Source organism: Panthera leo, chromosome F3 (assembly GCF_018350215.1).
Source record: "Panthera leo isolate Ple1 chromosome F3, P.leo_Ple1_pat1.1, whole genome shotgun sequence".
Classification (NCBI taxonomy): domain Eukaryota; kingdom Metazoa; phylum Chordata; class Mammalia; order Carnivora; family Felidae; genus Panthera; species Panthera leo.
The window spans coordinates 30972487-31102974 of record NC_056696.1 but is presented as its reverse complement, the minus strand read 5'-3'; the positions used below and the strand labels follow the sequence as shown (position 1 = coordinate 31102974).

The window sequence follows — 130488 nt, the reverse complement described above, 5'->3', positions numbered from 1 at the left end:
TAAAGGCCTTGTTCTTTCTACCAACCATAGGAACTCAATCTGGGAACCCTGGTGTCCTGGAGTCCAGACAATCAGGGCTCCACCCCTCCCCCCTCCAGGCTGAGTCGGGGAGGGCAGCAGCTCCTTTTAGACCTCAAGGTGGCTCGCTCACGTGTTGCTCAGACCAGGTCTCTGTGGCCTCTCGGATACCGGGATGGGGAAAGGGGACTCCTTCTGAGACCCACAGGGCCTGGGTAGGGTCTGGATGCCAAAGGGGGGGGGGGAGAACTGCTGACTCTACCCCAAACCCCATAGGCCTCCTCCTCTTGCTGGGGCCTGGGGGCCCAGAGCAAGCAGCCAGAGGTCAGGACACAACTCATGCTCTGGAAGTACTCAGCATCCCATGGGTGAGAAGAGAGAGAGAGAGAGAGAGTCAAAGAACCTGGCTAGGGGAGACCATTCGGCCCTTGACCCCAAACCGGGTGAGCACATGGGCCGGCAGAGCCAGCCTCTATAAGCATGCTCGTGTGTCTGAGGGCAGCTGGAAAGGGCCCCGGGCATAGTCCAACCCCAGCCGAGTCTGTGCCTCGCCTCCCAGGGCTCTGGACCCCTGAGCAAGTCACCTCGCCTCTGTGAGATGCCCTTCGGATGACGGCGAGGAGCCTCAGATGAGATGGTGAGCGCGAGTGAAGCACCGCCCAGCAAAGCACGTGAAAGAAATGAACAGAAGAAGACATTCAATTAACCTTTGTTACATGGAGCTCTTCCTATTACTAGCCGGGTGCAGGGTTTGCAACTTTCACTTAGTTGGATTCGGGTTAATACTCCCCCATATTTCCTCATTCTTCCTTTTAATGCATACCTGGGTGATTGGGGAATGGCAGTGAACGTTAATTGAGGGTCTACTATGTGCTGGATTAGCCTTTCTCCGAGTTCGGTTCCTGGACAGATTGTACCAACATCTCCGGAGATGCAAATTAGAAATGCAAATTCTTGAGCCTCACCCCAGAAAAACGGATTCAGAAACTCTGGGTGAGGCCCAATGACTAGTATTTCAGTAAGTTCTCTGCTGATGCTAATGCATGCTAAATCCACTGTTCTACATGTTTTACACGAGTACCTCAATTAATTTCCAAAAAAAAAAAAAGCCTTCGGAGGTAGGAATTAATATCTCCGATTTGCAGATGAGAAACAAGGTTTGGTGAAGTTAGTACCTTGCCCCAGGTCCACACCATGCCCTTTTTTCCTCGCTACGGCGATGCCTACCAGGAGTGGGACAGTTTTGTTCCAAGAGGGCCTCCTACGGGCAGGTGTGGGAGGCGGGAGTGACTGTGACGATGGAACGTTCTTCTGGGCTGAAGAATAGCACAGCCAGATACTTTTACATGGTGTGCAAGACCAACCAGACTGTTACCTTTTATGAAAAGAGGCAAATGTTTAGTGCTACGCCTGTCCTACTATCGAGCTGGCATTCAGAAGGCATCACTGCTAGTTTGCAGTGCACCCAGAGCACCTGCCATCTGCCAATCATGAGTGTCCGCAGCATTGAGACCTGTTGCAGTGACGGAGGACAACGACACCATCGATGACGTATTGAGCTCCTGCTGAAGACACTGCTCTAAGGGATTTGTAATTTAATCTCCACCCAGTGTTACTACACCCTCTTCCAGGTGAGAAAATGGAGGTCAAGAGAGGCTTGGGGACAAAAGCTCACAATCAAGGGGGCAGGGGTCTGGCCTGCCCGGATCTAAGGATCATTCCTTCCATTATGCTTCCATTATGAGAAGGCAGTTCTCCGAGCCAGGCAGATCTTGGCACCCAGGCCCACTTCCCCCGTGGGCTCCCTGCACCAGGAGGAAGCCAGTGGGGGCCCACCAGCGCAGGGGCGGAGAGCTCCGGGTACCCGAGCCAGAGGAGCCCAGGCGCGCCCCGTCCGCGGCCACAAGATGGCGCTGTGGTTCAGGAGACTCCGGGGCTGGCCTGACACCAGCTCCGAGGACCGGAGACCAGCACCCACCGGATCAGGCCGGCCCCAAGAGAGGGACCCCCAGGTCGCGGAAAACGGTCGTGGAGGAGACTCCCCGCTCCCTCCCGCTGCCGGCCGCGTTCGGGAAGCTAGACCCCTCGGGGCAGGGACTCCGCCGGGACTCCCAGGCAGGGCCCCCGGGGCGGGCCGAGCGGCTTCTCGCTCCCTCCCTCTGTCCCCCAGCGCCTCCCCGCCGCCGGCCGGTCCCAGCCCACTGCCCTCCCACGTTACACGTCATTTCAGTCCGCTCCCAAGGCGAGGATTTTAAATATTGCAAAACGAAGCCTCAGAAATGACCTCTTTGCAGCTCAATACTATTGCAATACTGTTGCATGGTAGCAGATGGTGACTCCACTTAATCATGGTGAGCACTGAGTAATGTATGAAATTGTCCGCTCACTAGGCTATACTCCTGAAACGAATACAAACAACATTGTATGCCAACTCTACTTCGATCTTAAGAAAAATTTTTAATTACAATTCACATGATCTCTTCACCCTCAGGCACCCTCCGACTTTAAAACTCAGCCATCGAAGTTTTTTTCTTTATGTCAAAAATCAGTTACAAATAGGAGTCAGAGTCCCGGCGCCTGCTTTCCCAAAGTCTTTTCCCATCACTTAAGAAAAGCATGCACGGGTACGTTTGTGCACAGGCGCACTTGATGAGGCGGAACTCTGAGTTCGAATCCTGTATCTGCCATTAAAATTGTAGGGGCACCTGGGTGGCTCAGCCGGTGTAGCGTCAGACTTGGGCTCGGGTCATGATCTTGCGGCTTGTGGGTTGTGGCTTGAGTTCGAGCCCCGGGTGATGATCTGACGGCTTGTGAGTTGGAGCCCACCTACCCCCCTCGGGCTCTGTGCTGACAGCTCAGAGCCTGGAGCCTGCTTCTTGGTCTGGGTCTCTCTCTCTCTCTCTGCCCCTCCCCCTCTCATGCTGCCTCTCTCTGTCTCTCAAAAATAAATAAACATTAAAAAAAAAAAGAAGACATATAAAATTGTGTGCCGCCAGGCGGAGCTCTTTCATCTCCTGAACCTCACTTTTCTCATAGATGAAATGGGAGTAATTCTAGTACCCACCCCACGGACTGCTGGAAAAATTAAATATATGTAAGCCAGGGAGCATAGCGCTTGACATGTAGTAAGTGCTCAGTAAATGTTACCATTGGTATTTCTTTTCCACTGATCTTACTGGTGTGTTCTTATTGCTGGCGTGCACCAGTCATCTGGCATTTCGTCCAGGCAGCCTTGGGTTTGGGGCTGACTTCATCTAGGATATCTGATGGCCAGAGGGCTGTCTTGGATATCTCTGTGTTCAGAAGGCCCAGCACTGGCCCCGGGCCTGATACACAGTAATTAAAGCGGGTCATAGCAGATCGCCGCAAACCACAGCCTCTGGCTACGGTTCTTCCTCCATCTTGTCTTCTCCAGGTGGTGGGTGCTTGCGTGGACCTGCCATTACAATTGCTGAGTGACCACCCCCCTTCTCTGCCGTGGGGCAAGTGGTGTCCAATTTTGAGTGATAAGAGCTAGAGCTTTTTACTCACCTCTAGGCCAGGGAGCCCCTTCTGCTTCCCAGGGCAGGGGGGATGTCTAGGGTGGGTAGGAGATGGCGGCAAAGCTCCGTGTTGATTCGACTCAGTACTGGAGAGAACATGTGTTCCATATAAAGGCCTGCTAAGGCAGGGGGAGGACCCTGGCTCTAGAACCTCGGCCGGATTAGCGTGGAACTCTTGCCTCTGCTGTGCATGGTCACACAGGTGAACAAGCCAGTGCAGAGATGTTTACGTCTGGAGTTCTTTGGGGCTTCTATTTCTGTCCTTCCCGACTTCTCCATTTCTAAGAGCTGGGTGCTCCCCTCACCGTCTCTCTGTCTTGCACAAACCAGTGCCTGCAAAAAAAAAGGCTTTACTGACGATGCACAAGCAGTCCACGTGTGTTGACTGATTACCTGGCAAACAGGCTCTGAGACCTCAGCCAAGATCTTTAAACAAGCTGCCACCGGCTCATTAGATTCCATCAGAGGGCCCTGCTGAAGCTGTTCAGAGATCACTCCTTGTCACTAAAAAAGCTAACTTCAGGAGCGCCTGGGTGGCTCAGTCAGTTAAGCGGCTGACTTTGGCTCAGGTTATGATCTCACAGTCTGTGAATCCGAGCCCCGTGTCAGGCTCTGTGCTGACAGCTCAGAGCCTGGAGCCTGCTTCCGATTCTGTGTCTCCCTCTCTCTCTGCCCCTCCCCCATTCATGCTCTGTCTCTCTCTGTCTCAAAAATAAATAAACATTAAAAAAAATTTTTTTTTAAAAAGCTAACTGCATATGCAAATGCAAATAACAGTGTTGGAGGTGGGGGGTGGGGTAACCTGGGGTGGAAAGGGCTTCTGGTTCATTTAGGAAAGCTTCCTGGTTGGCAGGGAGGGGGCGGTGCTGTTGAAGCTGTAATTGAAACGGATGCTGTTTGACAAAATGAGAAAAGGGTGTGGTTTTAGGCCATAACCCATCCTTTCCTGGTTCAGGTCCTCACTTGAGTCATTCCAGAGTTCCCCTGCCAGCCACTGGGAAGGTTCCAGTTTGTGACATCTCTCAGGAAGCTAGCTCAGTTTCCTAGAAAACATCACCCACAGAGATGTACCACCTCTACCCCCCAAATCTTTCTTAGAAATCCTACCTGCAGCTAGGAATGAATGGATCAGAGGTCAGGGATTAAGCAGTAACCAGATACTGGGTTTGGGGTGCCCTGGTAATAGTAATTTGGTTTCTGGCCAGGGCCTCCTGCTCTCTGGGGGAGGACACAGGACAAATGTGAGCTGAGCCCGGCAGTGGGGGGCGCTGTCTGGGGGGGGTTCTCAGACAACCCCACCTCCCGCTCAGCTGGCAGAGTGAGGCTGGCATGGCAAGCTGCTCTCTGAAGTCCTCGCCTTCCTGCTTTCCTCTTGGGACTCTGAGAAGGAAATCTAAAGCGTGTGTTTCTGATTCATTACTGTGAACTCATCAAGTTGCTGTTTGGCGAGAGTCCTTGGATGTTTCGGAAAGAGCTTTGGGTTTGATTTCGTTTGTTTTTATAGCGCTTTTCCTTTGAAATAGGAAGTCCGTCTTTGCCAAGAATAAAATGAAAAACTAGATTTGAGGTTGGCTCAGAACATAAGAAGAAATCTAGATTTTTTTTTCCTTTTGTTTCTCTACTTTTGACTGTGCGATACTAAATAAGTAATAGCTAACGTTTAATCTTGTAAACTGGGTCATATTATTATCATTGCCAATCTATAAATAAGAAAACTAAACACAGAAGACTTAAGTGAATTGCCCAAGTCTGCCAAACCAGGAAATGGTGGCCTTATACACCTGCATAGTGCCAAGGGCCCATAATACTTCAGGGGGCACTTACAAAAATGTTTTAATTTTTTTTTAATCAAGATTAAAAAAATGAATTTTTAGGTATAAAGACAATGGTTTTTTTTTTCTTTTTTTTTAAGTGGGTTCCATGCCCAACGTGGGGCTTGAACTTACAACCCTGAGATTGAGAGTCACATGCTCTACTGACTAAGCCAGCCAGACATCCCTAAAGAAAATGTTTTAATACATTATATTACTATGTTTGTCTTTATACCAACGTCACCATACAGGTTGTAATTATTTGAGAAGCAGACACTGAGTTAGGTACTGGGCAGAATTAGGAAAGAACAGTAGCTGTTACTGGTGGAACTGCCCTAGTGTGGGCTGATCACTGTGTGCAAAGCGACTCAGACACCACCTTGTTCCTTGGGGGGGGGCGGGGGAGGGAGGGAGCCAGGCCCGCATCTGAATACACAGAAGCCTAAGAGTGACAAAATGCTACAGGGTTTGCACGGGATGGATCAGAAGAGGCTTCATGAAGGAGCTGGGTTCTGAGGAACGAGAGTTAAACATGAAAGGAGAGAAAGGGGAAAGTGGGAGCATTTGGAGGAACAGGGAATTCAGTGTATGGGGAAACTGAGGCAGCCGACAGGTTGTGATGATCATCAGTTAAAATTCAGTTCCGAAACTACTTTCAAATGCTTTCTTATACATTTCACATCCAGGACTCATTTAATTATTAAACTCCATCAGTAGCACTTAAGGCCTAATTGTTACTTAAACTCACAGATGATTATCTTATATAATAGAAGGGTAAACAGGACTTTTGTTTTTGTTCATAGTGCTTTCCTATTGGATATTAACCCATATTCATTCTTTAGCAGTTAGTGTCCACCAGTAGTTAGCAAATTGCCCTAAAGGTCCTAAGAAACCATCTTACTTCCTTTTTTTTTTTGTATCAAACTGTCATACTAAGCATTGCAGAGTTTCTATGGAGCAGACTGGTGGTTTGTAAACAGGGCTCCTCAGAGCTAGAGCTTGGTAAATATGCCTGGAACTGGGGGCTTGGGATCTTTCTCACGGCTTTAATCTGAATATTAGATAGATAGATAGGTAGGTAGGTAGATAGATATAGATAGATAGATAGATAGATAGATACTGTAAAAACTTCAAGAAAGCTAAATAAGGACTCCAGGAACTAATATGTTTATTCTCTGCCTATTCCAAGAACACCCCAAGGTGACTTATGAAAAAAGATATGACACAGCAAGGTTTTTTTTTTTTCTTTTTTAAGTAAAGAAGGAAATGGAAAGAAGGAAAATCATTCTAGGAAAAGTCAGATGTCACCACGGTAAGGTTCAGGCCCCAATCCTGAAACTGAGGGGCTGCCCCACAGGTTAGGAAGTGCAGGCTGCTGTTGACAGACGTGGTCCCCCGAAGGGTCCTGTAGACACAGCCATTCTCTATCTACGGAACAAGGAGATGTCATCCTGGGCACGGCCCTGAGCTCCCTGCTCCTAGAATACGAGTAAGAGGAAGTGTTTGACCTTGGACAGGCTGGTGCCCTCCTCTCTCCCGGCTGCCAACCTTATCCTCTCCTTCCCTGCAGAGCCACAGACCTGAAGGAGGGCTCTGCCCGCCCACCTGGCTGTCCTCAGTCTTCTGGCCACACCCCCTCCTAATACTACCCTACACATGCCAGTCACCCCCTCAAAATGATCAGAGAGTGACAAAACCCAGGTTTGCACATCAAAGGACCTCTGCTAAATAGGAATAGCTACCATTTACATCGTGTGTACTCTGTGCCGGGCACTGTTCCAAGCACTTCCTATGTATTGGCCTCCTTGATTCTCTCAACAACCCTGTGTGGTAGGTACTGTTATTACCCTCATTTGGCAGATCAAGAAACAGAGGCACAGAGAGGTTAAAGAACTTGCCAAGGTCCTACAACTGGTGAGAGCACAGGATTTGCATCCCGTTTGGCTCTGTGCTTTTACCCACTCACCATGCAGCCTCCTGGTCCGCCGACACGTTACAGCCCGCTGGCTGGGGATGGTCCTGAGGCTGAGGTCCCAAGTGTTGCCCTCAAGCAGGCCTCTCAGCCTCATTCTGGTCCATCCTGTTTGGTGGCTGCAGGTGGCACCTTGTGCTCTGTCCAGCATTGACACTATAGACCCCAAAGAACACTCACGGTTCGGGGGACCGCAGGAACTCAGGGCAGCCCTTCCTCACAGTGGGAAAGGCGGCAGGCAGGTGGGATATGTAAGGCAGCACCATGGCTGATCCATAGTTTTATCTTACTAACACTAATAATGATTGTGACCAAGGCCATTTAGAGCTAGTTGCTGGTCTAGGTCTTTCACATCCATGATCTCATTTAATCCTTAAAGCAGCTGTGCGGGCAGGTGTTATTCTTGCTATACAGGGGAAACAGAGACCTTGGATAGATTAACTCCCCAGAGGGCCCAGCTAACACACCCCTGCCTTCTACCAGGCCACAGTACCTCTGACCCCTACGTGGTCACCACCCTTGTGCCCTTATGCCCCCTGAGCCCATTTGTACAGAGGTTCCTCCGTGAGCATTCTTAGGATCTTGCTTTGTTTCTGATCCTGCGCAGGTTGTCGGTTCCTCAAAAGCCAGGGTTATGCTCACCAGCTCTCTTTGTGCACCCCTCTCCAATGCCAAGGACCCCCCATGAATTTCTTTGTAAGGCAGACTCGAGTGAGATGCTCCAACTTCATGGCTATGCCTGCATCAGCAGCAGGCATCTCTGGTAGAAATGCAGAATTAAGGAAACAGCCAGAAATCGAGTTTCCTGATCCTTGATCCCTCCCCAAAACTCCTCACTTGCACAGATAGGCATAAAGCATGCATTTACCCAAACAAGCCCAGAAACATACCTCCGGGTGAGTGTCCAAGGCCCAGGCATGTAAATCATCAGGCAAATGAGGCGGCAGCTGGTGGGGTGGCGGCCAGAGGCATCTGTGTCTGCTCACACCCAGAGAGAACTCAGCCGCTAGTAGGACAATCCCAGTCCTCCAAGCTCTTTCCTGCCCTGATGACTCAGGGAGAAACCTTGCAACAATTTACTGAGCAGCCTCTGAAAGCAGCCTCTTGACTTGCCTGTCAATCCTCCTGCACCGCCCCCCTCCCCCCACCTGTACCTGACATAGGCAGGGAGTGGTGATAATAAATGGGCTGTTACAAGCCGTCATTGCTGGGCAGTGAAGACGATTGCTCAGCCTTGCTTGGGAAAACATACTCACCTACCTCTGAGTAATCCCCGGGCATGCAGGGGCACAGGAAGGAAATGGGTGCCAGGCCCTGGGCTAAGGTCTTGGGAAAGCGTCATTAATCTGGATGGTGCACAGACCTTGCAACAATGTAGGGATGACACCAAAGTTTACTTCTCTTTTCTTTTTTTTTTTTAATGTCTATTTATTTATTTTGAGAGAGCGCGTGCAAGCGGGGGAGGGGCAGAGAGAAGGAGACAGAGGATCCCAAGCAGGCCCCAGGCGCTGAGCTGTCAACGCAGAGCCTGACACGGGGCTCCAACCCAGCAACTGTGAGATCCTGACCTGAGCCGAGGTTGCCCAACCAACTGAGCCACCCAGGTGCCCCCAAAGTTTACTTTTCTACCATCTATGAGAAAACTGATTTCTAAGCAAACAAATTCAGTTCATTGTTCATGTATTCAATGAATATATGAGAGCACACTCCATGAGGACGAGGGGGAAAGAAACTAAAAAGGGCCCTGGGTGCCAAGAAAGCAATGGGTAAGGTAACCAGTTATAGCATTTTAGCCAATGAGACAGAATCAGGCCATTTCCAAGCTGTTTCAAGGCCCTGTAGTTCAGCAGGAAAACAGACCTGTGACTCTGTTTTCCTCTTCATTGGAGCAGATCCACGGGACCCTCTTTTTTTTTTTTAACCCTCTGCCACCCCATCCAGTGAAAATACATCTCTTTGAAAGAAGCAAAAGCCCTGGTACTCTACAATATTTAAAGAATCTACTTTATAAAACTCAGGCTGTGCTCCCTACCTCAATCATTCTGAATTAATGACATGATCCTAAAGAAAGACGTTTTTACAAATCACAGTGGCTTTGGAATGTATTACGTGCCTGCCACTCGGTTTTGCCCACAGATGCAGCAATGGCATCACCTGGGAGCTTGTTAGAAACACAGACTCTGCAGCCGTCAAAATGTCCTGGGTCAGGAGCTGCAGTTTAGCAAGACGCCCAGCTTCTTCCAGCGCACGTTGAAGTTACAAAATCGGTGCTGGGTTGAGTATTATCTTCATGGGCACTGACTTTCCTTGCAGAGTTTGCTGTGCTCCAATGATGCCACCAGCGGCTGGTCATCACTAACGATGTACTCTGTTCTGGAGGCAGCCAGCTCTGGGCCTGGCTGAGAATGGGGGCAGCAGGGAGAGAACAACCCAGGCACGGAAGGACAGATCACATGACGAAGGGGTGTGTGCGCCGTGACCTTGGCTGCTGGCCTGTAGCAGGGGAGGAGCGATGAGGGGAAGGAGCCCAGAAGGCAGACTCTCCCAGAGGACAGTGGGTGGCAGGAGGGTGGGGGTCTGCACGCACCCTGTGAAAGGGAAGCGCCTGTCTTTGGTGCGGGTGGTAGAAACGGAAGAGAAAAGCCCCTTCAGGATCAGCACAGTGATCCACGAGGTCTCTGTTTCAGCCCAGCCCACAGGGTGTGCTACCACACTAAGGGCTGAGGAAGGGTCGAAGGCAAGGAGCCAGGCTGAGAGCTGTGTCCAGGTCCATTTCCTGGCTCCAGGAGTGTCTGCTCCTGACTTGCACTAAGGATATGAGGGCAACAGGCTGTGTTCCGTGAGCAAGGAGCTAAGACCGGGCTTCTGAGCCTGCAGCTGACAGCAGAGAAAGACAAGGGCAGACCAGGGCTGGCACTGACTTAAGACAACCCACGCCAACTGCTGCACAGGAAAACGTGTGTAATTTTCTTGGGACAAACCCTGAGCCCATGAGAGGAGCCCAGGCTGCAGCCACACCCCCTCTCTCCGCTAATAAGGCAGCATTCCTTCCCCTCAGCACTTTCCAGGCAGAAGGCGACCCTGGCTTGCTGAGTCCCCCAGACTGCAGGGACGTATATCAAGCTCCTTGAGTTACCCTGTTAAATTTCTTTTTCTTATCTTCAGGGCATGGAGGCAGCCTTCACAAAGCCCTTCACAATCTCCTCTCTCTCCACCCTTTTCTATCCTTGGGGTAGCTGAGAAGTTTCAGTGATCAGGTCACCAGCTTCCAGTGACTTCTGTGGTAAATTTTTCATACAGTCCAGCAATTCCTTTGGAATGTATTCTCTAACTTGGCAGCTGAGTCGAAACCTCAACATTACATCTTGTGGCATGTGTAATAGGAAAAGAAAACCCCTAGGAACACCCTAAGTGTTTATCAATATTAGTTTAGTAAATTATAGAACATCCATCCTTGGAATATTATGCAGTGGTTCAAAAGAATGAGGTCTGTCTCAATGTGTGAACACGAGATGGTGTATCCAAGATGTATTATGTGAAACAGCAAGCATCTTGTATTGTCTTATTTGTGTCTAAAAGGAGAGGGGGAAGTGTTCGCATATAGGTCTTTATGTGCATAGAATATTTCTGGAGGTACATATTACAAACTGTATTGTCCACTGCTTCTAAGTAAGGGGCCTTGAAGGTCAGAGCTGGAGGGGAAGACTTAGTTTCTACTGTGCACTATTTGGTATTTCTGAATATTTGTGTGTGTGAATATATATATTTTTTTCTGAGTGTATATACGAATATATAATATATAGATAACACTTTCAATTCCCAAAGAATTATAGAGTCATTTAAAATGGTGATTATGAAGATTAACATAGCAACACGGAAAATTTTATGACATAATGTTAAGTGAAAAAGGCACGATTCAAAGTCATTATGTGCATTCTCATTTCAGTCACATAAAGATAAGGAGATAAACAAAATTTAAGAGCAGTTTTATTGTAGTGCTGGGATTTTCCATACTTACAAAAAATCAACAATAAAGTTGAGGTATATTTTATATACGGTATAATAAATATAATTTATAAGTGCACATTTGGATGAATTTTGATCAATTTATACACCTTTATAACCATCACTACAATCGAGTCACAGAACATTTCCATCATCTCAAAAAGTTTCCTTGTACCCATCCTATTCAATCCTGGGATCAATACCACAATCAATGATGTGTTTTCTGTCACTATAAGTTAGACTCGGCTTTTCTACAGTTGCATCTAAGTGGAATCATATAGTATATACCCTTTTTGTGTCCTGGATTTTCTTTTGCTCAGCATATTGCTTGTATCCACCCTCCCCTTCTTCCTTAGTAACCAAATCCTCAACAACATACCCAGCTAAAAGATTATATCTCCCAACCCTCCTTGCAACGAGATGTGCCCATATGATAAAATTGTGATCAAAGAAACATAATTAAAAGGGTCTTTGGAAAGTCTCTGTAAAAGTGAGAGACAGATACCCTTTTTCTTTTCTTCCCCTTTGTCTTGCTGTTGGCCTGGAAGCTGCACCTGATGAGTGGACCTCCAGCAGCCATCTTGGAATATGAAGTGACCCTAAGGATAAGTAGAAAAAGAAAATGAGCCTGGGTCTTTGGTGACACAATGGTGCTGCCATACCAGCTTGACTCCTTTCACCTTAAACAGCTTTTATATGGGAAAAAAAAAAAATGTTTCTTGTTTAAGAACAAGTATTTGGGGCTTTTAAAAAAATTTTTTTTAATTACGTTTCTTTATTTTTGAGAGGCAGAGAGAGACAGAGCATGAGTGGAGGAGGGGCAGAGAGAGGGAGACACAGAAGCAGGCTCCAGTCTCTGAGCTGTCAGCACAGAACCTGATGCAGGGCTCAAACCCACGAACCATGAGATCATGACCTGAGCCAAAGTCGGACACTCAACCGACTGAGCCACCCAGGCGCCCCTGGGCTTTTCTGCTATATTTGTAGCTAAAACTAATTCTAATTGTTCCATAAACCTTTTAGCACAAGTTGATTTTTGAAAAAATTATGCCTATGTTTGATTAAAAATTTAATTTTAATTAAAAAATAAACCGTTATGACAAAATCTGAAAAAAAGTTCAACAAAAACACCACAGACCACTATTTCTCATGAAGATGGATGCAAAAATTCTTAACAAAATGTTGGCAAATCGAATCCAGCAATATACAAAAAGAAGAATGTACTGTGACCAAATGGGGTTTATCCCAGGAATGAAAGGTTGATTCAGCATTCAAAAATAAATCAATGTGTATGTTAAGTTACCTGAATTTAAATTAAAAAAAAAGAAAAAAGAAATAAATCAATGCAATTGACCATATTAATAGAATACAAGATTTTAAAAATCAAACAATCATCTCAATAGATGCAGCAAAAACATTTGAAAAAATTCAATATTCCCTCATGACTAAAAACTCTCAGCAAACTAAAAATGGAAGTGAACTTCTCAACTTGATAAAGGGTAATTCTGAAAAAAAACAAAACAAAACAAAACAAAAAAACACAAAAAAACCTACAGCTAACAAGATACTTCGTGGTGAAAGACTGAATGCTTTCCCCTAGCGTAACAATGAAAGCATGACTGCTTTTAACACACCTATTGAATATTGTGCTGATTCCTTAGCCGATGTACAAAACAAGAAAAAGAATGAAAAGGCACAAAATTTGGAACGCAAAAAGTAAAACTTTCTCTATTTACCGGCTACATAGAAAACTCCAAGGAATCTTAAAAATAACCCAATCCAACTAGAATTAATAAGTGAACTTAAGAAGGTTAAAGGATACAGGGTCAATATACAAAAACCAGCACACTAGCAACAAACAATTGGGAAATTATAATCTTATAAATCCCATTCATAAAAAACATCAGAAAGCATATAATACTTAGGGGTAAATTTAATGAAAGATGTGTAAGACTTCTACATGGAATATTATAAAATACTGAATATGTAAAAAACATATATAAGCTGAGAGCAACTAAAGAATGCTTAAATAAATGAATAGATATACCACATTCATGGATTGAAAGACTCAATATTATCAAGATGTTAGTCTCTCCAAATGGATCCATAGATTCAGTGCAATCATATTTGCACACTACTATGGTTTTTATTTATTTTTTCACAACTATGGATTTTAGACATTGACAAGGTGATTGTAAATTTACATGGAATTTTAAAAGTAATACAATGAATCTAAAATAGAAGAGGGCTGCCTGGGTGGCTCAGTCAGTTAAGCATCCGACTTCAGCTCAGGTCATGACACCTGACAGTTCAGACCCTGGAGCCTGTGTTGGATTCTTTGTCTCCCTCTCTCTCTGCCCCTTCCTCACTCATGCTCTGTCTCTCTGTCTCTCAAAAACAAATACGTTAAAATTTTTTTTTCAAGTAAAAAAAAAAAGAATAAAACAAAACCAATGCTTTAACGGAGACAGCAGAGAGAAGGGAAGAATCACTCCAATCAGTGAATCGCTCCAACTCAGAAGAGCTCCTCAAGGGAGACACCATTTGAACTGTGGGTTGAAAGGTGACTAAATACTTAACAGGTGGGGACATTCATGAAAGGCATTGATTTACTTAGGTTTTCCAGATCATAAGGAACTAAAATTCATCCCATTTAGTTAAATGAAGGAGTTGCATGTGAAACTATCCAGAAGATCAAGTCTCATGGAAATCCTTAGAAAGACCTCATGGGTTCTCAGCTTGGAGGGCAGTCCTGGATCCAAGGTTCCTGTCCTGGCCTCAGCAGCTGGAGCCCCTAAATATTTAATGTCGTCTCCTGTCTGTGTCCATCCCCTCTCGGCTCCTCTATCGTCTGCTTTTTTCTCTCTGTACCTCCAGATATGAAGTTAAAAGGATAGGTTAGAACCAGATGGCAAAAGGCTTTGTTTGGCCAGGCAGGTTGGTTTTTATCGTTATAGCTACGGAAGCTTCTTAAACAAGGGAAAGAACTCCTCAGATTTGGCCTTTTGGTGGATAATTCCACTGGTGTGTGGACGGGCTTTTGGAGGCAGGAGACCAGGGAAGAAGGGATTCCAAGTAAGAGAAAATGAAGCTCAAAACCAATGGAACTCAAAATGTGGGGGGTCTGGGTAGTCGTAAGATACATCCTATTCTGGTCAAAATTTTTTATATCTCCTTAGGAAGCAGAGGGAAGGAGAGTTAAAGCATCTGCATTTGCAAAAACTCCCCAGTTGATCCTGGTTGAGAACTGCTAGTCCGGACAAAGCGGCTTTTATAGGGACAGAGTGAAGACAGAGGGAAGACAGGGATGGATTCGGGGAGCACTGGATTTGATGGAACCAGAACCCAGGCAACTGCAGTTTGTAGCTGAGGAAGCTGTGTGGATGACGGCCTCGTTTTCCAGGCTTTGGGAAATAAAGAGCAGACTGGGTATATACACGGGACTGGAGGTGAGAGAGGTTGAGAGAATAATTTCTGCACATCCCACAGAGAGATCCCAGGAAGTCAGAGCCCAGGAGGCAGTGCCAGAGATGGGCCAACGCCAGCCACCCTTTAAGCTCCGGGGTCGGGGCGGGGGGCCCTGCTGGTGAGAAACGTGCTCTCTGGGCGTTGATTAGTTGGACAGACACTGAGTCTTAGGCTCTGAGCAAGTACAAAGCCATTTTCTCCGTGGTTTTGCTGCCTGTGGTGGTAGTGTTATTTAGCATGGACTTCATTAGCCCCTTGGTTTAGAATTTCATCATCATGTCTGTCAGGTTCCAGGATCCCACTCTGATGATTCTTCTGAAGAGACTTTAATGAAGGGACAATTTACAGGGATGTGGGCAGGACTTGGGGGAACCAACAAGGGATGTTGAGGCAGCTGAGGGATTTCATCAGTGGGAAGCTGTTACCACCTCTAGGCCTGAAGGGGCAGAGGGAGAGAACGGTACCACTGAGGCCCAGGGCAAATGAGCTGTGCAGGAGGGGTTGCCAGTGCAGGAGAAGCTATAGTCACAGAGGAAGCAGCCACTGCCAGAATGAAGGCTCCAAACCAGGAGGGACAAGGAAGAAATAGCCTGCCAATCTCTCCCTGCTTTCACTCTCCGGTCTCCTCCCGGTGCCTCTCATGGGTCAACACCAGTTGGAAACTAGCCATCAGGGGAGCACGGGGTGAAGGATGGAGGGATCAGCCTGCAGACACGGAGGAAGAGAAGAGTGGGGAATGGATCAGGTGTATGGGTTTAGGGGACAAGCGAGATACACCAGTACAACCACATCCCCCAACACAGCCTGTGTGAGGCAGTGGCTTGGGTAACTCTGTGGAAGGGGCCGAAAAGCCACACCACAGGAAGTCAAGATACTTGGATTCCTGACAGGCCTGACCATGCCACGCACAGACTGTCCTCAGCGCCACACTGCTGGCATCCTGGGCTGTGACAGCCTTAGCTGTGAAGAAAGGGAGGTTGGACCATGTGACTCTCAAAGCCTTCCACCGTAGGGCCCCTCGACTCTGCCGTCGGCCAGCGTGCTCTCTGGCCAGCCCGTTGAGCTGGGCGCTGTGGTGCCTGCTCCCGGGTCTGGTTGCACCTCATGCCCACGGGGCACCCAGCCTGACCAAGGGCAGCGCCGGGGAATCCTGGGACCGGCCAGCATCTGGAACTAGACAGGGTGTTCTCTCTTCCAGCGAACACTTGGGACGTGCAGAGTCAACCAGGGACTTTCTTAAACGTATTTTTCACTGTGATGAGGTACATTCAAAAAGAAAGAAGAGTGTATTCATCTCCAGAAAGCAACAGCCTCCCAGACCTGTGCTGCTGAGCTCCAGGTCCTATCCCCCCCTGCTCAGTTCCTGATAACTGAAGTTGAAACTTGAGCAGCAAAAGGGAAGTCTCCTGTCTCCTACAGGGTATCAAATCCTGTTTCTACACAGTTTCAGTTCTTAAAGACACAGGATTCCATATTTTCTCAGCCACTATGCTGGAAGGCCAAGAACGTTCGGTGACCACCAACCACATGTGTATGGGCCCCGGGGGGTGAAATTGGAAGGCTTTGAAAAGAGGTCTGCATATTGGTGAAATGTATCATCACCTTTCTCCTTATTACTATAAAGAAATGGTCTGGGTAAGTGCACAGATTTGCTCAGGCTGACCTGGGGCCCAGTGTGCTTTTAATGCTTTTACTTTCCTAGCTTCCTGCGGTGGAGCTGGGGGGGGGGGGGGGGTGGTGGGAGGAGATGACTCATCGTTTTCTTTTGGAGGTGGGAAGATCTGTGCACCCTGGCTGCAGGTTCACTCCAAGAGTGGCCTCGGGGAGATGCCCGCTCCTTTGATGTACCACAAAATATCCCAGGCTGCTGGAGAACAGCCTGAGGTACGATGTATTGGGAGTCTTGCTGCCTTCTAAGCGTTTATTTGAGAATACACGTTCAGTTATGTGGTAGTTTTGTGGGCTCTGTGGTTTATTAAAGAAGATAGAGGAGGGGGAAAAAAAGAAAGACAAAGAGGGAAATATGAAAAAGAAATGGTGGAACAGGTGTTAGTAAGGGTTTCCAAGCATGTGAAAATACACAATAAAGGGAAAAAGGTGATGAGTCCAGTGGGAGAGAAGACAGGAAAATGTTTCCACAAAGATTCGGTTTAGGACCAAGAAGTTTTCTCACTGAAGTTAGACAACAGAACAGGCAGATACAAGATGCTGTGGAATCTTTCACGCCAGGATCCATTCATTTGGGTATTCACTTATTTAAACAAGCAATAACAATAGAATGGGGTGTGTGCTGTGACCTACAGACAGAGTCAAGGGGAGCGCTTTGTCGGATCACAGAAGACCGTTGGAGAAAATGACATTTAGCATGTGATGTAAAGGATGCTTGGAGTGAAAGGAAAAAATAAGGAGGAGGAACAGGAAATCTGAGGACCTGACTCAGGATAATAGAGCCCCGGACAGCAAAACAGAAGAAATGATCCCAGAGACTCAGGTCCTTGGAGATGACACTCAATACCAATACACTGCCTGGCTTTTCTCGGAGTCTCTGTCCACATGAGGTGAACACCGTCCAACAACACTAGGGTCATTTGGCCCTGTTTAAAAATACAGTTCAGGGGCACCTGGGTGGCTCAGTCGGTTGGGCATCCGACTTCAGCTCAGGTCATGATCTCACAGCTTGTGGGTCCGAGCCCCGCGTCGGGCTCTGTGCTGACAGCCCAGAGCCTGGAGCCTGCTTCGGACTCTGTGTCTCCCTCTCTCTCTGCCCCTCCCCTGCTCACGCTCTGTCTCTCTCTCCTTCAAAAATAAATAAACATTAAAAGTAATTAAAAATAAAGTTCAAAGAAAAGGCAAAGTCATGGCTCTTTTTCCGATATGAAAAAACAGGTGTACAAATTTTTACTCATGAAAGTTTAAATAAGATCATAAATATGAAAGGTCATTAACCAATGGGGGAGCTGAGCAGTTATCACCAGTTCAAAAGAGAATCCAAAGAACAGGCATATTTATAGGTCTGGAATATTGAAGTGAATGTGCCAGTGGAGGCAAACTGGTTTCTCAAGGAGGAGGGAGGGAGAAAAGTAAATTGACTTCTACGGACAAGACATAGTTTGCATGTCTAGAGGTGAGAATTATTTTGCATTGCTACCAATTAACTATAATGTACAGAGTTGTAAAATTGCTCAAAGACACTGAAAATGTCTTAATTAGATAATCTGAGGAGTGTCCTCTAGACAATACATAGTTTTGCTTTGAACTTGCTCCCTACAAGAACCATCTAGTAAATTTCATTCCTTTTCTCCTCCAGGCCAGTTGGATTTGTGTATCCAACTCCTCTGTGTACACATGATAAGTACCCCTAAGCAAATATTAAAGACTTAAATAATAATGTTGTAGAACAAATAAAAATATAATTAACTATTTACAACACTTACATAAAATTGAAGAAAACCTGGAGACTTGTTTCCTGTGTGCTTTCTGGCCCAAACCTCTACCTTCATCGTCATCAACCTATTGTGCTTTCGACATTATGCTTACGAGATGTTTATGAAGCAACTTCACTGCTGACTTACAGGAATCCCTAATTTAAACCGGGCAAATTGACACAGATAAGGAATTATAGGAACAAAGGAAGTGGATTAGGTCCATGCCCTTAAATGGGGAAACAACACCAAGAAATTCACATTACAAATGAAGTAATATTAAGTGATGAGGGTGTGGAATGGGGGTGAGGGCTTAAATGGAATGAAGACTAAAGAAGGAGTAGCCATTCATTCCATCAATCACTCAGGCAGATATACTTAGTGTTTCCCATGTGCTAGGCACCGAGTTAAGCAACCAGGGATATGTGGCTAAATAACATGATCCCTGCCTGTCCTGTGGTTGTTTACAACCTAAGTAGGAGTGTTCCCTGTTCAGACCAGATGGAGAACATCATTAGATCTCCCCTCCTCGAACTGAGGCAGGTCTAGAGGTGAGATTTCAGAAGTTATATGATAAGGTGGCCCACTAAGATATGTGCGTGTATTGCGGGGGGGGGGGGGTGTCTGTCCCTTGCTGGTCCTGGTCCCCCACCCCCACCCCCCCACACACACACAGTGGGCACTTAACTACTGATCGTTTAAACAACAGCTAATTCATAAATTAGTAACAAGCAATCATTGATAGTTTTACTTTTAAGTCATTTTATTATCTACTATTATAAATAAATGTATTGGTTTAGTACAATAAGTTGATTATTAGAATAAGTAATGAATTACTAATCAAGTTCAATAACCATTAATAATTAGCAAATTTACTGCAATCGTTCGAGAAGTACTGCAAGGTACGTTCACTGGTTCTTTCCACCCTTTTACCTGAGGACGCTGGCCCCACTGTTATTTCTCCAACTCTCTTACTATGTCAATTTCAGAAACCACTGCCTGGCAAATTGAGCCTCCTGTGGGTTTGTGACATTTGGAAGGTACTTTTTTTTGCCTTGCTACTGGTCTAGAGGAAGGACTGCAAAAGTTCTGTGAATACTGGGATGCTCGGGAAACAGTGCTGCTTTCCAGGCCCTGGGCAAAGGCACCTGTTCTGTCCATGATCCAGTGGCCCTAGATTTGGACAGAGCAGAGGGTGGTTTCAGAGCAGAATGGAAGCTTACACCCTGCACGAGGTGACTGAGAACTTAAACCAGTTCAAGAAGAGTCTTGATAATGGATGGATACATAGCGGGTTATTAAGGGAAACCAGGGAAGTTCCAAGTACATCTCTGGACTTTTAGCATGGTGTCTTAGAATGTAAACACTGGACTCTCCCTCACATGTTCCTCAGCATCGTGGTTGGAATTCTGGGCTAGTGGCCTTTTGTCTGATCTGCGATGACATTTCTGATCTTCCTAAGAATATGGGACTAGAAAAGGTCACGCTAGAACACCCAAAAGAGCAGGTGAGCTGCCTCCAGGGCCAGAGTCTGCCCTGCACACAACTCCAGATTTAGGACACGAGTTCTTCAAGCATGCCGCACCAAGTGCATCGGCACCTGCTAAACACAGACTTTCAGTGTGGGTCATGCTAACGGTGGTGATGCCCGAGGCGGCGGAAGTGAATATGTTAATCTCCTCTGTTCCCAAATAGGTAAGTGGGGGCAATCTCATCAAGGTGGTCAGTTTCCAAATGGGCAATCCAGGAAAGTTCCCTTGACTCCAAGCAGGGTTTGCAGACACTCTGGCCGTGGCTAGTTCCACTCTCGCCCCTCGAGTTACCTGTCATTATTAGGGGGCTTCCAGCAGCCCATCCCCCTGGGGATTCAGCATACCGTCCCCAGGAGCAGGGATGCTTTAGGTTCAGAGCTCAAGGATCCCCATCCCCCTCTTCCCATCCACCTTCCTTTTTCCCCTCTTTTTCTTCTCCCCTCTCTCCATTCTCCCTTCTTTCTGCTCCCTGGCTCTCATCTGCAAGTCCTCTTGTAGTGGCACTGCTGACCCTGCCAGGACTTCCTGGATATCACGGGAGGGAAGCTGTGCCAGTGAGATTCAGGGCCGCCCCTTTTCCTCTAGTTCCTGCTGGGACAGAGCCCACAGCCCTCATGAGTATACTCGAACTGGGACAGAGCCCACAGCCCTCATGAGCATTGATGGGAAAGAAGAGAGGGGCTTTTGGGTCTCTCGCTTTCCTGTCCGTTAGAGTCATCATTCTCAACCAAGGTTTGGGGCCAAAATTGGGGCCTGATTCAGTGATGGAAACCCCAAGCTTCAAGGCTGGGCTGGTGCAATACAGGGAGGGATTGCGGACAGGAAGTGGTGTGGCTGCGTGGGTGTGAAGGAAGGGTTTCCTCCCTTTGACACTTTCTATGCTGAAGGGGCCTTTCTCAGACTGCCTCCCTTCCCCCCAGCCCAACAAACGGCCACTTGGAGACCGAATTCAGATGTGGGGCGCCAGCCAGGCAGCGCATACAGCAGAAGTGTGAATACAGCCTAGTAAATCCAGTTTCCAGCAACTTCTCTACTTCCCTTGTCCCTCCTGGAATAATACTACAGTTTTTCAAGTTTATAGAGAATTTGCTTCTTTCAGAGTAGGAACTGGGGAGCTGAGACAGCCCCTGACATTACCAGGTGGTGGATAGGGGCATTCTTAGCAGCCAACCTCAGTGAACGTTTGGTTTTCAGAACTCTTGGCACATTGCCAGTTATCTTGGAGGGGACTTGGACCCCAGCACCATGACTCACGACCCTGGGCTTCCCTAGTTTGGCTTCTTTGACTCCAAATTTACTGCTCTGACTTTTGGGGAGCTCCCCCTCAATGAATACACAGCTCAGGGAGGAAGCCCCCTGTGGTTTGGCAGCTAGTTTGAATCAGGGTCCTGTTTGTAGACAAAGCAATGAGCACATTGGAGCAAAGCGACTGGATCTGGGGGGATTTCGGAGGCACAACTGAAGGACTTGGTGAACTACCACAGAGGTTTCAATTATGATGTCAAGCAGGTGACAGAGCTCTTTATTAAACAGGTAAAAACAGATTGAGAAGCATCTTTGAAAGGAAGAAAATGAGATCGTGAGTCCAGCTGTGAACACGTCGAGTGGGATATGCTTGTGCGATGTTCTCTCGAAGACATGTGACGGGCAGCTGAATATACCTGCCCTTGTGAGAGAGAGCTGGGCTCTGGGTACAGGTGTGAGAGTTATCAGTTTAGGGATAGATAGAGATGGAGACTCCAAGAAGAGGAGTCCCTTCCTACAGTGAAGCAGCAGGTAGACAGAGAGAAATGCAGAAGCTAGCGTCTTCATTTTGGCGGACTAAAGGGAGAGAAGACCTGAGATCTGGCCATTAGATTTGGCAGCTTACTGGTGACCTCCGAGTGCGTGGTTCCAGTGAGAGGGTGGGAGCAACTGCTAGACCTTACAGCAGAGACTGACAGTCCCCAAATCCGGGTTGTCCGCTCCCTGAGCACCTGGCTGAATTTCAAGCCCCAAAGTCCCGTATGGCTCAGTGAGGCCGTGTGACTGAGTTCTGGCTATGGTCTGTGGGCAGAGACGGTGTACTATCACCTCCGAGATAGAACCCGCTCCCCACCATCCTCCCTCGGCCCCTCATCCTCAGTCTCCCAGCCAAAGTCAAGGAGCCAAGAGACCCTAAGGCCCTGGGGGCACAGAGCAACTTAATGGACGGAGATGCCTCTCTAATTTGTCGTGTGGAGCCAGGGTTACTCAGGCCAGGGAGGCCCCAGGCACAGATACCCTGGGGTTAGCAGTTTCGTGGGGGGGAGCAGCTGGCTGAACGGCAGTGCCAGTAGGGGTCAGAGCAGATCAGCAGAACTGCTAAAGGGATGTGCAAGCCAGGAGAACGTGGAAGTGTGGCGGGATCCTGCTGAGAACCAGCCAGAGCATAAAGCGCTCCCTGCAGGGACAGAAAGTGCTGGAGCTGAAAGAGAGCAGCACAAAACACCTGCAGGTACAAGGCACACACTTTGTGTACGTACTCACGGCCACATAGGCGCCTGGGACCCTGGCTCTGAGTCTGCCCCTCATGGACAGGCTCACCTGGACTCCACAGTCCTGGCCAGCCTTGTGAGATGCTGACAGAAGATCATGCCACATGTAGACCCCAGTCCCGGCCCGGAGGCACCTCCTGGGCATGGCTTCAGCCCGATGCTATCACTCTACAGTGGATCAGGAGTCAGAGCATCTGGGGTTCCAGCCTGGTTCTGCTCCTACCTGTGGCTGACCTTGAGCAAGGCCTTTCCCTCACTGCATCTGAGCCCCTTGTCTGCAGAGTGAATGTTATCAGGCTGGATGATTTATAAAATCTCTCATACTAAAAACTTCTGCCATTCCCCCCCCCCTCCCCCCCGAAACGGCTGCATTCAGGAAGATTTGGCCTGGTCCTGCCAGCCAGCAGCGGCCCTGGTCTCTAACGGCAGACTTGGAACGCCTCTGACCAGGGAAACCTTGCCGTCTTCAGCCTGCGTGAGTTCCAAGAGACCCGCAGACCTCCAAAAGGCCTGGGGGACAGGGGACCCTTGCCCAGGAGAGAGGAGGCTCTCGAGTGGCCAGTATGAATACTTGCATGAAATCAGCAAGCCTGTCACTCTTGGGAGGGGCTGGCATTCTCTTTTCTTTCTTCTTTTTCAACCATCTACAACAAGGCACCTTCCTTTCCGTTCCCATTTCCTGTGCCCTTTATGATGGGATGGCTCTGCCCTCCACAACTCCCTGGGTCCAGGGGAAAAGAGAGTTGGAAGAGGACTGAGAGTCCTCTCCCATTTTGCTTTTCTCGCCGGGCCCACCTTCAACTTGTCTTGGTTCCGCTTTTCCTGAAATAATAATTAAACAGAACTTTTGAAAGGAAATTGCTCTCCTTATCTGCCAAAAATATCTGTGTTTTTAAACTAGGGGACAGATTTCCCCATCCCATTGCTGACTCAGACTAACATAAAGTAAAAGTGTCCTCGATCCTATGCCTACGTAAGGAACAGGGAGGTGACCCAGGAGTGTCCAGAGCAGTCACGAAAGCTTCCAGAGCCTGGAAGAGAAAATCTGCCTTGACAGTCCAGCAGGGGTGGGGTGTTGACCAAGATGGAGAGCTACCCAAAGCAGGCAGGGGTCACACCCAGCATGACTACCTCGACATCACCCCGGTGGGGTGGCCAGCAAGTTCCAGGCCTCCAAAGCTGTCTCCTGCAGCGAGCACAGATATGGCCATGGGGAAGATGACCAGGAGGGGAAAGCAAGACCCAGGAGCCGCAAAACCGTGTGAGGAGACAGAAGATGACCTCTCCAGGACGAGGAAACCTATTTCTAAATTCCAAGAAGTTAGCAAAAGGAGACATCATAACCATTCTTTATTATCCAAATTCTACAGGCAATGATTCTGCACAACACGGAACCTATTAGCTGCCAAAGTGGATTCGAGGTGACTCCTGAGGGTGGCCTCCCTGCCTGGATCGGTTCAAGGCTCTGAGAGGTGCCGGCGGGAGCGTCATGCTGAGCCGTCTGCTGAGGACACGGCCAGGAGCTCCGAGAAGGGGACCCGGCCACAGGCCCCCCTGTACACAGATGCGGAGGGAACCCTCCTGCCAGGTGTGAAAACGACCAAGGCTCCTCCTTCAGCAGAGGAGGAGGATCCTCGGGCTTCATCGGGGCAGGCAGCCGGCCACGGGGTCCGGCCGCGGCACCGGCACAAAGTTCATGGGGCACAGCAGCAGTGGGCACATCTTCTCGTGCTCCTTCAGTGCCTCGCTCAGCTGCTGCAGCTCCGTGGTCAGCTTCCCGATCTCTCTCCGCAGCACAGTGTTCTCCTGCTCCAGGCACTCATACTCCTGCACAGATAAGGAGAACGGGGAAGATGGTTTCTGCGAGCACCCTCCCTTCGCTTGATGCTTCGCTCTTCCCCAGGAACGCTTCCTCGCTAACTGAGCCCCCTTCCACCGCTCTTAGTGGTTCCTTGTTAGCTTCACGTTTCTCTCCTCCCACCAGGATGCAAGGCTGGTGAGGGTGGGGCTTTGCTTTTTGAATCAGCTTTACTGAGATATGATGTATATCAAATAACACACACCTGTTGTAAGGATGTATATAATTCAATGAGTTTTGGCAAATTAAACATTGGTCAAGAGAACGTTTCCATCACTCCTAAAAGTTCCCTCAGGGCCCCCATTGCAGCCAGCCTCTCCTCCCCCAACTGCTGAGTTGCCTTCTCAAGATCTCTGTTGGGGTCACTGCTGTGGCCCCAGCACCTGGAACAGTGCCTGGAACATAACAGATGTTTGCTGGCTGCATGAGTAAATGAATAAAAATACCCCTTGCCTTGGTTTTGCCCCAACACTCTGTAAAGTTTCCACTAAACCAGAGTGTGCAGAGGCTTAGACCTGGAGGGGGGTCTAGAGACCCCTCAGCCCAACCCACACAATGCAGAAACCCGACATGCAACTTGTGCTGGGCCTTCTCTTCTTCAAAGGGCAGTCCCTGCCATTTCCATGCTGCTCTATTAGAAAGCTCGTCTTTGTGCTGATCCAAAATCTCTCTCTCTCCTTCAGACCCACCTATTGGGCTTGGTTCCACCTTATGGAACCACACAGAGTAAATTCAATACTTTTTCAACATCACAGTTCTTGAAATATTAGGAGACAGCCCCATACCACTTCCCCTTAGGTATTCTCTCAGCTCAACTGTCTCAGGTCCCCTGAGCTCCTTGGGTTTTAGGGCTTCTGGTCCTTCTGCCCTCCTGGAGGTCATCCCAATACACACTGCAATGTGCCAGGATCTCAGAGAAAAACGCCATACCCAAAACAGTGCATGATTCTGCAGGTGGCCTGCCCATGCAGAGGGCAGATGCTTGGAGGTGGCCCACCCTGGGGCTGGGCCCAAGCCTGCAGCCCCCTCACTCTGGGGATTCTCCCTGAGCTTGCAGAGAGGTGCAGGCTTTGTCTGCATCTACTGCTCCTCTGTCTACATCTGGCTGATGACCGGTGTTCTGGAGATGAAAGGTGTGGGCTCTATATCCACTTCTCCTGACTTTCACCCTGTTCACTTGGCATCTTCCAGGTTAGCAAAGTCTTTCTGAATCTTAACGTGTCAGCTCAGGGATCACGATGCCACAAAGCTATAAGCTGTCCATTAGCTTGATGAGCAGGTCTTCCTTATCTCCATCCAAGTCATTAGTATGTTCTATAGCATAATTCTCAACCAATGGCAGAGCCCTAGGGCACGCCAGTAGAGACCATCTCAAAGTTGACAGTCTTATTTAAATCTGGCTGCAATGTTGTTTACCATGCATTTCCCGGGGTGGGGACCCAACCTTACTAACCATCACATCTCTTCTCGTACTAGTAACTTTTTTAAAATGTCACTAAAAATGTCTGTTCTTCTTACAGTTCCCTAAAGCACACACAAATTCTCAACTCTGCCCCTTTGCTAATGCTGTTCTCCTCGACTGGACTACCTACCTCCTTTTCTGTGTGGGCCCAGCTCAAGCCTAACACCTCCAGGAAGGCTTCCCTGAGCACAGCACCTAATGGAACCACATCCCTCATTATTATGTGTTCTATTCAATTTTGTATCATATTCAATCTTACTTATACTAAATAAGGTCTCTCCCCAAAGATCAGAAATGTAAGAGCCTCTGCTACCCTCTGCGGTAGCCCCACCTGATGGGCCACAGTGCCCAGTGACTCCTCAGCCCCAGTCCTCTGCCTCCTCTCACCTGCTTCCTTCCCCTCTGTAGGTGCCAGAGGGGCTGCACACACAGAGGCCATCTGAGCCTTCCCCAGGCAAGCCCTCAGGATAGTCTGGAATACTCTCCAAGGCCACCAGCTGCACCCCTTCCTCTCGCAGGTTATCCTGGTCAGTCTGGTTTCACTAGCGCACAGGCCCCATTCTGCCCTCAGCCCTCCTCCATGCCTGTCAGCTCCCCTCTGGCCTCTGACAAACTCTAGTCCTGGAGCCTGAATTCAGTCTACAAAGCAGCAACAAGCCCTCTGTGGGCAAGGGGAGGGAAGACAGGACAGTCATCGTGGGAAGCCTGCCTGCAGCAGCAGGGTGACTGGCTGCAGCTCTGTGAGGCACATGTACACACATGCACGCAGGCACACACGTGCACGCACACGCATGCATGCACGTGCAGCACAGATGCACGCACGCACACGTGCACATGCACGCACACACACGTGCATGCACACACATGCACGCACACACAGACACACACACACACATACACGCGCACATGCTCCACCCTGCAACTGGAAATGCTCTTCACCTCCAAGTAAAATGGAGAACAGATGCGAATGGTTCCAATGAGCTAACATTTAAAAGAATTTTTTTAATGTTTAGTTTTGAGAGAGAGACAGACAGACAGAGTGTGAGAGGAGGAGGGGCAGAGAGAGAGGGAGACACAGAATCTGAAGCAGGCTCCAAGCTCTGAGCTGTCAGCACAGAGCCGGATGCGGGGCTTGAACTCACGAACAGTGAGAACATGACCTGAGCCGAAGTCACACGCTCAACCGACTGAGCCACCCAGGCGCCCCTAATGAGCTAACGTTTTAACTAGATTCCAAAACATAGGAAGATCACTTGCCGTGGCAGAACATTCCAAAGTGTCCTTTTGTATTGTGGCAGGACGCTGTGAGCTTCTGAGTTTTAGCTCCAGAAGCCATGAAGGGCCATGCTGCCTAAAGTCTTCCCGAGGTACAGCTGCCTCCTCTAAACCCCAGCCCAGCAGCCCCCTCATCCGCCTTCTCTGCAGGGACTTTCTCTTTTGGGATTTGACTTTTACTTCTAAACCTGCTGAGGGACTTTCATGGAGCTGAGAGAATAAAAAGAGAAGAAGTCAAGATCTCCAGGTGAGGCCAGCTCAAGAAGAATAAAAGTGGGTGTTACTCATAAATTAATAAATAAATAAATATTTAATAAATCAATAAATAAATATTGAGCAAGTGGAGAGGAGGTATGAGAATGCAGAGAACAAAGGGGAAAGAGTAACACCCACTTTACACGGAGAAGAAAGTACTTGGACTTGACATACGTGAAAAATAAGCAAGAATATTAGCCCATCGGTTATTTCCAAAAGATCAGTTTAGCTCAAATCTTGCTGACTTTCGAGCCTTTTGCGCAGGAGGGTTGGAGGTCACTGCGCTGCCTTCCCCGGCGTTTCGCAGGACACAGTCGCAAAGCAGAGACCTAAACATTCCCGGCGGCAAAATCTCTGCAAATCCCAGTTCTGCCTCAGAAATGAGACTGTCTGAGGCAGCCATCCTCAACCAGAGCAATCCCGGTGGTCCCCGGGGGACAGGTGGCATGTCTGGAGACAGCTGGGTTGTCACAACTGGAGCAGAGGGCGCTACTGCATCCAGTGGGTAGAGGCCAGGGGTGCCACTCGACAGCCTACAGTGCCCAGGACAGCATGCTCCCAGACAAGGACGTATCCAGCCCCAAATGTCAGTAGTACCAAGGCTGAGGAACCCTGGTCTGGGCATCTAAGAGAGGTTGACTGGGGAGCGAGGGGCTGTCTGGGGGCATCCAGGGTCCAAGATTAAAAAAAAAAAAAAAAAAAACAACTGACAAGCTAATGTGGGTACCAGGAACCAGAGAGGAAAACAGAGGCAGGAAGTAAATGAGGGGGAGAAAAAGGCCATCAGGAGGGCACAGCCACACACAGACCCCATTTCACAAGTGAGGAAAGTGAAACTCTGAGAGGCGCAGTGACTTTTCCAAGGTCATGCAGACTTGGAACCCGATTTCAAGGTCAAATGCAATCCTCAAGCAAGGACAGCAATTGTGCTTTCACTTGGCAGTGACTGGCCCCAAATTTCCCCGTGGTGGTTACTGGCAGTAAAGGGCTGTAAGGGCTCAGGATTTTACAATGAGCCTATTCCCAAGCCCTAGGTTGATCTCCTTCCCAGAAGAAAGCTAGTGTCATCAGGGAGGGCCGTACAAATTAGTGTCATCATCAGTTTCTAAACCAAGGAGGGACTGACATGAAGCATTCTCTTAGAATATGCAATATCTGAAAAAACCGTGGCAACACAGACCACAACCAAATTGCCTAAGAAATCCGTCAGTTGGTGACATTTGGGGTTCCTGAGGATGGCATCGTTTGCCTTCCTTTTCTGACTCAACGTTCTTTCTCAGTCTTACACCTTCAGATGCCTGGCTCGAACCAGTCTGACCCACTTCTGAGACACCTTTTGGCTCGTCGTTGAAAGCTGGACCGTTCACTTGGGTCCCTATTTGTGAATGTGGACTCAGGCGTGTGCCTAATGTTCAGAGATGAATAGAGGCTGAAATCCCCATGAGAGGTGTAAGCGCCTTGACAAGATGATTTGAAAAGCCACAGTGAGCGCTGAGGCACACAGACACACGTTAGGAACAGCTTCTCGTCACCACAGTCGGGCTTCCAGCAACCACCTCGCTGAGGGGAAAATTCAGACTGAAGAGTGACTCGAGCCTGTCCCTGGCATGGCCTGCTCCGGCTCTCCCAGCCCTGCCCTCCAGGGAGGCCCAGCCTTGATGGACTGTCCTCCAGCTTTGCAGACGGAGAGCCGGGAGAGGTGGGAGGTGGCCCAGAGGCTTCTGGGAGCTGGGACTGGAGGAGGTTTCTCAGGGTGTTGGAGGTAAGAGAGACTCCAGTGAGCGAACAACGTGGGCAGGAGAGAAAGGTGGGAATTTTAAACGAACTCTAAATACTCCCCTTCGTGGTATTCAAGAAAGGCAAATAAAGATCTCGAGTGACTTTGAGATATGCAGCAATGCTACCCCACAGTATGGGACAGAGGAAGGACCGAGTAAAGCCCTTTTCATGGGCTAATCTCCCCAGGGAGTGACAGGCAGCCACGGCTACCAAGTGCTGCTTTCTGCACCCCTTAGTGTCTCCTAGAGAGGGGCCTGGTCCCAGGTTTGAAGAGGCTTCTGAGAAACGTGTCCAGCTCTCACTTTCCTGTCCTTCACATGGCCTGGAGCCCGAGGGGGCCTGAAGGGCTCTTCTGCCACAACCCAGAGCAGCCTGCTAGGTGCTCTGCCCTCAGCTCACTCACCGGAGCACAACAAAGCTATTCTTTACCGCAGTTTTTAACCAGATACCCCACCCTCAATATGTAGACTTTTTTTCAAAGTGAAAAAAGTACTTTTTTTTACTATATTTACTTTTGGTTTTTTGTCTTGTTTTATTTTATTTTGTTTTGCTTTGTTTGCCCTGCAGAACATAGACCCCCACAGCTGTGCTGCCCTCCATGGGAGGAATTAACAGCGGAGACAGAATTCATGTGCTACCCTTCGGTCCAAAGAAGACATTCCTCTTCTACAGCGGGACTGGGATGTATTTCCATTTTCCTGAGCCAGCCACCTGCTCCCCCACACACCCTCTTGTGACCAATAACACTTGTGTGTAGCTAGTGACAGTAAAGTTAAGGGCTACAGCTTGGGGATCTGTGCATGGGTGGAGCCACTGTCCTGGCCTCCTTGACACTGTGTTTCTCAGAAAGACTGTCCTTGATGAGGTGATCCGCTAGTGGCACTTAAACCGGAACTACTCTTCGGCTCCACAGAGACAGAGAAGGGAGTGCTCTCCCATGGAAGGGCTGGGTTTCACATCAGTTATTCCCATTTCCCAAAAGAGCACCTGGCACAATTGGTCATGTGACACAGCATAGGGACAGCAGAAGAGGCTAGGTGAACAGAAAGGCCCTCCACAGTAAAAGGGCCTCCCAAAGAGGTCGACATCCATCCCCCGGAGCCTGTGAATATGTTACCTTACATGACAAAAAGGACTTTGGAGGTGTGATTAAGAATCTGAACTTGGGGAGGGGCGCCTGGGTGGCTCAGTCAGTTGGGCGTCCGACTTCAGCTCAGGTCACGATCTCACGGTCCGTGAGTTCGAGCCCCGTGTCGGGCTCTGGGCTGATGGCTCAGAGCCTGGAGCCTGCTTCCGATTCTGTGTCTCCCTCTTTCTCTGCCCCTCCCCCGTTCATGCTCTGTTTCTGTCTCAAAAATAAATAAACGTTAAAAAAAAAATTAAAAGAAAAAAAAAGAATCTGAACTTGGGGAGGGGCGTCTGGGTGGCTCAGTCGGTTAAGCATTCGACTCTTGATTTCCGCTCAGGTCATGATCTCACAGTTCATGAGTTCAAACCCTGTGTCAGGCTCTACATTGACAGCATGGAGCCTGCTTGGGATTCTCTGTCTCCCTTGTTCTCTGCCCTTCCCCAACTCATGCGTACGTACGCCCTCTCTCTCTCTCTCTCTCTCTCAAAATAAATAAATAAACATTAAGAACAAAAAGAATCTGAACATGAGGAGATGATCCTGGATTATGCAGGTGGACCCAATGTAATCATAAGGGTCCTTATAAGTGAAAGGAGAAGTCATGAGTCAGATGACAATGGAAACAGTATCAGAGTAATACAGCATGAAAAAAGCTTAACTAGCCAGTGCTGGCTTTGAAGGTGGAAGGGACCACAAGCAAGAGAACACAGAAGCCTCTAGAAGCCAGCAAGGGCAAGGAAATGGATTCTTCCCTGGAGCCTCCGGAAAGAAGACAGCACCTCTGGACACCTTGATTTGAGCCCCGTGAGACCCATTCCAGACAGATGACGTCCAAAACTGTAAGATAATAAACCTGTGTTGTGGTAAGGCAACCAAATTTGTCATAAATTGTTACCAAGGCCACCGGAAACGAGCTGCTTTCCTTGAAAACTCCTATGCTTCCCAAAACAGAAATGAGATCTTACTCCTCTCCTTGTGACCCAGCAGCAAGGCCTTGGCCATGGTAGAGCTTCACAAATATTTGGGGAAGGTCCTGTCCAAGTCGCTCACTCACAACCACACACATAGTTACTTGGGACTTACAACAGAGTGTCCCCTAGTGTTTTCTTAAGTGAATGCACCTGGCTTGGACGAGAAGCTTCTTGAGGGGAAGAACCCTCGCTGTTCGGCTGGCGCATGCGGTCTGAACACAGGACCATGCACTAACTGAGCCGAAAGTGCCCTCTGGAGTTATCTGGTAACACGACGCTAGACCCAAGACTGCTTCGGCAGCAAAGGGGAAGGAAGAAAGCAGTTAAAGGACATTCCGACTCTTCTGTGGGAAGTTTCCAGGATTAATACAGGCTGGGAAGGACCTTCCCTGACCCTCATCTGAAGACCCTCTCTCTTTTTAGGGCCCAGCCTTCCTGCTCCCGGGAAAGAGTCTAACGTGTCATTTATGCCCACTGTGAATTTATACCAGTGGGTCACCTCTCCCTGGAGTACGTGCATCCTCAATCTGTTCTCAGTTCACTGTGAAAGGGTTTCCAGAGATTGCTGTCCTCCCCCCCATTATACCTCGGTCAGCTATGCCGTCAGTGCCCCCAGACTCGCCTTGTGGAGACAAGCTGTGGCAAGAGAGCAGGCGGGGAAACGTTAAACTAAAATCCCCAATTACTTGCACCAACTCTGTGTATAGACGAGAGTTCAGAACTGTCACCAATTCTTTGCACAGGCCCTCGGATGCTTGTGAGGCCAGTTCCTGATATGGGGCAGTTCCCAATCCTGGCTATGAGATTATGTGGGATAGAGAGTGGAGGGCAATGGAAGAGTTTAGGATAAGTCCCAGGTTCCTGATGTGGGTGATGAGAAAGGTGGTTAGCTCTGTTAACTGCAATTTGAAGACAGTGAGAAGAGAGTCTCAGGGTGAACACACACTGTCACAGCCATGTTGCATCCAAGCAGCCTACAGCAGACCCACCTGGAGACATCTAAGCAGACTTTCGAGATATGGGGTCGAGGGCCCGCGACTGAGGTCTTGCCTGGAGTAATCAATGTGGGCAGCTGATGCTGAGAGAACAGATTAATAGATCAAATCTTCCAGGATGGGAAGGAAAAAGGGCAGAGTCTGAAAGCCCAGTCAACACCAACATTTAAGAAAACAGGCAGAGGGAGAAAAGGTAGTGAAGAAACTGAGAAGAAAGGTGGTTAAGAGGGTCAAGTGGGAAGTGTGGTCTTTTGGAAGCTAAAGACCTTGAGGAAGGTGTCAAGGAGGGAAGGGTTAGGGAGCCTGGGTGGCTCTCAGTCGGCTAAGCATCTGACTTCGGCTTAGGTCACGATCTCATGGTTCATGGGTTCGAGCCCCACATGGGCTGTCTGCTGTCAGCTCGGAGCCTGGAGCCAGCTTCGGATTCTGGGTCTCCCTCTCTCTCGGTCCCTCCCCCGTTGCGCACACTCTTTCTCTCTCTCAAAAATAAACATTTAAAAATCTATTTTAAAAAAAGGACAGAGTCAATGGTGTCAAATGTTCCAGCAAGGTCATGGTTGATGAGACTAGAAACAGACCTCTGGATCAGGCAGTGCCAGGGCACTAGTGGCCTCAGTGGGAGCAGCTTCCATAGGAAGGGTGTGTGTGTGTGTGTGTGTATACGTGCAGGCACCTTGGGTGGGGAGGGGGCGGTAGAAACAATATCACATGGGACTGGAGAATAAATAGAACTGAAGACATGGAGAGAGCAGGTCTCTTTTTAAGGAGCAGGGAAGTGAGGAAGGAAAGAAATGAAGTGGGGTGGTAGCTTGAAAAGGAATTGGGATCAAGAGGAAGTTTTGTTTTATTTTGTTTTGATTTATAATGAAAGAATTCGAGAGTGAGGAACAACCAGTGGACGAGGGAGAAAGCAAGATGTCGGCGAGTGAAGAATCAGAACACTGGGCTGAAGGACGCAGCGGAATTAGACTTGTGTGTCCAAATCGGTGATGACCAGGACATGACCTTGGGGCCGCCACCACAGTGCAAGGGCAGAAGGTGGCTCCTCTCCGTGGCCTTAATGTGGCTCTGCCCCAATCACAGGCTCACCTCATGGAGTTTGTCAGCCTTCTGGGTCTGCTTCTTCCGACTTCTCTGAGCAGCAACTCGGTTTTTTTCTCTCCTTCGGACCTTCCGGTCATCGTCCTCCGGACTCTAGGGGGAAATGTCTGGTCAGGTGCGCTGTCCAGGCCCCTTGCCTCACCCTCCTCAGCCTTGCCGCTTTCCTCTGCATGGCTCATGGAGCTTCACCGTTTTACCTGCAGTCACAGCAGAGGACCTGCTGCTCACCGCGTGTCGTGGCTGAGCTTAGCTGCCAACCCCCATGACCACCCGGACAAATGTGTGGTGTGACCGCCATTTAACAGACGAGGAATAAGAAACTCAGAGAGGTTAAGGAACTTGCTCCAGGTATAACAGCTAGTAAGTGGGTAAGTGGGAAGTGGAACTCAGGTCTGTTGGACTCCAAACCAACGTTCATAAACCTCTACCCCACAGGGTGTGTGCCTGGAAGAGGTGTGGTGGCAACGTTGTCCATCTGAGGACGGGAAAGGCAGACGGCATCTGCTATCTGGAAACTGCCACGTGCGAGGTCTGACGCCACCACACAAACAGGTACTTCGACGCGTGCAAATCACATCACGCTTGTAACTACTTGCAACCACACAACTCTGCCAACACACCCGATGATCTTAAACACCACAGACAATATGCTCATTTGAACAATGCTTGATGGCCATTTTGTTCCACGGGTCAGAGTGAATCAGAAAGCAGACTGATGATGTGTCTTGAGAGCTCTTAGCGCTCTGTATGAGATTTAACCAAACCGAGTTAAATCCTTTAAGAGTTATCCTGAAACAGGCGGCCTCACAAAATGCACCTACCAAGGTAAAAACATCTCAGTTATAGAAAAAACATGGAGAAGTAGAGACTCTTTGCCTTCCAGAACCCTGTGAGAAGGTACCAAGCGGGGGGAGGGGGGGGAGTATGCTACCTTTAAACAGTTTAAAAGCTAAGAGGTTAGTAGGATACAAACACAGGAAAGCTACTCAATTATTAATATTATTGGGAAGCAAATATTAATATAAAATAATGGGTAACTGCAGTTATCATTTTATATGGTCTTGTATTCCAATATGAGAGACATATGTTTCCCCCCAAGTTCCAGTGGGTAAAGAATTTCCAGTATATGGAAGAATCTAAGTCTACAGAAGGACACAAACAACATACATAAATAATATAACAAATGGACACGGTCTGAAGGTAGTGCTTAAGGGAACAGGCACAAGGGGTCAAAACATAGTTTTTTAGAGGCAAAGAAGTCTTGGTAAACATAACCAGAACACCACATGGGCAAAATGTGGTGTACAGGACAGACTTTCAGCTTAGAAATACGTGGCTCCTGGTTTTGTCTCTTGCTGTCATTATAGCCTGGGGGAAAGGGCTTACATTCTCTGAATGTTCAGTTTTCTCATTTATTGTAAGTGTGAGTCATTCATTGTTTCACTAAGTATTAAATGAGTACCTGCCATGTGCCAGGCACTGTTTTAGGCACTAGAGAGACATGCCCTGAACAACTGATGGGTAATCTCTGCAGCAATCATTCTAACAGCCTAACGCCTGGAAGGAGCATAGGACAAAATGAGATTTTATCCTAAAGCTCCCAGCACATGGTACGCCCTCAGCAACCTCTGTAGAGGTCGCTGCTATTTTTGAATTCCCCATAGTGCTTGTCACCAAATCACGCCTTTTTGTCCGCAATCAAAAAGTCACAGGGCACAGGGAAGCAGCCTGCGTCCTGCCCTCTGGGAGGGGACACTCTATACCTATCCGTATGCTCACATCTGACAACCCAGCAGTAACATTTAATCAAAACAGAAAGGAGAGCAAAGTGTTGAGACAGCCATCAACTATTAACCATATCTTAATCCTCATAAAAATCACGAGAGGTTATTATTATATTCATTTTACAGGTGGGGAAACTGAGGCTCGAAGATGTTAAGGCAAATGCCCGAGGCTACTCAGCGTGCGTGTGGTAAAACCGAGGTCCAAACTCAGAAATGTGTGACTCTTGAGAGCCACCTGATGACACCGTGTACCAGGCATCAAACTGGGAAGGGGAGCATAACAATGAAGACTCCGTCCAAGGCAGTTGGGTGGGAAGTTCTCTGATGGCCATCCCCGCGGGCAACCTCGTCTCAGTTTCCTAAGTACACAGTTGTAAACGTGGCCTAGGACAGCACAGAGGACTGGATGGGGGCCGAGGGGTTTCCACCAGCGCTGGGGCTGGAGTCCGCCCACTGCGGCCCCCCACCCCGCACCCTCAGGCACGGGTCTTGAGTTCCCCATTCGGACCGTAGATGTTGGAAGTGCCTGCACACGAGCTGCCCCTTCGGGCTGAATTTCCCCTCTGCGCACCCTGGCGCCCGGGAAGGGCCACGCGCGCCGGCGGTGGGGTGGCAGCGGGCGCCAGCGCAAGGATGGCGACACCGGGACAGCGCGGATCCCACGTGCGGGGAAGCGTGGACCGTGCCTGGCTCCCCGCGCCCTCCAGTCTCTCCGCTTCCCGGGCCACAAGAGACGGGTCACCATTCCGGACGCCGCGGGCACCGTGCGTGAGCGGAGGACCGCCGGACAGAGGCGCACGCCGGGGGGCCCTGGACCCACCCCGCGCCCCCACTCCTGCTGGTCGCTGGCTCCCGCAGCGCCTTCCACCCCGACACTCAGCGGTCACCACTCCGGAACCCCAGACCCACCCACCTCCGCGTGCCCCTCGGCGCCCCCACCCCCGCAGGCCCGCGGACCTCCCTGAGCCTCCTTCAACTACCTGCGGCTGCGGCTGGTTCCCGGGCGCCGAGACGCTCCTCTGCAGGACGCTGCCGGCCGCCGGGAGCACTTGCGACATGCCGGGCGCTCCTCCGGCCCGCCCCGCCCCGCCGCGCAGCCTCGCGGAGGAGCGGCCGCGCGGCCCGCCGCCCCCTGCACGCGGGGCGCTGCCTAGCGGCACTCTCTGGCCGCCCGCATCCGCGCGCCCCCGCACCTGCCGGCCGCCGCCCTCCGCCCCGCCCCCTCGGGCTTCCCGCTCTCCCGGCGCGTGCGGCCGCCGCGCGCCGCCAGGGTTTCCCCGCCCCCGGCCCCGGCCGCCGGCCTGCGCGTCGCCGAGTCTGCCCGCCCCTCCCGCTCCCACCCCCGCCCCGTTTCCTCCTCTCCCCGCCCTCTCGCCGCACCTCGGGGTCCCAAATCCCACCCCTGCGGCGGCTTCGCGCCGGGCCCCGGCACTTCGTGGAAGTCACGTGGTAGCTTGGAAACCCGGGAGGGAACGCGAAGCCCACCCACGAGGGGCGACGCCGCGGCGCCCAGGGGTCGGGGAGACGCAGCGCAGCCTTTGGGGTCCTCCGGCCGCTCTCGGGGACCTGGGGCTGCGAAACACAAGGGGGTGGCCTTGCGCGGGGTTGTTAACCGGTCCCATCTCGGCATTTGCCTGCGCACCGGCCCCGCCTCCCCCTCGCGCAGGGGTCACGGTCTCCGGGACTTTCTTCGCGGCGACCGGTCGCGCGGGCGCCACTCTCACTCCTTCCTCAACCCACCGTTCACCCACCTGCGAGGCGCAGCCCAGGGGAGGGACAGCCGGCTTTGCCGGGTCCCGCTGCGCACCCTGAGAGCCGCGGGCACCCCAGGGCCTGTCTGCGGGGGGCATTTGCATCCCTTCTCACCCGCGCCGCCGGGCTGTGGGAGAGCGCGAGGCCGGGCGGCCCCGAGGGTGAATTCCCTCAGTGTGGGATGGGAGGGAGGAGGTTGTCCTGAGAGCGAATCTGCCCCGGTGGACCTCACCATTGACAGGTTCGGGGATCTGAACCTCTGATGCTTTCTTTTTCAAGATGAATGTGGCAGATGCTCTGCCTACAAGTTAACATGAGTGGATTAGTGCCCAACTGGGGACGGGGTGGAGGAGTGGCGCGTTCCCCTCCACCTGCCTGCCAGGGAAAAGATACAGAGTCAAGCAGTGCTGTTCTTGGTCCCAGCAAAGAACAAAACAAGCGGTTTCGGGTTTGTGGTCTGCACCGAGAAAGAAAGATAACTGCGAACCTAGGTGGGCGGGTGGGAACCAGGACCAAGAGGTCAGATGTGCCTTCCCACTGCGGTCGCCTAAGTCTTCGGGCTCGTGGGCAGCAGCAGGGATGGGGGGCGGGCACTTCTGACTCGCAGTCCCGCGCACGTGGCTCTCCGCCAGGATTTAAGACCCTGGCAACAGCTTTGAGACGCACCTTGAGTGAACTTGACTGCCTGGCTGGGGGCAGGACGATCTTGTCTGTGGGATCAGGGGCTTCGACCAACTGAACACAGACAGGGCTGAGGTGCAAGGCAGCGGGGAGGACTGAGGGTGGGTGCAACGGGACCGTGCCGTATCCCTCATACCATCAAGAATCCACAACGGAGCCATCTCTCCATTCGGTTATCCGCCTAGATTTATCTTCTCATCTCCCGTTTATCCTTTCCACCGTGCCACATAACTCATGGCTGCCCCGGAGCTATTATTCCTTGCAAACCACACGGATACACACAATGTTCCTAGGACAGGGCTCCGCACACCAAGGGCGCAGTAAATGCATTGCGGTAGGTCGACTGGGAGCCTTCATTTCTGGAAACATAAGGACTCTAACAAGATAGGAAAACCTACCGGCCATGTGATCTTTAATTTTCAGAAGTGCTTTCATTCCCCAATGCTGTTTAGGAAGGGAAAGGGTAAGGCGAAAGCACGGACATTTAGGTGCAGTCCCATCCTTCATTCTGGGTATTGCCACTCTTGTGTTCCCGCGGAGCCACACCGCAGCCTGGGTCAGCGGCGGCTGTGCCCTCCACCTCGCTCCCCACGGAGCCTGGATCCGGGTCCCAGCACACCAGAACTCTTCCTGTAGGCATAGGCCTACTAGCCTACGTTACTCAAATATAAAGGAGGGATCTTGGTTAACCAGTGAGCATTTAAGGAACAGGTCGGTTTCAGAGAATTAAATTCTTTAGTAAAGCCCTGGGATAAGACAACATGGAGAGAATTTTCTGAGACAGCGCGACAGGAGAAATCACACTGGAAAGATCTGAACTGTACAAGAATGCTACATTGCTATAGATGAGAGCATGACAATAAATTACAAACAGATGGGGGGAAATGTTCACTACAGTTATGATAAAGGGTCAAAATCTCTACTACATACACAGCCCTTGAAAAGGAATAAGAAAAATACTGAGACAGTCTCTCAAAACCGACCTACACAAGAAGCATGAACTGGCATTTCCCATCAGAGGAAATGCTCAAGGAAAACAGATATAGGAAAAAATATACATTAGAAAAAGAAACATTTAAAAATATTAAATTAGCAAAATTAGAAGTATCAAATATTGGTGAGAGTGTGCTGAAATTGGTGCCCTCATATTTCACTCTCAAAACAAATTTATTGTAATTTTTAAAGAAACCATGCAATAATCATCACCTGTGACTTCGTTTTCCTCAGAAAACTTCTAGAAAATCATCATAGGAAGATGATTGTAAATGACTAAAGGGAAAAATACTATATGCACTGAAAGCTCATCATATTTTTTTAAAGTAAAAAAATTGTAAGCAACATAAATGTCCAATTATTGGAGAATGGCCAACTAAAATATGTTTTAGTCATGGGACAGAACAGGATGCATCTTTAAAATTACAAGCATGTGAAAAAAAAATTACAAGCACGTGGACCAATTTGCCACATGGAAGATTTATTGGACATAGGTAATGTAAGAAAAAAAGTCAGATAACAAAAAGTGCAAGTATATCATGTATATAAAAATGTGAGTAAAACACTATTGTTAAAAATGGTTCAGATGAGGAGCACCTGGGTGGCTCAGTCGGTTGGGCAGCCGACTATAGCTCAGGTCATGATCTCGAGGTCTGTGAGTTCGGGCCCCATGTAGGGGCTGTCCTGAGTGCTCAGAGCCTGGAGCCTGCTTCCAATTCTGTGTCTCTCTCTCTCTGCCCCTTCCCTGCTTGCTCTCAGCCTCCCTCTCTCTCTCTCTGTCTCTCTCGCTCTCGCTCTCTCTCTCCCGAAAATAATAAGCAATAAAATTTTTTTTACATATATTAAAAAAAGGTTCAGATGGTAAATTTCATGCTGTGGGGTTTTTATACCACAATGACAAAGTATATGCCAATGAGAAAACATTGGAAGACAATATACAAAACTACTAGCTTTTCTGCTATGGTGGTGGGATTATAAGTAATTTTCCTTTTCCTTTATTTAACTTTTTGGAGAACATTTTATTATGTTAACATCTTAAAACATTTTATATTTACAAGCACTAACTACTGCCTTCCCTGACACTAAGCTCATTTGTCACATCAGAATGCCAACACCTGTTTGGCCAAATGGGATGCTCTAGGAACAGTCTATTTTCTTGCTTTTCTGTAATATTTTCTGGTTCATTTTATTCTAGGTCAGAAGGAGAAAGAACAATGAAAATGAAGGAAAGATAAACAAGAATAGACATTTCAAGAGTCTCCTTTTCTTCTTCTGCCTTTCCTTTTCCTATGTAGTTTTTCCTTTGAACCATGAAGAGAAATGATATGGTTTGGTATTTTCCTGTTACTGCCCCAGTGACCCTGGATCACATCTTTAGCGTCAGGGGGAGGAGGTGCAGGAGATTTCTAGCTCATTGATCAAATTCTCTGGTGATTCACTTCACAAGATGACAGTTCTTTATAGAAACAAGTTGCTCGCATGCTAGAAAACCCTGTCACTACTTCACCTCTGTTCTTCTCTTTTAGGGAAACTGGCTTTCCAGTAACTGTATTTTCCCTGCTCTTTCTCAGAAGGTGGTCTTGTGGGCTTCCTGTGGGGCTAGACAAAGGAAAGTTTAAGGCAGAGCCCCCTGTGTTTACCAGAAATCAGTCATTGTGTCAGGCTGCGTTCTAGGCACTGGGATATGGCACTGGACAAAGTAAACTCAGGGAGTGCATGTTGTAGAGGAGGGAGACAAAGAATAAGCCAAGTGGGGTATTTAGATGGTGGTATGTCCTACAGAGAAATACAAAGGAGGGATGAGAAATAGAGAGTTGTGAAGAAAGCCCAAGCGAGGTTTTCCTGAAGGAGGTGAGAGAGGGGGGCATGTGAGTATGTGGGTGGGATGGTTCAGGCTGCATGAACAGCAAATGCAAGAGCCTCTTGGGAGCATGCCTGACCATTCCAGAAACTGTAGGAGACTGGAGTGCAGTGAGGAAGGACTGCATACCAGGAGATGAGGTCAGAAAGGCAAAGGGCCTGGTGATACAGGGCTCTCTGGACTATTGCCTTTTTCTTGAAGTGAGACGAGAAAACATTGGACTATTAACAGAGGTGTGATATGATCTGACTTAAGGTTTTCCTTGAGCGTGGCATTAAGAACAGTCCAAAAGGGGTAGGGAAGAAACAGGAGGTGATGGCAATAATCCAGGAGAGAGGGGATGAGGGCTAGGAAGATGCTGAGAGCAATGGAGGCCAAGGTACATTTGCCAGGAAGTCATTGTACTTAGGCTTTAAGGTTCCTCACTTGGACAGGCCTCTTTCAAGACCCAGAAGGGGCCCTAGCAATGTGTTCATATGGTAATAGGCTGCAATAAAATTTGTAAACGTGGGATTTTTAAGTACAAATGGTTAAGACCACTATCTCTTTTCGCCCCAACTTCCCCTCGCTCCCTTCATGTCTGGTGATGTTGAACTAGCTGTGTGGGCATCTGGGGGGGGGGGGGCGGGGAGGGTTGCCAAGAAAGGTTCACCAGAGCTGTATTTCTATATTGGGATATATGTATGTGTTCTGCAGTCATTTCTGTCTAGAGTCATACTCTCACTAGCTATAGGCTTCCAGGAATATCCCTACTGCCCACCATGCTAACTCACCTGAGAAGGTTCTTTGTACTGAGAAATGAACATTTTCACACTGCCCGGCACCAGACCAATGTGGATGGTGGAGAAAGGTTTGAAATGTATGGCCTCAGAAGTGAATCTAGGAAAATTCTTCAGATCAGCACACATGCAAAATTGTAAGCAGGGGACTGAGTTCTCGCATGTCTTGTCAAACCAGCATCCTCTCCTGTTGGGAACGAAATCAACCGTACAGCTTAGAGGATTATAAAATATACCTTAGGGTCTTTTTCTTTGCTAGGTAGTATACTTGATAAAGCTTGATTATAATTTTAATTGCTGTTTGGAAATAAGTTCTATAATATTTTCAATGAAAGTTAGAAAAGTCCAGACTCCTGAGTTGTTCATGTATGAAGGGCACCGTCAGTTATCATTTCTAAATTTATTTATGTATTAAAGAACTGAGAGAAAAAATATATAAAATTCATGAAATGTAAACTAAAGGGGAAAAGGTAAGCAATTAAGATCAATAGAAAACTTTCTGACATCAGAAAGAAAACCGTAAACACGGATTTCAGAGAATGCTAGAAGCAAAGACATCAGAAGAACAGTGTCAGGTGGAGGGAAGAACAGACTCTTGCAGGGTCTGATTATGCCATGATGGAGTACAGCGGACCAAACACACGATGGAATTAACATTTACAATTCTTGCTGTTCTCATCTGAACTACTCACATTGACGAGGATAATGTGCCATTACAGGGGTGATGATTGGTTAACAAGTGACATCAGTTCTAAGAATATTTAGAATGAATCAGTGGAAAAGAAAAGGAACTGCCCTGAAATATTACAACTCACACATTTAAAAACTTAGAGGTTTTTCCAAATATGAAAATTCTTTTAAAAAAAATGACAATGTGTCGTGAAAGAAGTGTTGTGAGAGAAGTTATCTGAATATTTTTTAAGTCAAATTTTCATCCCCCCCCCCTCCCCTGGAAACACTGGATTATCTTTCTACTCTAGTTATAGAAAAACTACATTACAGGATCATTGTCTCATGAAGAGGAGAACAAAGATTATACAGCTTAAAATTGTAAGAAAGGAGTATTAGAGAGGTATGTCAGGGAGGTAATTAATAAACATATGGTATTTTTCTGCTGTTTTTGGTATTTGTCAGATTTTTAAAATTTGTAGTTTGTTGTACATTTTTTCAGAATGAGAAAATTGCTTTCCTAATGCCAGCCAATTATTGTGCAAAGCCCAATAGTGCAACTGGCTAAGAGTCAGCTAGCTGACTTTATAACCTTTGATATTTTTATGATTATAGGCCCTATGTGATAGTAAAATCTAGAACTGATTAAAAAACATACAGAAGAAACCTACTTCGTGTTATCCAAGCACCCATACAGAGATCACTCTGTTAGTATTTTGGCATTATTGTGATGGTTTTATGTGTCAACTTTACTGGGCAAAAGGACACCCAGATAGCTGGTAAAACATTATTTCTGGGTGTTTCTAGAAGAGATTGGCGTTTGACTCAGTAGACTGAGAAAAGAAGATCCTCCTTCACCAATATGGGGACTGTCTAAACCACTGAGGGCCCAAATGCAACAAAAAGGTGAATTCCCTTTCTCTTTTTGAGCTGAGGCATCCATCCCTCTTCTCCTGCCATTGGACATCAGAGCTCCTGAGCTCTGTGTTTTTGGTCCTTCTGACTCTGGGACCACTTATACTAGAAGCTTTTCACACCACCCCCTACCCCCGGTTCTCAGGCCTTTGGACTCTGACTGAATTATACCACCAGCCTTCCTGATCTTGCCGGCTTGTAGATGGCAGGTTATGGGACTTCTCAGCCTCCATAACCATCTGAGCCAATTCCTATAATAAATCCCGTCTTATTATACCTCTTTCCGTGACAAGAAATATGCGTCTACATCATCATTTTAAACGTGCATAAAACTCCATTGTAGAGATATACCATAGCTGCTCTAGATATCTATTACTCTGTTGTTTTCAATTTTTCCATATGTGCAAACAACATTATTATAAAAATCATTGTCTTAGCCTGCCTGCCATAACAAAATACCACAGACTGGGTGATGTAAACAATGTATTTCTCCACAGTTCTAAAGCCTAGAAAATCCAAGAACAGGTGTTGGTCAGTTGGGTTTCTGGTAAAGACCCTCTTCCCGGCTTGTAGATGGCTGTTTTCTCCCTGTGTCCTCCCATGGCAGGGAGAGAAAAGAGAGATGTCTCTCTCTCTTTCTCTTCTTTTTTTTTTTTTTTTAATTTTAAAAAATATTTATTTTTGAAAGACAGAGAGAGAGCGTGAGCAGGGGAGAGGGAGAGAGAGAGAGACGCAGAATCTGAAGCAGGCTCCAGGCTCCAAGTTGTCAGCACAGAGTCCCACGTGGGGCTCAAACCCACAAACTGTGAGATCACGACCCGAACTGAAGTCTGACGCTTAACCGACTGAGCCACCCAGGCGCCCATCTCTTCCTCTTCTTATAAGGCCACAGGCTTATTAGATGGGGGCCCCACCCTTATGACTTCATTTAACCTTAACTCCCTCTTAAAGACCCAATCTCCAGCTCCAGTCACATTTGGGGCCAGGGCTTTGACCTCTGAATTTCGGGAGGGACACAATACAGTCCATATCAATCCTTACACTCACATATTTTTGCACCTCTCTGATTATGGCCTTAGGTTTAATTTGTAGGAATAGAATTGCTAATCAAAAGGAATATACGTATTTTCAAGGTATTTGACATATATTGCAAAATGACCTTACAATCAATAGTCCTGCCAGCTGTGTATGAAAATCCTACTAGCTAATTAGGGAACTCTTTTAGGTGGACTACAGCTGACTGCTTGTTTCTCGGGTCACTTGTTGGATTCCTGGTAAAGAAGAAAACAAAAAACAGGAACAGATAAATATAAGATGAAGACGTGCCCAAAACAACAGGTCAAGGGTTGTTTTTAGCAACTTCCCTTTCATAGCCCCTTCTAGAAACATCCACTCCCTGAAGCTGTCTCTCAGGTGCCTGGGATTGCCCAAAAGGCGTGCAACCCAAGGTGAAGTTCTGGACTCTGTAGAATCCAAAACACAGCACGATGTTTCACGACATTTCCTCCAGCCAAACTTCCCACCCCGCAGGCTTTTCTCCCCTGCAGCTCTCAGAGAGGAAAAAGACAAAGACAGCCAGCCAAACCTGGGCGTTCGTGTTACCTCTACCGAAGGTGTTTACATTTTAAAAGGAAAAAGCATTGATAATGCATTCACGCAAAGGACGGATTTCAAATAGTGGAATTTTAGGCTCCCTGGCTTTACGAGTGGAAAGAGATTGGGAGACAGTGATTTAATCACACTGTGTTAGGTTATTACCGTCTTACTCCTTTGTGTAGAATTGGCCCTGAAAAAGGAGGGAGAGAAAAAGAAAAAGGCCAAAGGGGAAAAAGGAGGAAAAAGGAGACAGGAAAAGAAGGAGGATAATACTTATGTGGGATGCCAGTGAGTGACCCTAGAAGATTCTGGAAAAGAGGCTGGGAAATTTAAATGACTGGCTCATCATCCTTGTTCTGTCCCTCTGTCTCTCTCATCTTGGCAGTTCTGCCTGCCTCCTAGCCAGTGCTGCCCTGAGCTCCGTCCTCCGTCCTCGGCCCTACTTCTCTCGTTCGGAGTCTTTCTCACTAATAGCTAACACACTCCTTATGCTTTTATTACATAGGTTTTTCGGCCGTGTACTCCTTGACCACCCCTTCTTATCACAATATATAACAATGCTTTTGGAAGTCACTTGTGCAGAAGAGAATAGAAAGATCACTGCATCTTTTCTTTGATGGGCACTATGCTATTGACAGCTGAGCTACACAAATCACGTGATTCTATAGCGTGGTGTGCTTGCGGCTCACATCCTCAAAATACAGGAGCTCTGGTCAATTCTGTTTCCTATGATTCTCACCAAAAAGTTTATGTGTATATAATTGTGTCAGCTGCATCATCAGGTAAAACCCGGGACAGTGAGGACTTCCTCTTTGACTAGGCATCCATGAGAACCGAATCTTCCACCGTTACACGGCTGATAACTGGAAGACTCAGCCCCCCACTAGGTTGGGCTGAGTATATTTCAAACTTCCACTGCCTGCTTACTTCTGGTGCCAACACCATAGGATACGTTCATATCGCAATAACGCCTGCCCTGCACTTTTGCAGGCCACATCACGTGAGTTGGCACAGTGGGCGTTAAGAGTATCCTGGAAACCATTCCTATACCAGTCTCCTATCCGTAAAAACTCTACTCCCAACGTAAGTGTATACCACCCCAACCCCCCTTTGCTGTCTCTCAAAAATGCACACCGTCATCCTGGTGCCGCCCGACCGGAGAGGAAATATGTCAGAGAGAAAGCTGGAGTGGAAAGAAACCACAGTCTTGATTAATCGCAGCTAAAATCTCTTTCTTTTGCTGATTTTATGAAAATATGTAACCAAGTGAACATAGTGCCATGACCCCTTCCCGGGCCTTGGAAAGGTCCACGTGATGGGCTCACACTTCACTGGCTTCAAAGTAAATCCATCTCTGCCTCGTTTTTCTTTTTTTTCTAAGTGTTTATTTATTTACTTAGAGAGAGAGAGAGAGAGAGAGGGTGCTGGCACGTGGGCAGGGGAGGGGCAGAGAAAGAGGGAGAGAGAGGATCCCAAGCAGGCTTCACACTGTCAGTGCAGCAGCAGGCAATTCGGGGCTCAAACTCACAAACCACGAGATCACGACCTGAACCACCCAGGTGCCCTGTAAAAGGCCTTCCTTCTTCTGCTCTTGTGGGCCCCCAGACCATCTAAAAGTGCAAGTTTGCCACGTGACTCTTGCTTTTAAAACCTTTCCTTGTCACCAGGATGTCCTTTGTCACCAGGATGAAGCACTACTCCTCTCCGCTTCCATGGTTCCCTCCATTTCTCTCTAAACTTCTCTTGCTTCTAGAGCCACATCACCCCTTATGCTCATGCAGTATGACTGCTTGCAATCCTCCAGACCATGCCCAGTTGTCTCCAATCTCTGTGGCTTTTGTCTTTCTGCTGCCGTCTTCTTTTTTCCACATACATCCCCTTCTTACCCCTAGCTCAGTTGACTCGATGAACATCCACTCTTTCACAGTATAGCTTAAGCATCTCTCCCTCCACAAAGACTTTCCTTGACAATCAGAATGAACTACGTATCTTTTTACTTCTTTATGAAGTTAAAATGTTTACATTTATGTAACAAGTACATGAATACATTTCCATTGTAAAAAGGGGAGACTCGGGGCGCCTGGGTGGCTCAGTCAGGTCAGTCTGTCGGTTGAGCACCGACTTTGGCTCAGGTCATGATCTCAAAGTTCATGTGTTCAAGCGACACATCGGGCTCTGTGCTGACAGCTCAGAGCCTGGAGCCTGTTTCAGATTCTGTGTCCCCCTCTCTCTCTGTCCCTCTCCTACTCTCTCTCTCTCTCTCTCAAAAAAAAAAAAAAAAAAAAAAAAAACATTAAAAAAAATTTTTAAAGGGGAGACTCAACCATTATGGATAAATTAAGAGTGAGCACCATCCACAATTCTAGTTTTTAGTTTGGTGTGTGTTTTTCCAGTTCTTATGTATATTAACACCTCATTCCTTATTTACACGTCTTTCTTCCCCTACTAGATTAGAAAACCTACGAAGGCAAAGGCGATGTCTTATCACTCTGGCCCCACTGCCCAGCCCAGTGCCTGGAGGTAGGAATGACCAGCGCTGGAAATGAGAGCATCAAAGCACAGAGAGCTTAAGGAACTTGCCCGGCTTACCCAGAAAAGTGGCAGAGTTGGCATTCAAACTCAAGTAGAACATGCACTCACTAACATGATTAATATTAATATTAATGATTAATCTATAATTCATATATAATGAACACCCACATTGGGGCAAGTAGCGTCTGGATTAGAAGAGCTGCCCCCAGAGAAGGTCCAGCACCTACCATCACAGCACATTACTGGCTTACATAAGCACCGTGGTAGCATACTTCACACAATAACTAAGTGACTGCTTTTTCTTCTGTCCCCCCCCCCAATTTTGTTTCCCACAGAACGACGTCTAGTAAGAGTGTTTTCACTAGTTATGCAATGCTAATATCTAGTGCAGCCCTAAGTTGTAGCATACCATCAGAATTATAACAGCCTAGTATCTGACGAGATTACTCATTTTTCTCTTTAAAACAATGAACGAGACATTTGTGACTCCCTTTTTAAAGTAATTTCACTCTTCCTCTACAACCTACTACTATCTACAACTAATTTGTAATTTCCCAGGGGACAGCTCCAGCTGCTTGCTGTGTCTAACACAGGGCTGGGCTCAGAGCACTGGTCACACGTCTGCTGCATGAAGAAACTGTGAGTGACTTCCACTGACAGTGCGGTAGATTTCACTAGAAAGAGAGCGATAGCGTTGCTATTCCCCCAGACACTCAAGATGAGTGACTGGGGTTGTTTCAAGAAATCTTTTTTCTCTCTTAACAATTGCCCATGCTCTTGGCCTCCTTAGAGCTGAAAGAGCCTCCGGTTTGTGTAAAAAGCAGCCCAAAGTCTGCCTCTCAAAAGGAGCTGGGCTAGTTTGTCACTTACCTCCTAGATCCCAGGTACACAAGATTGTGTTAACCTTTATTCTTTATTCTATACTTCTGTTCTGTCGTCATTGGATCTTTTAATTATTTGTCACTTTTTTTTTTACTCAATAATATAACAAAGCGTCTCTAAATTCACCATGTAATCCAAGAGCCAGGACACCGACAATCTCTTTCATTCACTTCTATGCTCCTCCCTATTCTATCCCCTTCCCCCTTCACTATCTTAAATTTTGTATTTATCATTTTTGAGTTTTTTTAATTAAATTTTTTATTTGGAGATATTTTAGATTCACTTGCAGTGAGATCCCACGTGCCCTTCATCCAGTCTCCTCCAGTGGTAAAATCTTTAATAACTTTGGTACGGTATCACAACAGATACTAACATTGATGCAGTCAAGATAGAGAACATTCCCCTCACTACAAAGATCACGAGGGTCAGCAGCACCGTCTGTAGTCACCACCACTGCGGTCTCATACTTGGTCCACCCCATCCTTAATCCCTGGCAGCCGCTAATCTGTTCTGTATTTCTATCATTTTGTCATTTCAAGAATGTTGTAAATGTAGTCATACAATATATGATCTTTTGAGACTGACTTTTCTTCACGCAGCATAGTTCTCTGGAGGTTGATCCAGGTTGTTGCCTATATCAACAGTTCATTGTTGTTGTTATTGGTGAGTAGTATTCTATGGTATGGATGTCCCCACAGTTCATTTAATCCTTCACCCATCGGGAGGCACCAGTTCTTAGCTACTATGAATAAAGCTGCTATAAACATTTGTGTACAGGAATTTGTGTGAACATATTGTGTGAAACGTTCATTTTGTGAACATAAGTTTTCGTTTTCCTGGGAAAATGTCCAGGTGTACAACTGCAAGGTCTTAGAGTAGTTGAGTGTTTAGTTTTTCAAGAACTGTCAAAGTACTTTGGATCCAGAGCGGCCGAACCATTTGAAATTCCCACCAGCAGTATATGAATGATACTGGTTCTCAGCATGCTCTCCGGCGTTTCGTGTGGTCACTATTTTTTATTTTAGCCATTCTGATAGGTGAGTAGTATATCTCACTGTGGCTCAAATACGCATTCCCTAACGGATAATGATGGTGAATATTTTTTCATATGTTTGCTCTCTGTATGTGCTCTTCAGTAAAGTGTCTCTTTGTGTCTTTTATCCATTTTATAACTGGGCTGTGAGAACTCTTTATATATTCTAGATACTAGTCTTTTGTCAGATGTGTGGTTTGCAACTATTTTCTCCACTCTGTAACTTGTCTTTTCGTCCTTTTAACAGGGCCTTTTGGAGAATAAAATTTTTAATTTTGATGAGGTCCCATTTACCAATCTTTCTTTTTATCGGTCATGCTTTTGATATAGTCTAAGAACTCTTTGACTTGCCCTAGATCCTAAAGATTCTCTCACTTTTTTTCTAAATGTTTCATAGTTTTTGCATTGCATTTTATGTATTTAAAAAAATTTTTAAGTTTATTTATTTATTTTGAGAGAGAGAAAGAGCGTGCACACGTGCACACACGCAAGTGAGTGGGGGAGGGGCAGAGAGTAAGAATCTCAAGCAGGCTACTCACTGCCAGCTCAGAGCCTGACGCGGAGCTGGAGCTCCAGAATCATGAGATCATGACCTGAGCCGAAATTAAGAGTTGGATGCTTAACTGACTGAGCCACCCTGATGCCCCTGCATTTTAGATTTAAGGATGTGATCCATCTTAATTTTTCTGTAAGATGTGAGTCTTAATTAGGGTCTTTTGCTCCAGCACCATTTCTCCAAAAGTAGATCTTTCCTCCACTGAATTGCTTTTGCATCACTGTCAAAAATCAACTGAGCATATTATTTATTTGCGTCTATTTCTGTGGGTCTATTTCTGGGTTTTTTATTCTGTTTTATTTAGATATGTGTCTGTGTCTCTGGCTATACCTCATAGTCTTGATTACTACAGCTATACAATGTCTTGAAATATATATTATATATTATATAAATATGTTATATACTTATATATATATATTATTTATATATCTTGATTACTATAGATATATAATGTCTTGAAATATATATGTTATATAAATATATATTATATAAATATAAATATATATTACTATAGCTATATAATGTCTTGAAATTTCATAGACAGATTCCTTCCAGTTTCTTCCTCTTTTTCAAGATTGTTTCAGCTATTCTAATTTCTTTGTCTTTCCATATAAATTTTAGAATAATCTTGTGTATATCTAAAAAAAAAATCTTTCTGGGATTTTCATAGGAATCGCGTTTAGCTTGTACATAAATTTGGGGAAAATAGGCATCTTTGCTAGGTTGAGTCTTCCAATCCATGAGCATAGTATGTCTCTCCACTTATTTAGATTTTTTATTTCTTTCATCAACATTTTGTAGCTTTTAGCATGTAAGTCTTTATGTGTTTGTTAGAGTAACACCTAAATATTTCTTTTGAGTTACTATTTAAAAATTTTAAATTTTGGCGTCCATGTATTCATTTGATTTTTGTAGGTTTATCCTGTGTGTTGTGAACTTGCTGAACTCACCTATTAGTTTTAGGAATTTTTTGTAGATTACTTGGGATTTTCTATGTAAACAATCATGTCATCTGCAAATATGGAGAGTTTCATTTCTTCCTTTTTGATTTATATACTTTTTATTTTATTTTCTTGCCTACTGCAGTGACTAGAATATTCAGCACTATGTTGAATATGAGCAAACTTTCTTGCCTTGTTCCAGATCTTAGAGGGGACAGCATTCAGTCTTTCACTATTAAGTACAATGTTAGCTGTATTGTTTTTGTAGATGCTCTTGATCAGATTGAGGGAAATAAAGTTCCCCTTTATTCCTGTTTTTCTGGGAGTTTCTATCATGAATCATTGTTGATTTTTTTCAAATAGTTTTTCCTCATCAATTGATATGTGTGATTTTTCTTTTTTAGTCTGTGAAGTGGGTTATATTGATTTTCAAATATTGAAATTGACTTGAAACTGACTTGTACCTCTGGAATAAGAGACTTTGTCCAGTTTCACAAAATGAAATGGGAAATGCCCCCTCTTCTATTTTCTGGAAGAGATTGTATAAAATTGGTGTTAATTCTGCTTTAAATGTTTAGAATTCTCCAGTGAAACCACTGGAATCTTGAGATTTGGGGGGGGGGGGTCTTTAGTCAATTCCTTTAGTATTTATAAGGCTATTAAAATTGTTTCATATTGGGTGAGTTGTTGTAGTTAATATTTTTCTAGAAATTGGTCCATCTCATCTCAGTTGCCCTGTCTATGTGTGTATAATTGCTCATAGCATTCCTTTATTATTCTCTTGATATCTGGAGGTTTTCTAGTGTATTACATTTCATTCCTGATATTGGTCATCTGTGTCTTCTTTTTTCCCTTGGTCAGTCTTCCTAGAGGTTTGTCAATTTTGTTTATCTTTTCAACGAATCAACTCTTTGTTTCAGTGGTTTTCTCTGTTGTTTTTGGATTTTAATTTCATTGATTTTTATTATGTCCTTTCTGCTTGCTTTTGGCTTTTTCTCTTCTTTTTCTAGGTTCTTAAGGTGAAAGTTTGAGACATTTAACACTATGAATTTCCCTCTTAACACTGCTTTAGCTGTGTCATGAAAATTTTGATATGTTCTATTTTCATTTTCATGCAGTTCAGGTATTTTTAAAATTTCTCTTGAAATTTCCTATTTGACCCACGGTTGTTTAGAAGAGTGTTTAGTCCAAGTATTTGAAGATTTCTTGTTATCTTTGTTATTGATTTCTAGTTTGTTTCCATGTGGTCAGAAAATACATTCTGTATGATTGTAATTCTTTTTAATTTGTTGAGGTTGACTTCATGGTCCAGGACATAGTCCATCTTGCTATATGTTTCACAGGCACTTGAAATAAATGTGTATTCTGCTGTTGTTCGGTGGGATGTTCCAAAAATATCTATTTGATGGTGTTGTTGAGTTCTTCTATATCCATGTTGATTTTTGTCTAATTATTCTACCAATCATTGTCAGATATCTTAATTTTTATCTGTCTAGTAGGTGGAAAATGTTATTTTGTGGTCTTGATTTGCATTTCCCTGAGTTCTATTAAACTTGACGGTCAATTAAATATTTTCCTTCCTCCCTAATTGTACTTTTTAAAACATGTAGTTGAGACTTTCTTTACCAATTATTCAAACTTGTTTTTTCCCCTCTTATTTCTGTTTTTTTTTTTTTTGTTCTTGTTTTTGTTCCTACATATGTAGTAACCCTGGCGATGCATCTGAATAGGAAAGTCAGGAATATGTCTTTGGGTAATTCTGGTGTATCTCCATCTGGCATAGTGCCACAAGTAATTAGACACACACTTGGGTAAAAAAAACAAAAAACAAAAAACAAAAACCTCCAATGACTTCCCATTTTCTGAAAAATGCAGTCCTCAACCTTAGAATAACATTTAAAGCCCATATGATGTACTTCTGATTTAACTAATTCAGCTATGTCAATGCCTCACTGTTCCCTAATAAGTTGGCCCTTGCCTCTACACTTTTGCTCATGTCATTCCCCTTGCCTAGAATGCTTTTGGTCAATCAAAATCCTACTTATGTTCTAAATGTGGCTCAAATGCTCCCTCTTAGGAGACTATCTTGATCATTCCAGCTGGAAGTGATTGCCTTTTTCCATTGTCCTCTAACATCTGCCCTACTTTGGTGCATTGCTTGGTATCATAATGCACATATCTGATAAACCATTGGGTGGCTTCATGTCCGTGCTTCAGACCAGAACTGTGTTGTTATTGTTACTTTACATCTATATCTTGGCTTGTAGGCAAAGTGCCTCTTTTTTATTGATATTCTAGCTCACATAGTGAATATCATTAGAATTCTATTTCAAATGACCAAATTCACCAAAAGTAGTACATTAGGCAAATCACCAATTTGTTGAGAACAGATTAAAAGAATCATTTAGAATACTGATAAACTCATGCTATGAAGTGATTTCCAAATGCATGTCAGTTGAGTGTGGGACATGAACTAGCAAAACAACTGAAAAATGTGTTTTAAAAATATGATTTGTTTTATGGAAGTGTGCAACACTCCAGTGAGTTTTGCACTTTTGTTTCTTTAAGCCAGGTGATAGTTTCAGTAGACTGTGTAATATAACAGGACTTAAAAAAAAAGCAAGTATAAATAATACCCTATGTTATTTTTAAATTAAGGGTCATACAACTTATCTACATAAAAGTAGTAAAATTTTGTATCTCACATTTTCATATACCAGGCAATTCCAGTCTTTATTAAAAGTCTAACTATAATTTTTTTTAAGTCACAGAAGACTAGAAGAAATTTTTTTAAGAATTCTTATCTTAGCATAAAATGAAACCCATTTATTATAGAGAATTAGAAAGAATAATGATAATAATTACTATTGATAATTAATCAACTATTAGGTATTTAATCAATAAATAATTATTGTTAACAACCATAACATAGAAAGACTTTGGAGAGGTTGTTCTAGATCTTTTTTGGTCTGTGTTCAGACAAGAGTATAATGGATAGATTTTTTTTTTAAATGAAGAGTCTATACCCACCCTTGGTGTTCCAGGATGTAATAATGCTGATGTTTGTCAGTGCTTTGTGTTTATTTTCAGTTCCACATGCTGTTCTTTAGACCCATTTCCTCTTGCTCTCTCCCCAGCAGAGGAAGAGAAGTGTTGACCTCTCTCTTCCGCCTCAGAATCTTCCATAGAACTAAAACACTGTGCCTTCAACCTGATTTTCTCCAGGGCGAATCAATCCTCTTTCTCCATGGTGTTTGGGTCTCATTTCCCAATTACTTTATCACTTTGAGGTATCCCCAGAACCTTCTAAGGGCTGAGACCAAGGCATATTTTTCCTAATAACTAATTGGCTTGGTTATCTGGCATTCTCTTTCCTGATAGCAGGGGAACTGGATAGATGACTTTTGGGGCTTACTTTCACTTGTGACTTCATGCATCTTTTTATGGAAACTGGCTGAGGATTCTACATGTGGCAAATATTTAGTAAGCCTTCCTGGCTGTCTGACTCAAGAGTGTGGTTCCGAATAAGAGCCACAAATGGTAAAGGCAGTTCCAGGAATTTGCTGGTTACTCAGCAGTGTTGGATCAAGCAGGGAAAACAGTGCCTGCTTCCTGCCATTTCCCAGCCACTTCTTCCCACATTCATTGTGAAATGGGTGGTCACAAAGAATGGTCAGAGGAACCCACATTGCCCCTTGCAGGGTGCTCTCTGGCAGGGGATATGCCCTGTGTATTATGTTCTTCAAGGAGCTCAGGCTTCCTATAGGCAGCTTTACTCAACATGGAATAGAGCTCCAGGCAGTTGGGGCTCATCCAGGTTGCCTCCTCCTAGTATCAGTGTTTCTTTTCAAGGAATCCACTTTTGTTTTTATTTATTTTATTTGAGAAAGCACGTGTGAGCATGCACACAATATGCACGCACACACACAAGCACACACGAGTGAGTGAGCAGGGGAGAGACAGAGAGAGAGAAAGCATCCCAAGCAGGGTCCACGCTCAGCATGCAGCCCAATGCAGGGCTTGATCCCCACGATACTGGGATCACGATCTGAGCCAAAAATCAAGAGTTGGATGCTCAACCGACTGAGCCACCCAGACGCCCCAGGGAAACCACTTTTAAACCTGGCGTGGTTGAGGCTGTGCATTGCTGCTCTCTGGCACCTGTGAACCTGCGATACAGTCATGCTCATCCTGTGCCTCAACGTGAACCCTTCCAGAAGGGAAGGGCTTCCATTCCCTTCTGGAATGGAAGGGAATGGGAGCCCGAGCAGTGGAGTGACAATGCTGAAGTGATCTCCTTCTGGATTCTCAGACTCAATAAATGTTCACCTTTGCAAAAGTGTTTCAGGCACTGGAAAGATTTTGCAGAAAGTGCCTGCACAATCCTGTCAAACACCTTCCCCATATGGCCCTCCATTTTTTGTAGCTCTTCACCAACCCTTTCATCCATCTTCCTCTTGTGTCTTGGATATTCCTTTTTCGGTCATACCACTTGCCCAGAATATCCCCAACCAACCTCTATCTTCTCCCATCATTCAAAGGGTTTCTCAAAGGGTTTCTCTTCCAGGAAGTCTTCCCTGACTCACTAGAACAATGAAACCTCCTGGCCTCCCTCTACACTAACCACTCTCCTCAAAGAACTTCCCCTTTGTTTCCACAGAACATAGATGCTGCAACTTATTTATTAGTTTAATGTGTATTTTGAATAGATTCTCAGGAAGGATGTCTTCCTGAGGCATAATAATAGGTGATGCCTTCCAAGAAGTGGAATGCCTTCCAAGAAGTAGAATGGGGTCTAACTGAGGTGTAAATGACCCCAACACATTAGAGCAGAAAGCGTAGTTTCTCAGACTTTGTCTTCAGAAACTGAACTTCTACGTTTCCAGTGGTGCTGCTTATGTATGCGATGTTATTAGCCAGATGGTTCAGTAGTAGCCATTCAACAGATGTTTGCTGGGAATCTACGGTGAGCCTAGCATTGTGTCAGTGACTCAAGATGTAGCGCGTACCGGAAGTTTTTAAGACTATTGCTTATGTATGCAATGTTATTAGCCAGATGGTTCAGTAGTAGCCATTCAACAGATGTTTGCTGGGAATCTACGGTGAGCCTAGCATTGTGTCAGTGACTCAAGATGTAGCGCGTACCGGAAGTTTTTAAGACTATTGTGGCGGCCCGCATTGAACCATGCCTCTCAGCATCCAGGCCTTTGTGTAGCCCCCACACCCACCTCTTCTTGAATCTGAGTGTGTCTATGAACTTAAAGTTCATGTGTGGGAATATGCAGAAGCAGCCAGGAACTTTCTGAAAAAATGATGTATTAGATTTTGCTAAATGGAAAATGTGGCATATGAAACCAGTAGGCACTATTAAAAAGAGGTACTATTAAATAAACGGTGTCAGGACTGGCAGTTACCCATCTGAAGCGATCAGGTCACCCCTGTAAACTACTACTCTGTTGGATGACAAGAGAAAAAAAATAATAAACACTGGCCTTAGTCCAACTTAGAAAATCCAACTCAATCCAATTATTTAAACACTTTTTAGGCGGTAACTCTGGCTCTTTTGGATGACTCAGTATCTTTTCGATTTCCTTGTTTCTCGCTGCAATTGCATATGGATGTAGGGGGAAGAAGGGTTTCTAGGGCCATCTGTGCAGAGCCTTGTACCTTCTTTGGTGTCTCCAGCTTCCATGGAGATGCTCCTGTCCACCTGTGTCTGGGAACATCTGACACTGTGATTTATGGGATCTAGTCCAGGTTTGTGGCCCTCCCTGGCACGGCTCACCTCAGCTCCCACGGGCACTGCGTTACCTGCAAGGATGGCTGTGATTCCCCTTTAGTGTCCAGACCAATGTAGGATGATTCAGTCACTCTCCCCAGTGTCCCTCTCACAGGCCGCCAGCCACCTCCACTGGCTATTCCCACAACCCTCCACAGCACGTGCGGATCTCCAAATGCCTTCTGTGAAACAACAGAGCTAAGGCAGGTTCAGGGGCTGAATTGTGGAGGACCACACGGCATTGACTTTACCCTCCTGTCTGACTGTGGTTAGATGAGGAGCACAGGGACAATGTGCTTCCAGACTGTGTCCTTTCAGAGTCTGAGACCACTCCCCAGAGAAGGGAGGTGGGGTTCTGAGTCTACCAGCTTCATTTTTTTTCATCTTCTTACAGTTCATTGGGGCCAGAGGCAAAAGGTCTCCTTCCTCTCCTAGACTGCACCTATAGCTAGTCTCCGAGCCCCGGCTCTTGACGTGTTACATGGAGGCTAATGGACTTTAGAAAATCCTTCTCTCTGTAAACAGAATAAGGCTTTCAGGACTTGCCCTGATGTCCACTTGTCCCACAGCCCTTTCTTCCAAGCAGGGCCCTTGTCCCCCTCCTCATTACTGAGGGGCAGTGAGCCTTAGGGCTCTGCCTTAGACATGGAAGGCCAGGAGGGAACAACAGTAAACTGGGGAAACAAAAATAAGTCAGGTCAGTGTTTGCAGAATATCTTCTGGTCACAGAGGTACATAAATTTGGAAGACAATTTCGAGGAGCTATCAACTAAAATCATTTCTTTTATAATTCAGATAAATATCTTATGCCACTGCAGAGATAGGGCAATGAATTCAATGTATGGCACATAATTTTCCAAAAACACTTGATGACTCAGCTGTCTGGAAGTTGCTTTAAAACCTTATTAAGTCACAGTTTGCCAGTTCAGAATTTCCTATAATGTAATTCTGAACAGACACGATGGTTAGCTTCCTACAATGAAGGGGTGGTTGGCTATTTCCCAAGCAATTGGCAGCAAAAGGACATACAGAGCTTCCCCCTTACCCTCAGGAGATATGTTCCAAGGCCCCCAGTGGATGTCTGAAACCATGGATAGTACCAAATCCCATACGCACTATGTGTTTTTTCTATATAGACATGCCTGTGATAAAGTTTAACTTAAAAATTAGGCGTCGTAATATTATTAGTAGTAATAACAAATAACTAATAATAAAATAGAACCATTATAAGAACATACTGTTAGAAAAGTTATGTGAATGTGGTCTCTCTAAATATCTTACTGTACTCTACTCACCTTTCTTCTTGCGATGATACAGAATGATCAAATACCCACGCGATGGCATGAAGTGAGGTGAATAATGCAGGCACTGTGATGTAGGGATAGGCAACTATTGACCTTCTGACAAGATGCCAGAAGGAGGATCATCTGCTTCCAGAACACGGCCGACTGAGAACTGAAATGAAGGAAAGCAAAACCACAGATGAGGGGGCGGTGGGGAGACTACCGTATTGAATCTCCTTAAGATAATCAACTGCTTTAAACCACTGTGGGCAGTTTCTTAGACGCTGCTATTATCTGGGAATATTAGCTGTTCATTAACTCATGGGAGGCTGAGAAATATTTGTTGTTAACCTATGTCGCCATGAGTCATGGAGGAGGAGGAGAAGGAGAAGAGGAAGAAAAGCCAGCAAGGTAGCTGTGGCGTAATGGCAAGGAGGTTTGAGACCCAGGACCTGTGGACTTTGGGGAGAGACATAGGCAGGGCTTGGAGTTCTACAGACTTGCCCTACTATGATAGTCAGCAGACCCTTGGGACAGTGGCTGGGTGTGAACACTCTCTCACCTCTATCTTTGCATCATGAGAATGGAGATGATCGCCTCTATCTCATGGATTGTTTGAGATTTAATGAGATGATGCATGTGGACTTCTTAGCATGTTCCTAACACATAGGAAGCACTCAACACATGGTAACTACTAGTATTTTATTACTATTACATTCAGCAAAAATGTTGATAAAATTACATTTAAATATTTATAGGGAAAGTATTTTTGTACAATTCTGGGCATATAGTGGACTCTTCATATATTTGTTTAAAAAGTACGTTCCCGGGGTGCCCGAGTGGCTCAGTCGGTTAAGCGTCTGACTTCGGTTCGGGTCATGATCTCGGGGTTCGTGGGTTCAAGCCCTGCATCAGCTTGGAGCCTGGAGCCTGCTTTGGGCTCTGTGTCTGCCTCTCTCTCTGCCCCTTCCCTGTTCGCACTCTCTCTCTCTCTCTCCCTCAAAAAGTAAATAAACATTAAAAATAATAAAACAATAAAATAAAAAGTATGTTCCTTTCAACAGTTCTAAAGTTCACACTATATATTAATAGCTTTTCACCCAATTGTGCTGCACTGTTAGAGCTGTGGCTTCATTTAATCTCTTCCTTTTCTTTGGGTAATCTTTATCTTGAACTACCAAGAGTAGAATGTATTGTGACCCCATGTTGCTAGAACAAATCTGACACCATGGGTTTGTTTAAACAATTTTTTTTTTCAAATCAGATTTACGGGGAGATATGAAAGAGAAAAGGAGTTTGTTAGAGGAAAACAAATGGTTTCTGAGAATTCTAAGGCACTGATCTGATGTATTAAATAGTGAAGGGAACCACGGGTTTCTCTGCATATTATATATACTACTTGATGAGATCCCCAGAGAGTGTAATACCTTCATAGACAATATAGGGGATAGATCTGATCATGGTCCCTTTGTTGCCACATCTCAGCTTATCCCTCTTCTGTTTCTTTTCCCTGTGACTCAGACAGATAACAGCTAGTGGAAGGGGGAGAAAGGAGTCTGGGCAGAACTCCCAGCAAATTAAGTCCAGTGTTTCAGGGAGGGCAGCCTGGGGGTGCTAGGTTTGGGAGATAGGGGTCACAGAGTCCATCACCCAGGCAGAAAGAATGAAACATTTATTTGTGTTCTTGAACTTTTCTTCCCTTTGGATGTAGAGGACAAAAGAAATGAGGATTCATCTTAATAAGCAGTATTTCTAGAGAAGCAATCATTTGCCAAATCTGATGATTTCCTTTAAAAGTACAGTCCTGGGGCGCCTGGGGGACTCAGTCAGTTAAGCGTCCGACTTTGGCTCAGGTCATGATCTCACGGTCTGTGAGTTCGGGCCCCGCGTCGGGCTCTGTGCTGACAGCTCAGAGCCTGGAGCCTGTTTCGGATTCTGTGTCTCCCTCTCTCTGACCCTCCCCTGTTCATGCTCTGTCTCTCTCTGTCTCAAAAATAAATAAACATTTTTTAAAAATTTTTTTAAAAATAAAAAAAATAAAAGCTCTTGGGTTGGGCTTATAATAACAAAGAGAAATTGCGGTATCAAAATTTGCCAGTAAAGTACAGGAATTCCTTAGTACTCCATCATAGCTTCTGAAGCCAATTTCTTGCAAGCAGCTAATTCCTCAGAAGTCTCAGAAACCTATGGGTTTCGCTCTCATCTTCCTTCTGGGACCCTAGAACCCCAGCAAACAGTAAGATGTGTCCCCCCCTCTCCCCCCCCACTCCTGGATCTTTCCATCCACTCCCCCTGTACCACTCTGTTGGATTCTCTCATGACCAACGGCAGACTGCTTGTGGGAAGGCTCTATGCCATGTGCATATCCACACATACCTTAGCACACTATTTGGATCCACTGGGCATTTATGGAATAAAAGAATGCATGTATGAAAAATGATTTTAAAATATTGTTTCGCACGTAAGTGGGAAAGACCACAAGGCTCTGAGGGTGGCGTTTTCAGGACCTGGAGCAGAGGCGTCCTACAAGTTGTCCAAATGTTATTATTCTGCCCCTGTGATCCCCTAATTTCTATACCCACACAGGATCAGAGGTGGGCAGATGTCAGCAAAAGTTCATACCCACATTTATTTTAACCTTTTGCCCACCATTTTTTTTTTCCTTTTTAATCAGGGAGAGAAATGAAGCAAGATACACAGATCAATGCATCCTTCTTCTCCTTTTTCTACCTACTATCCCGGGAGATGCTGAGCTGCAAAATGACTCAAAAGAAAAGGAGGTTGAAATGCAGGAACAAAGGGGCAAGGAAGCTCTAACCCAGGAAAAAGTCACCAAACCAATGATGCAGCCAAGGGCAGGGGAGGATAGAGAGGCAGTTGGGTGATGCAGCCAACAAGGACTCTGAGAGGGAAGGTAACCACTGGCTGCTTCATGGGGAAACCAAACCTCAGAAGAGTTTGAAGGAACAAAAAAAGTGAAATGCTCAAGTTTTGTATACTTACCAACTGGTGAGGAGGGGCACGGAGAGGATTCCCATCAAGGTAGCACCAGGAACAGAAATGGACGGAGAGCTCCAGGGCCATCATGGCAGGAATGGGCCACAGAGCCACACATGTGGGCAGCAAGGGAGGCCTTAAAATCTGCGACTAGGGGGGCGCCTGGGTGGCGCAGTCGGTTAAGCGTCCGACTTCAGCCAGGTCACGATCTCGCGGTCCGTGAGTTCGAGCCCCGCGTCGGGCTCTGGGCTGATGGCTCGGAGCCTGGAGCCTGTTTCCGATTCTGTGTCTCCCTCTCTCTCTGCCCCTCCCCCGTTCATGCTCTGTCTCTCTCTGTCCCAAAAATAAATAAAAAACGTTGAAAAAAAAAAAAAAATCTGCGACTAGGTAGGAACCCAAAGGCATGGGAGCCATTCTCTGAATGAGGCATGAAAATACAGACTGATCCTTCACAGACATGGGGATTAGCCAGACCAGGGGACCCTGAGGGGTCAGGCTGTCTTATCTGGCTATGCCAGGCCACACAGAAGTCAAAGGAATACAACCAAAAGAAAGGAGGGCTGGAGGGAAAATATATCCGCTAGCACCATGGAGTTAATCCGAGGGGTGTGAATGCCACCTTCTGCTCTGACATCCTCAGGGATATGGGGTTTAGACATCAGCTTCAGTAGACAGGAGACTCTAGAGCTCTCATTCAGGCAAGTTTGCCAGTCCCTTAGATCCCTTAGACCCCACCCCCTTCCATGTCTCCACTCCCCTCCTCTCGTGGTAGTTAGCCCATCTCCTAACCTCAATTAATAATGAATATGAACATGAATGCCAAGTCATTAACGTGTGAGATTGTGATCTAGGGGGAACTGACAAGTCAGAAATTTGCAGTATGAAATCATTCATTCATTCAACCAATATTAGTGAAAAGCCCACAGGGTACAAGCAATGAATTATGGGAGGACTCTTGAGCTCTGAAGTTTCAAAGGAATAGAACATTAGCTTCCCCAAATCCTTTCATAAAATCTCACCAACGTCTCCAGTGGTTCTCTAGAAAGATACTTTTTCATCATTTTGGTATGTAGAGGCTTGATAATGGAATCTATTTGCAAAACAATAGGTCAGAAAAAAACCCAACCCTCCAAAGAAACCAAAACTAAAACCCTCAGCTAAAAACAAAATCTACAAGTCTTATCTGAAATATACTGAGATAATGGAACTGAAACCCTGTAAAAGCCCCTGGGGTGTAATTTGTCTCTTAATTCTTAATGATAGGAAGAATGGAAGATAGAGCCAAAGATTATTCATATTCACTTGCATACCGTGTGAGTTTTTAAATCACTTAAAAATCAAATTTATTTTTATGCAAGTATTACATGCACATAAAGAATCAAATCTATAAGGCTTATAAGCAAAAAACACCAGTCCCTTGGCCTGCTTCACCCACCTGGGTTCATTCACTTTCCACTCTCTTAGCCGTTTTTTTTTTTTCTTTTTTCTGGTATTTACTTGAATAATATCCACATTATGCTGTCTTTTGATTCAGCTATTTCAGAGATCATGCACTGACTTTTCATTGTGGTGAAGATTTCACTCCCCAGCATTCCCATTTCATGGCTGATATTCAGGTGACACAGTTACAACCAAATGAGTTGTTTCAATTCTACAAAATGAACTTCTATATTGGCTGGCATTGAAGCTCCCTCTGTGCCCAGTCCCTGTCACCCTAGCTGCTCCAATGCGTTGACCACTATCTGCCCTGACTGCCCAGTGTCCTTCCTCTACTAATTCCCAATCCTTTCATCCTAATAGAACTCTTCCAATTTTTTATTGAATTCAGATTTGAGGTGTTCATTATTGTCTATATAAACACGGGTCACTGTGAGGCCCATTTGTGACTATGACTACATTTCTTTTCTTGTACAATATTCTGCTTTTACTATAGTGAATAATTGCCTGATTTTTTTCTTTCTCTGAACATCTGAATACCACACAATATCTCCTTTATACAATTTTCCAGGTAAACCATCACTCATTTTGTCAGTTATATTCCCTCTTCCTGAAAATACCTCTTCTCTAGTCCTACATATTCATATTCCAACCTGGTCTGACTGGACTCTTCTCCAGATTTGCTGAAGTGTCCTGTGGACTTGAGCTTGCCACTCTCCATCTTGTAGCCTCTTTGCTAGACCCCATGGTTGCTGCTTTTTTGTTTACCCTATGTAGCAGAGCACATTCACTAGCAGTGTCCCAAACAGCATGTTTTTGGGGTTAAATATATATATATATGTGTGTGTGTCATATATATATATATATATATATGACACACACACATATATATGTATATATATATGTACACACACACACATATATATGTATATATATATACACATATATATACACACACGTATATATATATATATATATGTATATATATAAAATATTAGAAAAGGGGGGAGGGGCAGAGACAGAAAGAGAATCTCAAGCAGGCTCCAGTGCAGAGCCCAACTTGGGGCTCAGTCTCATGACCCTGAGATCATGACCTGAGCTGAAATCAAGAGTTGGACACTTAACTGAGCCACCCAGGTGCCCCCAAAAATATATTTTTAAAATATATACTTATTTAGATTTTGCATGTTTGAGAATGGCTTTAGGTTAACCTCTCACTTGATTGATAGTTTGGCTAGGTATAGATTGCTAGGTTGCAAATCACTTATACTGAGAGTTTCCAGGTTATATTGCTCCAGAGACTTCTAGATTAAAAATTAGTGTTTAGTAGTTTGATGCCATGCCAATGTCTCTTTCTTTATGATCTTTTCCCTCTACTGGAAGCTTTTAGGAACTTCTCTTTATCTAACGTTTCTCAGTGATGGGCCTTGGTATGGGTGATTTTGGTTTTTTGTTTCTTGTCTTTTTTCATTCCTTGTGCTGAATACTCAGTGGGGCCTTTTCCTTTCGGAATTTTGGAATCCATCTGGGGCTAGTGTCTTATATTATTTCTATTTCTTTACTCTTGTTAAATTGAGATATATTTCACATACCATATTAATTCACTCATTTAAAGGTACAGTTCAATGGGTTTTAGTATATTCACCAACCACCACCAACATCAATGTTTTTTTTAATGTTTATTTATTTTTGAGAGAGAAACAGAGTGTGAACAGGGGAGGGGCAGAGAGAGAGGAAGACACAGAATCCAAAGTAGGCTCTAGGCTCCAAGCTGTCTGCACAGAGCCCAATGCGGGGCTTGAATCCATGGACCATGAGATCATGACCTGAGTCGAAGTCAGACACTTAACCAACTGAGCCACCCAGGTGCCCCTGCTCATGTCAATTTTAGAGCATTTTCATCACTCCCAAGAGAAACCCTATACACTCCCCATTCCTCCTAACCTCTCCCTTCCTCCATCCCTAGGCAACCACTAATCAATTTTCTGTTCCTATAGATTTGCCAATTCTAGAGGTTTCATGTAAATGGAATTGCACAAAAGTCTTTTGTGAGTGACTTCTGTCACTTAGCATGCTTTCAAGTTTCATCCACATTGTTAATATGTACCGTACTTATTGCCAAATAATATCCCATCAATTGGATATACCATATTTTATTAACTTATCAGTTGATAGACATTTGAGTTGCTGCTACAAACATTCATGTACAAATTATTGTGTAGACATGTCTTCAATTCTTTGAGGTTTAGAACTTAGAGTTGAATTGCTGGGTCATATGGTAACTGCATTATGTTTAAGAATTTTGACTCCTGGGGCGCCTGGGTGGCTCAGTCGGTTGAGCGTCCGACTTCGGCTCGGGTCATGATCTCACAGTCTGGGAGTTCGAGCCCCGCATCGGGCTCTGTGTTGACAGCTCAGAGCCTGGAGCCTGTTTCAGATTCTGTGTCTCCCTCTCTCTCTGACCCTCCTCCATTCATGTTCTGTCTCTCTCTGTCTCAAAAATAAATAAAATAAACATTAAAAAAATTAAAAAAAAAAAAAAAAAGAATTTTGACTCCTGGATTTTTTTCTGCACTTTTTTGAAAAGGGTATCAATTAGATATTGGACCCTCTGAATTTATTCTCTTTACTCTTATTTTTTCTAAATTGTCATCTCTTAATCTGGTTCTACTTTTGGGAAAATTTCATTATTATCTTCCAGCCTTCATACCGAAATTCTTTCAACTTTTACACCTTTAATTTTCAAGAATTTTTTTTTAAATGAATGGAATATCGAGAACCTTTTTTTTTTTTTTTTTTTTTTTTTTTAATGAATGGAATATCTTGTTATCTCTGGGAGGATAGTAATTATTCTGGAACTTTGTTTTGTATTTATCTCTGGCTTTTCTGAGGTCCTATTTTCTCTTTGTTTTTGTGTTCTTGTTTTCATTCATTCAGTTAATCAATATGCATTGAGAAACTATCATATGCCAGGTACTTTTCCAGGTGCTTGGGATACATCAGAACAAAGATTACTGCCTTTATGGGACTCAGTCTTTGGTCTCTGCATTTAGACTTTCCTCAAATGTCTGGTGAATCTCAATTTGTATATTTATTATTTTTTAAAACTTACATAAAATGCGTAAATAAGTGTATAGCTAAATAGTTACACATATGTATACAGCCATGTGAACAACACTCAGATCAAGATCTGGGACATTTCCTTCACCTAAAAGAATTCCTGGTGGTTATTCCCAATTAATATCTCCCCTCTCCCCATGGATAACCACCATAGATTAGTTTTGCCTATTCTGATTTCATACACCGTATGCACTCTTCTGTGCCTGGCTTCTTTTATGCAACATAATGTCTTTGAGATTCATCCATGTTGTGTGTATATCAGTAATTCATTAAAAAAATTGTGTTGGGTTTCATTATAAGTATATGCTATAATTTATTTTTTCATTCTACTACTGATGGATATTTGGGTTGCTTCCAGTTTTTTATTATGTCCACTTACTTTTGAAAGTGAAATACAAAAATGCTTCTGGAAGTTCTAGGTAAGTGGGACTTAGGCACTAAATGGTGCTACAGTAGGGTGACTGGAGTGGTCAGTTGGACATGTGGTTTGGGATCTCCAAATACCACTATCTGTATAGGTTGTTCAATTTCTCTACAGGATCGTCTAAGATACATGAGCCAAACTGCTAGTATTCTGGAACTTCCAAGTCTTACCATTCCAATGGTAAGAAATTAATATGGTATGTGAAATTGAATTTCTGTTGTTGAAGCCACCCAGTCTGATATTTTGTTACAGCAGTTCAAGTACACTAATATAGTTTGTAATGGCTGAAGTATGGAAAACAGATTTTCCTTCACTTCTTCCAGAAGCCAGCTGCTTTAATATGTTTTCTCTCCTTTGGAACTGGATTTGACCTTCTTGTGTTGTACTTTTGTTTTTGTTTTTTGTTTAAAGGAAATTTTAAGACTCCATGCAACCCAGCCTTCTTTATACCACAAGGAGGCTGATGTTTGATTTTGTTTTCCTTCAATACTGCCTACAACTATAGATTTTCTTCCTTTTCATCATCTTAGCGAATTCATTCTTTATGCAGGAATTCAATCTCTCTTCTTAGAAGAAAATACTTCTAATCTCTCTTAGAAATGTATACTTAACCAATACTTTTACTTGTATCAGCCATGCTTATCCTAGTTAAAAATGGCAACATACTGTCTTGTCCAGTGGTCTTTAATTCGGAACTCTCCTATAACTGTGGAGTGGAACTGTGGGCTCTCTGAGGGATTTCAAGTTTCAGCTGTCTGGGACCTTTAAGGTATAACAAACTTTTTTTTTTTTTTTTTTAATTATAAAAATTTCCAAACAGACATAAGAGTAGAGGAATGGGGCGCCTGAGTGGCCCAGTCAGTTAAGCGTCAGCTTAGGTCATGATCTCACGGTTCGTGAGTTCGAGCCTCGCGTCCGGCTCTGGGCTGACAGCTTAGAGCCTGGAGCCTGCTTCAGATTCTGTGTCTCCCCCTGTCTGCCCCTCTGCTGCTTACACTCTGTCTCTCACATTGTCCCAAAAATAAATTAACGTTAAAAAAAATTTAAAAAAAAGAGTAGAGGAATGGATACATATACAGATCCACTATTACTAAGATTTTTGCCACATTTACTTAATCTACTCTTTTTTTCTTTGCTGACATATTTCTGAGAAAATCCAAGACATGAAGTCATTAAATTCTATGTATCTCAATATGTATCTCTTAAAAAAGGAAGACATTTTCTTAGGGGCATGTGGGTGGCTCACTTGGTGAAGCATCCGACTTTGTCTCAGGTCATGATCTTATGGTTTGTGAGTTCAAGCAACACATCAGGCTTTGCACTGACAGCTCAGAGCCTCAAGCCTGCTTCGAATTCTCTGTCTCCCTCTCTCTCTGCCCCTCCCCACTCATGCAGTCTCTCTCTCTCTCAAAAGTAAGTAAATAGACATCTTAAAAAAAAAGGAAGGCATTTTCTTATATAATCATCAATGCAATTATCCAGGAAAATTAACAACTGTTTATAGGCTACTGAAGTCAAACACCTCATACAGAATTTTATGCCATAAAAAACTTAGCACTATATTAGAATAGCAATATTCTGTAGCCTCACAACAATTTAATTTTTTTTTAAATTTTTAATGTTTATTTTTGAGAGAGAGACAGAGACAGGGTGCCAGCAGGAGAAGGACAGGGAGAGAGGGAGACACAGAATCCAAAGCAGGCTCCAGGCTCTGAGCTGTCAGCACAGAGCCCAATATGGGGTTCGAACTCATGAACTGCGAAACCGTGACCTGAGCTGAAGTCGGACACTTAACCGGCTGAACCACCCAGGTGCTCCTGTAGCCTCATGACGACTTTAAAGTGAAATTCAGTATGTTGAGAAATGCAGGATGTTTATTTACCATTCAACTAAAGCTGAGCTCAAGATGCCTGAGATAATTAAAAAATACATAGTTTTAAGATTTCAGTTCTTTGTACATTATTTTAATAAAAAACACACTGCTGTTACAAATATACAGATATCAAATTGTAACATTAAAATACAGAGTGAAATACAGTGGCTTTATAAATTTTCTTCAATGAGACAGGTTTTCTGTCACATTTAGACATTTATGATTAAGTCATAATAAACAAGGGAAGTACAGATTTTCCAACCTCATGATTAGTAAATTCCTCTGCAATGAATGAAGTCGTACAGTCAACAAAAGGAGAAAAGCTAGATGGCCCTGTCTGCATTGTGTTACTGTGACAAAGAGGTACAGTAAGAGCTATAAGAAACTGTAGTGAAATGTTAGAAGTATAGGCAACATAGCTTTCTCAGACTTCTACCAATAATTATATCCTTGATAAATAAGCATCCTTAAATGTAAAATAGTTCAGTATGACTACATCTGTTTTTGTTCCGCAATGACAATTTGTTAATGTATTAATGCGATATATATTTTTGAACTGCAATCATGTGGAAATAATGAAAAACCCTAAAAAGAAACTACTAGTCCTAAGTCAAATAATATTTAAAAGTTGAAAGGCCTGTGGAGAACAGAAGTGTGAACAAGAAATACTGGCTCCATGCCAATTTTTATTTCTAACAGAAAGTCTTATATAAATAAGTCTTCTTTGTCTTACAAAACAAAACAAAAACACAAAAATCCTAAAAATAACACCACAAATCCAAATTAGCTGAACTTGGAGTAACAAAGTCAAAGCCAGCCTTCTCATCTGCATATCAATGTGATAAGTCAAAACTGCATTGAAAAAAAACAAAAACAAAAACAAAACCCAAATGAATCTGCTCCTGGCTCCTAATCAGAACAGAGGATTACTTTTAGCATTTAAATAAAGATACCTATTACACTGCTCTTTTTTAGAGAAAGATGTACACCAGAAATCTAATAGAATGTTACTCGTGGTATTCCACAAAAGCTGTAAGGTAGCCGAGAGTTGATTACATTTAAGGACAGTAAAAGTTTGCACTCTTAATACCCACTGATCTCTTTGTGCCAATATTCAAAAAATATGCTTTTCATCACTAAAGACAAAATGATAAGGAAACACAATGATTACATTCTATGTCAGCATAGAGCTACTATATTTGTATAAAGGAATCACTAGTTAAAGAGTTATTTGTCTTTTTAAAGGAAGCCCTGTCTAGGCATTAGGCTGTACTCTAAATGTTGATAGTGCCGAATTTCAACTCCCAAGATAAACAAAAAGAGCTGTCAAGAGGTGTCAAGATTAATTCTCTTTGGCCGCAACGGATACCATTTTCTCTGGGGACAGTCTTTAGTTTGCCTTCTTTTCAGTACCACATCAGTGGCTTTCCTGGTAGAAGTCTCTGTTGGTGTGGTTTCTATTTGTGTAATAAAGCTCTCAGGTTTAACATCTGGTTGCTTGTAACAAGCGGAAAAGACTTCTTGGTGGACTCTCTGGAGCTGGATAATAGGCTGCATCTTTAAAACTTGGGAAAATCCATTTCCTTGTTCAATTAATGCAGGCAAGGACTTAAACAAACAACAGTAATACTTAACATTAATCTCAGTTTGAAACACAACCACAGAGAAACAGACACAACACTCGAGATTTTAATTCTTTAGGTCAAGGCTTTTCTAAGACCTAATTATTTGGGTCATGGATATTTGCTTTTACCTTAAAATACCAATTTTAAATGCTGAGAGATTTTAACCAAAAACTAAAACTAAAAAGATATATTCTATTCCTACAATGTCTGGTAATAAAATAAAACAAAACTTTGGCAACAGGAAGTTAACAGAATTTCAGGGCCAAGGATTTGATGTCTGAGATTCCATATTTTAGGATAGTAAGTATTTTGGAAATCCCGATCATCAAGACCAGGCAGGGATCAGTACATTTTTCCTGTAAAGGGCCTCACATCCCTGTCACAATTACTCAACTCTGCCATTGTAATGTAAAGAAGCCACAGACAATAAGTAAATGGATAGGCAGAGCTGTGACATGAAGTTTTATTTACAAAAACAAGTGCAGGCTGGGTTCTTGCCTGGCTCACTAGTTTGCTAACTCCTGATAAAGAACATGCAATGGGAGAAGCATGAGCACCAGAAAATCATGGAATCAATACAAACCACAAAAGAATGTCATAGAAAATTATCAGAACAAGGAAGATTCAGGAGTTTTTTAAAAATAATTTTCATATACTAGAAATCCAAATGTTTTCTTGTTTGCATAAAATAAATGTCGAGAAGATAAACAATTTTATTATAATACTAAGACTCCAAATTGAATACGCAGCATACATAATACAGTGATTAAGAGTATACTGGGGCTCCTGGGTGGCTGAGTTGGTTAAGCGTCTGACTCTTGATTTCAGCGCAGGCCATGATCTCACAGCTCATGAGACTGAGCCCCCACACAGGGCTCTGCACTGACAGCGAGGAGCCTTCTTGGGATTTTCTCTCTTCCTCTCTCTCCACCCCTCCCCAATGTGCACATGCATGATCTCTCTCTCTCTCTCTCTGTCAAACTAAATAAATAAAACTTTAAAAAAAAAAAAAAAAAAAAAGAAGTAAAGGCTCGGGAGCCAAATATCCAGGGTGTAAATCCTGACTCATTTACTTGGGCAATCCAGAGCCTCTCTGAGCCGCAGTTTCTCAACTATAAAACACAGAAATTAGCAGTACCTATCTCATAGTGTTATTTTAAGGATTAAGTAAGATAATATATGTAAAGCAGTTAGATGGTGTCTGACCCATAAATGCTCACTACGTGTTAGGTGGTATTATTATCCAAAACCATCTGATAGACTGCTAAATCTCAGAATTAAAAAATATAACCAATCTTCAAAGAAGTCAGATATATTGGCATATACTTCCTATTAAATGGTAGTTATTCTGAATGTTATTGTCACTTCATAAATTCATTAAAGATCTACTTAAAAGACTACTGAGAATTCCTGTTACAATAGACTAAAATACACATAGATGTTGAAAACAAACACCTAGCTACACATTTCATTCATTTTATAACTGTTTAGCATGTAGCTTTTACCTTCATGGCTTCACTGATCTCTTTAGCTATTGTTTCTCCTCTGCATTTCAAATTTTCCACAAGAGAGGCTGCAAAGAAACCACCAAACAGTATTTTAGGTTCTTTATCTAATACCAAGTCATAAAAGATACACAGATGCTATTTGGACAAAAATCCGTTAAGACTACCCACCTTAGCTCAATCTTTCTTAGCATACTTTGTAATCTATTACAACAAGTGTCCCATTAAATTTATCTAGATAAATAAAAAGACTATGGAAATGTTAGAACCGTAGAGTAAAACTAATAGGTATGATAGGCAACAAGAGTTCTATTAGGAGTAGTCCTAACACTATGTGCCCCTAATAGCCTAAGATATATGTGATCTACCACTGTATTTAACATCTTCAAGCACTATCATCCCATTTTAAAGTAAATATAGGCTAATATTTGATATCTATTACTCTGAATTTTATACACGTAGAACACATTTGAATTTGGAATAAACAATCACATTGTATTGAGGATACTAGATGGAATTTCTGGAAAAAAATCTGGAATAGATTGTCAATAATATTAATTTAAAATTTTTAATGTTTATTTTTTTAATTTTATTTATTTATTTTTTATTAATATCCAAGTTAGTTAGCATATAGTACAATAATGATTTCAGGAGTAGATTGCAGCGATTCATCCCCTATGAATAACACCAGTGCTTATACCAAAAAGTGTCTTCCTTAATGCTCCTTACTCATTTAGCCCATCCCCCCACCCACAACTCCTCCAGCAACCCTCAGTTTGTTCTCTGTATTTAAGAGACTCTTATGTTTTGTCCCTCTCCTTGTTTTTATATTATTTTTACTTCCCTTCCCTTCCCTTATGTTCATCTGTTCTTTCCTAATTCCTTGGTGCTTTACTGATTCCTAATACATTTTATTTTCTTCCAATCTTTGTTATAAATGTTCACGGCTACTTCATAACAGAACTGCATATGCAATGATATAACAGGACAAAAATCCTACTAAACTCCAAGCAAAACTGGATAAGAAAAATCCTTCCATTTTGAAATTATCTACAAATTAGTTTTTAGAAGAGTAGTTCTCACTGGAAATTACTTCAGATCTAAGCAAATATATAACCATGTTAGGAGAGCTACAACCTTACTAGCTTCAAGAAAGTGGCAGATAAGCCAAGCAAGAAAAATTTCTTTCATAGCTGCTATTTTCTTTTCTGACTTTCCTTAGGTGAAAAATGTAGACCACATTTAGGAAAAAGAAAAAAAAAAAAGGAAACGAATAGCAAAACACCTGGAAGAAAGAGGGTACTCAAAGAAAGGCAAAGGCAAAGGTAACAGGATGGCCTCAGAAAAAGGGTTCTTAACCAGTTTTGCTACCAGAGATTTCTTTGGCACTTGGATGAAGCCTACAGACCCTTTCTAAGAATAGTTTTAAATGTGTTAGTTTTTTTAAGTGAGGTACAATTTACATACAGCAAAATGTAGATCTCAAGTTTAACATTCAGTCACCTTTGACATATGCAAACCATACATGGGGCACTTCCTTCACCCTACAAAGTTCCCTTGTGCCCCTTTCCCAACCAACCTTCTCTACAAGAAGCACCACTCATCTGGTTTCTGTCATTATTCATTGCTTTTGCTTACTCTAGAATTTTAGAGTGTTTTACAATAAAATTTAAAATACAACTATTGAAGCGTTGTGATAGGTAATACATGTGCTTCTTTATTAATGATTTAAATAAGATCAAGTGGCAGGTCTAATAATTACCATCATACGAAAATAATGAGCATCAACAATATTGTGAGGTATCTGCAATAACTAAAATTGAAAATATCTGTGGCTTTTAGTAGCAAAAAGTTACAGGTACTGCTAATTCTACCACCATGATCTACATTCAACACTGAAGGAAATGCTAAATTTCAGTATGAGGTTAGTAAAAATAACAATCTATTTTTTTCTATTCAAATTAATAATCTCCCTGTATTCTAAGGACCCTTGCCTTAGAATAATATGCTAATTTCAAGTCTTTTAAGATTTGGGTATATTTAGGGGATATATCCCCAAAGTACTTAGGCAATTATTAAATTTTCTTCTGAGCATGGCGTATCAGTGATCCATCCCTTGGGACTCTTGTGGCAGTCTGGCTTCTAGCCAGGCTCTCACTTATTCTCTCCCCCTCAAACTTGCATACCTGTATGGGAGTTGCTGAGTCTTCCAACATTTATTATGTATTTTCCATGGACTAGGCCCAGCACTGGGTACTCAGAGTAAGGAAAAAGGGTCTCTGCCCCTCAAGGAACTTACCGGTTAGAAAAGAAAGACACACAGAAACACACAGAAACAAGCCAGTTTTTGAAAAGATTAAACTTGTCCTGCACAGCCTCACATTTCCATGATCCTGCCACAAATTCCACCCTCTACCTGAATGAGCATTCCCCTGCAACAGACTCCCACAGTCTCCTGAACAGTTCTAGTAGAATAACTGGAAAACTTCATTGCACTGATTTTTTTAGAATAGTTTCTCAACCCTATGAGACCCAACTTCCCCCTTTAGAACATATTTTGTAAAGTCTTTACTATTCTAAAAAAAAAAAAAAGATAGTATTTCTGTACATATAAATAAAAATATAAAGGAAAAACAGATATAATGAAGTACTCAAATAATTGTACCTGTTATCCTGAGTAAATTTGGATTTAAGAAAATTTATATTAGAAGTCATTCTACATAGAAAACAAAAGATCATAAGCAGAAATAGAAAAATTAGTGTTTTGGGGTGCCTGGGTGGCTCAGTCGGTTGGGCGGCCGACTTCAGCTCAGGTCACGATCTCGCGGTCCGTGAGTTTGAGCCCCGCGTCGGGCTCTGTGCTGACAGCTCAGAGCCTGGAGCCTGATTTGGATTCTGTGTCTCCCTCTCTCTCTGCCCCTCCCCCGTTCATGCTCTGTCTCTCTCTGTCTCAAAAATAAATTAACGTTAAAAAAAATTTTTTTTTAAAGAAAAATTAGTGTTTTATAAGAAATAACAGTCTATATTACTTGAATATGATAAAAAAAAAAAGAGGAAATAATGGAGTATGGATAACCTACCAAGACAAAGTATAGGCTGTTGAAATGGTGAAAATTAGGAAGTGCAGTATTACTACAAATTAGATGGCCTTATTGAAAGTGTCATGTCAAAATAATTCACCATATTATAACATGGTAAGGTATAAGGGAATTAAATCCTACTTAGAAATTCCACCATAATTCAGACTACATTCAGTATATATATTTACTTAAAAAGACTTCAGTGATCATACTGTCAAAAGGTGATGAGGAACACAGGATAGACTGGGCCAAAACAAGAATATGAGAAACTATAGAGCAGATACGTGGTTGCTCTTTATGGATACATTCTGAGTAAGAATAAACAGGAGCAATCCAAAAATATAATCGGAATTTTAAATAGGTTTTTCATATTAAAATTTTTAATAGTCACATAATTTATCATTATACAAAAATATAGTTTTTAATATTTAGTGTGGCAATAATAGCAAGTATTTAAAAAATAATTTTTAATGTTTATTCTATTTTGAGAGAGAGAAAGACAAAGCGTGAGCGGGAGAGGGGCAGAGACAAAGGGAGACACAGAATCCAAAGCAGCCTTCAGACTCTGAGCTATCAGCAAAGAGCCCAATGTAGGGCTCAAACCCACGAACTATCAGGTCATGACCAGAGCTGAAGTCAGACGCTAAACTGATTGAGCAATCCAGGCGCCCCTATAATAGCAAGTATTTGAAAATCATTTCTATTAAAACAATGAGGGGCACCTGGGTGACTCAGTCATTTAAGTTTGTGACTTCAGCTCAGGTCATGGTCCCCGGTTCTTGGGTTCGGGCCCCGCATTGGGTTCTGTGCTGAAAGCTCAGAGCCTGGAGCCTGATTCAGATTCTGTGTCTCCCTCTCTCTGCCCCTTCCTCATTGGTGCTCTCTCTCTCTCAAAATAAATAAATATTTTAAAACCTCTAATTAAAAAAAATGAGATTTCTACTTTTGTATGTTTCCATTAATTTAGTAACATTTGGTTCTAGTCCTATTTAAAAGCAGTCTCAAGTCTTCTATTACATACTTTCCATCAGCTTTGTTGCTTTTGTAATAACTACATACTGTACCAGAAACTTTTTCAATTAAAAATTTTGGAAATGCTCCTAAGTAATTGTCTTTGGAAAAAAGGGAGTATGAAAGTTGTTAACTGATAAAACATGGCTTTGGCTGCAAAGATCTGTTGGTTTCTTTTTAGTTCTGTTTTCCTTTACTGCACATGTTAACAAACAGAGAAAGAGTATCTGAAGAAATAACGATGATGTAATGATGTAAGTCAGAATAGTGGTTACCTCTCATGGCTAGGGATTACTGACCAGAAAGGAAGATAAGAAAACTTTTTTGGGTACTGGAAGTGTTACATAGTACAGACTTCCCATAAAGTCAGGAAGCAGAATAAGTATGTATTAGTTTCAGATAATATACTATCTTTTTCTTTAAACTCAAATTACCTTTTCAGGTAAAATACTTCTAAATTTAAGACAATGGGTCCAATTGTTAATACGTGAAAACTACAATAAATAGACTATTTTCCTTGTTTTTAGACTTTTTGGCCACTTTCAATTGTGCTTATTGTATACATGAAAACATAATGGACACCTTATTTGAAAATATAAGTAACATACTGTTTAAAAATAAGTTTTTCCTGGGGCACCTGGGTGTCTCAGCTGGTTGAACGTCCCACTTTTGATTTCAGCTCAGGTCACGATCCTAGGGTCATTGGATTGAGCCCCATGTTGGGCTCTGTGCTAAGCGTAAAGCCTGCTTAAGATTCTCTCTCTCTCTCTCTGTCTCTCTCTCTCTCTGTCTCTCTCTCTCTCTTTCTAAAAAAAAAAAAGTTTGTCCCATGTTTCCTAACTATACAGACACTCAGTATATCTAGATTGAGGAGGCAGCTACATGTGTTTATGTGTATGTGTGTATATAGATTCATCAAGCTGTGCACTGTATGTTATACCTCAACATACACACACACACACACACACACACACACACACACACACACAATAATGAACAGAGTATTTTTTTACATTTACTCTTGAAACTCATCTTACTTTTATTTATAGGATATGGTAATTAATATTATTCTTCATTGTTACTGCATGATTTACAAAATAATCTATTACCCAAGGGATTCCTAATTTTCGTATAAACATGTGCCTCTTTGAAAAAAACTGTCTATAAGCCTACACTGATGGACACAATAGCTGTTCTCCATCTGTAGCACAAGCAATGACAATGTAAAAGTCGCCAAGGGTAGTTTAAGTGTAAAATTGAGTTAGGTCAGAGACTTGGATAATTATAAACAGATTTTCACACATGAATTTCTGGTGGAATAATCTGAAGTTGTGCTGGACATATAAGACATTTAGTATTCCTGGCTCCTGACTATAGAATGCCAGCTGTGCCCTCCCCATTACTGTGGTAACCAAAAACTTCCCCCACTTTTCAAAACTGCCTCTAGGGGGCAGTACCGCCACCAGTGAGAACCAGTGTTCTAACTTAATTTTTAGAACTTCCTTGGGAACATCATTCTCTTAACCTTGGACTCCCTAAGTGTTGAACACAATGCCTGACATGTAGAGCAGGTGCTCAGTATGTATGATGGAACAAGACTATGATAAGAGTGCGCTGTGGAGGCAAAAGAGGGGTGAGGTCAATCCAACAGGAAAACTGAAAGGAAAGTACAAATTTCAGAGGTGCTCTAAGAGTTGCCTTAAAAAAGGACCTGGTGCTGGATGGCTGGGGTAAGTGGGAATAGGAGGTGGATGGTAGAGGATGTGCTACACCAAAACAAGGGAATAAATCAAGAAAGAAGAAAACACAGGAACCAGGAAACAGGATTCAAAACAGAAGTACAGGAAATTCCTAGGATGATGAGAAAGGGACAAATGGGACAAAAGTTTTGCAGCAGGCCTAGAGAGCAACGAGTCCTGCTTAGAATAGGAAGACAAAAGCCTCCCAGAGGAATATCTCCAAGAAAAAGGAAAAGGTTTTAAAATGGATTTGATGGATAACCTAAAGTGTTTACCACATTGAGAGGAATTTTATAGTTCTAGTGAAGTGTTTGGGAAAGAATTAGTGATAGACACAACAGCAAACAAACCAAACAGAAAAATAAAGCCATTATCATTCTGAAGGAGGATGGGAAGCTGTTCAAGAAAGAAATATACTCATAGTAATGATTACCTGACTCATACTGAAGAACACTTATATAGTCATAACAATATAAATACTAAATATTACTGATTTCTTGACAAAAGTGAGAGATTAAAAGTGAAGCTGATGACTGTAGATTATTCTTTGAGAAACTTGGCTATGAAAAGGAAATAGGAGCACAGAGAAGAGAAACCCAATGGCATAGTAACTGTCTACTTAATCCCAACAGCCCATTCCTGCAGCAGTGTGGGGTGGCATCCATTAACAATCAATCTTGTGTATTACCATTAGTAACCCTGTGAGGCAAGCAGGTTTCATCAGCCTCCTTTTATAGATAAGAAAACAGAGCTGTGAGAACTGAGAAATGATCTAGAATAGAATTAGAACCCACATTTCCTAGAATTCAAAGCACATGCTCTTTTATGTCCTATATGTAACTTTCCAAAATAACCATTTTGTCTGGAATTATACTATACTCATAAGAATATAACAAATGGTCAAAAATTAGTTCTAACATATTAAAAATCTCTTGAAATAAAAATAAATTATGTCTGGTAAAAACTAAAAATAGAACAATTCTAGAGTTAACTCTGCTTTAACTATTAACATTACAGTACCTTCTTTTTTTTTTAAGTGAATTAAATTCCTTTCACTGAAAATTAAGGAACATCAATAATTTTAGGAAAAAAACCAAGCACACAAAGATTTTAAAAAGCACTATAAGAGGGAAGAAAACAAACACACCATTAAAAATGATCACTAACATATGTGAATATGTTGCCTATAAACGCATCAAAATAGCATTTTCCAACATTAATATCTGCTTAGAAAATTTCAAAATATATAAAACTTTCACTCCCTCACTCAATATTTTTAAATCAATTTTTCACTTCTCACTAGTAAGAGCATGTATGTACCCCTGTTACACAAACATCTGACTTAAGAATATATCACATGCAGAGAGCTGGCACCTGCCATGTAGGAGACTGGGGATGGGCTTCCTCTAGAAGCATTCCCAATGGCCTTCTCTCCATAGCTTTCATGGGAACATCTTTGTGACACCACTTCCCTCTCACTGCAAAGGTGTTTAGGGATCCAAACCGTTCCCCCCAAATCCTATTTAAACATCTGTAGTGGAACTAATGTACATCTGAAATGTGATTTTCCTAATATTTTTCAACATTAATGTGTAGTATTTCAGCTACATTGCAGGAAAAAAATGGTCTTTAAAGGGTAGCCTAGAAACTTACCCATTTATAAAAATACCACTTGCGAATTTTTTCAGGGGGAAAATGTATTTCAAATTCCAAAGCTCAGATTAAATAAGAACTTCTGAAACATAACCATTTGAAAGCGGGTTACTACCTGTAAATATTCTGGCAGTGGCTTAAGCAAGCCGGAATTATTAGGGAAGAAGAGGAACTATCTCTAAGTCTTCTACTTGTAGGGTCAGCAAAAGAACTGCAAGTATCAAGTCTACTATAGAGAAACTTAAAATAGCTCCTTGTCATCACTATATGTTTAGTGAAGGACAGGGGGAAGAAGGCAGTCTTTTCAATTAACATCAAAGAACTTAAAAAAAAAAAAAAAAGATGATATAGAAGGAATTATTAGTTTTACTAATAGGATCACAAAAGGTTATAACTGACAAACGAAAACTCATAGGTAGACAACTAATCAGAGGATTGCTGCAAGGATATTAAAAAAAAAAGTTTGCTCTTAAAAATGTGGAAGTTAGGCACCCTTGAGGACATTGCCTTCCCTAGTCACTTGCCTTCTAAAACATAGGGAAATGAAAAAGTGGAAATGAAAGATTGGGTAATCAACCTAGTTTTGCTTTCAGGTCACTGCACTGACTAAACTGGGAAACATGAACAACTAAAAGCCTGCACAAATTCAGACATCCAGCAAAAAAGCATTAACTGAGGTCTTCCTTTCTGTTTTCAATGCATTTTATGTGCACAAATGAGCAAGCATGCATACCAAAGGATATCCCTTTCTAAAGGGATAACCAAAGGCATGAATGAGAACCATGAATTGAAAAGTAGCACCCCTGGTGAAAACGAAACAAAAAACTAGCAGTGATTTATGACGTTCTAGAAGATAACACTTTGCTACAACTTGAACATAACTGTTGAACACACCTTCTGGGTAGCAGACACATATTCCTCTGTATCCACTCCCACCTGCTCCTCACCAGCATCTTTAGTACTGAAGAGATGTCTCTCTCTTAAGGTACCATATATTTTCACACTCCTAGCCTGTGTTTGCTGGCCTGGGCCAAGTCTCTAACATTCTCCTGTAATGTTCTTCCTCTCTATTCCCCCCACTCTAGCCATAGTGGTCTTTTATTCCATAAATACTCAAGATCAGTCTTGACTTAGGAACCTTGTTCTAGCTCTTCCCTGATTGAAAAGCTCTTCCTCTTGATTGTCATAAGACAAATTCCTTCTTGTTACTTCCTCAGAAAGTTTCTCAACGTAAACACATCACCCTCTCACTGATTACTTGTTTACTTTTATATTTATTTGTACTTTTCTTCTCCCACTTGAACATAAGCTCCATAGAACAGGGACCTTGCTTGTGTTGCTCACCATTATCTCCTCCACAGTGAAAACAGTTCTGGCATATGGTAGACCTTCAATAAATATATTGAATACATGGATGAATAACAGTTGCTTAGTATTTATTGAGCATGGTGCTATACACTGGCCACGTAGAATGCAAACACAAAGTAAAAAAGCTCATGGAACTTTCACTTTTGTGAGACCATAAACAAGAAAATTCACAAATGTAAACAAGTGCTATTAAAGAAATAAACAAGTATTATGATGGAGTACTGGGAAAAGGCTATTGTCATTAGGGTGGTTAGGAAAGATCTCTCTGAGGAGGTACCATTTAAAAGCGTAAGAAAAGAAAAGAAGATGCCACCTTTAGAAGCACCAAGAAAAAGCATGTGTGAAAGTGAGGCACTTTCAAAGAACTGAAAGGTGGACCATAGGTCTACAGCAAAAAGGAAAGTGGGGGCCAGATCACATAAGGGAATGTTAAGAAGTTTGAAATGTATTTTATATATGTACATATATGTACACATATTTGATTTAAAATTTTTTTTTTATATTTTATTTTATTTTTGAGAGAGAGACAGAGTGTGAGCAAGGGAGGGCAGAGTGATGGAGACAGAATCTGAAGTAGGCTCCAGGTTCCAAGCTGTCCAGCCTGACGTGAGGCTTGAACCCATATGAACATTAAGATCATGACCTGAGCCAAAGTTGGACGCTTACCCAATTGAACCACCCAGGCACCCCCATATATTTTTTTAATTGGAAGATTTTAGAATTTTCAGCAGAGGAATGAAAGCTCTGTGTTTTTAAGAGTAGACTTCTGGTCAAGTTGTTCTTGGACATTCACAAAACTCCCCAGCTTTGTCCAAAATATCATGGGATAAATACAGAAAATTAAAAAGACATATCCCAAAGCATATACAAAACAAACATGTCTATGAACCAAAAGAAGTAGAAGAGAAAAAGCTGTAAGTCAGGCCAAAGTTGCAGACCCATCAGTAGGCAGACAGTAGGTAGGCAGTAGGTAACTAGGAATTTGCTTCCTGTAACATAAAAGGGGCCCAAAGTGCTCCAGAGGAGCAGGAAATGGGAAGAGTCAACTTTGCAGTATGAAACCACAGGTTGAGATACTGAGTTTTCCTACCCTGAAAAAGACCTGCCATTAACCACAGTCAGGAGCGGAGGCATACATTAGAAGTGATGGGAGGCAGATAATATTTCAAAGCCTGGGCCTGGACCAAGCTGCCTGCTGACTTAGTGACTAGATTCAGTATCTCCTAAAGTACACTGGAACAGGGGCCCCATGCTGCCAATGCAAGATCGGCTCTTGCCTGAGACTGTTCAGGAGCAGATGAAAGGCAACCACACAACTACCAGACAGGAAGCGGGGGGGGGGGGGGGGGGGGGGGGGGGGGGGGGGAAGCAGTGACAATATGAAAATAAGCACATAAATAATCTTAATGAAAGAGTGTTTGCAAATCAAAATTCCAAAATACATGAAAAAATCACAACCATGAATGACAGCCAATATAACTAATTGGAAGGTGAGAAATTTACTGCAGAGGGCATAAAAATAGAGCAATCTGAAAACAATTTTAAAAGTTTAGGATCCTCTCATAGCTAAAGGAAATCATAATAGACATGACAGCAGAAAAATAAATTATCAAATAAAAATGAGAATAATACAAAAATAGAAGAAATGATAAAGAAGCAAAGTTCAAAGATTAGGTTAAAGATTTTCTAGAAGATAGGAGTCTTCTGATTAAAAATATACTTGGAACTGTGAGTGGAAGATGGGAGGAAAGAGGAAGCAAACAAAACAAAAAATCCCACCCCCCTCAAATATATATATTTAAATAAAATTATGTGTGTGTGTACAAAGAAATTATGAATAAAATAGAGTTGAACTATTTATTACACTGTTGAGTGAAAAAAAAGTCATAGAATGTATTACATAATACTTACATAAAAAAAATAACTCGGGGGGCGCCTGGGTGGCTCAGTCGGTTGGGAGGCCGACTTCGGCTCAGGTCATGATCTCACGGTCCGTGAGTTCGAGCCCCGCGTCGGGCTCTGTGCTGACAGCTCAGAGCCTGGAGCCTGTTTCAGATTCTGTGTCTCCCTCTCTCTGACCCTCCCCCGTTCATGCTCTGTCTCTCTCTGTCTCAAAAATAAATAAACGTTAAAAAAAAAAAATTTTTTTTTTTTTTAAATAAAAAAAAATAAAATAATTCAGGGTACCTGGGTGGCTCAGTCCGTTAAGCGTCCGACTTTGGCTCAGATCATGATCTCACGTTTGTGAGTTCGAGCCCCGTGTCCGGTTCTGTGCTGACAGCTCAGAGCCTGGAACCTGCTTTGGATTCTGTGTCTCCTTCTCTCTCTGCCCCTCCCCTACTTGTGCTCTGTCTCTGTCTCTCAAAAATAAATAAATGTAAAAAAAAATTAAAAATAAATAAATAATAACTCAAACCTCCCTGTGCCTGTCTGCCCATATACAAATACACTGATAAAGATCTAATGGGGGACCTGGATGGCTCAGTCGGTTAAGCATCTGACTCTTGATTTCAGCTCAGGTCATGGTCTCATGGTTATAAGATCAAGCCCCACATCCGGCTCTACACTGGGTGTGGAGCCTGCTTAAGATTCTCACTCTCCCTCTCCTTCTGCCCCTGCCCGGCTCACACACTTCACACAGGTATATACTTTCTCTCTCTCAAACCCCCCCCCAAAAACAAACAAAAAACAAATAAACTGATAAACATCTAAAATCAGACATATCAAATTGTTAAAGTAGTTGTTTATTTGAAGGTGTGTGGGATCAGGCAGACTTGGAAGGACTTTCATTTACTACTATATATACACTATTATTTTAAATTTCATATTAAACTTACTTTCACTAATTATAAAACTAATTAGCACAAAAACTAATTACAAAAATATAATTTAAAATACTAACAAAGATTTATGGCAGTTGAATTGGAAGACTTCCACCATATACTTAAAAGAGTAAATTGCACATAATTTGAATACACGAATCAATTTTCTGTAAAATATATAATGCCCCAAATGTCCAGTGCATATATACTCCTGTATGATTATATGAGTAGAGAAAAATGGATAAAAGAATTCGCACCAAGTTAACAGTGTATATCTGAGAGGAGGCCAAAAACAAAAAGTAAAAAATAGAATGCTATCCTTATTTTTTTTAAGTGTATGACATGATATATATACATGTATACATAATTTTATGTATGTATATACATATATACACACATATATATGTGTATATGTACATACACATATATATACATACATATATACCAAACACATATATGTGTATATATATACATACACATACATAATATTGTATATTTATTTCACAAATACTTCTTGAGCGTAAAATGTCAGATAATGATTGTAGAGAGCTAGCTAGGGATATAGTAGTAGACAAAACAAAGTCTTGGTTCACAGGGGGTTTATAAAACAGTGGGGGGAGAGATGAAGACAATAAAATAAATAGAAATTATAGTTAAGTGGTGAAAAAACAAAAGCAGGTTAAGGGGACAGAGTATGAGCAAGGGGGTCAGACGGGGATGTGACATAGGTTGTCAGGAAAGACCTCTCTGATGAAGTAACGCCTTGAACGGAGAGCTGACTGAGGTGATTCAGGTAGGTGGTTTCAGATAGGAACCAGGGAACAGCCAGATAGTTGCGAATAACCAGTGCGAAAGACACAGGGCCAGTGTGTGGCACGTCCTTGGGGAAACAGCAAGAATGCTAGTGTGGCTGCAGCACAATAAGGAAAGGTGGCAGTGAGAAGAGACCAAAGTCAGAGATGAAATCAGAGAATCAGCCATGGCCCAGGTCAGAGAGGATCTTATAGACCACGGAAGCAGGATGGGGAGTCACTACAGAGTGATAAGCAGGGGGTGACATGACCTGATTATGCTTTAAAAAGAATCCTTGGGATGCTGTGTGGAAAACTGGAATAAAAGGAAGGAAACCAGAGAGGAGACTATTGAAGTAATCCTGCTGAGAGAATATGGGTAAGAGAGGTAGTAATGGATTTGGTGGAAAGTGGCTGAATTTGTAATATGTTCTCAAGGTATGGGCAGAAAAATCTGCAGGTGGACTGAAGGTATGGGAGTCAAGCAATAATTATGTATGTTCATATAATGTGTTTCTTATCTTTTAACATTTTTAGAATGTGAATGTATTTTAAAATAATCAAGAAAAAGCAATAAAGTCATTTACAATGTTAAAAAAATAAGAAAAAATACACACCAAACAATACACTAGATAAATAAAAATAAACATCTAGACACATTGTGGTAAACTTGCAGAGCATTAAGAATACAGAGAAAATCTAAAAAGTCAGGAAAGAAAAAACAGACCATCTTTAAAAGAATGGCATTTAGAGTCTCAGGAGATTTCTCATCAACAATGAATGTCAGGCACCCAAATTGGAAAAGGAGAAATAAAACTATCACTATTTGCAGATGATATAATATTTTACATAGAAAATTCTAAAGAATCCACTAAAAAAATAATAGAATAAATGAGTTCCACAATGTTGCAATATACAAGATCAATAAATAAAAATCAATTCCGCTCTTTTATAAAAGCAATGAACAAAGTGAAAATAAAAATTTTTTAAACTCCAACTACATTAGCATCAAAAGGATAAAATACTTGGGAATAAATGCAACAAAAGAAGTGCTAAAAACTAGAAAACTTTGTTGAAAAAAATCAAAGAAGACCTAAATAAATGGAAAGACATTTTTTTGTTCGTGGATTGGAAAACTTAATATTAAGATAGCCTTACACCCAGATTAACCTACAATTTCAACACAATCCCTATGCCAACGCCAGCTGGCTTCTTTGCAGAAATTGACAAACTGATTCTAAAATTCATATGGAAATTGAAGGGACCCAGGAGAGGCAAACAATCTTGAAAAAGAACAAAGGAGAAAAAAAACAAAAGAATCAAAGTACTCTCTGATTTCAAAACTTAACTGCAAAACTTTATTAAAACTTTAATAATCAAACAGCCTAAGGATATAGAGATCAAGGAAACAGAATTGTAAATCCAGAAATAAACTTGCACATTACAGTTAACTGACTTCCAACAAAGTTGCCAATACCATTCAATTAGGTGAAAAAATAGCCTTTTCAACAAATGGTGCTGAAAACAGTTATACGTACATATACAAAAGAATGAAGTTGGACTCCCATCTCACACCATATACAAAAATTAACCCAAAATGGATCAAAGACTTAAATGTAAGAGATAAAACTATAAAACTCTTAGAAGAATGCACAAGTATAAATCTTCACGACCATATATTAGGCCATGGTTTCTGAGATATGACATCAAAAGTGTAAGCAACCAAAAGAAAGAAAATAAATTTGACTTACCAAAATTTAAAACTTTTGTACTGCAAATAATACCATCAAAAAAGTGAAAGACAACCCAAAGAATAGGAGAAAGTATTTGCAAATCATGTATATGATAATGGACTAGTTTCCAGAATATTAAAGAACAATTACAACTCAACAATAAAAAGATAAATAACACAATTTAAAAATGGTCAAAGGATTTAAATAGACATTTCTCCAATGGAGATTAAAAAAAAATGGCCAAAAAGCACATGAAAAGATGCTCAACATTAAAAATCATCAGAGAAATGTGTATCAAAATCATAGTGAGATATCACTTTCTACCTATTAGGAAGGTTATAAACAAAAAGACAAACATAAGAAGATTTGGTGAGGATGCAGAAAAAGTGGAACCCTCATATGCTCCTGGCAGAAATGTGAATGGTACAGCTGCCTTGGAAAATAGCTCAGCAGTTCCTTAAAAAGCTAAACAGAGTTATCGGCAACCCCATTCTTAGTTATATACACTCAAGACAGTATATATACACACAAAACTTGTACACAGATGTTCATAGCAGCATTATTCACAATAGCCAAAAACAAACAAACAAACAAAAAAACTAGAGACATGTCTCTATACTGGGGGTGCCTGGCTGGCTCAGTCAGTAGAGCATGCAACCCTTGATGCCATGAGTCAAGCCCCACATTGGGCATGGAGCTTATTAAAAAAAAAAAAAAAAAAAAAGAGTCTTGGGATGCCTGGGTGGCTCAGTCAGTTAAGTGTCTGACTCTTGACCTTGGCTTAGGTCGTGATCTCATGGTTTGTGAGTTCAAGCCCTGCGCCAAGCTTAGTGCAGAACCTGCTTGTGATTCTCTCCCTTTCTCTCTCCCCACCCCACCTCCTCTCTCTCAAAATAAATAAACTTTTTAAAAAATCCCTACACTGATGAATGTATAAATAAAAATTATATACATGAAAGGGAATATTATTTGACAATAAAAAGAAATGAAGTAGTGATACATGCTACAACATGGATGGACTTTGAAAACACTATATTAATGGAAAGAAGCCATTCTTAAAGGACTACATATTGCATGATTCCGTTTATATGAAATGTCCAAAACAGTCAAATCTATAGAGACAAGAAGAGATTGGTGACTACCTAGGGCCAGGGGAAAGAGATGAGAGATGGAGAGAATGGCTAGGGATTTCTTTCTGAAGTGATAAAAATGTTTAAAAATTGATTTTGGTGGGAATGCAAGCTGGTACAGTCACTCTGGAAAACAGTATGGAGGTTCCTCAAAAAACTAAAAATAGAACTACGCTATGACCCAGCAATTGCACTACTAGGCATTTATCCAAGGGATACAGATGTGCTGTTTTGAAGGGATACATGCACCCCAATGTTTACAGCAGCACTATCAAAAATAGGCAAAGTATGAAAAGAGCCCAAATGTCCATCGATGGATGAATGGATAAAGAAGATGTGGTATATATATACAATGGAGTATCACTCAGCAACCAAAGAATGAAATCTTGCCATTTGCAACTAAGCGGATGAAACTGCAGGGTATCATGCTAAGTGAAATTAGTCAGAGAAAAACAAAAATCATATGACTTCACTCACATGAGGACTTTCAGAGACAAAACAGATGAACATAAGGGAAGGGAAACAAAAATAATATAAAAACAGGGAGGGGGACAAAACAGAAGAGACTCATAAATATGGAGAACAAACTGAGGGTTACTGGAGGGGGGGTGGGCTAAATGGGTTAAGGGGCTTCAAGGAATCTACTCCTGAAATCATTGTCACACTATATGCTAACTAATTTGGTTGTAAATTTAAAAAAATTTAAAATAAAATTTAAAAAAAATTGATTTTGGTGATGGTTGTATAATTTTTTTTTAATGTTTTTATTTATTTTTGAGACAGAGAGAGACAGAGCATGAGCAGGGGAGGGGCAGAGAGAGAGGGAGACACAGAATCTGAAGCAGGCTCCAGGCTCTGAGCTGTCAGCACAGAGCCCGACGCAGGGCTCGAACTCATGGACTGAGATCATGACCTGAGCTGAAGTCGGACACTTCACTGACTGAGCCACCCAGGCACCCCGGTTGTATAACTCTTAAAGCCATCGAGCTGTACACTTTAAATGTAAATTGAGGGGTACCTGGTTGCCTCAGTCCATCAAGCATGAGACTTGATTTTGGGGCTGCTAAGTTTGAGCCCCACACTGGGTGTAGAGCTTACTTAAAAATAAAATAATGGAAAAAAAATAAAATAAAATAAAAAAAATAAAATAAAATAATGGGTGTAAGTGATGAATCACTAAACTCTATACATGAAACTAATAATATACTGTATGTTAACTAACTGGAACTTAAATAAAAACTTGAAGAAAAAAATAAAATCTTTTTTAAAAATTAAATAAATAAATAAATAAATAAATGTGTAAATGTGTAATATATAAATTATATCTCAATAAAGCCATCCAAAACATGAGTGCCAAAGATAAGGATGTAATATATTCCCTATGGTAAATGAAAGTAAGTACAATACAATTCAAGAGCTAGGATGAAGTAAAAACTAAGAGAGTCAGGATGTGTGGGTGGCTCAGTTGGTTAAGGGTCCAACATCAGCTCAGCCCCGCATTGGGTTCACTACTGTCAGCACAGAGCCTGCTTTGGATCCTCTGTTCCCCTCTGCCCCTTCTCTGCATGTGCACGCTCTCCCTCTCTCTGAAAAATAAACATTAAAAAAAACCCACAAAACTAAGAGAGTCTACCACCCTCAGACTTTTACTTAAATACCTAAAGAAGCACATCAGCAAGGATAGTGAACCTAGAAGGAAGGTCATGAAATTCAAGAAATAGTAATCACAGAATTTGGAAAATTTTGTTGATAAATTTAATCCTTGAGTGCAGAAAAGTAGTAATGACTAAACTGTTTTTTAATAAAAGAAAAACTAACATTCTAGACACAAAGAAAAACATTGAGGAAGAGGTGTGCTTTTTCAGTGGGTAAAGTGTAATAAGGTCCTTGTCTTGTACAGAAGGGGACTTGAAATAACGAAGAACTCCACACTATGTTAGATAATTTTAGAATTCTAGTGTGCTAAAATTTTATAGGTAACACTAAAAGAAAAGAAACACAGCATATAGCTTCCAAACCAGAAAAAAAAAGAATAAAGAAAATTCTACCAACATGATAGAAGGCAAAAGAGAGAGAGAGAGAGAGAGAGAGAGAGAGAAAGAAAGTAGTCAAAGAAAACACCTATATTTGCAAACTAAAAAGTACTCAGAGCTAGACATGTCAAGACTTGGAAATATGGCTAAAGCAGGACTTAGCAGCCTTCAATGTATTTATTGAAAAATAACTCTCAAACAAAGTGTTCAACTCAAGAAGCTATAAATTACAGAGAAAACTCAAGAAAGCAGGAAGACCATACTAAAGATAAGATCAGAATTCAAGGAACCAGAAAACTTAAAAAAAAAAAAAAAAAAAAAAAAAAAAAAGACAGACTAAAAGGTGACTTTTGAAAAGACTGTAAAAACAAACAAAACCTAAAGCAAGATATTACGAAAAAAGAGAAAGCATAATCAATGTTAAGAAAGAAAATAATCATACGCAGAGGAGATTTTTCAAATAGAAGCAGCTAGTATATACAATTTCACACCAACAGACTAAGCACATGGATGAAACAAATACTACCAAAATATTTTCCAAACAAGTATTACCAAAATCAATTCAAGAAAAAAAAAACTGAAGAAATAAATAATCATTAAGTATATTAATGGTTAGAATACCTAGCCAATGGCTAAGTCAAATAGCACCCAACCACCCACTAGGCTCACAGTTTTATAGATGAATCTTATCAACTTTTCAAAGAGCAAATAACCTCTATGTTTACAAACTGTTTTATGAGGGCAGTGTAACCTTGATGACAACATTAGAAAAGGATAGCATGTTTTGTTTTTAAGTTAATTTACTTATTTTTGAGAGAGAGAGAGGATGTGAGGGCATGGCTGGGAGAGGGTCAGAGAGATAGAAAGTGAGAGAGAGAGTATCCCAAGCAGACTCCACGCTGCAGAACCCAGAACCCAACTCAGGGCTTGAACTCACCAACCGTGAGATCATAACCTGAATCAAAATCCAGAGCCAGATGCTTAATGGACTGAGCCACCCAGGTGCCCCAGAATAGCATGTTTTAAACAGCACATGTTCATTTCGTGTGGGTGACTACAGATGCAAATATACTAGAGGTAAATATATTAAACAAAGTGTAAGTATAAAGTATATGCAAACTTAATTCCACAGTGTATGAAAGAAAAAATATATTACTAAATGGGGTTTTCCCTATAAATGCAAAGATAACCAACAGAAAAATCTGTCAATGTTTATTTACCATATTAACAGAGTTAGAGACAAAAAGCATATGCTCTAAGGGCACAAGGGAACTTTATGAGTGGCAGAAAATGTTCTAGATCTGAATTGTGGTAATAGTTACATAGTTGTATATATTTGTCAAAACTCAAACTGTATGCATAAAATTGATGTACTTTATTATATGTAAATTATCCTGCAATAAAGTTAGTTAACAAATATATGATCTCAGTTGGGGCAAAAAAGTATTCAATAAAATTATACACTGATTCATAATTTTAAAATATTATGACCACTATCACTGCTACTAGTCACCATTATACTGGAGATTCTAATCAATGTAATAAGACAAAAAAAGATGTGCAGGAAAAAGACAAAACTCATCATTACTTGCAAATGGTACGATTATCTACATTTTAAAAAATCTAATTAGAACTAGATAAACCATTAGAACTAATAAGAGTTCAACAATAAAAATCAATGGTGTTCTTAAACATTAGCAATATTCAATTATAATATGTAATCCCAAAATGTTACCAGTTATCAACTCTTGATTTCAGTTCAGGTCATGATCTCACGGTTCGTGAGTTTGAGCCCCATGTTGGGTTCTGTGAACTGAGCATGGAGTCTGCTTGGGATTCTCTCTCTCTCCCTCTCTCTCTCTCTCTCTCTGCCCCTCCCCTGCTTGCACACACACTCTCTCTCTAAAAAAAAAAAAAAAAAGGGTCCAGAAAAGAACCCCAAATATATGGAAACTTAGCATATTAGAGTGTGACATTACAAAGCAGTGGAGAAAAGATGGGGTGGGGGGAACTATTATTCAATAAATGATGCTGGGACAACTGGCTATCAGAATTAAATTCCTTCCTAAAAAAAAAAATTCAGATGGATACAAGACCTAAACTTGATAAGCGAAACAATAAATATCAAAGGACCTTTATGTCACTTGGGTAGAGGATTTCTTAAAGACACTCAAAGAACAAATTATAAGGGGAAAAACCTGGTAAATCTGATTACATTAAAATTTACATATAAGGTCATTATAAATAAAGTTGAAAGACAAGCCAAAAATTGAGAGCAAGTATTTACAGTGTTTATAACCAAACAATCCAGAATATGTGTACATGTGTATGGATATGTGTCTGTATGTATGACTCTTAGAAGTGAATAAGAAAAGCTCAAACAACTCAACAGAAAAATGGGCAAAGAATATAAATAGAGGCAACTCACAGAAGAAACTGTAGGAAACATAAGAAAGTATACTCAACCTTTACTATTGAATGCCTATCAAATTGGCAAAAAAAAAATTTTAAATATGTGTATATGTGTATATATGTATATATCAGATATACAAATATACATATACATATAATATATATACATATACATATATATATATATATACACACATATAGAAGGCTTTACAGTAACAATTATTAGCAAAATATGGGCAAGAATATGTACAATGTCAAGAGGGGAAAAGTTACAGAATATGATCAGTATGATATAATTTATATAAAAATTTAAAAACAAATGCCACATATTATTTATGGTTACACATCCATAAAGTAAAAGCATAAAAATACAGATAGGAAAGAGCCACTCAGCATGAAGATAGTGATTACTTCTAAAGTAAGAGGAAGGCAGGATAGGATGATGAGGGAGTAAAGAGAACATTTCAACTATATCCATAGCTTTTAGTTTCTAAAAAGGTCTGAAACAAATTTGGCAAAAATGTGAACAGCCCTTAAATATGGGTGGTAGCAACAAAGATGTTCGTTATGTTATATTCCATATTTTCTATATGTTCGAAATATTTCAAGAATTTTTAAAAAATCAACTCTTCCCAGGGTATTTGGGTGGCTCAGTCAGTTAAGGGTCCGACTGTCAAGTTTGGCTCAGGTCATATCTCTTAGTTTGTGAGTTTGAGCCCTGCATCAGGCTCTGTACTGACAGTACAGAGTCTGCTTGGGATTTTCCCCTTCTCTCCCTTTCTCTGCCCTTCCCCTACTCACATTCTCTCTCTCAAAATAAATAAACTTTAAAAAAAAAGTCAGCTTTCAAATAAATTTAGTATCATTTAATACTCTAACAAAAAGAAAAAAACTTTCAAGAAGTTCCCATAAAAGTTTTCCCATGAAGCTTATTCAGACTTTTAGGTTCTATACAAATTTATGCTTTCTATTTTCCTGCTAAGCCATTTTAATTAATTTTGCATGATTTTACCAGTTTGATGTATTATAAGCTACACAGTATCATAAGGTATGCCACTATAAATGATGGGATTTATAATAAGGTTATTATTATATCGTATTTCTTTACAAACTTGTACTTATGTATTTTAGTTCTATATTATAGAACTCCTCATCTCTTGTGATTGGTAATACAACCTCAATAAGTAGGCAGAACAATGCTATAATATAGGCAGAACAATGCTATAATATTTAGTGACAGAGCTGGGATTAACACCTAAAGCATCAGGCTCCAAATGCAGAACTCACCATAAAGAAACTGAGGTTAAAGAAATCAAGGGACTTGCCCCAAAATATACAGTTAATAAAACTGTAAGTTAATTCTGCTATGCTTAAAGAACTTATGCTATTCTAAGTTTATAAACATTATGAAAATGTAGAATGACAAAATCTCAAAATTTATCCAAAACACAGATTCTAATTATTCCTCTGCTTAATTCTGAAGTCAGAATCATATGATACAGAGGATATTTTCCACTATTACTACATAACTGGAATGGTAGGAATAAAATCACATAGACCTTCAAAAGATCATTTAAGTAAATTTGTTTTCCCTCTTAAGATAAAAGGTTGGAAATTTCTTCAGAGGAAAATTAACTATATCTAAAAAGTAATACTTGGGGGGCTCAGTCAGTAGAACATGTGACTCCTGATCTTGGGGTCTAAGTTTGAGCCCCATGTTAAGCACAGAGTTTACATTAAAAAAAAAAAAAAAAGTAATACTTGGGTAATTATGATACCACGAGTATCAATTATTATTTTTATGTTGTTCAAAACAAGCATATGTCAACCACTGCATTTTGGCAACTTCCCCTTTTTAGTGAGCATGACAATTAAGCATTAGGTCCCAGGTTAATTTTTATTTGTCAAACACAGTGAATGCTGTGATTTTAACAAACTTCAGAGTATCTTTACACTTGTACATCCCCTTCTTGGTTTATCTCATTGGCTTTAGGAGGTTTAGGAGCGGTAGGGGACATGTTAGAAAGTAGTGCACAATTTGACAAAGATTAACTACTCAAAGCCGTAAGTATAAATAGCCCATACAAATAAATCAAGGTCTTAACTGTTTTTCTAATAGTTCAGAAATGGTACTTCTGAGTGCCAAAGGAAAATACCAAAAGGTCTCTTAGGAAAATCTTTTCAAATTTTTAAATGTAAGAATAGAGCATTTAAAAAAATATATAGATCCACATGTTTAGCAATGCAAATTCTATTGCTAAATTTACATAAATTTGTATCAATTTTATTTCTCTGTGTTTTAAAGGATGCATCTAAATGGAAACAGAGTTGAGTTCAAAGGTATATCAAGTATGCATATCTCTTAAGTTCAACATTAGATTTTTATTGGATTTTATTTTGTAAATGATGAGAAACCAATGATGGTTATCACCGTGGGAAGTGACACTACGAAACTTTAATAGTATAACTTTAGCTGTAATTCAAAGAATGGATAGTACAGTAGCAGCTAGAAATGGGAGGGTATTACAATAGAAGTTAGAGATTGAAAAGGTTTTATAATAGTCTAGGTCAAGGGAGAGCTTTATACAAATTCAGACACAAATTCAGATACTCCTGGAGATCCTGAGTCAGTATGTTTGGAGCAAGTTCTCATAATCTTAGGTGAAGAGCTAAACACAAATGACTGGTAGTGAGAGCATCAAAGGGAAGATACCCTTCACGCTGACACCTTTAAAAGAGTATCAGGGACTCATAAAAATTACAAGCGATGCTTCACTTGTACCACAAATGAACACTGACTCACCTGGATCAGGGTCATATTTTAGGTCCAATGGATGTACAACAGGGTGGTACTGCTTCTAAACACAATATAAATTAAACAGATTTAATCGTTTAATCCTTCATATAAACATTTCCTTCAGCTAATGTAAGCACATATACTATTAGTCAGTAGAATCCTTCTTTTTTTTGGAGGCGGGGAGAGATGCTGAAATGTGCTGGAGAGGCGAAAAGTTCAAAGTGAGTCTGAATTACAAACTAAGTCTTTTACAGTAGTGCCACCTACTGCGTACACTAAGAAATAGCACCATTAAAAACGCTGAAGAAAAGCGAACAAGCAAATTAAAGGCACAGAGACTGGATTTTGAATTTAAAGGACAAGGTAGTCTCCAAATTACGTACAGACTGTTTTTCAAAAGTTCCTTTTAAGGCGTCTGGGACTCAGAGCTCCTACGTCCACGGCAACTCTGTTTCACGCTACCATGTCAGCACACTAAAGCCTACACACCTTTTGATACGCTGGGACTGCTAAGAGCGGAAGTACAGAAACAGGACCCACCTGCTGGCTTCGGCAGCACATATACTAAAACTGGAACAGTACAGAAAACTAGCACGGCCCTTGCACAAGGATGACACGGAACAGGATCCACAATTCAGCAAAAAGAAAAAGGAAAATGTTCCGCCTTACTCCTGTCCAAAGCCAGCAGGAGACAAAAATGTTTTCTAAAAGAGCTGTCTTTAGTATCCTTACCCCATCCATCCATTTTTCATCAGTTTTTAAACTTCCATTTCACCCAGGCCTGCTAACTTTCTCTCTTTTATGCAATACTGATTACTAGGTTTCTTTCCAGGAAAGAAGAGGGTAGTAGTAGGGAGAGAGAAAGTAAATACATTTTGAATGTTTTCCCTAGGAAACACTAAAAAGCAGTGGGGGGGAATGGAGTAGGGTATTTCTTTGAGAACTGTTATGGCAGAAAATAAATGAAAAATTCTGCTTATATTTTTTCTCATGGAATAATGACTAAAAGTTTTAGGTAAAGTAACCATCTTTACTGTCTAAAACAATTCCTGACAAAAAAAGCAACAAGAAGATTTATACGTGAAAGTATGCTAATTTCAAAAATTAATGACAAACAGTATAACATAATCTAAAGCAACACGTATTTCTCACTCCAGAGGCAATGGCATGCCCAGCAAACCTACCCTCGTCCCATCATGACTTTTGGAGCAAAACAAATTACACACAATTCATAAAGCAAATTTCGGTGTTATGAACAGGTACTCAACCTTCATCATCAGTTTAACTAAAGGGTCTTCCAAAATATATAAACATACACAAATAATATGCAAACACAAATGACACACAGAAAGAAAAGGCTTAAAAGATAAATTTATTTTGCCTTCTTGGTCTCAGAATTGTAAAGTCATTGTCAGTCTTTCATCTTCAAATTCTATTTTAAAACCAGCTGTGTTTAAAATCTAGTATGACTTAGAATAGGAAAAAATCTTGCAAGAGACAAACAGTAGTAATTGAGGAAGAAAAGGCAAAGAAAACAAAATGTCATTTATGCCACATAGATCTTATACTTTAATTTTTTTATTATAGTAAAATAGACATGACACAAAATTTACTCTCTCAAAGATAAATCATCTTACCAGAATTTCTTGTTTTGCTTTTATGGTTTTGATGACACATTCAAGGATCTTTCTGGGATACTGCTTACGTTTTGTGGCTATATCTACTATGATTTCATCAAACTGATCTTCAAGTACTTTGATATCAGAATCTATTTCAAGAGAAAAAATATTAAAAATTTTCTTAAAATACATTGGTTATAGTCTATATAGTAATGTAATACAGATAAGCTAAATTTAGAAAACAAAAAATAATTAAGAAAAACAAATATGGTAAGTTAATGTATGCCCCCACTTTGGTGATTAATTCATTTACTCATTGAAAAATCAATTACTGAGCACCTATGGGAAGCTAGGCCTAAATCAGAAAAATACAAAGATGACTATAACGTGATCCCTGCTCTCTAAGGGATCACAGTTCACTGGAAGAAACAGGAAACTACAAAACAACTTGATAAATTCAACAGAGGTATGAACAAAATGCTATTCAGACACAGAACAATGGAACACTAACTCTGCTTGGGGAATTTAAGACTTTAAACTGAAAGTAACATTTGAGCTGAGCCTTGAAATCTAAATGTAAATCCATTAGATTAAAAAAAATGTAGGAAAAAATACAGAGAGAAGCATTTTAGTCAGAGGAAACTATATTTGCAAGATCATAAGAGTTTTGGGGAAACTGTTCTAAAAGTTCTAAATGGCTGCAGGATAAAGCATAAGGAAAGAAGGATGATATAATTACAAAAGAACTAGACTGTAAAGGGCATTTAATGTCACAGTTCCTAACATGTTTTGAGTTTATTGTGTGCTGCACCAAAGCTGTGACAGTAGCATAGAGTTGGTAAATCTGAAATAGACACAACTGGATAAATAGTAAGAAAAAGTAAGAGACACAGTGACTTTAGAATTTCTTTGATTTAGCTAAAACTATGTTATCCATTGCTTTCCTGTTTTAAAATAGTGACTCTCAAACTTCAGCAGAATGAAAAATCACATGGGGACCTTGTCAGAAGTACAGAAATTTTGATTCAACAAAGGCCTCTGAAATGGAGCCCCAAAATTAGACACCCCAGATGAAATGAATGCAGATGGTACATCAACCTTATTTTGAAAATCATCTTAAAGAATAAGTAGTTAAAAATACTAAAGAGCTAGGCCATTGGCTTAACTGGCCTCACAGCACATGTGTTCTGCTGTATCAAAGTCTATGCTGGAAATGTATCTATTTTATTGAGTAGAAACTTCCTTAAGAAGTCTGAAATAGTAATATACATATTTTTGGAAACATTTCCAAACATTGTTGATATATATCAGCATATATATATACATACTGGGTAAAGATTAATGACCTATATCAGGTATCTCTCATTCATGTAACAAATACTCATTAAGTCCAACTAAATTACTTCTTTTGAGAGTATTATGAGAAAATCAGCCATTGCTTACTTTGAATACTCACTTAAGTGGGCAGCCCTCCCTAAATTTTAATTTATCCACTTAAAAAGTTCAATCATTAGCCTGAAATAATAAAGTACTATTTCACAGTTAAAAAAAAGTCCCCCAGCTAAATCTTGTATGTAGGAGGAAAGTGGTTTCTCAGCGCCACCTAATGATAAAGCTACAAAACTGAAATGTATAAACAATTTGAGGAGGGAGGATTTTGTCACCCAAGGTAACAAGTATTTACTAGGTACCTACTATGTGCCAAGCTAAGTGTTGGAAATATAGTGATAAGAAAAATAAATATAGCCCCTGCTCTCAAGGAACTTACACTTTAATTCTTAAATGTACCTGGTCAAACCTAAAATCAAGTCCTTTCAGGGTAGTTACAGAGGAAACGAGAAGGTTGATTTCACTTGTATATTCATTCATTCTTTCATTTCTCCACTCATTTCTAAAATGATCCCCGCGAACAAAACAGACAAAAAAACCCTCTCCTTTGTGAAATTTACTTACTGCTTCTGTGTATTAGATCAGATACAAATCCTTTTAATTCTATCTGCTGAATATCCCTTGAACCCTTTTCTCTCCTTTCCTACTTAGGGCAAGTCTTCACAACCTTTTACTGTACTACTGTAATAACTTCCCTAAGATCAGCCTGCCTTGAATTTCTCTCTTCTCCAATCCAACCCCTACACAGCGGGCAGGTAGCTTTCTAAAACACAAAGCTTTTCATGTAAATTCTACTTTAAAAATCTCCACTGGTTTTCCATTTCCTACAGGATAAAATGCAAATTTCTCAGCAAACTCTCAGGGCTCTTTGTGATATGGCCCAAATTTATCTATCTGGCCACATCTGCCATTAGTTTCCCCAATTCATTTTTGGTATTTTCCAAACATATCACTCCTTTGTGCCTTTGCGTATGCTGTTTTCTTTGCTTCAAATGTCCTTCCTCCTTTTCATCCAGCATGCCGTCATTTATTAAATGCATTTAATTTAATAACAATCCACTCTGTTAGGTCTTCTCCCCCTTCCCAAACAGTATAGTAATTCTTCGTCCATTTCCTTCCATTAACAATGAATTCCTAAATGGTAAGGACCAGGTATTCTCATCTACGACCTAGAATTTGGTATAATGCCTGGTGTTATCAAGTGCCCATGAAAGAAGGTAAAATTGTAGTATTCTCAACTATTTCCCCTCACAGTTATAAGGAGGAAAAGGAACAAAGAATAATCATACTCCAGTTAGGCTGCCAATTTATTAGAAAATACATATCTTAATCTATAAATTGATGAATCATATTGCTAAAGGCAGCCTGGAGCAAACAATAAAGCAATTCCAAAGTGACTTCACAGAACATGAGTCAGATAAAGATACAGTAAAGGCTGTGTAGTTTGAAAATTCTCTTAGGTGATTGTGATACACCTCCTCTCCCCTACTAACTGGCAATCACTCTGATATTTGAGAAATCTAATGTTACTGCTTTTACCATTTTAACATATAAACCAGAAAGTGAACATCGGTGACTCTGAAGAGATAACTATAATAATCCCAAGGATTAGACATGAAATTTTCTGGGCAAAGTATTATCTTAACGTTGAGAAGAAAAATTATAACCACAGAGGTTACTTGATGGGCTTGCAATCAGCTCAAGAGTATAACTGGATCAAGTGATATCAAGCAGTGATACCAAGTTATGCTGGTCAGCATCTCTAACATCACTATGGGGAAAGACAAGACACTCTGACCCTCTTGTCAGGGTAGTCCTTCTCTCAGACATTGTTGGAAAATTCTGCCTCTCTTCCCACATAGATCATTCCTTTTCTACTAATTTTGTCCTTCCTACACTGAGCACTTTCTATTAGAACTTTGATTTCTTCAGATATGTCAAAATCGTTAGTACAATCAAATCTTCTTTGAAGAAAATAATCTGTCTTTAAGGAGGTTTCTCCATATATTTACCTCATACTTTACATGGTACTCTTGTAATTTAACTTCATACTTCTAAGGGTCCTTCACTATCTACTCTAAGGATCGCCTGTAAAACTACAACTTGATTTATAAGGTCTTAATCACAGAAATTCTCTGGGCCTGTTTTTTTTTTTTTTTTGTCTGGAGATAGTCGTACAGTATTTTCCAGTAAACTACTAACAAGGGTACTTTCAAAGATTAATCAGATTCTTCTTGAGAATGCCAGATAGCATATATATAGAATCAAGGTACCTACTGTATTGTTTGCTTCAGATTTATGGCTTCCATAGTCTTTTAGATTCATTTCCTTCCCCCATCCCCCTAGTGAAGGAAATTTTTTAAATGGGACACTGAAAATGGGGATTAAAATTAGCATCTGAAATAAAGTTAGCTACAAAAATAACTCAGAAATGACACAAGGAAGAAGTTAATACACATACCCATAAAACTATCTGAAGCTTCCTGCCATGCTTGCCCATTAATGCTGACATTCTCTTGCACAGCTGATTCAAAGGTCTGAAATAAATTCACAATACTCAAGTCACTAAAAATAACTTTAAATATTGAATTAAAACATTTTTCAAAATAAGAATTTCAGATTTGTAAATATCAAGAAAAGTACATTAGCTTATTAGTATATTCTTTTCAATTAAGTACTATTCCATCAGTCATTGATTCTTTCTACATTTTAACTCTGATTTAGAGTCAGTTGAATCTCAAAGGTATAAGCACTACCTACATACGCTGCTAAATGAGCGTCGGTGTTAACAACAGGGAAGAAATGCTTAAAAGATAGTGAAATTAATTTCTACTTCATAAAGGACTCTATTTTTTAGAGATGTACACTGAGATATACAGAGATGAAATGGCATGAGATCTGGAGTTTGCTTTAAATTAGGAAGTGTAGAGGCACCTGGGTGGCCAGTTGGTTGAGCATCTGACTTTGACTAGGGTCAAGATCTCACAACTGGTGAGTTAGAGCCCCATGTCAGGCTCTCTGCTGTCAGCACACAGCCTGCTTTGGATCCTCTGTCCCCCTCTTTCCCTATCCCTCTCATGCTTGCACACATGCTCTCTCTTTCTCTCAAAATAAATAAACATTTAAAAACAAATATACAAAAATAAAATAAAATAGGAAGTGTAGGGGCACCTGGGTGGCTCAGTCAGTTGACTCTTGATTTCCACTCAGGTCATGATCTTGCAGTTTGTGAGTTTGAGCCCATCGGGCTCCTTGCTGACCGTGCAGAGCCTGCTTGGATTCTCTCTCAGCCCCTGCTGATATTCCCCTCTCAAAATAAATAAATAAACTTAAAAAACAATTTTTTTTAAATAATAAAAAGTAAAATAAAATAGGAAGTGTAATGGGGCACCTGGCTGGCTCATGTGACTATAGAGCATGTGACTCCTGATCTCAGGGTTGTGAGTTCCAGCCCCACTTTGGGTGTGGAAACTACTTAAAAAATAAATAAATAAAATAGGAAGTGGAACAAGATTTTGGTAACTGTTAAATTTGGTGATGGATACAAGGGTGTCCACTGTACTAGTCTGTTTTTTCTAAGGTTAAAAATGTGTACATTAAAAAATAAAGGACTAAAGGAATTTGATAGTACCATTAAAATTTTAAATGCACACTCCCTATTACCTAACAATTTCACTTCTAGCAAAGTATCCTAAAGAACTATTCCCAAAAAACATAAAAAATGCATTAGAAATATTTATTAAAGCACTATTTGAAATTGTGAAACATTGAGGGGAAAATAAAATCTAAATCACAATTTGGAAAATGGTTAAATATACTATATCCATATCATGCAACACTTAAAAAGAATGAAGTATATCTCTAAAAACCATTGCCAAATAATAAAGACATATTTGATAGAAAAAAAAAAAGCTAACCTGCTACATTAGCATGACACTATTAACGTAAAAAACAAAAAACTAAAACAACAAAGAGAGAGAGAGAGATGTAAAACCATAAAAAGGTACAGACGGGGTGCCTGGGTGGCTCAGTCAGTTAAGCGTCTGCCTCCTGATTTGGGGCCAGATCATGATTCCACCATTGTGAGATCCAGACCCCAAAGAGCTCTGTGCCCAAAGTGTGGAGCCTGCTGGGATTCTCTCTCTCCCTCTCTCAAAAGTAAACAAATATTAACAAAAAAAGGGGGGGGGGGCAGTATAGAAGGATTACACCCTCCAGGCCTTCCATAATAGTAAGTTACTTCCAGGAAGGAAGAGGGATAGGGGAAAGGAATTCAGACTTTTGTTTTATGCTGTTTGTTACTATGAGAATGTATTTTACACATTTTGTATGAGTAAAAATAAGCATAAATCAAATAATGACTGATAATTATGGGTTAAATACACTTTAAAGATTTTATAAATTAAAATCCTTACTTTATACATGGTCATTCAAAGATTATCTCAGAACACAAACTGTGATACATTTCACTGCAAAATCATATCAATCTAATCTTTTTTAAAGTTTATTTGAGAGAGAGAGTGTAAGCGAGGGAGGGACAGAGAGAGGGAGAAAGAATCCCAAGCAGGGTCTGCATTGTCAGCACAGGGCCTGGTGCAGTGTTCGAACTTGCAAGCCCTGAAATTGTGACAGGAGCAGAAATCAAGTGTCAGAAGCTTGACTGACAGCTACCTGGTTGCCCCAATCCAATTTTTTTTTCGAATTTCCATTACTACATTATGTGGTTTTAGCTAAAGAGATATGTCAGCATACTTAAGCCTCTGCCTTTTACCTGCTCTTAATATAAAACACAATAAATTCCTTGGTAGTTTAAGTCTTCAAATCTTTATCTTCTAATTCACTTAATCATCCGTTAAATAAGGTATGATAGGTTAAGCCAAGCTCCTTTTTTTCTGTAAAGTAAATGTTCTAAGTACATTAGCACTTCCTAGAAAGGGACAAATTCTAAGATCATTATGCAATGAAACAGTCTTTCCCCAAAAACTACTAAAAAGGTCCTGAGGTATGTCTCTATTATTGTTCCCTTGCTTGCAAGAAGGTAGTAGCAGAATTACTCTACACAAAACTGGAACACAGAATCACTACCCAGGCACTGTTCCTTCCTTCTTCCATTTAACCTTTTTTTTTTTTTTTTTTTAATTTTTTGCACTGTGGTCATTCACAGAGTGTGAATGAGTTTTTGAACTTTTTCCCCCCAACAGATAGACTGTGTGCTTCCTGAAGACAGGTGGTATCAATCCCTCTATCTGTTGTGTCTTTCCCCCCCCAAAAAAAGCTTCTTCAGGGCTTTGCAAAATATGAGAAAGGAAGGGGAAATGTTTTGAGGGCCACTGAAGTTTATAATCAAGACCCCTTCCTTATCTACTTTAGACTTTACAGAGAAAATGTTTTCCCGGACTTTACATGAAGTTCTGAAACAGGGAAATGGAAAGACCTAGTTTAGTGACTGACTGATTTCCAGGATTACCCTTTCCAGGAGTCTATGTCTGCACTGTCCAATAGGGGAGCCATCTGCCACTTTGTGGTTATTGAGGCCTTAAAATGTGGCTAGTCCGAAAGGAGATGAGCTTTAAATGTAAGACACCAGATTTGGAAAGTTTAGTACTACCAAAAGAATATGAAATTTCTCGTTCATTTTCTATTATCACAAGTTAAAACGGTATCTTGGATACAGACAGAGCGCGCTAAATGAAACATATCATTAAAGTTAATTTCACCTATTTTTCCTTCCTTTAATTTCAAGTTACATACATAGCTCCTCGTATTTTTCTACTGGACAGCGCCGGCCCTAAGCGATTAACGATACCCGGCTGACACTAGCATCTATCTCGTCCCCTTGCGTTTCTCGGGCCGCTTCTATGCGAGCGGGCGGCACCGCTAACTTTGCGAAGCCCGGCGTAGGCCCCTTCTGAGCCCTCAGACGGTGCGGGTTAAGGGAATGATAAGACAAGAGATGGCTACTGGGCCCGTACCCACTGCACATCTCGCAGCGCAGGCTCCCGAATCTCCTCTGGCAGCGCGTCCCCCAGCTTTTCCACGACGCGGCCGCACAGTTCTAGCATTTCCGTCACGGCCCGCTTCGAGGTGCAGCGCACCCGGAAGTCCTCTCGGGAGGTGGCGGCGACCGATGCCCCGTCGTCCGCCCCGGCCACTGTCTCCACGTCCCTCGGAGGAGAAGGGACCACCAACACAGACGCCCGCGCCATTTCTCCTGTTTGAATCGCGGGCGGGAACTCTGGGAGCGGAAGGGCGGGGTCTCACTGGGGAAAGCAGCACGCGTCCGGCCGGAATCTCAACCCGCCGCTGCGGCAGCGTTCCGGCAGGTGCTCGGCGGACCAGTGGAGTGCTGCGCTGGCGGCGGCGATGGGGGCTGTGGGCGTAGGGTTGGTGGACTGTCACTGCCACCTCTCGGCCCCGGACTTTGACAGCGTATGTAAGGGCGAGGCCCTGCCCGTGGGAGCGGGGAGGCTCGCGGCCCTTTACCTTCAGATTGTTTTTGCTCTCCTCCCTTAAGACCAAGCCTCAAATCCTCCCAGGCCCGTTTATGGCCCGGAGTGACTTGCTCCCGGCTCCGTATTTAATCTCAGTCCTAATGATTTTTCTTTCTGATCCTGAATAGCGTTAAGCCCTCTGTCTCCACGTAGCTTTTATTTGCTCTTCCCGTTTGCTGGAGTGCTTTCCCCCTTCCTCCCCTTGGTCCGGCCGTTTATCCCACCCGCCTCGCAACTCCTGGCGGAGCCCCCAGTTTTCCCGGGAAAATTGTGTTTTCGGCACTTTCCCGCGCACCGTGTGTTCCAGTTCTAATGGGGAAGAGAAGCAAACAAAAGGACAGAACACAGAAAATCAGAGTTGCAAAGTTGCACAGTTGCAAACTGCTCCATTGGGGATGAGAGGCTGATGATAGAGAAGGAAGAGCGGGGTGTCTTTTAGGGGGTAAACCTCTCAAGAGGGGGCACTTAAGTTGGAATTGCAAAGACAAAGAGTCGGCCAAGCAAGGAGTTGGGTGTACGGTGGTGTAAAAAGCAAGCAGGTAGCAGGCCCCAGACAGGATAGAACTTGGCACATTCCGCCTACAAAAAGGCTGGTGGAGCCCACTGAGCTAGAAAGAGAGGGGTGGAAACAAGACTGGTGAAGTAGGCCAGTAAGGACAATGTGGATCCAGTAAAGGTTTTTTGTTTTTTGTTTTTTTAAGGGAGAGGGACAAATCTGATTTCCATTTTAAAAACCGTTTTGCTAATGTGTGGCAAATAGCAAGAGTGGAAGCTAGAAAACCCTAGCTTTTGGAGGCGTTTACTGTATGTAGACAGAAGATGATGGTGGTTGCAAGGGGGTTTGAGAGAAGCAGATGTTTGGCACATGTTGAAGCCTAATATCCTTCCAAGTGGAAATGTCATGTAGTCATCTTTAAATGTCAGTCTTGGGTTCAGGAGAAAATAGGCTGGAGATCAAAATTGGGGACTCATTAGCATAATGGTATTAAAACCTGTGGATGAGATCACCCGAGGTATAGAGAGAGAGGAGCATAGGGTCCTGAAATCTGGCAGAGGAGAGAGAGCCAGCTAAGGAGACTGAAAAGTAGCAGCTAGTGGAGAGCGGTGTTTGCAGGAGGGTAGTATAGCAGAAGCCACGAGTGGGAAATATTTCAGGAAAGAAGGAGTGAACAAGTGAGTTCTTAATGCTGCTGAAGGTAAAGTAAGAGGAGGATAGAGAAGTGTCCTTTATATTTCACAATAACAGTTTCTGTTTTAGTAGAGTGGGAACAGAAGCCAGATTTTAGGGAGAGACGAAGTAAACAGAAGGTGCATCACTATTGCTCTTCACATTCTGTCACACTGTTCCTTGCCTTTGTTGTCATTCTTTATGGTGCCTAACTACATTGATATATACAGCCAAAGAGCTGTATTATTTATTATCTAAAATAATTGTGATTACTTACGCTTGTTTTAGGATCTGGATGATGTTTTGGAGAAAGCCAAGAAAGTAAGTCGATATCTATCATTGCCTTTTGTTTTCCTATTGATTTCAAGCTAGAACAGCTTGAACTTTAGAGACAGTATGCTTATGTTGCTTTGTTAATAATAAGTAACATTAATTAACTGTTTACTATATGCCAGGCCCCGAGCTAAGCCCTTTCTTACATTGTCTCATTTAATGTTTCACAACATCCTTAGGAGGAAGCTACTATTTTGTAGCCAACCATTTGGTAGATGAGAAAACTCAGACCTAGAGATTAACCTATCCAAAGACACACTGCTAGTAACGTGATACAGATAAGATAGATAGTCTGGATCCAAAATATGTTCCCGCAACTACAGTGCTTACCAGTTATATGGAACAGATTGGTCCATCTGTCAGTTCTGAAATTAGCTCCGGAGATCATGGAGAAATTACAAAAGTTTCCTGAGACATTTTTAATTTGTTTCAGAAAAAAATGACTAATTTTTGGAAGTATTTATGAAATTCATTATAACGAGCACTTTATAGTCTTCCCTAAAAGTGATAGTCAGGAATGGTTGCCAATACATTTTACATACACAGCAATCATTCACTATGGCAGCTTAATTAGGAGTTTGGAATTACACAGGCCTAGTGATCTTTTTTTTTTTTTTTTTTTAACGTTTATTTATTTTTGAGACAGAGAGAGACAGAGCATGAATGGGGGAGGGGCAGAAAGAGAGGGAGACACAGAATCGGAAGCAAGGCCTAGTGATCTTTAGTGAGCTATTTGACTCCATCCAAAACTCTCTCCTGATCTAGATAGTGGATTATAGTAGTGCCTACCTCATAGGGTTGTGTAGATTAAATGAGGTAATACTTATATTCACTGAACATAGTGCCTGAAACATAGTGAGTACCCAGTGATAGCCATCCTGATTATATTGATGGTGTGTGAGTAAGAATAACTAAAAGTACAGAAGACTTTAAATTTGTCTTCAGTTATATTAAATGTGTATTGTTTGAGACTCTAACTATTCATTTTTGTTTCAGGCCAATGTTATGGCTCTTGTGGTGGTTGCTGAACATTCAGAAGAATTTGAGAAGATTATGCAGCTTTCAGAAAGGTGCTGCTTCTCTCATTAAGCATTTAAAGAGTTGTTAATAAGGATGCAGTTATGATGTCATATTTATAATATCAGAGATCATCCATTTTGAAAGAGAATAAGAAGAAAAAAAGTCACATCGATGTAGCCCTAAAAAATTCTTTCATACTTGTTCTTTAGAGTAGCATTGTTTACTAGTTTAATATTCCTGCTCTCTTAATTTGTTCTACATTTTTAGGTATAAGGGGTTTGTCCTGCCATGTTTGGGTGTTCACCCTGTGCAAGGAGTTTTACCAGAAGACCAAAGAAGTGTCACATTAAAGGTAACAGTCATATAAAACAAGAACCATAAAAAAAAATATGCCTTTTTACTTTGTAATCCTCTTCTTTCTGACCTATATTCTAAGGCAATAATCCAGAAGAAGGAAATACTACCTTTCACATAGGTATTTGTTGCAGCATTATTTGTAATAGAGGAAAAAATGGAAACAGCCTAGAGGCTCAGAAATAAAAATTAATTAATTTGTAGAATGTTAAATATACATACATACATATGGGATGCATGCATGGAAAATGAGAATTATAAGGTTTATTTTATATTAGTGATGAAGAAAATATTTAACAGTATAATATAGGGAGAAAAGCAGGATACCAAATGGTTATTTGCTAGGAGTGACATCCAAGGAAAAATATATTCTATAAGGAAAAGACTGGAGAGAAAAACACAGAAATGGTATTAGCTGTGATGATTGGGCAGAATTATAAGTGACTTGCTTTCACATTTTTTATCATGTTGTCCTATTGCTTTGGCAAAAAAGTGATAAAATATCCAGAAAAAGAAAGTTACAAATTCATAGATGTGGTATTGTAAGGGAGCAAATGAGCAGTGTCTTCTTGACCATTAAGCCATTTCTATAGGAATGCTCTGATCTATTAAGCTGCGTTGCTTTTATACCCTCTGTGAAAAAAATCCTACCTACAAGATCTCACTGACTCACAATAGCCAATGTGTCTTACATTTCAGACTCGTCTCTTGACTCAACATCAGGGTGATGCACAGTTCCTTAAATGCTTTATTACATAATGGAATTGATAGCCCCCCATTTTGAAGAAGTAAAGACTTTTTGTTACCTATGAATAAAGGAGGCTACAAGGTCTTTGACTTTTTATAATAGTGAATTTGTATTCTTACATTAGGATACCCCAGGTAGCTCTATTTATTTTGAAACAAAAGTACTTTTAATTCACTTAAGGTAAAAATAAATATTTGTCCTATAGCTTTCCTGAGTTGTTCTCCTGTTATGATAGAATTAGCTAAATTGCCAAAGAGTTAAAATTCCAAAAATACTGGGGATCATAGCAAGATAGCATTTCTTTCATTGATCTTGAGATTTCTATTAATAGGCATTCATTTAGTTAGTCAACAAGTGTTTACTGAGCACCTACTGCATTTCAAGCACTCCTCCAAGCAGCATGGAGTGAAATCCCTCTCGTGGAGGCTAGATTCTAGATAGGGGCAGACAGACCATCAACAATTAGATACGCAAACAGGAAAACTTTAGGTAGCACTTAGTGCTTTAAAGACAATAAAACAAGATTATGTGATAGGGATTGTGGATGCTGGTTTTTAGATTGTAGTCAAGGAAAGCCTCTCTGAGGTGGTGATGTTAGAAATGCAACCTGAATGCTATGAAGGAATTGGCCCTGCAGAGAGAGGCATCCAAGTGTTGTAGGCAAAGGAAACAACCAAGCACGAATGTCCTAAGGTAGGAACAAGAAATAAAGTGCTGATGTGACAACAGTGGTGAGGTCAGAGGGACTGGGCAGGGATCACGTCGTAAGGGCCTTGTCGGATTTCATCAATTCAGTGGGAGATTTAAGACAGGAGCAAAAGAGGAAGACAGAAGGAGCTAGGAGACTATTACAGAGAGAGAGACGGTGGTAGACTGGACCAGAGTGGTAGCAGCAGAGGTGAGAGGAGGTGGGTGGATTTGACATATTCTGGCACAGATGTAGAACTGATAGGACTGTTTAATTTATAAAAGTAGTTAAAATACCAACAATAGATGGGTAATTCTAGATTCTTAAAGCAGATATGAACTTAGGAAATCTTAGGATAGCCCTCTGAAAAACACCACAGATAAGCAGTTATTCCTATTTTACTCCTAGTGTGCTTGTCCATACCCTAGATTCATTTTCCCATATTGATTAAATTAGAAGCCCCTAATATGTGGTACAAAGCTAGGTATGTAGTAAGCATTTATTAAGTTAATTTGGTTTATAAACTTAAAGTGGCCTAGCATCGCTTCCCGGCCCTTTGGCTAGGATCAAGTGTAAAGTTGCCTAGATCACACAGATCTTCCAGCACATTACTGAATTAATTCATTCAATATATATTATTACCAGGCAGGGCTTGGACCCTGGAGATGCTTCAGGGAACCAAAATTCACTGTCTGCAATCTAGTGCCCCCTGCAAACAGGGCATGTGCTCTGCAGTTGGCTCTGGTCCCTTCTTGGCCCACTTCGTTCATTTGTGTTACACGCCTGACCTGTTCTAAAGGTTCTGAAGACTAAACATTTTCTTTGATAAAAAATCTTTTGTAATTATTTAAAATCATTCAGAATAAATGTGCTCTCCTTCCCTTTTGCCCTTTGTCCCCTTTTTTCCTCCTCCCTCCTCCTTTTCTCTTTTTTTCTGTCAGCAGCATAGTACGAACAGCATGGGCTTTGAAGTCAGAAAGGCCTGTCCTACTGGCTTCTGTGATCTGTGGCACTTTGCTAAGTCTTAATTCCCTCTTTTTTTTTTTTTTTTAAAAGAGGCTTCATGCCCAGCGCAGAGCCCAATATGGGGCTTGAACTCACAACCTTGTGATCAAGACCTGCACTGAGTTCAAGAGGTGGTCACTTAACCCACTGAGCCGCCCAGATGCCCCACAATTTCCTCATTTGTAAACCATGAATAATTATACAATAGTAGTCCTAGTCATAGTTATAGAGGTTTAGGATTTTTGAAGCCCCATAATAGAACCATTAGCTATTAAGGAACTTGAGACCTTATGGAGGAAGTTGGAACAAAAATGAAGTCAGAAATAGATTTATGAATGTCTTTATAAAACTTTTTACATCTATTGAAATACTAGAGACCACACACACAAATACACACATGTATTAAGTTAGTAGTATGAATTATATTGATTTTTATTTACTATCCCTGACTTGCCAGAACTTCCAGACTATTTCGTGAGAAGTTGGAACAGTCTTATTACAAATTTGTTTTTTTTCCACAGATAATACATATTCCAAGAAGCACAATTTTTCCTATATCTGGTCTTCATCTAAATGTACACCTTCTTCTAAGACTTTCCAAATATCAGCCATTTCCTGGGTAATCCCCAACTTTTCCAGTGCCTCTGAGCTTTGAGAGACAGAGTAACTTGTATATTTGATATGGAAGAAACTTTGGATGACACTGTTTAACCTCCTCGGCTGTTGTCAGACGCCTTCTCTGGTGTCTAAGGTTTTATAGTCTTAGCTCCTACAACAATGTTAATTCCTCTTTGTTGAGTCTACTAGAATGTATTTCTAAGGCCTTGATCTACTCTCTCCCTCATCCTTTCTGTCTCTAGAGGTAGAATTGTAAAATCTCCTGTTCCTTTACCATCTGTTTCACCTCCCTCTTCTTAATTCTTCTTTGTCCTGATTATCTTCAGTAGAATTCCTTTGCAATTTACATATCCTGAGACTAAAACTCTCAAAGTAGTCTATAAGATATCTAGAAGCAAATTTTCCATATATGTATTTATTTGTCTTTCCCTTTTCTTACAAGGGAACTCTCACAGGGTGAATTCTCTTTAAGTGGAAATAGTAATATCATGGAAACTAACAGTATACAGTTATTTCAGTAGTTGACAAAGAAGCATATGTGTGATATTTAATGTTTATGCTATTGAATCTTTAGGGAAAAAATAGGCTAGGCATGACTGTAAAGACAGAAGAAATCAGTGAAAACAGTGCAGGAGGATGTATAGGATTATCACTATGAAAAAACTAAAAAAACATCCTCAGAGGTGGACATACCACAGTGCACTCCCAAAAGCTCAATTACAAGGGTGACTACCTGTCGGCTTTCTTCTCTCTTGCTCAGCTATTCCAGGAGGAAATCCAAATCAGTCTTAAATGCCAGGGAATACCTCTTAAATATTAGGAAGTGTTCTGGTGGAACTTTTCATTGAAAGTCTTGTTCTTGTAACCTGACTGGGTGTGGGAGGTTTCTACTCAAATTTCCAAATAGTAGTATGTACCATTGTAGGATGACTATTAATACTTCTTCACTGGTTAAAGGTATTGAATGTATGTAAAGGATCCAGTATAGTACAGTGCCTGGCATATAAAATGTTTTTTCTAAAGTATCAGTTCCCTTCCTCTTTATTTAAGCAAATTTACTTTTTTTTCTCCCAGGATTTGGATGTAGCTTTGCCCATTATGGAGAATTACAAGGATCGATTATTGGCAATTGGAGAGGTAACACCAAATAGCCGATCAAATGACTTCCAATCCAGACTTAAATATGATATATGAATATAATCTTTAATTCACTGTTGGTGGTTACGACTGACTTAGATAATTATCTTCACCCTGTTTAGCTGAATGATAATTTGTCAGTACTTCCTCAAAAAGCAAAATAGCTTGCGGATAAAACAATAGAAAACTTCACCATAGGCTTATGTTAATGAAAGAAAACTACTTTGTTAGCATTTCTAAATTATTTTCTTTTCCTTTTCTTAAATAGGGTCATCTCTGTGGTAGTTAACTTGGTGTATACTGACATTAACTAGGCTAGAGTTTGTAATTAAAAAATATTTTTATTATACAATTTACAGTTATGAAACATTTTTATCACTTGGTAATAAACTCCACTTCTAATCAAAGATAAAAGATAAGAGTAACACTTAAATTTAGAATATAGCAATGCGTGCCAAAATAGTGTCAAGGGAAACAGGCATTATAATCTTCCCTGTCCAATGTAGTAACCACATACAACTGTTCAGCACTTGAAATGTGACTGGTCCAAACTGAGATGTGCTATAAATGTAAAATACACAGCATTTCAAAGTCTTAGTACCCAAAACAAGAATGTAAAATAACAATGATTTTTTTATATTGATTTTGTATTGAAATAATAATATTACTATATAATAATGATGTTTTTGACATATTGTATTAATAGGATTAAAGTATATTATTAAAATTAATTTCACCTGATTCTTGTTAGTGTTTTTATTTTATTTTTTAAAAAATGTTTATTTATTTTTGAGAGAGAGAGAGGGAGCATAAGCAAGGGAGAGGCAGAGAAAGAGAGGGAAACACAGTCTGACGCAGGCTCTAGTCCCTGAGCTGTCTGCACAGAGCCTGATGCAGGTCTTAAACCCATGAACTGTGACATCATGACCTGAGCCGAAGTCGGACACTTAACCGACTGAGCCAGCCTAGGTGCTCCTTGTTAGTGTTTTTAACAAGGCTACTAGAAACTGTGAAGTTACGCATGTGGCTTGCATGTATGGCTCCCGTCATGTTTCTTGGACAGCATGGCTCCATGGCATGTCTTTTAGGTTCATTAAACCATAAACGTGTAAATCTGTTGTATTTTTCCATTACAGGTGGGACTAGATTTCTCCCCCAGATTTGCTGGCACTGATGAACAGAAGGAAGAGCAGCGACAAGTCCTAATCCGACAGGTCCAATTAGCCAAAAGATTAAATTTGCCTCTGTAGGTTAATTAATCATCTTTCTGTATTAATAGCTATGGAGCAAATTAAATAATGATTCTCCTGAGATGGAGCTTTGCATTTCTTTTTCTCTGAACTGCTTTAATAGAACAAAATAATACTTACAGATTAAGTACCTAAAAAGAATTTTTTGTTGTTAAACAGAAATGTTCACTCACGCTCAGCTGGAAGACCCACCATCAGCCTCTTAAATGAGCAAGGTATTTAGGTTCCTGAGAGAAATGTGCCTAATATTTCAGTTTGACAGTTCCAGTCCATGTTCTCACGGAATAAACCGTGTTTCACCTTGATTTCTTAAAGGGAATGAAATGGGGCAAGGGTGGAGGTGGAAACCAACTAAGGTGATTTTGCAAGTCAGTCTACTTCCAGGTGTGACTATGCCATTTAAAAGGCCAGCATAAAGCAAGTGAAAACTTGGATCAAGTAATTTATATTCCCTAATTTAAAAATTGGCAGTTCCAATTTTTTAATCAGCTTAACCAGCTGATTAAAGACAGGAAAAAACAGAGCAAAGATGTGTTACTGTTTTGCATGTTTTCTGGCTGCTGCTTCAGAAAATGGTAATTATACAGGCTGAGGCCATGATACATAAAATGCACTGTCAACTTCAGCTGCTTCTAAAGTAAAAGTATATCTTACAGAATTACTTTTCAGACTTTATAAAGTGTTATACACAGTAAGAAATATACTTTATTTTGAGTCGCAATATATACACATGTATACTTTTTTTGTAGTATGACTTTATTTCGAGACTTCGTATATGTGCATAAAGAAACCTGAGAAACGTTTAAGGAGCAGTATATTCATATGGTATATATAAATATGTGTGCATATATATATGCAGACACACACATACATATAAGCACATGCTGGTCAGTCGTGACTCACTAAATTGATTTCATAGTTCACTTAATAGTCGCAATCCACAAATGATCACACCTACTATTTGAAAAAAAACAGTATCAAATAGTAAAGTAAATGTAATTGCCTGCAGCTAGAAAGTATTGTATTTCTCAGTGATGAGAATCACTGGGATTAGTAAAAATTACTGGGATTTTTAGGCAGGCTGAGTGGCCATCCTTTAAGAACTAAAGGTGATCTTGTGAAGCCAGCCCTGACTACAGAATCTCTCAGTCACTGATTCCCTGTCTCTTTCACAAGCATTCTTGCGAAGGATAATTTCACTGCTTAAAGACGTAGTAGGAACAATAATTGTTCCTACTAGAATAATTTCCAAATGTCTAGAAAAGGTTTGATGATAAAGGATGTTTAGAAATGTGTTTAAAAAATTGTATTTCAATTTTATTCTGAAGATTAACAACGTGCTGTATTTTTTATTGTACTGTTTGAACACTGTACATTTACCCGTTAGAAGTCATAGAACCTCATCCTTATGTCCTTGTGATCAACATTTACTTAAAATTTACAATCTATGTTGCCCAATTTGATTAGTGGAAAAACTTCTCATTAAGGAAATGAAAGGAAACTCTAGCTTCTCATTAACCTTTGACAGGTGCTGACAAAGTGCTTCTGCATGCATTTGATGGCCGGCCATCTGTAGCCATGGAAGGAGTAAGAGCTGGGTACTTCTTCTCAATTCCTCCTTCTATCATAAGAAGTGGACAGGTAAGTTCTTTCATTAAGCCTCAATTTATGCTTTGTGAAATGCACTTTAAAATACGAGCTTTTATTACACACTTGTAATAACTTACTCTGGTTACATTACAAAAACTAATCATAGGTCCCTACCGCACACTGACATGAAAATTAACTCAAAAATGGATCAAAGACATAAACACAAGAGCTAAATCTATAAAATTATTAGAAGAAAACAGATCAAAATCTTTATAACCTTGGAATTGGCAGTGGTTTCTTAGATATGACACCAAAAGCACAAGCAGTCAAAGAAAAAATAGACTTCACCAAAATTTAAAACTTCCACAGTAAAACAATTCTTGTACTTTTTATACTAGAAGAGATACTATGGAGAAAGTGAAAAGATAACCTACAGAATAAGTATTTGCAAATTATATCTAATAAGGGTTTAGTGTCCAGAGTATATAAAATACCATTACTACTCACCAATTAGAAACAAAATAGGTGTGCCTGGGTGCTCAGTCCGTTGAGCGTCCAACCCTTGATTTCAGCTCAGGTCATGAACCCAGGGTTGTGGGACCGAGCCCTGTGTCAGGCTCTGCACTGGGCACAGAGCCTGCTTGGGATTCTCTCTTTCCCTCTTTCTCTGCCCCTTTCCTGTTCATACTCTTGCTCTCACTCTCTCTCAAAAAAAAAAAAATAATAATAATAATAATAAATAATAAACAGGCAAATAACCCAGTTTAAAAATGGATGAAGGATTTAAGTAGATTTTCTCCAGAAGACATACAAATGGTCATAAGGACATGAAAAGACATTAGCCAAAAAGAAAGCACAAATCAAGGGTACGATGCAGTACCACTTCACACCCACTCGGTTTGACAGTTTCTCAAAAAATTAAACACAGTTAACATATGACCCAGCAATTCCACTCCTTGGTAGATACCCAAGAGAAATAAAAACATATATCCACACACAAACTTGTACATGAATGTTCACAGCAGCAGGATTCATAATTGCCAAAAACTAGAAACAACCCAAATGTCCATCAGCCGATGAGTGGATAAACAAAATGTGGTGTGCCCGTATAATGGAATATTATTCAATCATAAAAAGAATTGAAGTGCTCATTCCTGCTAAAACATGGATAAACCTTGAAAACATTATGCTAAGAAAAAAGCCAGACACAAAAGAACACATATCATTCCATTTATATGAACTGTCCAGGCAAATTTCACAGAGGCTGAAAGTAGACTAATGATTGCTACTAATCATTAGTGACTACTAATGGGTAAAGGGTGTCTTTCTGGGGTGATGAAAAGTTCTGGAATTACATACTGCTGATGGTTGTACCACCTTGTGAATATAGTAAAAATCATTGAAATGTATACTTTTATTTTATTAAAAAAATTTTTTTTAATGTTTATTTATTTGTGAGAGAGGCAGAGAGTGAGCAGGGGAGGGGCAGAGAGAGGGAGACACAGAATCTGAAGCAGACTCCAGGCTCTGAGCTGTGAGCACAGAGCCTGACGCGGGACTCGAACTCACAGACCACGAGATTGTGATCTGAGCCGAAGTCGGACACTCAACTGACAGAGCTACCCAGGTGCCCCTGAAATGTATACTTTTAAAGAATGAATATCATGGTATGTGAATTCTATCAATTAAAAATGCAACAAAAACTAATTTAGGTAATTTACCATATTTTTAGACACTCTTTTTTTTTATATTTTATTGTCTTTGATACTGAGGTGCATGTTACAGTCAATGGCACCTTAAATTCTGTGAAATACAGTAAATTGTCTACCAGTATTCAGAACTAATGTAAGTAAAGAGTACAGAATTGAGGTATAGCCAAGATTTTTTACAAATGTCTCCAAGGGGCATTTGGATGGCTAATTGGTTAAGCATCCAACTCTTGACTTCAGCTCAGGTCATGATCCCAGTGTTGTGGGATCAAGCCCCACATCGGGCTCCACACTGCCTGCATGGAGCCTGCTTACGATTCTCTCTCTCCTTCTGCTCCCTCCCTTGTTCCCTCTCTCTCTAAAATAAAATAAAATTAAAAAAAAAAATCTCCAGTAACAATTATTTATGTTTTATTATTTTTTGAATTGTAGTTTTTAAAATCAGGTTTATTGAGAAATATACCTATTGTGATTTGCCTTTTTTACATACACAATTCTAATGGTTTTAACAAAGGTGTACTACCACCACATTCAAGATACAGAGTATTTCCATCATCCCAAAAAGTTGCTTCATGTACCTTTCTAGTAAATTCCTCCTTCCACCCCCAATCCCTGGCAACCACTGATTTCTGTCCCTATGGTTTTACCTATTCTAGAATGTGATCTAAATGAAATAATTCATGTAAGCTTTTGGATCTGGCTTCTTTTACTTAATGCTTTTGGATTCATCCGTGTTGTTGCATATATGAGTAGTCTATTTTGTATACGTAGTTTATTTTGATTGCATGTGGATTTTCCAGATTACCCATTTACCAGTTGATAAACATTTAGATTGTTTCCAGTTTCACACTATTATGGATAGAGCTGATATAGACATTAACATACAGATCTTTGTTTGGACATATATTTTCATTTCTTCTGTGTTAAAACCTAGAGGTGCTATTGCTGAGTCATAAGGTTAAGTGTATGTTTAACTTATTAAGAAACTGTCAAACTGACTTCCAATTGACTGTCCCATTTTGGATTCTCAACAGCAGTAAGCCAAAGTCTTGGTTCTGCATCCTTACTAGTACTTGGTGTTGTCATTTTTTTAGCTATTCTGATACGTGCATAACCATCTCTCATTGTGGTTTCCATTGCATTTCCTCGGTTAATGATGTTTCAAATTTATGTTCCATGCTGACAGTGCAGAGCCTGCTTGGGATTCTCTCTCACTCCCTCTCCCTCAGTCTCCTTCTCTTTGTGTCCCTCCCTCACTCGTGCTCTCTCTCAAATAAAAAGTTTTAAAAAATTTAAAAGCACAGCTTTGCAGGGATGCCTAGGTGGCCCAGTCAGTACAGCATGTGACTCTTCATCTCAGAGTTGTGAGCCCCACATTGGGTGTAAAGATTACTTAGAAATAAAATGTTTTTAAAAATTTAAAATAAAAGCACATCATTTCATGTGCTTATTTGACATCCATACATCCACGTCTCTTCTTTGGTAAAATTTCATTCACATATTTTGCACCTTTTTATTTGGTTTGTTTTTTATTGTTGAGTTGGCGAAGGTCTTTATATATTCTGGATGCAAGTCCTTTATCTGCTAAGTGTTTTGCAAATGTCTTCTCTCATTTTCTCGCAAATATATTCTCTTATTTTCTCTAGTGTCTTTCAAAGGGAAGTTCGTTATTTTGATGAGCTTCAGTTACTATTTTTCTTCTAGGATTTGTGCTCTTAGTATCATATCTAAGAAATCTATCTAACCCAAGGTCAAAAAGATTTTCTCTTATGTTTTCTTCTAGAAGACTTACAGATTTAGTTTTACATTTAGATTTGTGATCTATTTTGTATATGTTGTGAAGTATGAGGCAAGAGTCACTATTTTGCCTATAGATATCTGGTTCTGGTATAATTTGCTGGAAAGATGATCCTTTCTCCCTAAAACTACTTTGGCACTGTAAAAAAATTAATTGACTGTATATCTGGATCTACTTCTCATTTTTCAATTCTGTCCCATTGATGTATATGTCTGTTCATATGCCAATATCACACAACCGTGATTATGTTAGATTTATAGTAAGTTTTGAAATCAGGTAGTGTGAGTATGCTGCAATAAAGCAAATATCACAATAAAGCTGCGTCTCAACAGTGGGCTTAGTAATTATTAAATCCCATTGTAAACAGATGTGCCGTCATCCAAGCTTTGTTGTTCCATTTATAGAGCACAAGCAGAATAAATTTAGCATTATTCTTAAGGGCTCTAGGATTTTTAGAATGGTAAGTAAACATTAAAGTCACCAGCTGCATTAGCACCTAACAAGAAAGTCAGCCTGTCCTTTGAATTTTGGGAGCCAGGCATTGACTTTTTCTCTTTAGCTATGAAGGTCCTAGATGGCATCTTCTTCCAGTAGAACGCTGTTCTGTCTACACTGAAAATCTGTTTTATAGCGTAGCCACCTTCCTGAATTCTCTGAGCTGGATCTTCTGGAGAACTTGCTGCAGCTTCCATGTCAGCCCTTGCTGCTCCGCCTTGTACTGTCATGTTTTGGAGACGGTGTCTTTCCTTAAACTTCATGGACCAACCTCTGCTGGTTTCAGAATTTACTTCTGCAGCTTCCTCGCCTCTTTCAGCTTTCATAGAATTAAAGGGCTTTGCTCTGGATTGGGCTTTGGCATAAGGGAATGTTGTGGCTGGTTTCGTCTCCTTTCCAGGACACTCAAACTTTCTCCATATCAGCAATAAGGTGTTTCACTTTCTTATCACTTGTGTGTTCACGGGAGCAGCACTTTTCATTTCCTCCAAGAACTTTTTCTTTGCATTCGCAACGGCTAACTGGCACAAGAGACCTCACTTTCTGCCTGTCTCGGCTTTCCTCACCAAGCTTAATCGTATCTAGCTTTTGATTTAAAATGAGAGCTATGTGATTCTTCCTTTCCCTTGAACACTTAAAGACCATTGTAGGGTGATTCATTGGCCTAATTTCAGTATTGTGTGTCTCAGGGAGTAGGGAGGCCTGGGGAGAGGGAGAGAGAGACAAGGGAATGGCTGGTGGGTGGACATACACATTTATCAGTTACGTGTACCGTCTTGTATAGGCACAGTTCGCGGTGCCACAAAGCAGTTACAATAGTAACATCAGAGGTCTCTGGTCACATATCAGCATAACAGATACAATAACAATGAAGATGTTTGGAATATTGCAAGAATCACCAAAATGTGAGACAGTGACACAAACTGAGTAAATGCTTTTGGAAAAACGGCGCTGATAGACTTGCTAGATACAGGGTTGCTGTAAACCTTCAATTTGTAAAAAAGAAAAAAACAAAAACAAAGCCTCGACATCTGTGAAACACAGTAAAGCAAGGTTGCCTATATATTATCCTTTTTACAGTTAAAGTATAGTTTATAGTTCAGTTTCAGATTATTTATTTAAAATCTTCCCTGTTTTCTAATATAAACCTTTAATGCTATAGTTGCACTAGCACTAACCAGTTCTTATAGTTACAATCCACAAATTTTGATGGATGCTGTATTTTCACTTTCTTTCAGCTTGAAATATTTTCTAATTTACCTTGTGACTTCCTCTTTGACCATATTGATTATTTCAAAGTGTGTGAAATTGATTATTTCAAAGTATTAATTTCCAAATACTTAGGAATTTTCCTGATAACTTTGTTATTAGGATCTGATCACTAATTCTGTTGTGTTCAGCAAACATACAGTATGTAATTTTAATTCTTCCAAATTAGTTGAGGGGGCGCCTGGGTGCCTCCGTCAGTTAAATGTCTGACTTCAGCTCAGGTCATGATATCACAGTTTGAGAGTTTGAGCCCCACATCAGGCTCTGTGCTGAAGACTTGGAGCCTGGAGGCTGCTTCGGATTCTGTGTCTCCTCTCTCTGCCCCTCCCCCCACCCCCGTCTCTCTCAAAAATCAACAAACATTGAAAAAAAAATTTTTAATAAAATAAATTAATTGAGGCTTAGTGGCCCAGAATATGGTCGGTCTTGGTAAATAGAACATACATAACTTGAAAAGAATGTGTATTCTGCTACTGGGGGATGGAGTGTTCTAAAATGTCAGGTCAAGTTAATTGATAGTTCAAGATTATTTTTATTTCTCCTATTTTTATCAAGTGTGGAAAAATTTCCTATTTGGTAATAATTTTTAGCTGTATCATTTCTTTTCCAAAACAAAAATACTATTTTTTCTAATTTTAAAGACAGTATATGTACATTATAGAAAATTGAAAGACTTCAGAAAAGAACAAATTTCAAGTCGGCCTAAATCCTACCACTCAAAGATAATCATTGATAACATTGATTCAGATCAATTCTTAGTCTTCTTGTTTTGAGTCAGCTTCATGGATATTAGTGTCTATAAATATTGATCTACTTCATCTTTAAAGTGATTGCATAATATTTCACACTATGGATGTACCATAATTTATTTAATCATTACTGTAAGTAAAGATTAGGTCATTTCTAGTTTTTCACTGTTAATAAACAGTGCTTCAGTACTCAGCTATAAAAAAGAATACATTCTTGCCATTTGCAACAATATGGATGGACCTACAGGGTATTATGCTAAGGGAAATAAATCAGACAGAAAAAGATAAATACCATATGATTTTACTTCTGTGTGGAATCTAAAAAAAGAAAGAAATGAACAAATAAAACCAAACAGACTCATAAGAGAACTAGTGGTTGCCAGAGAGGAAGGGAGTGGGGAAATGGGCAAAGTAGTTGAAGGAGATTAAGAGGTACAGACTTTCAGTTACAAAATAAGTCATGGAGTTGAAAAGTACAGCACAGGGAATATAGTCAATACTATTGTAATAATCTTGTATGGTGACAGTATTAGGGTAACACTTAGTAATGTAAGTATCAAATCACTATGTTGTACACCTGAAACTAATATAATATTACATGTCAACTATACTTCAATTTAAAGTACTTCAGTGGATGGGGCACCTGAGTGGCTCAGTCGGTTAAGCATCCGACTTCTACTCAGGTCGTGATCTCACAGTCATGAGTTTGAGCCCCGTATCGGGCTCTGTGCTGACAGCTTGGAGCCTGGAGCCTGCTTTGGATTCTGTGTCTCCCTTTCTGTCTCTCTGCCCCTACCCCACTCATGCTCTGTCTCTCTCAAAAGTAATAAATGAACGTTAAAAAACATTTTAAGGTACTTCAGTGGACACCTTTGTACATCCACAAATACACGTGCACATTTGTGCAGTATTTCCTATAAACGGAACCATTGAGGAAAAGGGATACATTTTTAAATTTTTGGTTAGATTGTCACATTTCCTTAAAGGAAGTTTATGACAGTTTAGCGTTTATCTACCAATAGTGCATAATATTTCAATGCTTTTTGCAATTTTAATCTTAAAATACTTTATTTTAACCATGTTTCATTTTGTATCATCTGTCGCCCATCTTTTACTTTTTTTACTCTTTTTCGTTTGGGTATAGTTGACACACAACGTTACATTAGTTTCAGGTGTACAACATAGTGATTCACTTCCCATTTTTACTTTCAAAGTGCAGTGGCAGCAAGAGAATTCTGTTCTTGCTTTAAAACTCATGAAGTTCATTACAATCCTTGTAATCCAGACAGAAAATCATAAACAGGAAAATAAAGCCATCTCCTACCCAATCTGAAACTTTAAATGTGCACATGAATCGAATTGGTAAACGCAAAGCCTTGAGTGACTCACAGCGAATAGTAGGAGCAAACACTGAGCGTGGTGGGTGGTGGTGGTGGAGACACCACAGAAGTCTCTTCCTTGGGTCTCCCTTGGGCGTGTGATACCAGATGTTTGGCTTTCTTGCTGGGTGTGCTTCATCTTTGGCTACTGGTTACTACTGCTCGGGTCCCTGGAGGCTTTGGATAATTTGGGGCGATGAATGTTTCTGTTTAAATCTATCAGTTGGTAGTAGAAGGATGAGAACACAGTGAACAATTATTGATTGAATAGGAAAGCATGAATTTTAGGTTCCTGGAGAGTAGGATGCATTGGTATATGGGTTTAGTGCACATTTTTTATCTTTATGGCTCATGTTTTAAACTGGTTCTCTCTTTTCTCCAAGAAGCAGAAACTTGTGAAACAGTTGCCTTTAACTTCAATTTGCTTAGAAACAGATTCACCTGCACTAGGACCAGAAAAACAGGTAAATGGTTATCTAAAATCTACATTATTTAGATTGTCTCTTTCTTTTGAACTGTTTTCAGTTTAGCCGTGTGTCTCATTACAGTGTAAATACAGTGGAATCCTATTTTATTTATTTTTTTTTTTTATTTTTTTTTTTTTCTTTTCAGAATCCTATTTTAATGCTAGGTTGAGAGATTTTATTAATTATATAGCTCTTGTGCTCCAGCACATATTATTGGATATCAGCCATGTCTTAATTTATGTAATAATGAGAGCCAGACAAGTACAGTAAAAAGTTCAGTATCTAGAGTCAGAAAGACCTGGATTCAAGTCCTGTCTCTGCTACCCACTAGCTGTGTGACTTTGGGCCAGTTGCTTAATCTCTTTGAAAGTGTGTCCTCATTTACAGAATGTGGGCAAAATAGTAATAAAATACTTGAGAATATTACAGTGAGTATTAAATGAAATAATGTATATGAATGTCCAGCAGCACCTGGTTTATAGTAGATGTTCAAGAAATGTTTCTTTTTCTTCTATCAATTAGCGTGTTACAATGAGGCTCTGTTTCTTTCAGTACAAATGTTGATGTAATCATAGATTTATTGATGTGATCTTTGCTGTACATTTTATTATTGTAGGCCACAAAATGTCATATTTTAAGTATTGCTACCTTTTAAAATTATAACTGAAAGGAAGCCAGAGTATCTGCTGTGTTTGCTTTGGACACCGCCTATTACATTGACCTCCCAGTGTGGCTTACTGAGTGCCCTTGACTGCCCATCAGATCTGTGTCTCCGTGCCTACCAGGTTCAGAGGACCAGCACTCAAGACTCAGAAGTTTGGGAGCAGTAGTGATGTGATTTTTAATAAACTATGATTATTTACGATTGCAATGTGACTTTTGCTAATTAAAGTCCAATTAGTTACATATCTGTGTAAGTTGGCTCTTTAAAGAATATAGAAGACAGAGGAATGAGGAAATAGACGATCACAACTCCAGTTATTTTTTTGTTTGGGTATAGGACAAGATGTTACAGAATTGCTTTCCTGGTTAGTGTATACTAGAAGGAACAGAACGTAGCATTTTCCCCCTAAACAGAAATGAATTTCAAATGCTGTTCTAACTCAGTGTATATTTGCCTCTAGCTGATGTGACAAAAACTCTGGGTTTCCGGCATAGAGCCTTGTGCATAGCAGGTACTCAGAAATATTTGTTGAATAAATGAATTTTGTAGCTGGATATACTTTTTGTTAAGTAAAGTGCATTTGTTTAGAAAATCAGAAAGCACAGAAAATCATAAACAAGAAAATAGAACCATGTACTACTGAAAAGTTATCACTAGAGAGCAGTGGCTACGAGCATAAACCCTGATACCAGATTTCTCAGGTTTAAACCTCAACCAGCCTACAAACCAGCCATTTAGGATTCCTTCTTATCTACAAAAAAAAAAAGTGACGCTAAGAAAGCAGATAATAATAGTACCTATCTCATAGAGTTACTTTGAGGAATAAATGAGAAATCCTATGAAAAGTTTACAACAAAATCTTGCCTACAATAAGCACTAAATAAATGTTAGTTTTTATGTCCTTCCAGCCTTCTTAATATCCATATAGGTACATATATATTTTTCATAAAAATAAGAATAGCCTGAACAAATTTCATAACTTGCTTTATCTGGTAAACATCTCTGTATGTCAATATGCTTTTCCTCATCATGTTTAATAACTGTGTAATCTTCCAGTATGTGAACATACCATAATATCCGTAACTTGATAATCGTTATTTACATTGTTTCCAACACAGCATGATAAACAACATGATGAACATCCTTGAGCAAAAATCTTGGTGCATATTTTTCATTGTTTTTTTAGGCTAATTATCAAGGTGGTTTGTTTGTTTTTTAAATTTTAACAGTTATCTTATTCCCCTGAGTATTATCAACTTGAGTAGAAAACATAATAATAATAATATAATTTGTAAAATCTGAGTGCTACTGATTATAGATACACCACTGTTTTGTAACAACTAAGAAAGAAAAATCACTGACAATTATGCTATGACATGCCATCGAATGTAAGTAAAACCAGTATCAATTTCAGAGATATTGAACATCTTAGAATCAGTGAAATACCAGTACGTAATCTATTTATTCTTCCAGACACACAATAGCAATTCTTGAATCCAACTGTAGTAAACCTGTGAGGTGAAGAGGCCAGGCAGCAGAGCAGTGACCTTTACAAGCCAGTCACTTATACAACAGACCAAAGCACAGTTAATTCATCAGACAGGCAGGTCACCAAGTGTTCACCACCTGCAGACTGCTTTATGTGCTGGGCCCTGGGCCTCAGTGTTAATACCCGAGGACTCTTTTCAAGAACGACATCGACTTATATTCAACATTGTACAGGCCAATGTTGTGGCTATAGCTTTTAAGCTGAAGTTCAGGGCCTTCTCCCCAGCCTTGCCTCCCCTCCCCTGCCATTAAGAAAAGAAAAAAAAAACAAAAAAAAAACCTCACTGGCTTTTACCAACTCACTTTGTTCTGCTCTATCTATGGTCTCTAAGATTGCTTCCCTTGAGTGTCATGTCTGATTCACTGTCTGCTTTGTTCTGTTTCAGGTACGAAATGAACCCCAAAACATTTCCATTTCAGCAGAATATATTGCCCAGGTGAAGGGGATCTCAGTAGAAGAAGTTATAGAAGTGACAACACAGAATGCATTGAAACTATTCCCCAAGCTTCGGCAGCTGCTCCAGAAGTAGCTTCAAAACCAAATCTGCTGCAGGGAGCAGCATCCGAGAGAAAGAAATGTTCCGATTAAGAGTCTGAACTAGGGGCACCCAGGTGGACACCCAGTCAATTAAGCATCTGACTTCGGCTCAGGTCGTGATCTCACAGTTCGTGGCTTCGAGCCCTGTGTCGGGCTCTGTGATGACATCTCAGAGCCTGGAACCTGCTTCAGATTCTGTGTCTCCTTCTCTCTGTTCCTCTCTACTCATGCTCTGTCTGTCTTTGTCTCTCAAAAATAAATAAATGTTAAAAAAAAAAAAAAGAGTCTGAACTGAAGAAGCCATTATATAAAGGTATAGAAGATTATAATTGGAGAAGATATTTCTCCTAAAACTGGGCTTGGATCCTGAAACCCTGGGTTCTGATTCCACTTTGTACTTCTTTTTAATTTTGGGGGACCTAGCAGGAGATTGGGAAACATCACTGCTTCTTACCTTCCCCATTAAGTAGAACCACGAGATGAACCGAAACCATTTCTTCTGGCAAGGGTGGTTCCCACAGGTAAGATGTGAGTGCTACCGTGGTGGCTAAAGTTTGATCCTTCACCACCTGTTATATTTCCCATAGGATTTATCTGGTGAAAGGAGATCTAGTTTTTTATACTGTCAGAAATCTCTTTTTTCTGGGATTGTAAAATTGAATTGTCAGGACTTTGAATTACTTCTTTTTAAGAAAGAAATGTATAGGTTCTTATATTGATCTTAGACTTTGACGTGTGAGGCGAATGGTGTGTCTAATCACCATTAAATACTAAGCCCCAAAGGTTAGGTAGTAACTAAGTTTAAGATCCAATCTGAATTTTGTCACATGTTTAAAATGTACATAGGTTTGTGAAAAATGTATCTATTTTTGCATGTAGTGATATTTTATATTTTTAAGTTTTAAAAATCGTGTCTGCAAAGAGTTTTGTGGATGGATTGGTGGGGATGTATGCAATGTCCCCACCATCATACATAATGAATGTACATAATGTCACTAAACTGTACACTTAGAAGTTATTAAAGTGGTAGATTTTAACCACAGTGTGTATTTTAACCACATTTTTTTTTAAATTTTATATGTAGTTGACTAGGTGTTATGACCATACCAAAACCTCATTATTGAATTTTACTAAATTATACAATCAGCAAATACTGGAAAAAGTACCTATCATAGAAAAAAATTGACTTCCTACAAACTAGGTGATTTTACATAATCTTTAATATTTTGAAATTATTTATGTAGGAATCGAAACTAGTTCTAGGGCAGATGGCCCAAAGTGAACTAGACTAGCTAAGAAACCAAAGAGGGTGCTTCATGAGGAGCTTAACAGCCCATCAGCATCACGAGAGATGAAATTCCTACATGTAGTGGGAGGTTCCACTAAAATCGGACTTCGGAGCTCTCTTTCACCTCTGTATTTCTTCTGCCTATTTCCCACCCCTTCTGCCCACACCCCCTTTGTCCATATCTCACCTTTAAATCCTTTAAGACCCGGCTTACATGACTTTCCCTTGCCTGGTCATCCCAGCCAGACATGACCCCTCCCTCCAAATTGGGTAGCCACTTTCTTCATTTACTCCTCAATTTATTTGTTTCATTGATTACACAAACAGTTCTTGAGCCCCTCCTTGTGTGTTTCCCACTAATCTAGGCCCATAGGCTACAGAGAGGAATGAGACAAGGTCTTTGCCTTCAGTTCAAAATTTATAAAGTGGAAAAGTAATTTCAAAACTATGTTGAGAAGCACTATAATATAAGAGGAATAGAGTTCTATAAAACCAGTCTGATGACAACATGCATTACCTTTTACCTTTTTTTAAAGTTTATTCATTTATTTTTGAGGGAACGCAAGTGCAGGAGGGGCAGGGAGAGAGGAAGACAGAATTGCAAGCAGGCTCCATTCTGTGCAAAGCCCAAAGCGGGGCCGGAATCCGTGACCCATGAGATCATGACCTGAGCCAAGATCAAGATTAAGGACACTTCACCGACTGAGCCACCAAGGTGCTTCAACACACATTCCTTTTTACTAGGCTTACTTTGTGCATGTCTTTCAAATCTAGAGGTTGCGGATCATGTGAGAACTACTTTCTTTTTGCATCTTCTCTGTGGCCTGAAACGAGGTTTGCAATATCATATACTCTCACTTATCTTTTAAATGTGCAAATGGAGGCAGTAAGTCCAACTGACTGCAGCTGACAAGTCAGGTATGTTATCTTTCAATCTACTCTTTGAAATGGAGATCTCTGGTTTTTTTTTTTTTAATGTTTATTTTTGAGAGAGAGCAGAGTGCAAGCAGGGGAGGGGCAGAGAGAGAGGGAGACACAGAATCCAAATCAGGCTCCAGGCTCTGAGGTGTCAGCACAGAGCCCTACACGGGGCTCGAACTCAACGAGCTGTGAGATCATGACCTGAGTCAAAGTCAGACACCCAACGGACTGAGCCACCCAGGCGTCCCAAAATGGAGATTTAATACTGTGTACCTTTTAGCTGGTTGGGTTTGTTTGTTTGTTGTTTTGTAGATGCATATTTTTCTCCTCCAGCCTGTAAATGTATTTAATACTATTCAAAGATTTTCAAAGGTTAAACATTCTGAAAAATAGGAATAAACCCTTATGGTCTGGAAAAGCAAATCTTTTGTTCCTATAGGAACGCCCGCCCCCAGGTGAAAAGCAAAGAGGACTTTTCTTCTTCCCACACCCCAGCCCAAGCACATGGTGACTTTCCTTACTAAAAGAAACCTTTCTTATTCCAACTTTTGTCTTTTATTATTCTGGTAAGAATCAGATGAATATGTATCATTTTTTAAATTAAAAAAGAAGACTCAATGCCAGCTCTTTTCTTTCATTATTATGCAACTAAATGTTCATTTGATCACTTTGCTGCTTGCTCTCGATCTCCCGCCCCCTTTTGGTCATAATCCTCCAGCCTATAGCTGTTGTGTGTTTCCTTTCCCTCTCCCAGATCCCTCTTCCAAACTAAACATAAGGGTCTTGGAGCACCTGAGTGGCTCAGGCAGTTAAGCGTCCCACTTGAGCCCCACATCAGGCTGTGTTGACAGTGGGAAGCCTGCTTGGGATTCTCTCTCCCTCTCTCCCTCTCCACTGTCTCTCTCTCAAAAGTAAATAAATAAACATTAAAAATGAAAAGTAGCATGTAGCTCTATTAAAAAAAAAAGTCTTTTTGCGTACTTGAGCTACACTCCTACTTCAGAGTTTAATTTTTTTATTTGCCCTTTCTTGCCCCTTTCATGCTTTTGATTGAATACTTCAGCATAGCAGATGTGAAGTGACATTTCATTTACAGGATCTGAGTAACTTAGAAAGGATTTCCAGAGACTGTTCTGTGCTTTTTTAGAGCTTAGCTTTTCAAGAATAAGTAAATCTCACTGTCCTTTTTATTCCCCCCCCCCACTGGGGGGGGATGGGCTAAATTTGTAAGGGGCATTAAGGAAGACACTTGTTGGGATGAGCACTGGGTGTTAAACATAGGAATGATAATGTATAATTTCTCAAATCTACTCCTAAAATCATTATTGTACTATTTGCTAACTAACTTGGATGTAAATCAAAAAAATAAATAATCGGGGTGCCTGGGTGGCTCAGTCGGTTAAGTGTCCGACTTCGGCTCAGGGCATGATCTCACGGTCCGTGAGTTCGAGCCCCGCGTCGGGCTCTGTGCTGACAGCTCAGAGACTGGAGCCTGCTTCAGATTCTGTGTCTCCCTCTCTCTCTGACCCTCCCCCGTTCATGCTCTGTCTCTGTCTCAAAAAAATAAAAAATAAAAAAAAACATTAAAAAAAATAAATAATCTTTAAAAACCGGTTCAAATAACATTTCTCAAGTTAATAGTTTAGTATAATAAATATGGAGAACCACGTATAGCATATAAGAGCAAACAAAAAGTGTTAAAAGTTTAATGTCCTCCATGGAGGACCTTTCTGTGGATTGCTCTGAAGCCCAAGTCATTTAAACAAATTGTATTAATGCTCACAGCTAATGTAGGATACATTTAGAATTATAATCCCCTGACTTCCATTCCAGCACTTTTTTCCAAATATCCCAGTACCTCCCAATTTGATCTCTGCATGAGTTTAACATCTTTCAAAAGCCATTCTCCAGGTATTACAAATTAAGAGCTCTGAAACTGAGTGGATAGGCAGTGACTAAAGGAAGCAGTAGAAGAGAGAAGGGGTCTTCAGGTTCATATGGATGGACATCTATCTTTTTTTGGCCATCGCACATGTGAATTCCTTTCTGTAGAGTATCTCTCACCTTAATATGCAGAGACTGCTTCCTACTATAGAGGTCCAAAATGCCAAGCAGTCACTTGGAAAGTGACCTTCTTTGCCACCAAGACACTGATACTCTTACCCACCTTAGATTAAAATGATGCTAGGGACGTGAAGAGGTCAGGACTGATCCGACTCCGTTCTGGTGACAGTGGGCAGTATAGCAGCAAATTTAGAGTCCAGTTTGGCAAGGTTGACAGTGTTCACTGCAGGGTCTGTGGCAGTGGTCTTTATGCTTTTAGTTCAGTGGCATGAATTTGGTTTTTTCAGCCTTCTTGGAGATTTTATGAACCATCCAGTATCCTTTGGTAAGTTCATTTCCTTAAATTAGCCAAATTCAGTATCCATTGCTTGTATTTTTAAAAACCCTGATTGAGAGAACATTGACGCCCAGAAGTTGTTGTCACCAAGAGACCCTTGGGGAAATGAAGGAAAAAAAGAAAAAGAGAAGGAAATCTGGGACTCATTACAGAGTCTGGAGAGCTTTCCAGGCAGCACATGTCCCGTTCATGCTAAGGGTGAGACACTGGCAGTCCATAGCAGATGGTGGTTGATCTTGTGGAAGAACTTAAAAAAGACATTCTTAGGGCAAGAAGGATATATGTTGATTTGGGGGATAACACAAATATATACTGCAGTAAACATTTTCTTTTCATCCACTTTTCCTGTACTTGTGAAATCTCTTACCTTTATGAGGCATAGTCCATCTTCCACCCTAGAAACTGAAAATGCACACTTGCTTTCCCAAATTTTCTTACAACTATGACAGTTACCTGACCCAGGTTCCTCCAATAAGTTGCACCCAACCCAGACTTGGAAGCTGGATGGGATGTAAAGAAATTCAGGCCGTGTGGACGCCACACTGCTGTGGGAGGTGACCTCTGTACCCAGATGAGGCAATGGTGCCATCGATTGTACTGCAGTATCCAGTATCCAAAGGCAGTGAGTCTTCATGTGCCTTGTGGCCCAATTTGGGCATTGTTTCTACAGAAACCTGGTTCTCTGGACTTCTTGCAGCTTGTGCGAGCTACCCAACATATTTAATAAATTCCTTGTCCACTCAAATTATTCCAAGTTGGTACTGTTTCTCGAAACTGAGGAATCTGACTGCTATAGTAGGCAGTGAGCCCACAAAACTCCACCATCTCCAAGTCCAAAACTTAACTTCCTTTCTTTCACTCCTGTCCTTGGCGTTTATGACTTCTTGCCCTTCTTGGCACTTTGCAGTTCATTTTGGACCTGATTCCCAGTTTTAAAACGTCAGGATGGGGAAGAAGCACATTGAATTTAGCAGGACCCCCTAATCTTAACCCCAGAGATGATCTTGAGTCATTAGCCCTGAGGGTTGGTCATGCCTTGCAGTTAGTTCATCGGTAGCCACAATTCAGTGCCTATTTATTAGTCCTTTTAAAATGAAAGGACTCTTGTTGGGGATTCAGAAGAAAAGGCAGGAATTTATTTGGCTAGAAAGCATATACCCTTTGGAATCAGACAGAGGATTGAACCTATAAAGTTGTGTCCCCAAACCCTCCACAGAACAAGCCCTAACAGCAATTTTCCCCAATCTTCAAAGTTCACAAGAGATCTCCCTTCAGGCTCGCTTCTCAAGGCTCCTCTCTGGACTGAGGGTGTCTCACATGGCTACCCTCACCACCACAACAAAGGTCATCAATGCAGTACTGTCACCAAACAAATTTCAAGTCCATCTTAACAGGTACCTTCTGAAATCAGTAGCTCCCTATAGTGGAATTCTACATTGTAAATCCATTTTCATCCGGTTCTTCTGACTTTCTTATCTTGGGCCCAACTGGAGGTATTTATTATGAATAGAAGGTAAGGAGTCTAGAATTGTCATTGAAATATCTAAAAGTTTAAAAACTATAGGTGTGTCTGGATGGCTCAGTTGGTTAAGCATCCAACTTAGGCTCAGGTCATGATCTAGCAGTTTTGTGAGTTCCAGCCCCACATCGGGCTCTGTGCTGACAGCTCAGAGCCTGGAGCCTGCTTCAGATTCTGTGTCTCCCTCTCTCTCTCCCCCTCCCCCACTCATGCTCTGTCTCTTTCTCTCTCTCTCTCTCTCTCTCAAAAATAAACATTAAAAAAATTTTTAAATATAGAGAGAAAACTTTTCATTGGTGAAATAAGTGAGGCTCAGATATTTGGATTAGCTAGATATACAATTATTGCATGAGTTAGATTTTTAAATGGCTGAAAAAAAAAAGAATAATATTTCATAATATGTGAATATTATATGAAATTCGATTTCAGTGTCCATAAAGATTTACTGAAACACAGTTACACGCTCACTCATTTCCAATGTCTGTGTTCATTCTACAGTGACAGAATTGGGTAGTTGCATCAGAGATCACATGGATGGAAAGACTAAAATACCTTTTAACTTTTTACAGAAAATGGTTTGCTGCCCCCTGGCCTATACTTTTCAGAATGATGCCTGAGGCCTGGGATTTCTTCTAGTCTGGAATTCAGCCTCTAAAGAGGATCCTGTCACCTGAATTTAACTGCAAGTCTCACTCAGTCCCAGCTACACTGGTGGTTCTCATTCCTGCCTGGCAGAGGGGCTTTTAAAAAGTTCCCATGACCCAGGTCATTTAAGCGACAACTGCTGGAATCAAGGTCTAGGGAAATGAATTTTTGAAAAGCTCACTAGATGCTTCTGAGGTGCAGCCAAAGTTGAGAACCAGGTGCTAAAAAGTGGAGTGACTCCAAGAAAGGCATTTGTGGGCGTGCCTTAAACTGCAGTGCTTTTCAAACTTTAATGTATATAGAAGTCAACTGAGGATCTGGTTAAAGGACAGATTCCATTTCAGGAGAGCTGGGGTGATGGGGTCTAGGGCACGCCCCCTAAAATATGCCACTCTGCAAGATCGATTATTTGGGTTATTTTGAATTCAAGTGACGTACGAAGCAGTGGTGCAGGAAGGACACTCTGAGCCCCCTGTGTCCCCCTGCAAGCAGGAAGTCAGTCTCCTGTGTGAAAGGTACCCTCCTGTACCAGGAGGTAAAGAGAACTCCTTATCACCAGAGCCTGGGAATGCAGCACAGAGAGGCTGTATAAACAGCACTTGTTTTTCCTTCACCAATTTACTACCCCAAGCCCAGACTTGTCAATTCCTCACAAATTTCTTGTATCTGGTATAAAGGTATATATACACACTGACTGCTTCGCTCACTTCCTTTGAGTTTCATATTTTTGTGAACTCCCATATGAAATTAAATGTGTTTCCTGTTAACCTGTCTTAATTCATAATTATATTAATTATTAATAATAAACTGATTAATAATATCAATTATCTAATGCATAGTTTAATAATTATTTAATAAAAATAATTTATTGGATAAACAATAATCTAGTAAATAAATCAATAGTATTAATATTGTTTATTAATGTTACTAAATATTGTTAATAATTGATTAATATATCATTTAATTATTAAGCCAGCCAAAGTACCTAGAA

At 41.3% G+C, this 130488-nt stretch overlaps 3 protein-coding genes and 1 pseudogene across 6 annotated transcripts; 2 read left to right on the top strand and 2 right to left on the bottom strand.

The window, feature by feature from the left end:
* Window positions 1–23603: 23603 nt before the first annotated feature.
* On the bottom strand, window positions 23604–36020 carry BATF3 (basic leucine zipper ATF-like transcription factor 3). The gene is made up of 3 exons (XM_042925706.1): window positions 35876–36020; window positions 33100–33204; window positions 23604–24113 (listed from the first exon to the last, which is right to left on the bottom strand). Exons 1-3 carry the CDS (start codon window positions 35951–35953, stop codon window positions 23928–23930), a joined length of 369 nt encoding a protein of 122 aa, XP_042781640.1. The 5' UTR covers window positions 35954–36020; the 3' UTR covers window positions 23604–23927.
* A 7731-nt stretch (window positions 36021–43751) lies between these two features.
* Window positions 43752–101931, bottom strand: NSL1 (NSL1 component of MIS12 kinetochore complex). 2 transcript variants are annotated; one of them, XR_006198959.1, is made up of 7 exons: window positions 101678–101931; window positions 98167–98242; window positions 94335–94465; window positions 92704–92758; window positions 70129–70196; window positions 57160–57319; window positions 43752–43816 (listed from the first exon to the last, which is right to left on the bottom strand). XR_006198959.1 is itself a non-coding variant. In XM_042925705.1 (6 exons), exons 1-6 carry the CDS (start codon window positions 101909–101911, stop codon window positions 68325–68327), a joined length of 846 nt encoding a protein of 281 aa, XP_042781639.1. In that variant the 5' UTR covers window positions 101912–101931; the 3' UTR covers window positions 66982–68324. The 2 variants fall into 2 exon arrangements, 1 of the variants encoding a protein (XP_042781639.1); XM_042925705.1 differs by lacking the exons at window positions 43752–43816; window positions 57160–57319 and adding an exon at window positions 66982–68606.
* On the top strand, window positions 93239–93334 carry LOC122212502 (annotated as a pseudogene).
* A 92-nt stretch (window positions 101932–102023) lies between the features above and the next one.
* TATDN3 (TatD DNase domain containing 3) lies at window positions 102024–122851 on the top strand. 3 transcript variants are annotated; one of them, XM_042925881.1, is made up of 10 exons: window positions 102024–102134; window positions 103653–103685; window positions 104694–104767; window positions 104985–105069; window positions 109205–109267; window positions 110404–110513; window positions 110677–110732; window positions 112046–112158; window positions 119893–119970; window positions 122572–122851. In XM_042925881.1, exons 1-10 carry the CDS (start codon window positions 102069–102071, stop codon window positions 122713–122715), a joined length of 822 nt encoding a protein of 273 aa, XP_042781815.1. In that variant the 5' UTR covers window positions 102024–102068; the 3' UTR covers window positions 122716–122851. The 3 variants fall into 3 exon arrangements, with proteins under 3 accessions (XP_042781815.1, XP_042781814.1, XP_042781816.1); XM_042925880.1 differs by having other exon boundaries at window positions 119890–119970; XM_042925882.1 differs by lacking the exon at window positions 122572–122851 and adding an exon at window positions 121098–121200 and having other exon boundaries at window positions 119890–119970.
* Window positions 122852–130488: the final 7637 nt, after the last annotated feature.

What these genes read in the sequence shown, in the direction of transcription:
- NSL1 (XM_042925705.1), bottom strand. Translation starts at nt 101,911, where the DNA reads ATGGCGCGGGCGTCTGTGTTGGTGGTCCCTTCTCCTCCGAGGGACGTG. An exon ending in CGCTGCGAGATGTGCAGTGG is followed by an intron (nt 98,243 to 101,677) that starts GTACGGGCCCAG and finishes AATTTATTTCAG; the next exon opens with ACCTTTGAATCAGCTGTGCA. An exon ending in AAGCAAAACAAGAAATTCTG is followed by an intron (nt 92,759 to 94,334) that starts GTAAGATGATTT and finishes TATTGTGTTTAG; the next exon opens with AAGCAGTACCACCCTGTTGT.
- BATF3 (XM_042925706.1), bottom strand. Translation starts at nt 35,953, where the DNA reads ATGTCGCAAGTGCTCCCGGCGGCCGGCAGCGTCCTGCAGAGGAGCGTC. An exon ending in GGAACCAGCCGCAGCCGCAG is followed by an intron (nt 33,205 to 35,875) that starts GTAGTTGAAGGA and finishes ATTTCCCCCTAG; the next exon opens with AGTCCGGAGGACGATGACCG. An exon ending in AGGCTGACAAACTCCATGAG is followed by an intron (nt 24,114 to 33,099) that starts GTGAGCCTGTGA and finishes TTATCTGTGCAG; the next exon opens with GAGTATGAGTGCCTGGAGCA.
- TATDN3 (XM_042925880.1), top strand. Translation starts at nt 102,069, where the DNA reads ATGGGGGCTGTGGGCGTAGGGTTGGTGGACTGTCACTGCCACCTCTCG. An exon ending in AAAGAAGTGTCACATTAAAG is followed by an intron (nt 105,070 to 109,204) that starts GTAACAGTCATA and finishes TTTTTCTCCCAG; the next exon opens with GATTTGGATGTAGCTTTGCC. An exon ending in AAAAGATTAAATTTGCCTCT is followed by an intron (nt 110,514 to 110,676) that starts GTAGGTTAATTA and finishes GTTGTTAAACAG; the next exon opens with AAATGTTCACTCACGCTCAG.